At 39.8% G+C, this 122,189-nt stretch overlaps 1 pseudogene; it reads right to left on the bottom strand.

Annotated features, from left to right (window-relative positions):
* Positions 1-9,722: 9,722 nt before the first annotated feature.
* On the bottom strand, positions 9,723-76,974 carry LOC129079125 (serine/threonine-protein phosphatase with EF-hands 1-like; annotated as a pseudogene).
* Positions 76,975-122,189: the final 45,215 nt, after the last annotated feature.

The raw sequence follows: 122,189 nt of genomic DNA, 5'->3' as shown, positions 1-122,189 counted from the left end.
CAGACCGCCCCGCCGCTGGATGTCTTTGCTCGGATGCCATTGGTGTCCCTGTTATTCTGGGAGATGACTTTCAAGTCCAATGATAATGTCCAATTTCTTGTTTTAGCTTTCCTTGGTCGCCTCCCATGCCCCTAGGAAGGGCATGATTAATTACTCCATATATTCAATATATATACAGCACCTTTATATGCCAGATTCTGTGTGTGGCAATAAAGATTCAAAGATGAACAACACACCCTCGCTCGCTCTCAGCCCTTATCTCTGGCTCAGCGCTCTGACAGTCAAGCAAAACTTCAACAGTGTGACTAGTGCTGTGTATAAGATGATGGAACTGGAGAGAGGACAATGTTTAAATAGAATTTGGATCGTGCATCTGTCACAGCGTTTGCCTTGTATTCTAGTTTGTGTAACTGTCTTCCAGAGTAGACTGTGCTTCTCAAGGGCAGGCACTGTATTTTACTCATGTCCGGGTCACCGGCCCTCGGAGAGCCCTCCTTAGGCATATAAATCCAGAGGCGAAGGACACGGTCCATGCACATAAGGAGTGTTTCCGCCAGGGGGGGAGATGGGCACAAGCCACCAGCATTGTGCTAGGTGATAAAGCGGCTCAGGTTTAAGGAAGGACAATGGGAGCATAGCAGAAGCGCATCTAGCAAACTGGGCTGTTGGATAGTTAGAGAAAATAATGCTTAAGTTGGCATTCGAAGACCAGTCAGCCTAATAACATAGAATTCAAGGCAAGATGCAGCTAGAGATGTCCTGTGATGGTGTTGGGTTTTACATCAAAAGCCATCGGCAGCCATAGATTAATTTTAAACCGACGAGACCACGATGGATGTTTTCGAAAGGTTGCTCTGTTGACTCCCCAGAGGAGAGGGAGATAGTTTATTTGGGCCCTTGCATTTCCAAGAAAGAGAGTAGGGCCTGGCCTAGACCGCGGACAGCTATGAACAGGGTAAATGTGGATGTGGGTTGTGATGGGAAGCAAACGAGAGCCCGGTTTCTGGCTTGGGCAGGTGGCCGTGCCATTCACTGCGGTGGAGATTCTAAGATAGCGCTCCCGATGCTCTGACGGCCTTGGTGACTAGCCCCTGGGCGTAGCCCGAGAAGCAAAGGGGAGCCATGACTTTACTCCAAAAGCTCCCACAGCAGAATCCTGCCTCCTGTGCCCTCGTGGCTCTCCCCGAGGCTAGAAAGAAAAGCCTGATTTGAAGCCATCCTTTCTGGGCTCTAGCCAGCTCCTTGGTCTCTCCACCAGGACTCCACAGTCCTTGAGAAGCAGAATTGCCTTTCGGGTCTAAGGCCACTGTGAGAGTTTCCCCTCCCATCTCTGGCTTTGCTCAAGGCCAAGTTTCTGCTTGCTCATTGTGTGCACCAGAGAAAAGCTACTCCAGATTGTCGGCATGGATTTTTTACCCCCTCTAATATCATTTATTTGGCACCTGAGGATTCCAGTGAAACAAATGTAGTGCTGTGCTTGGTACTGCAGTGGACACTACAGTGAGGGCTGCAATGACCTGGAACATTGGCCGAGACAGTGCCGTGTTCCCGTAGCCGCTCATATCAGAACAGAAGCCTCCGTCTCCTCATGGGTACTTTGGTGACTGTCGCATTAGATCTGGGTCATGTCATCACAAATGTGTGAGGGGTGTAAGGTGGGGGGTTTGGTGCCACCCATTCCTCTCCTTACAGGGTCTGGCTGATGGCAGTTCATATAGGAATTGCCAGCAAAATGGAGACCAAAGTGTCATCTCTAGTACTGGCAGGGCACGTGTCCAATAAGTCCCTCAAATGCAGAGCATCTGGTAAACTCTGTTGGAGAAAGTGGCTTAGACTTAAGACACTAGACAGACCCTCCCCTCTCCCCACTGCATGCTCTGGTGGGGCGGGGGAGAGCAAGCTTTGTGGAGCGGAGCAGCGTCCATTGTCCAGCTGGCGGGGAAGCCACAGGCCCACCTCACACGCTCCCCCCATGGAGCAGGGCAGGGGGAGGGCTTCCCTCCAAGGAACCCAGTTCAGGTGGGCAGGCAGCAAGGACAATGGGGCAGAGGGTCACACCAGAACATAGGGTCCAACATGAAGCCACAGCCTGGTTTGTGCTGTTGAGGCCTAAGGTGCAGTTAAATGTAGCTCAGTGAAGGTGGCTGCTACTCCTGGGGACTGTTTTAGGCACATTTCTCGAGGTGCTAAACCTCAGTGATCAGCAACGGGAGGGAAGGGCAAGTTGGGTATTGCAGGTCACAGCCCACAGGAGAGGGCTGGAGAAACACACTTGTTAGGTGAAGTTCAGGTAAGTGAAATCATGGGTTTTTATGGGAAAATTCAGGCAGGGTGACTTGGAAGGAGTGGATAAAAGATCTATGAAGGAAGGAGTGGGTAATGAAGTTGGCTAATTTCTAAATTAAGCTGTTCTTCTAAACAATTCTGAGTCATCTCCTGATAACTTTGTGGCTATCACACTATCTTTGGAAGGGCAAGGATTCTCTATCCTCAGATACTGTCTGGTTTCCTAACCTCCCTGATAGAATCCACTGTAAGATAAGAGAAACATATATTGTTCTAAGCTTAAATTTATACTATAGTGAACACTACAGTCTGGATGTTTTTGTTCAATTTCTTGCTTTGCATTCATTGAGATACTACTCCTGGCTGAAGTTTGCCCACAGCATAATCTTGTAAAGCAGCCAAGTTATCCTGATAGTCTTATGGTCTACGATAGTCTATGAATATATCCTAATATTCATAACTTTGGTAAGCCTTTTATCTGAATAAGTTTTAAATTCTCAGCAAACTGTCCATGTAGATATATTGCTTTAGGGTAAAGTAAAACCCATTAAAATGAGTTTGTCACTTATTGTGTTAGCACTTTTCAAGTGGCCACATTTATTTAGACTGTTTCCATAAGGAGAAGAAATACGTTAACAGAATTATGTATGGGGTGTGCTTGGTTCTGGTTCAAAGCAATGGAGAAGATTTCAGAGGGGAACATGTGTGTATGCTTGTCAACTGAAAAGAAATAGGACTAAATTTTCTTCAACAGGAGAGAAAATAATTCGAACAAACCATAGGTTGTAGATCCATGAAGAAAGTTCACCAAAATGTTCTCTACTTGAAACTTATACATCTTTCTAACATAAAAAGAGATCACCAGCATTATAGACAAATCTGTATTGGAGAGTAAAGATTTACTAGTCATTCTCCCATATTCTTAAAAAGTTACCACCATCCATCCGTCCCTTGATGAGTGGCTCAGTTGGTTGGAGCATCATCAGAGAGTTGTGGGTTCGACCTCCAGTCAGGGCACATACCTAGGTTGCAGATTTGATCCTGGTCAGGCATGTGTGGAGGCAGCTGATCAATATTTCTCTCACATTCATGTTTCTCTCTCCCTCTCTTAAAAAAAATCAATAAACATATCCTCAGGTGAGAATTTAAAAGTTGCCACAGTCCAGTGATAATCTTAAACATTTCTTTTTTTCCTTCCCAGAATGACATCTGGGAGGGAGCAGGGCTGGAAAAAGCTAAGTAATTGGTTAGGGTCCAAAGGAGCCTGTAATTGCTCTTACAGTTTGATGGAAACCAGGCCATATGCATAAGGTAGGTTGTTTTCCTTGATTTTAAAAATTTTGTGCAGAAAGGATGATTATTACATTTTCTTCCCCAGGGGCAAGAGGGATAGAAATGGGGAGAATGGACATAGGGATTGTAAACAATCATGAGTTTTCTAGGCCAAAAACTTTGTCAACTGAATTAAAGATCAAAGCCAGGAGCATCATTAAATAGTGCATGCGGAAGGGTCTGGAGGAGGGATATTGTTGGTCTCTGCCGTCACTGAGGAGAAAGCAAAAGAAAATGGGTTTCCAATGGATCGGGAGGGGCTCGGGTTATCCACCAAGAAAGCTGCCTACTCTGCAGAGACACCTGCTTCCAGAGAGGGTTTAAGAATCGAACAGTCTTCTATTTGGAAGCAGCGTAATAAATCAAGTGCCTGGAGATGAATGCGTGCATCTTGTTTTCGTCCCACAGTTCTCCAGAACGAGCAGGCATGAGTATCACATTCACATAGATCCTTTTGTAAAACTGTTTCTAATGTGTGTGCGTTCCGTCCGAGAGGCTGTGTTTACAGCAAAGCGACTTGCTGTGCTTCTCATCCGTAAGATAATGTCTCCTGTACCTCCCCTCACTCAGTGTCTTCTTTATGTTAGGTATTGAACAAGTATTTACTGACTGAAAACAAATGAATGCCTCTGAACCATGACATCTTCTTTGGAGATCTTTGAATTCAGGTCATTTATTTATTTGGTATTTATTGAGCACGTCCTATAAGCCAGGTACGGTCAAGGCTCTGGGAATATTGCAGTTGACAAGACGAAGAGCTAACGTTCCGGAGAGAGACTAATAGTAAGTAAGTAAATACAATGGCAGGCCGTGATAAGCGTCATGAAGAAGAGTAAGTCAGGGTTGGGGGGAGAACAGGAGGAGTGGCATGGTGCAGGCTGGGCGCCACCTTAGAAAGGGTGTCCAGGAAGGCCTCTCGGATTAAGTGGCCACAATGTCCTGAATTTAATGAGTCAACTATGCAAGTCTTCCTGGGGTAAAATTTCAGCGTGATCAGCGGACAGTGGCTGAAGTGGGTGAGGATGGAAGAGTGGGAGGAGTGGGGTGTTAACAGGCTGCGGCACAGACTTTGGTTTTTACTCTAAATGGGACACGTTGGAGCTTGCTGAGCAGTGGCATGATCTAATCTACTGGTAGAATTATTTATATTTGCTGCAAAATCAATCCCCAGTGTTCACACAAAAAGCTAACTACAGTTGCTGTCGTAGTTCCCACTCCAAAGGAACTCCCCCAAACCCCAAATGTTTGCTCTTTAATAGCTTACGCCTGCTGGTCCCAGGAAAACCCACTGTGGCTCAAGGCTGACATCTAGTGGATATTTTCCATAATTGTTTATAAACCTGCAGTTTGGAACATACCAGCTCTTCAGAATGGAGGGTGAACTTGAACATCCCAAACAGGATGGTAGAACAAATAATGTTATTAGAACATACAGTGGTTTTCCCTCCTTGTTTTTCTTTGACTCATATTCAGGTAAGTTTGTATTTTGCGAGGATAAATCCCTTAGAATTGGTGAATTCAGCTGCAGCAAGATTGAGGCATCAGCATGAGGGGCCTAGTGAAGGGAGGACGGGTCAGGAGCTGCTGGGATCAACCAGTAGCAAGCTCTCTGGCGTTAGGGGTGGCCCTCAAAAGACAGCCTGTGATTCACTGTGCGGTGTCAAAGGGCCCGTGTGTTCCAAACCTGGGCTTGAGGCAGGTTGGCACTGATTTATAAAAGGAGTGCAATCTGGTAAGTAGGGCATGGTGGGAGGAAGTTCCAGGCAGCGTGGAAATACTCACGCTCGGGGGAGGGTGGGTGCTCCCCGAAACCTGGGTGGGGTATTTCAGTGTAGCTGTCAAGAGCTTTAGCTTTATAATTGGACACCTGGCTCCGTGCCTTATCCTACCACTTACTGCCTGTGAGAACTTGGGCAAATTGCACTCTGTTTCTCAGTTTCTAAATAGTACCCACTTTGTAAAAATGTTTCATTAAGTCAGGTAATTTATGCAAAGCACTTAACACACTAGCATTTAGAAGCAGTCAGTAATAGCGAAGTATTTTGAGAAACTGTAAGTAGCCATTAGAGGTTATGTAACATAATAAAATCTGCATTAAAAACTTTTCTTTTCCTTTTTTTTTTTTGGCCCTCAGCACTTAACACTCACAGAGCTTAGCTTTTACCCGTTTTGTATATTCCTATGATCCATTTAATCTGCATTGACTGGGGATAGTTGAATATTCTGCCTAATTAAGGTGTACAATTTATAGAAACAGAGATTGAAATTGCTCAGTGGCTTTCATTCCTTTTAGGAAAAAGGATCCAAATATTAAGCTCTGCAGGATCTGGCTCCCGACAGCCTCTTCATCCCCACCAGCTATTACTCTCCCCTCTCAGGCTCTGCATTCCTGACACCCGGGCCTCCTTCAGGCCCTCCAGGCCCTGGTCCCACCTGTCTCAGGGCCTCGGCTGGCCTGTCCACACCTCCCCCGCCCCACCCGACAACCAAGCGCACACCCGGTTAGCACCTGTTCATCTTTCAGATTCCAGCTTAAAAGGCACTTCTGTGGGGAAGATTTCCCTGCCTCCACCGCGCTCCCCACTGGGCAAGCCCCCACCCCCGCCCTTGCTATATGATCTCACAGCTTTCTGCACTTTTAATTTTTCTTCAGGACATTTACCATAGTTTCAAAGTGTGTATTTGGATGATTATTTGCCTGCTTGACCCCTTGTTCTGTCCCCACCAGAGTGCCTGGTGCATTTAGATTTCCAGGTGTTTTTTGAATAGTCAAGGGAGTGATTTGAAGAGAGAGGGATCTTATTTGAAAATGGAAATGTAGCCATAGGTAAGGCACTAGTGAGTGACTCTGAGTAGGGGGGATGCAGTGGGTTCCTGGTGTGGTACTCAGGTCCCCTCTTGCAGACTAGGGCTCATCCCACCAGGGCTGGGAGTTTTAAGGACGGAGGCGTCGCAGCCCGGTCCTGCTGCAGGCATTGCCCTTGGCGCAGACGTCTACCTCGCCCGCACACGTGCCCCCTCCTGAGAACAGCCCACCTGCAGGTTGACTGCAGAGTATGGGCCCTCCCCTTGCCTCAGTGCGGGGCTATGCTGAAGGGCCGTCCCAGTTCCAGAGCTCGTCATAGGACTGGCTGAGGCCACTGTTACAAATGCAGCACTGGTTCAGCTACCCTCTGCCCCCATCCTTCCCCCCTCAGCCCTCAGAGGTGCTGTTCTGAGAGCACCTGCCCTCCACACGTCAGAGCCTGTTTCCTAGGCCCACAGCTGGGCATCAGGGAGAGGAGTCTAAGGTAGCTCCTCAATTTCCTGCTGCTCCCAGAGGTGAGGAGACCCGAGCAGAAGCGGGCTAGAGCCACACTGTTAGACGCAGAAGTTGAGGGGGGTGTTGTTGGGGACTTGCTGAAGGAGAGGCATTGAAGGAGGACGTTCTGAAAACGCCCCACAGGAGGAAGAGTCAGCCCCCAAAATTTGCCGCACCTGGAAGCCACCTCTGTTCTCCAGATTTCCAAGTTGGGAGCCAGCAGCAATCTGCCATGACTCCTGAACCACATGCCCTCCGCGTGGTCCCGCGGAGGACCCCGTCGCTGAGCTTGATGTCGGAGGGGGGCTTCCCACACCCAGCACCTGTGGTGGGAGGACCAGCAGATGTGCCGAAGGAACTCTCTCCCCCACCTCCTTCCCATCGTGGCTCCTACCCTTTCATAGCTGCATATGGGCAGGATGATGGATTCAAGATGTTTTTAGCCAAGTTTTTGGCAAATCCACCAGGATGGTCTGTTTCACTATCCTTTTGAAATACAGGGGTGAACAAAAGTAGGTTATTAATAAGAATAATAAATAATAACGCAAGAATAAACTCTTGTGTTGGAGTACTTGAAATGGAGTTTATTCTTGTGTTATTATTTCTTCTTCTTCTTCTTAATCTACTCTTGCCCATCCCTGTATTGAGTCCCAAACAGGAAGAATTTAGGCTTGAAACTTCAGCTTCCTCAAAAATTATCCTGCAAAGTGTGAGCAAAAAAATCTTTCATGGAATAAGAGCTTGCTCTACTCCACCGCAGAAACCAAGGCTACCTCTCACTCCTGACCTCTCCAAATCCTGGTCGCACCAAGCAGGCGGAGCCAAATTCTAGGCAGTTCTTTCTCACTGCACTTCCTGGGGATGCCAGCATCTTGGGGGAGCTGGGTTCAAAGCGGGGAAACTGTGTTCTTTCCCCACTGATGCCTCCGGCATGTCCTGTGGCTGTAGTCTGAACTCATAATACTGGGAAGTCTTTATGTCACTTTCTTTTTTGTTGAAGACCCTGATTTTATTGACTTGAAAAACTTTACATGGACAGTGATGACTGTTCCGCCAAAAGAGAAACTAAATGGCATAAAACCGACCAGAGGTGAGGGTGCGGGAGAGGGAAGGGGCCAAGAATCCACTCAGAAAAGCTGATAATTGTTGACTGGAACTGGTAGGGGAAGGGGAAGGGAGATGCAGGCAAGAACAAGAATTCCAAAAAAGTTGAAACGGTGAGGGGAGGAAACTCCCACAAAGACCCTGGCGGATGCCGGAGGTGAGTAGACAGCAGTTGTTTCCTTTGTAGAGGACCAGGGAGGAGCCCCCACTCAGCTGCAAACTCTGGAGACTCCGGGACTGGGGGTAGGGACTGGGGGGTTCCCCAGAGAGCATCACAAGAAGGTGTCGCACCGCTCTCGGAGGCACCCAGAGCAGTCCCGGGACTGCTTGGCGTTGGTGCCACGTGTCCTATAGCCATTCCCGGAAGAGGTCTTCATTTTTCTTTAGCACCAGAAGCGGGCCAAGGACCACGTAAGGCCTAGTCAAAGCCCCCTTCCTCCAGCTTCTTGCCCAGGACGTCACCAATTCCGGCCAGGCTCCCCACTGGCTTTGCCCCCGGGGGCTCTGGGGAGGTTGTCATCTTGATCAAGATTAACCGACAGCTTCCACAGCTTGACAGCTTCGGCGCCTGTAATGGCTCCCTTGTGTCACTTTCAGACCCAGGAGTGGTCTTCGAGGAATTCAAATTCCAGTCCTGTGTCATAATGATATAACAACAGCTTTCTCTCATCCATTTGAAAGTGCCTCAGCTCCTCGCTGATTTAAAAAAAAAAAAAATCAAGCCACATTGAAGGGTTTATTAAAAAAAAAAACACTGGTCCCCTGCCCCACCCCCTCCCCATCCTCAATCCCACTGCCCAGAGGGAATCTGCATAAACTCTTGTTTGGTTTTGTGTTTAGGTAGAAAGTTTTAGTTTAATTTACTTCAACCCTGTCTTCTCAGCTGGCACTCCAGCCCTACCACCTGGTGACATTAGCGTTGTAGAGAAATTCAGGTGGCCCTTATGGACAAGCTGGGGCACTTTACCCTCCTCACCTGGACCTTGTTCTGCTGATGATCTTAGACAGCAGATAAACCGAAGACCTGTGGGAAGCACCAGAAGTCCAAGTTTGCTGGATGTTTTTTTATTCAAGGCCATTGACTTAAAAGCTTTCTAAAAATAGGAGTGGTGGTTTGCCGCAAGAGATGCTCACTTTTCTCTTGCAACTTTGTGGACCCAGAGGCCTGCTTCCGCACGCCTGGCCTGGCCGTCCTTGCAAGGGTTGGGGGTGTCTCTGGCTGCACAGGCTGTGCAAGCCTCTCTCCTGGGAGCAATGCTGCTCCTGTGCCTCTTGTAGGCCAAGAATGGACTCAGTACAGCTGGTGCTACCAATCTCTTGTCTTAGGCCCCAAGGACAGCGGTCCCTCTTTGCTCTCTTAGTCACATCTTCTGAGACAGCTCTTCTTAAAGTCCAGTGAGCCTGGGTGCATAAACCATGCTCTTTGGTGTCCTTCCCACGCCCCACAGGGAACTTGCTAGTGTATTTTCTGCAGCATCTTATGGGTTATTGCCACTTTCTCCTCTCTCTCTTGGATTACTTAAGTACCTCCCAACTGGTCTGTTTTCTTGTGCTTTTCTCCTCTTCTAGAAGGCTCTCCACTTGGAGGCCAATGTGTGTTGGTTATCAGTTTATGGCCTCTCAGCTTCAAGTACACGGTGGCTGTGTTGCTGTGTCCTTTAAATATATTTCCTTCGCCCCCTGCATGGTACTACAGTTGTCAGTAGAGGGCACTGCAGCGACACGGGGACGGGTGCTTTCTTTCCTGGGTGGGGTGTGTTGCTCTCTGCAGGTCCCTCGGTGTGCACTGCTCCTCCAGCACCGAGGCGGAGCCCTGCGCCTGTAGGGCACCAGGCCAGCAGCACCCGGCAGCCAGAAGCTTCCTGTGATGCCCTGGGAGGTGGTTTCATGGCAGAAAGGTTCCAGACACCTACCTGCCTTTGAATGGCTTCCCCTGCACCCGACAGGAGGGATATTCAGCAAGTTCCACCCCTGTGACTTCTCTGCCATGTAGGGAGCCATACGGTTCCCTGTCCAACAAGGCCTGGGGCTCAGCCTTGAGACTGGGGGGATGTTCCTTGGGGGAGGGGGTGGTGAACCTCTCCATATATTTGCTGTGCTTATGCAGGGTGGGCAAAAGTAGGTTTACAGTTGTTTGTATGAACAATACAATGATAAATAATAATACAAGAATGAACTCTGTGTTTCTCATATTCGTAACTGTAAACCTACTTTTGCCCTGCCCTATATTTTTAGAGATCTCTCTTTTTCTTACTAGTCAGTCCCCAGTCACGCCAGTCTTCTGATAAATAATTCATAATGCTTCATATTAAACTTCTCCAGATTGCAGTGTAGTTTCTGTTTCCTCATTAGACCTTGACTGGTACACAGTGTGATCCTATTGAAAATGTAAATCTGATTTTTTTCAGTCCTGCTTAACACCTTGGTATGGTTCCCCTCTGCTTATGGAATAAAGAACACCCACCAGCCCCTCGTTTTCAGGGTTCCTGGGCCCCTGCACAGCCTCTCCTGCCAGAGCCCCCCAGGTGTTCCTCCAGCAGCAGACCCGTTCCCTCACTTTGTCATCTGCTAAGTCCCCACTCGCTTTCAGGCCTCGGTGTGATCATCTCACTCTCCACCTTTCCTGCCCAGGCTGAATCTCTTTTATTCACCTTCGGAGCACGGCATAAGATCATTTGTAATTTTACATATGTTTGTGAAGTTCTTTTGGATTAACATCTGTCTCCTCCCTTACAGATTGTAAACTCCTTGAGGACAAGAGGCTTGTTTTTTTGGCTCCTTGTAGAGCCTGCAGCCGCAGAGTCTAGCGTGTGTAGAGCCTGTCAAAACATACATTGCAGTTTGTTTGGATCTTGGTCCAAAGACTTCCCTGTCCATACTCCAATTTGCCACAAGGTGGCAGGCTAACACTCTCGGACTTGATTTTTTTTTTTTTTTTTTGAGAAAGAAGTGGTGCTTCAGGTTAAAACTCCTTTCTTTGAAGCGGAAGAGTATGCCTTTGAAGTGAGATTGAGTCACATACTGTTACAGAAGATTCCTCTGAAAACATCCTCTGCCTCTTCTTCACTGAGTCTGAGGAACAATCTGTCGTACTAACAAGCAAGACAAAGGAAAGATTCTTGTAGGCTATGGTACTCTTAAAGCCCACCAGAACTCCGAGCTCTGGTCCCAGGACAGGGAGTGGTTGGAGGGGGGGTATTTACTGCCCCTCTCCTCATACTTTGTTTTGCATTAACTGTGAGTTGTAAAAGAAAGGGTTAGAGTGATGGGTCAGCAAGCCGTAGTCCTAGAACCAAATTTGGCTGTCTGCCTGTTTTTGTAAGTAAACTTAATTGAAACAGCCATACCCATTTGTTGCCATATTGTTAGTCTTTTGCACCGCTATGAATATTTGTGACAGAGACAGTATGGTCTGCAAAGCTAAAAATACTATCTGGCCCTTTAAGACAAAATTTGGGGACATCCGGTCTAGAGGGATATAAACTTTTCAGAAGCCTTAATATCTGGTTAACATTTAGCTGAATTCTCATAAAAAGTGGCAATTTGACCTTTTGGGGAAAAGACCTGTCTTTCTGAGAAGCAAACATTCTGTGTAACATGATATGAATTTCTTGGGAATTGTGCCTACATAAATCAGAATTGTATTTATTAATTCATTTCAGGACTTAGGCATTTAAGTGTGCTGTATCTTTTCTTTTTTAAGTGAAAATATGGGCATGCGTGATATAAATTACATGTAGTTTCTTAGCATGCTTGCCCATAGCAGGACTATTAAGTCACTGTTACAATAATTACTTCATTTGTCAAGATACCAACCAAAGGCCCGGTAGCTATTTACCTTTCACTGAAGAAATATCCTTGGCAGGGGTGGTTTGGATTATTTATGAGTGTGTTAAGTGCTCAGACATTGCCGAGTCAGACTGATGTTGAATTCATTTTGTAAATGTTAAACCGTACAATACATTCTTTACAGATCATCTTCCTGACAAAACAGTTTGGGGAGAGGTAGGGAATATTCCTTACAGTTTCTTAGAGTTCTTATAAAAACAGGCAAATCGGAGCTAAGCCAATTATTTTTAGAGATGAGAGGTTAGCTGGCCCTGGCTAGATCCCATTAGTTTAGGCAGCTGATGGCTGTGGAGGCTGGCAGGTGGGGAGGCTTGTTTTGGGGAAGGTCTGAAGAAAGGAGAGGCCTGAAGGGAAAATCCTCAGCTTGTCACTACCGGTGGGGAACAAAGCAGAAGGGCTGTCCACCCTGTTCCTAACTGTTCCTTTGTTACAGAAAGTTTTTCAGGCAGGTGATTCCTTATGTTCCAAGGGCCCGGAACATAATTATGTACTAGGATTTTCCAAGCTACCTAAGGAGAGATTTGGGGATGGGGAGCTGCCAGAGTCATACATATGCATCACGTCTTCTTAGAGTCCTCCAGGTTATATTGTACATTAATTTGTTTTTAAAATATTATTGCTTCTTTTCCAAACATTCTATTCCCCATTTTGCAGCCTGTAGCTGTAATTATTCATATGACTTATAGTTAAAAAATTTTAGTGTTTAACTTTAGTTTTTTGTTATTCTAGAGCTTTCAGTGTTGATTTATGCTTCAGTAATATGGATTTACATTGCCAAATGAATTTTGGAGAGGTAGAGGCAAACTACTAAACAAACCACACACACAAAAAACCCCGTAAGTCTACAATATGAGAGCTACAACAGGAAGCCAGAATGTCGCCTTGTTCAACGTGAGCTGAGAGAACGCAAGCGTTAGGCAACTCAGGATTTTCCTCACTTTTCACATGTCAGCAGATGACTGTGAGAGTGTCACGAGTATTGATTTGGGGGTTATGAATACATTTTAGCAAATGGACAACTTTGCAAATATGGAATATAAGATTAATGAAGATCAACTGCATATGTATATGTAACAAGAAATACTATGTAAATACATTTTACATTACATATATTTATATTATATGTACACATAATTAAAAATAATATATAAAATATATAATATAATTGTTACTAATTGTGCACATAAGTAGTGTGGCACTATTTGGTAATATATTTATGCATGTCGATCAACATACTTTTACAAAATATATTCCGAATGATGTTTCCAGACAAATGTTAAATATGTGCTGGGATTTAAGGATTTTATGGGAAGTTATTTTAGGAAACGCTGATGTCGAGAATCTTCTGTCTGTGACATCTGACAAAAGCCAGTGCCTCAGATTGTCATAGTTATGCTTTCTCAGGAGCAGAGTCATCTGTGCCAAAATAGAATCTAGAATCAGCATCTTTATGCAATTGGATATTTTTTCCACCTTTTTCTCATTGCTTTTCCAAGCTCTCATAGCTCATTTTACTGTATCTCATTGGATGGGGCATGATTTGATCTTTTTGATATGATTGTATATCTACTCATCAGGGAAGACATTATTAATTTTTATAAACATGATTAAGCAAAATTAGAGTTGCCCATTTATCCCAAATACTGTACACATTTTTTACATGTAGCTTTAATCTGAAAAGGTGCAATTTAAAAGTTTAACAAAGTACTGGCCTTGTAGCTCAGTTGGTTAGAGCATTGTCCTGATACACCAAGGTTGTGGGTTTGATCGCTCAGTCAAGGCACATACAAGAATCAACCAATGAATGCATGACTAAGTGGAACAACAAATCAATGTTTCTCTCTCTTTCTTTCTTTCTCTCTTTCTCTCTCTCTCAAGTCAGTAAATAAAATTTTTATAGAAGTTAAGTAAATATCATGGTTCAGGCAATGCCTCAGCATCAGTTCATTATATTGTGTATCCCAACAGGTCTTGTTCTAGGCTTCCTTATATCCTAATCTCTAGGCACTTAACAGGAACTTATTTTGACAAGAAGCCACAGGCTGTCCTCAATTCAAATCATTTCAAAGTCTCTCATCAGATGGCTCTTTTGGAAATGTCAACAATTTCTAAACTGTCAACACTACAATAAAAACAATGCTGCATGCATTGTTAGTTGTGAAGTGATTTCTAGTCCCAGTCAAGCAGACCCCAGGGTAGTTTGTTGTGGTGACATGCTTTTCACATGAGATCACTAAAGACTCAACTACAGCTGGTGCCTGTCCACAGCCTGGCATTGGAATTCTCTCATTTGTGAGACCCAAGCATTATAGATTTCATCTGGTATGTGAAAACATTGTTTAATAATGAGTACAACATCATTACAACTGCATGTAAATTCAGACAGTGAATATGTGTAATTTTTGCTTTTTAGAATTTATGTTCTCTCTCTGCTCCCATATTTTTTCTCTAACCTTAAATTGGGGAAAAACCCCTAACTACTCTAGTTGAGAATATCCTCATGGTTTGGTTTTTATATGCTTTGTTTCATGTTCTGTAATTATTCAGGAACCTAAACCTAATGTGATGTGAGTTGGTGATTGTGCTGTCCTGATTTTGTTTTCTTTTTTACACTTATGTATTAAATCCAGATGCTATGGCAAACAAGTCGCAGATGGGAAAATAGAGATAACAAGAAAACTCCCTGGAGGGACCCATAGGCTATGACCAAAACTGCAATCAGAGGCAAATCCATTGTCTTAAAACTTTCAATATTAAATGCGGATGAAAGTAAATACACCTAAGCAGAATTAAAAGGTAAACAACTCTACAAAGAGCTAAATCGATGTGAAAAAAAATACAAGTATCTGAGGAGAAAAATGGATAAAAGAAAGCCCAAATAATTTTTGGGTCTCTACAAAGGGAAGACTAGCTAAAACGTTTTCAGATGGTATTGCTGGAGAAGGTAATCGAGAGGGTGTGACCTCCCGTTGACCCAAGAGCTAAATCCAGGCCATGGGAGGCTCCTCATCTGTCCTTGGAATGAAGCTCCTGCCCACAGTGCCCACAGTGGGAGCCATTTTCAAGGGTGCAGCCTTGAGGGGCATGCGTTGTTTAGACCGTCTGGACAGGATACATGACTGAACCCTGTGAAGGCCTCCGTGTAAAATTTTAAGATTCTGGTGGGCAGGTGTGGCTGCAGGAGACGAGCCTCGTGCGTAAGTTCCTTTGCTTTTTAAATGTCCCCCACCAGTCTGGGGGGGGTCTGCCTCCGTCTTTGTGTCTCCTCACCCTGTGTAAGTGGGGCTGGACTACCAGGACTTTGTGATCTACACCTGTTTTCCACCCTCTCTTCTGCTCTGGGAAAATGTATAAAAAGATATAAAGGATATGAAGAGTTTATGAAAGGATGCCAAGAGATCTAATACATGTTCACATTTACTAAATAATCAATAAAAAGCAAAATAAATGCAATACTGATCTGCCACTTTGTCCTACCAAACTGGCCAAAAAAAAAAAAAAAAAAAAAAAAAAAAAGAATTCCAGGTGGACAAGGGTGTGGAAGAAAATAAGAATTTTTATACTGTTTGAGGAAGCATAAGCAGATTCAGCTTTCCTGAAAGACAGCTGGGCCCTGTGCATCACGATTCTCTTCTGATCCATCCATTTTGCTTCCAGGATTATCGTGAGGAAATTAGAGCTCGGTGTAAAGGTAGATAAGCAAGGATTTTCTTGCTTATCTACCTTTCTAACTTCTTAAGATGAGCTCTAATATAAATAAGTATTAGCCTTTCTCGTGTTTCTGATATGTACATTTCAGGCCATAGATGCCCTTCTAAGTGCGGTTTAGATATTCATCCGTAAAAATGGATATGTAGTTTTTTTCTGAATGTCATTCATTCCAAATATTTCTCACTTTCATTATCTTCTTTAACCTCATGAGCTCTTTAGAAGTGTATTGGTTAATTTCTAAACATAAGGGGATTTTTAATTATCTTTTTGGTATTAATTATCAGCTTAATTGCATTGTGGTTAGTCAGGACATAGCCTATATTATTTATATCTTCTGTGGTGTTTAGAAACAATGTGTGTTTGATGCTAGCTGGGCATGCTCTCCATTCGGTCATTTGTTAATCTTGTTCAAATCTGTATCCTTCCTGATGGTATGTTTGCTTTTTCTATCAGTTACTGAGAAGGATGTGCTAAAGTCTCTACGATGTGGAGTTTTCTATTTCTTCTTTTACTTCTGCCAGTTTTTTGCTTTATATATTTTGAGATAATGTTCTTTGATTCATACAAATTTAGACTTACTGTATTTTCTTTTTTAGATCTACTCTTTTATCATCATAAAGTCCCTCTTTGTGTCTGTCTTGTAATGCTTCTTGCCCTAGGTCTGCTTTGTCTTACAACAGTGAATACTCACCAGCTTCCTTTTGGTTCGTGTTTGCATGGTATATGTAATTTTACCATTCTTTTATTCTCGATCTCATTTATTTATGGTGTACTCTATTTTATGTGATTGAATTGCTTATATTTAATCTAACGGCCTGACAACCTTTTCTTTTAATTATGCATTTGATCAATTCACACTGAATGTGTTATTGATGTATTTGGGTTTAAATCAATCATCTTAGTACTCATTTGTCCTACTAGTTTATGCTTGTCTTTTCCTCCTTTCTTGCCTACTTTTGATTAACCAATATTTGTGATACATATATAGTTTTACCAGCTCAGGATAATGCAAAAATGGTAGAGCAGCCCCCTCCTGCTTTATATGCTGCTAATGTCAAGACTATCCATGCTGTGTTTTAAACTCCACATGACATTATTACTATGATTTTGTGGTCAACATTTACTGAGATATGCTGACGTACTTTACCCTTTCCATTGTTCAGCATTCTACCCTGCATCTGGGTGCTTTTTCTGGGATTGTTTTCTTCTCTCTTGAAGAACTGCCTTTTGTATTTCTATCTGTATTTGTGCGGATCACAAATCCTCTGTTTCTGTATTCAATGTATATTGCCTTAAACTTTGAAGAATTCTTTATGTGGATATAGAATTCTTTGCTGGGGGGTATTTTCTTTCAACACTTTGATGATATTCCATTGTCTTCTTGCCTTTTTTTGTTTCCATTTGGTTTTAGTGTTGTTCTTTTAAACGTGATATATCTTTTCCTCTGGTTGATTTTAGTGTTTTTCGCTTGGTCTTTGTTTTTCAGCAGTTTGACTCTGAGGCAGTTGGGTATGGTTTTCTTTGTATTTATTCTTCTTGGAGTTTATAGCACTTTGTGTTTTTGTCACTTTTGGAAAACTTCTGCCATTGTTTCTTCAAATATTGCTACTGCTTTGTCCTCTCTTCTTTTGGACACTTTCGCCACATCCCATGTGTCCTTTATCTCCATGTCTGTTTTTTCATGTTGACTCTCCATGCTTGCATATTTCCTTCTGACGTGTGATCTCTTGTTGTCAATTTGCAATGTTTTATTTTTCAGCTCTACACTTTCCACTTGATTTTCTGCTTCCCAGTTCGCTGTTGAAATTCATCATCTTCTCATTTTATTGATTTAACGTAATAATGATTTATCTGTCTTTGATACTTCAATATTGGCATCAGTTGTGAGTTTGCTTCTTGTATTCTTTTCCTTGATTTTTCAAATAAATCTTATCTTCTTTTCTTCTATGCCTTTTTTTTTTATTGAGTGTTAGGTATTGTTTTTGAAAAATTTTAGAGATAATTTCAGGCTTTTGGTGGTGTTTTCTTCCTCCAGGGAAGATTTCCTTTGGCTCTCGCAGGCAGTTCATCTGGACAGATCAACTTACCGTATTTTGCTGTGTATAATGTGCTCTCGTGTACAACGCGCACCCACGTTTTTAGCCCAGACTTTCAGAAAAAATAATCCTTCCTTTAAATTTTTTAATTCGATGTTTTACTTATGTATAAACCGATTATTGTATTACAGGGTATTATTTTGCATGCAGATATTGTTATTGCTTTCTAGAGTTACACATTTGACACATAAGCAAAAATAAAAGGATTAAAATATTTATATAGATATGGAATTAGTACTATCCATGTATAATGCCCATACTTACTTTTCCCTCAAAAATTTGAGCAAAAGGAGTGTTTGTTATACACGGCAACATACGGTAATTCCATCAGAAACTAAGACCAGATTCAAATCTGAGCTGCGGCCCTTGGGAGGGCTAGCCTGCTTCTTCTCTGCCCCATGCCCTTTCGGAATCTCCCTGCAAGTGCAGAGCCCCTTCCCCTTGGCGCGCCTGACCTCAAATTTCTCTTCCCCTCAGCCTGTGAGGCTAAGACAATTGTGCTCACCTCTCAGCTTCTCATGTGTCGTTTTCATTTTCAGGACTGGCAAGTGGCCTTGAGGAGAAAAGTGTCCTAAATTCTGGAACTACTTCTCTTGGTTTCCCTCTTCTCTTAAATCTTGGTCGCACAGCTTCTCACTGCCCTGCTGGGTGTCTGGGAAAAGTGCATATTTCAAATATACAGTTTAAAACGTTGTGCCCAACTTTTGATCTCAATAGGAGGGCTATTCTAAAATTATGCATCATCCATTGCTGGAAGTGGAACTCCATTATTATTTTATTGTTTTTTTAAAATTATTGTTTTTTATTTTATAGTCATAGGGGTGAAACTCCATTATTTTCCCTCTATTCATATAACTATGTAAAGACAAAAGACTTAATTTAGAGTTTTTGTATGATCATGCATGCTTTCATTTTCCATTTTACTCCCTTGCTATTAAGGTGTATGTTTTCTGAATAGAGCATGATTGCTTAGATTTATTAAAATTAAGATATGTAAATGGAACATTAACATTAATATCTGCATAAAATACTAGTAGCAGCATTTATATGTAATTATTCAATTATTTAAAAGTATTATTATAACAATAACAAAAGATATATAAACCAAAACATCACCAAAAATCCCTTCATTTAACTTATCTTTTATATTTTTCAGTCTTTGCCTACATTTCATATGCAGATGTAAGTGTACATGTTAAATGTGTGTTCCTAACATTGAATTTTAATGATGTACTTTAGAAAAAATAGCCTCCTTATATTTTCTCCAATATCCTGTTTCTAATTCTGTCTCAACATCCGTTTTTTTTGTCTAGCATTAAAAAAATTGGCACATTTATAGATACCTTGTTTTTCCAATAGGTATATAGTTAAAGTGTTGAATAAAATGGTTAAAAATATTGTCACTAGAAGTTTATGGTATCTTTCTACAGATGTTTTTCCTTTCAGATCAGGAGAGACATAAGAGAATTTTGTTTCAGAATATTACATTTGACTTTGCCTGCCTTTAAAAGCTTCCTTTCAGCCTGAATAGATTCTTTCCACTCTTCTTTATTTGAAATCCATTTGTCAAATTCTAGATGTATTTCCCTTCCTAGAACAATGCCCAAGTGTTATTAATGATGATGGTATTGATCTTTAATAATACTAGACTCTGATGACTTGAAATCTCTTAGCGATGTTTCTTATCAGTTATAAACTCTTGGAAAAGACAAATTGGTAGTTAGATTCACATTTATATCATTACACTTCTTGGCATGTTAATGAAATTCATGAGCATATAATGGGAAGCTAAATTTTAATTAAAGATTGTCCTTAAAAATGGAAGAATTCCAAGATTTTTGCTAGCTAGCTAATATTAAGTAGATGAAAATAGGAAATAAAAATGGGTTTGTTTTCTGAAGTAAAAAAATTCAAACATTAGTGAACTAGAAGACAGTCTTCTCTGAAAATAGTACTAATCATTTTTGGTACATTAAAAACACTGATATATTATTTTAAAAACATGGGGATTAATCTAGGCCAGATAGCCACTCCCTTAAAAAACAGTGACTATAAGCTATGCCATGAATCTCTCTCTCTCTCTCTTTTTTTTTTACATAAAAATCTCAAGTGAAGAACTCATGTGGAACGTGACTGTGAGAATTTACAGATTATAGAACCCTTGCCTCTCCTTTTCTAGATGAGACTTAAGAGGTTATTTCAGGCATCCAGTTGATGGGCAATTTCATGAAAACACCTAGAACAGTGGTTGGCCTTGAGCAAAGTTTCTATAAAGGTTCATTTCTTTTTTTTTCCTGTGTGTTAGATAATAATTGGTTATTTGTTGATACTCATTTTAGCTCACAATAGCATTAGATATGTTATAGGCATTTTTTATGTGTATAAGTATATAGTGTGCTTTCTTTTAAATTTATTTTTTTATTGTTGTTCAAGTATAGTCGTCTCCATTTTCCCACCACCACTTTCCCCTGCCCCACCCACCCCCACCTCCTACCCTCACTCCTTCCCCCCTTTGGCTTTGTCCATGGGTCCTTTCTGCATGTTCCTTTATAAAATTCATTTCTTTCCCCCTTTTCCTAGAACACAGATATCTAGTTTCCCCAATCTTGGGATGAGTGTGTGTTAATTTATTTGTTGTATTAATAACCTAATTGGTGATAGAAAGCAACCCCCAAATACCAGTGGCAAGTAACGACAGAGGTTGATTTCTTTGTCTCATTGCCTGTCCTCCGTGGATGGGCTGACGCTCTCCCCAGCTGCTGCAGGTCGCCGGTGGCTGCAGCTGTGGCTGGGGCTCTGTTCCATGTGGCTCTTTTCCATGAGTGTTCATTTTGGAATCCAGGCTAATGAAGCAGCCCATCTAGGGTTTGCTGTTGTTCAGGCAGAGATTATAAAGCAAGAGCAGGCCTCTTGAGCTTCTGATTGGAAGGAGCACACCGTCATTTCTGCTGACAGTCGTTGGCCGATCGAGTCCTTGGCAAGGTTTGACAACGGGCCGGGAGATGTGCCCCAGGTTGCAGGAATCATGGCAGACAATGAAGGTGGCAAATTCTCTTGCAGGGTAGGGAGCAAATACTTGTCAACAATAATATCAGCAAATTGACAAATAGTTTAATGTGGTGCCTTTATTTAATCTACTGTGTTTTCCCGCAGTTTCAGCTCTGCAGAAATGAAAGCTGCTGGTTCTTGCTACATTTTCTCTGGCCCGGCTGAGTTCTCATTTTTTCATATTTGACTAACAATTTTTGGTTATGCGTGAAGAATGTTTCCAAGGCTGCAACAGAAGTTGAAGGCCATCTGCAACCATCAATTCTCCTTTGAATCAAATTGTTTTTACTAAACTTGAGGATGTTAATTTTCTCTAGAACAATGCTCGATGGAAGGGGAACACAATGGGAAGGAGACTGTTGTCTTTTACCAGAAGACTTGCAAGGCCTTCAACTTCATTTTCACAGAACGTTTAAACTTTAGGAGATTAGTTATTACTGATGGCACTCAAATAGAGATGAAGAGCCCTGGGAACAAAGGACATGTTTCCACAAAGTCTTTAAAAATGTTTGAAAGCTCAATTTAACAATCCACAGGATGTTAAATGTCTCTGAAGAGCTTTCTGCAAAATTTATTTTTAAGAAGGGCAAAGCTCTGTGTAAAGGGAGGACAGAGGGGAAGAGAGAAATGGGGAAGAGAAGAGGACTAGTTATTTAGAGTCTACTGTATTTTTCTTATACTTCAAGAATGCATTTTAACTTCACAACAATCCTTGGATGGATGGGTGGGTGCAGGCAGGAGAGACAGGGAGAGGAAGGGAGAAGAGGGTCCTCTTTTTCACGCCAGAGAATTGGATGATCTCTTCAGATTCTTAACATTAAAACCTATCATATATTTATCCGTATCTATGGAGTGGTGAGTATATTCACATGTAAAGAGGCCAAGGGAAGAAAGAATACAACTTGAAAAGATATAAAAAGGTTAGAAGTTTTCTTGCCAAGAGACCCCTCCAGCCACCCAGGCCGCTTCTGCGTTATCTTTCTGGTGTTTCATTCTAGGGATAGGTTATGCATTTATAAACAAATATATTTAACTATACGTCCCCCTGTTTTTAAACTACACAAAGTGTATCTGTTCTACACTTAGTTTTCACTTAATAAATATACAAGTCTCCTCCCTACCCCGTCATCTCTTCTTTTTTTAACACAACTGGGTCTTACTTAGAACAGTTTACACTGTAAGCTACTACACGGTAGAACATTTTTCTTTCTGGAAACATATATTGAATCTCTTTGGTCTCCAGAGCGGTGCTTCCCAGAGGACAATGACTGGGGGACCTGAGTAGTCTTATCAGTTTGTAACTTACAGGTATTTGTTACTGTGCTTAACACCTACTTGTTTCCTCATTGTGAGAAACAACACCACCTTCAGGTATACCTCGTGCTTACTTTGGGGGATTGAGCCCAGGGAAGCTGAGTCCTATACTTCAGCACAAAGTCCTCGTGAAATGGTCAAGGTGACAGTAGCTCTAAAGTGGAAAGGAAAGCAGGCAAAGCCACTGCAAAGGTGCGAGTGGGCTCATAGAAGTGAAGAGGGCAGATGGGGCAGAGCGGCGGCATGACAGGCAGTTAGGTCCCGAGGTCTGCGTGTGGTTTCCTGGCACACTCGCTCGCCTTCGCGTTCCTCCTCCTTTAGATGAGCGGCACTGGGGAAGGAGAAATTGCTGTGACTTTGAATGTAAATGGGAAACGTGCATCTGTTCAGTGTGCTTTTAAAAAGAGAGCCACCTCAAATTATGGGGTATGAAATGGTGAGTCATTTGAGTGAAGTACCTACGAAACGCAGGCCATGACCTGACAATGTGTTTTCCTCTTTATAAGAGGGCAGTGCCACTCTTCTGCCGTCAGTAGGGCTATTTCCTTCCCTGTCTTGCTCTGTGCCCTTTGCCACCGGCGGCGGTGGCGGAAGTCATGAAACACAGCGCCCCTGAAGAGCCTTCCTAGGAAATGACCCCTGGCCCTGGCTTCGTTAATGAGCCCTGTCCGGTGCTCTCCCGAGATTAATCAGCCTCAGGCAAGAATCTGGTAGTTTAATAATTACTCAGTGCTTGTTTCCATTATGCAAGAGCATGGTTTACTTTGGAAAAAAAATGTATACAGTTTTTTTTTTCCCTTAAATGTTCCAGGTAGAGCTTTTATAGATAGCAAATAATGGTATAAAGTTAAAATAAAGTTTTCAAGACTGTGTAAGGTAATCTATTGAGATGCAAGGATTTTACCATATTTCATTTAGTCTGAGTTTTTGAAAATACCTTTTCGTTAGAAGAGGTCGCATCTGCTAGTAAGTGGGCTCAAGCGTCCTTGACGTTGCTGGCACTGATCGTCTACCCATCTTATGACTTACTGGGCTCTTCACAAGTTCATTCCCCACTTTACCCCGAGCTTCTCACGTTTTCAGGGCAACAAACCTTCTGAACTTTTCTTCCTTTTAAAATCCAGAGAATATAAATTTTACAGAGCTGTGTCCTCTAGACTCATGCCGTGGCATTTTCAAATACCACAGCACATCATGAAAACCCTGATTTCTTTATCCTAATACAGTATGTGTACTAGGTGGTGGGCTTTGACATGCCGATGAACTTTGGTGTAACCATACTTTTTGGCTTTCATGTCTGTCTCTATTACAGAAACCTCAACTTTATTTTCTCCTTCGAACTCCCTGCAGCTGGACTCCTGAAAGCCCAAATCTGTTCTGACGTGGCTGGGGGAAGCAGCAGCCTCCGTTTCCCTATTTTGTGAGACTTGAAATTAAAACTTGCTTCAGACCAGACCTTGGATGTATCGTCCCTGAGGCTGGTTTCTGCAGCAGGTTATTCACTCTCAGCCCATATTTTACATCCAAATGAATGAGGACCACCTGGATCTCAGTCCCGTCTCTCCCCTGTTGGCCTTATGTTGTTACCTTTGTTTCATGCCTGAGCCTGAGTGCTTTGAACTTTACATGTGACTATATAAGATAGCCTATAATATAGGGTGATGTGATTTTAAATTCTGGTTCTACAGTTTACTAGGAGTGACCACAGAAAAGTTATCAAGCCCTCTATAAGCCTGAGGTTTTCTCATCTATAAAATGGGGAGTATAATTGTACCCCCCTGCTAAAAGGTTGTTGAAGGATCCCCGGGCGGGAAAAGAACACACAGCCGCCTGTGCTGCGTAGTGTGCACGCGTGGAGTTTCCTTGTATTACCACTAGATGGCAACGCTCATTATTGGTTCTCAAATTGAGCAGTCCTATGGACGTCTGTAAATGGGAGCTTCCAGATAATTATTTTTAATCATCGCATAAACAGGTGAGGGTCTTCATTATTCCAATGCACTTTGAAATGGTTTTTAATTAACATAATTACAATATAAACAGCAAGAGTAAATTCATTAAAATTAAGCAATTCCATGGAATCACTTTTTTCCCCCCTAAACATATTCTGTGATATTGCGGTGTTTTATAAGATGATATACTTCTTTAGTTTGCTCTCTTATCTCCACGGCTCTCCTTACACCCCGGCTCTGAACCCTATCCTCACCCTATTCTTCTCTCCAAAGGGGAAATTCTAAAGTCACATTCCAGGGCATGGTTCAGACCACATTTGGTATTGCGCAGAGCCACCATGCAAAAAAAGGCCAGCATAGCCCTGGCTGGTGGCTCAGTTGGTTGGATCACTGTCCTGTGCACAAAGAGGCCTCAGGTTCAATTCCCAGTCAGGACACATATGTACGTTGCAGGTTCCATCCTGGGTCAGGGAGCATACAGGAGGTGACCCTTGTCCAGCCTTGTGCTCTCTGAGGATGATATGGTGGTTCTCAAAAAATCTTAGGAGGAAAAAAGAAGGTTGTAGAAAATTACTATAGTATGATACTATCTCTTTCTTTCTCTCGTTCTCTTTCCATCCTTTTTAATAAAAAGCATTTTAACATACTTTTTAAATGTTGTACCCAATACTATTTCATTCAAAGTTCTTGAAGTTCTCATTCTGCTACTTGTTTCTGGTGACTCTCACTCGAGGTAAATTGTTTCCATATGTGTTTTGTACTTTTAGATTGTAAGCTCATGTTCAGTGGAGCTTCTAATTTGAAAGCTAACTATATAGCAAAGGTGTCCTCATCATTTTACAAATATTAACCAAAGTGCCAGGTAGACCTATTCTTGGCCTTTACCCATTAGGAGCTTTAGAGCTAATTCTACCTGTGTTGTTTGGGTCAGATAATCAACATCCTACTCATCATATTAATTGCTAACATTTATTGAATAATCATTGGGTGCCAAGCATTTGATATGCATTACAGGTAATCCTTCTGTCTCTCCTTCCCACGCTGACTGCTGATTCCTCAGAAGAGAAAAGGCACTGTTCCGCTGACAGGGCATTTCTGTTCTGAAGCAAGGCTCAGGAAAGCTCCCCCATCCCTCAGGAACTCAGAAGCATGCTGGCTCTTTCTGCGGAGGTCTTTCTGTGCCTCTGGGCGACTCTCTTGGACTAGGTCTAAGAAGGTCCTTGCTGGCTCTCTTGTGTGTGCTCCGCATTTGGTCCCCAGGAAGCAGTCACATACTCCCTTTGTTTCATAGGCTCTGGGAATGCGCACAGCCCGAAGCAGCCGTCTCTCATTTGCTTTTCTATCAAAGCCTCTCGCCAGCTGGTTTCTTGCCCTTTAGATTGTTTAGATGCGAGTCAGTTTCTGTGTTCCCATCTCTGGAGGCCAAATCTCGAACTCTCCAAGTGGTCTTCTTAAAGCCCCTCTATTCTGGTTTGCAGGGTGGAGGAAACGCTCCCTGGTTTATTGCCTCAAGAGGTCAATTGGACCTCTTGGGACGCTAATAACCAACACCTTTCTCCAAAATTTCTTAACCTCTGACTTCTGACCCTTTTATGTCCCAATATAACTGTTCCTGTTTTAATTAATTTTTTAAATTTTGACATAGTTTTACATTTATGCAGTTATAAGAAATAATTCAGAGAGATCCTGTGTACCCTTTACTCAGTTCCCTCTGGTGATAACATCACAACTGGGACGATGGCATCAGCACCGTCATGAAACAAAGCCATCCCCTCCTCACCAGGTTGTCAGGACAGAGAGCACGGGCTCTGGGGGGTTTATTTAAACAGCACCCATTGCTGTTTCTGGGTTGCTGGCTTCTCCAGCTTCTGCTCTGGGGTTTATGAAGCAGAGGTAAAAGCATGGAAATCCATCAGTGTTACCCCCTGCCTGGCCTCTGTCTCCTCTCCTCCTGTCAAAGTTGTCTTTCATTTGTTTTGCCTCTAAGGTCCAAGTTTTTTAGTTGTACTTAGTGGCATGGGAAGGAAAAACTCCATCTTCCCGGAAGTGGAAGTCTGCGTACCTGTTTTTTCATCACCTCTTTTTCAAGTTCTCAGCACAGCTTTGCACTTCACTTGGAATGTGATGGTATCGTCTTGGCGCTTCAGCCAAAATATCCTATTAGCATCTAGTTACAGACATGTGAAGAAGAAGAAAGGGTTACAAAATACATCCCCACCAATAATGATTAAGAAACGTACCTGGGTTTTCATTGTTTAAGTAACAACACGTAAACAGGTTCCTAGATTACACATTGTTTGGGCATTAGGGCGATCGTTGTAGAAAGATGGGTCCTGGGAAAATTATTAAAGAAGTGACCAAATCCCATTGTTGGAAAAAAATGAATATTGTCCTTTCACTTGTTATTGCTATAAGGCTACTTAGATGGTAGCAAGAGCGTAATATGGACCGTGGTAGCTGGAGTCAGCTTGCACTGGCTTGTGAGAGCTGACTGTTTTCAGGAATTGTGCACAAAGTCCTGCATGCGCGGTGGAAACGCTATATAATGGCATCCTACTGTGCCTCTTTTCCCAGCTCTGTGTTCAATGATGTCACATTGATCACTTGAAATCAGCCACGGTAGGGGTATTCACACCACAGCCATTGGAAAATGTTTCAAATAAGGGCTTTCTCCGTGGAGACCGTGTTGTTAAACATTTTCCGAAATAACACAGAGTATAAGCTGTTTTCCCAGGTTCTCTCCCTCCCTAAGGTAATTTTTCTCATTCTCCAAAAACCTGCCCTATCTCAGGAGCGTTTGAATTTGCAGACCTAAATTACTTGCATTTTATTTAATGCAATAGCAAGATAAGAGCAAGTATTTCTTCAGCCCTCACAGTCCACAGTGGGAAGCAGATATATGTTTCCTATTATTCTGCCTTTTGAAGAAGTGTTGACGATTAGAGCTGATGCTATGTTCAGATTAACTACTTGAACTGAAGAGGTGGGGGAAGGGGAAGACAAATGACTTGTTTTTTCAATACAGCTGCTCTGGCTATTGTCTTTAATTACGCTCCTGCTGGACTGATAAGAAAACTGGCTTCTGACAGCTGTGTGGAGCTGCCGCACCACAAAGCCCCAATATTTCTTTTTGGATATAAGTGATGCCTTGTGCACTAAGCAAGATAGACAAATTATTTTTTATAATAATGATTGGCCCTATTTCTACTATGTTTAGGGCCTTGATTTTCTTAAAGCTACATGGCCTCCACTTGGAATTTACCTATGGCATTTAGTGAGTTAGGAGATTTTAGCAGTTAAAATATAGATACTTTTTTTTTAGTTTTTCAGCATACTCCTTATTCAAATGCCTTTTTATTCAACATTTAAAAACTATGCTGATGATAACTGCTTGAAAACATGACTGATATCTATGTTGGTGTCTTTTCCTTTCCAGTTTGACTGGAATTTTCCCAGGCTCTTCAAATATCCCCGTAATGTAAACCCTAAGCAAAGACGTATGATGTTGAAACCATGTGCCTTTTAAGTTTTTTTGGGAGGGGTAGGAGAAAAGAAGCATAACTATATGTTTCCATCTTTTATCCCTATTGTCCTCACTTCCTTTGTGGTAAATACCCAAATGCCAAAGAGAAAAGCATTATAGAAAGACACATGTATCACTATATAGCCCAAATGCCAAAAGACTGATACTTTTATTGTGTGTTGCAGGGTGGGAATGCTGAACACACGAAAGTACCTGGTGATTTTGCTTATTCAAGTGTTTTCAATTTGGAATCTACCAATGTGATTAAAAAGCTCTGTTCCCTATTAGCATATTCTAGGATAACCTGTCCAACGTTGGCTGTGAAGTAACTAAACATTTTTTGTGGGGTTGCTCAGTGGTGTTTCACAGGGAATGTCTGCGCTTCCATGTTTCTGTCTGATGGGGGAACCATTTTAACTTTCCACATCAAGCAGACGTGTACCTTTTATGTCAAAGGGGCTGAAATGTGCTGATCCCGCTGCCAGAGCTCAGCTCCAGGGCAGGGAGCACCAGGGCCGAGAGAGCAGCTGCAGAGCCCTCTGACTGGAGCGCCGGCAGCTCCAGCCCTAGGCAGCCGTGCACGGCGGTTCCCAGAATATGTGGGAGGGGAGCCATGCCAGATGTTTAGGGATTTAGGGTATGATAAAATCAGTCTTTGAGTAAGTACTTAGGCAGAGACCCACATCTTTGTAATAAGAGCCCTGAAATAAACATAAGACATCCAGACAGCCCAGCAGAGGACAGGCTGGATGGGATGGGAGCCACATTTTCGAAGCCATTCAGAAGAGGGTCCAGAGAGAACCATCTGAGAGAGTCTAGCCAGTCCCTGGCCGTCTAGCTCACTCAGGCTGGTGTGGTGGCTAAGTGTGTGGGCTCAAGAGTCAGAACATCAGGTTTATATCCTGGATTGGCTGTGTGTTAACGACGTGACCTTGTGTTTCTCAAACTCAGTTATGTTGCCTGTAAAATAAGAATAACGATATCACACCTCATGTGAAGCTCTTAGCAAAATTTCTGGAGCCTACTAAGTTTTCTGTAACTGTTAGCTGCACAAATGATGATGTGATTATACTATTATTAGTTCCACAGTGAAATGAGACTGATATTAGAATCTACTCGTCATTGTCATGGCTTTTAGCATACTTGGTGAACTGTATCTCATTCTCATTACAAGCGAGGGCTTAGGAATTCCCCACAAACCCTTTTATACTCTTTATAGTGTTCCTAAGCAGAGAATCCTGAGGGTGTTAGTGAACATCTACCTGGTTCAGGTAGATCCTACCTGACTTTTGCACTGACCCGGGTGAAAACTAGAGCTACGGAAGTGGTCCCCTTGCAAGTGCAGGCCTAATTTAGTCTATTTCTATGTGAATTTTCTAATGGTTAATTTAGTTTGTATCTTTATGTGCCTCTCATATGTGGTGAGCAACACGAGGATGCATGCGACAGAGCAGGATATTCTCCTCTTCTCATTGATTCATTCGTCGATTCATTCAAATATGGTGATTGACTGCCTTGAATGTATCAGTCACTGCACCAATTTCATAAGTCTTATTTTCAAGGACTTCCCATCTAGTAGAGATGGCGGAAAAAGTAACAGGGAAATTAAATATAGTGCTACTTGTTAAGAATAATTGGGAGGGAAGCTATCTTGTAACAACGAGTAGATGAGAGCAACTCGTAAGTGTAATGACAGGTCTTGGAAAAGGTTTCACCCATGCAACAAATATTTGTTGAACGCCTACCATGTGCCACACGATTTTCAAAGATCAGAGCACACGGCAGTGAAAAAGATAAGGCCATTCCTGTCCTAACCTTGTACTGTCTGAGGCATACACGGAGTAAACTAACAGGAAAAATATTAGATAAGGAGGTACACTATGCAATGAATTAAAATGAGGAGATGTTTTGGGAATAACAGGCTATTATATATAGAGTTGTCAGAAAAGGCTTGCTGAGCAGGTGACCTAAAGGCTGAGGAAGAAAATTAGGAAAGAGCATTAGAGGCAGAGAGAAAAGCTAGTGGAAATGCCCTAATGCAACATGAAGATTGGCTGTTCTAAAGGAGGCAGCATGGCTGGCACATAGCAGGGCAGGTGTGGGACAGAGATGCAGCGTTAGGAACAGGCAGGAGAGGCTCTGGAAGCCTGCACAGGGAGGTGGATTCTCATTGTAAGTGCATTGAGATGTCATGGGTGGTTTTAAGAAGGGGAGTGGTTGTCTAATTTGCAGGAGAACATGTACTACTTCTGGCTGCTGTGTGGGTGGGCACGAGGTCATTGCGGTGGTTGCAGCATCCCCTGGGATAGATGTGGAGGCCTGGATGCAGAGGAAGCCATAGAGAGGGAGAGATGTAAATGTACTTGGGGTGTGTTTTGAAGATAGAGTTGGCAGGATTTGCTTGTGGGCTGAAAGTGCATAGTGAGGAAAAGAGGAATGAATGGAAGGTAAGCTGTTACATTTTTGGCACAAGTAACTGGGTGGATGATGGTGCACTTTAATGAGATGCAGAAGCCAAGGAAAAGAGCAGAGCTTTTTTTTGGGAGGGGGAGTGGGCAGGGGAAGGAAAGTTGCTGGTGTGTGGGATGAGGCAGGGAAATTAGGGTTCAGAAACGGTGGTGTGGAGTGTGAGATGCCTTAGACACATTAGACAGAACATGCCCTGCCCACTCTGGGGACCGGCATGGCGACTGGCATGCTAAGTTGGGTCAATAACCACATTTGGTGACAGAATGAATTGAGGGAGGAGATGGGGGCCTGCTCTGTCACTCATCCTCGCTCTCCTCAGATGCCGCGTCTTCACATGGGGAGCACCCAAAGGTGGATTCAAACACCGCATTCAGACAAACATAAACGTAGGCAAGTCTGCATTTTGTAAAGTGGCTGCTGCTTTTTTGTTTTTCCACAAGAAGTAATTTGGGTTTATGAATTTAGCACGCTGGGGAGAGGTCAGATTTGCTAAAAAAGATTTGCTGGTCTTGCGATGGGTGTGAAAGCCAGAGGATGCCTTGAAGTCCCTCAGGAACAACATGTAGATAGAGCAGGATGGGGCCTGTATTAGTATCCTGTAACAAGTTATTATAAACTAACTTGCTTAAAATAACACAAATGTATAATTTTATAGTCCTGGAGGTCAGGAGTCAAAAACATGTCCCTTGCTGGGCTGAAATGAAGGTCCTGGCAGGGCTGGGCTCTCTTTGGAGCGTCCAGGGCTGGATCTCTTTTCTAGTTTCTAGAGGCTGCCTGCTTTGATTAGCTTGTGGCTCCTTCCTCCATATTTAAAGCTCACAATTCTAATCTGTTTTCACTGTTACAACTTTTTCTGACTCTGACTCTCCTGCCTCTCTCTTTCTCTTACAAAAGTCCTTGTGATTTCATTGGGCCCATCTGGGTAATCCCAAATAACCTCCCCTGTCAACATCCTTAATCTGCAAAGTCCCTTTGGCCATGTTAGCTAAAATAGTCATATGTTCTGGGGATTAAGATGTGAACAAGTTCAGGGGGCATTATTTTGCCTATGGAAGGGCTCAGGACTAGTCCCCGGGGTGCTCCTGGGAGGCTGAACAGAGAATACGCAGCCCAGGAGAAGAAGGGGGGAGGGGCAGTGAGAGAAGAGGAAAACCCGGAAAATGGGTCACGGAAGCCAGAAGTAGTTTTAAGAAAGAGGGGGTGTAATGGTCTCAGTTAGCTTCGGGTTTAGCTGCAGACCATGGAAAGCCCCATCCCAGTGGCCTACACGAAGAAGGGGTTTATTTTTGCGTTCTAACAACCAGCCGAGTGCAAGGGACCCCTGTTCCCCTCCTCTGCTGTGTTTAGCACGTGGCTTCCTTGATCACATGCCCAGGACATGGGCTGCATTTCCAGGCTGTAAGTTTGCCTTTCAGTCAGAAGAATGGGCCAAGGTAAAGAGCAAAGGGCAGAGGACAAAAGGAGCTTGCCAGCTGGGTCTGATTTCTTTTTGAAGGGCTTCCTCAGAAGCTCCTCCCAGTCACTTCTGCTTGCATCTCATTGGCCATGTTACGTGGCCACCGCTCGCAGCCTGATGGTCATCTCTTGGCCAGGAAGAGGAAAGAATGGATTTTTTGGTAGGCAGTTAGCAGCAGCTGCTGCTCTAATATTTGGTAAGCATAGGTTTTTTTTGTGTGTGTGTGTAGAACAAGCTATCATGAAGTTTTTCATTCAAGATCACGTCTTCCAAGGAGATTGGGGTTTTAAAAATAGACTTAACTTCTTTGTAGAGAACTTTGATGATTGGTGTTCTAAAACCGTCTGAGAAACTCTTGTAATATTTGATTTATATGCTCAAGGAGCTTTCCTTCTGTCTCAGACTTTCCTCTAAGAGGTGATTTAATTCCATTTCTTTTTGTTCAGTCTTCTGGAGAGATGGAGTAATAACAGTCTGCATCAATCAATTATCTGGACTCTTGAAATAGTTTGAACTAGCAATCCTCCAGTGAATTAGTGGAAAAAGGCAATGGGAGATGAAATATCGCTGTAATTCTGTTAGAGATTATTGAGGGACTTAGGGAAGTACAAAGGGAGGAGCAGTGTATTCTGTTTACGGGGGGTGATCTGCTTGAGTGAATTTTTATGCAGGTTGGAGAGGGGACGTTATACATATGGTCTTTAATGATTAGGAGGAAAATGTGAACATGGATAAAAAAATGGGAATGTGATAAACACCGTAAAAGCCCGCAGGAGGATAATCGCCAGGCAATGGCTGGCTCTGTGGAGGTCACCTGCAGGGGGAGGGAGAGGAGAGAGCGTGGCTCTTCTGTGAAGGCATGTCTGTGCCCGAATTAACTGAGGTTGCCATGTGTCAGTCTCTTCCGACAGTTGGTGTTGTTCTGGGTTGGTGGTTTTCGCGCTCGTGTGTGCTCATTGGCAGGGGGAAGGCTAGTACTGGGCAACCATTATAAAAGAGAAACGTTTTAAAATGTCATCTTTTGATGAATTTTTCCAAGTGTGCCTTAAAAGGTAGAAACAAATGTCCTTTGAATTTTATTTTTTTCCTTCACATGCTATTCTTGGCCCATCTACCAGGCTAGAAAACGACGACTCTCTCCTTCTTCTTCCCTCACCCCCCGTGAACCATGCTTCAGTTTTGGAACTCTTAAAGAAGTTACCAAGTGGTTCCACAATCCCAGAAATTTTTCCTATGTGCTATTCTCTATCACCCAAAGCACTATGTAACACATGTTGCCGAGTGCTAGTCAGGTTAACCCTCAGTCTAAACCTCCATCACACAAACACACACAAACACACGCATGCACACACAATGTCCTGTCAGGGTGAGTTGTGTGAACCTCTGCCAGCTAAAATGGATGTTTATCAATAATGAGGCTCACTCACAATAGATCCTAATGAGAAGGACAATGAGTAACTGATGCTTTGATTTTTTATTGATTTTATAGCAAAACCAAGAATGCCTGAGTATTTGGAAATATAAAAGGGATTTAATGTTAAGCATTCCACAGTATATTTGAGTTGGTGTTGAAAGATTTTGGCAAGAGGGCAGGGAAGAGAGGAGTTCAAGTAAAGGGCACAGTGTGAGCACAGGTAGGAAGGCAAGGCATTGCATTGTATATGCAGCAAATGGAAAATAATCTGGGCTGGTGTTTAGGTCTGGGTAATTTGATGGGCTATGAAATTGGAGATACACTTTGAAACCAGGTTTTGGAAGGCTCGAATGTCAGACTAAGAAGTTGAATTTTATACTGGGCAAGAAAAATTTTGAAGATGAAAAAGATCTGACCCACGTGTTAGGAAGGAAATTTATAAATTAATAAAAGTAATTTTAGTGTACAGAATTCTCATGTGTGTACAAAGCTCTAGAGTTTACATAGCTTTGCTACCTACTTTAAAAACATTTAATTCTGTAGAATAAAGTAGATAAGGCCTTATGTGAGGTTGGGAATTTCTGTCATACAAAGTCTGTTTGAAATCGCTGCAACTGATGTCCACTATTTGAATGGTTCTATATAAAAAGGGTATAGATTTATTCTGTATTGATTCCCAGGAAAGGTATGGACCTATGAAGGTTAATTTAACTCCTTCAAAACAGTCTTTAAAAGTTAATGAGATGGAAAACACAATTAAGTAAAGAACAATGTAGAAAACACCAAAGACAAGCATTTTAACAAATTTAGTGTATTACTTTCCATTTTTTGGTACACATTCATTTGTCCATTATTTCACTCACTTGTGCAACAAATATTTATAGATGTTATATTTTATATAGATACAAGATAGTTAAGACAAACAGGATTCTTGTTCTTATGGGGCTTGTGCTTTAATTTATTTATTACAAAGTTATCACATATTCCCATCCTGTTTTCTAAATTAATATTTTAAATTATCATTACATCACTTGCACTTGCTATACTATTATAGATGCAACATTTGCATAATGTTTGACCAGATAGTCAGTACATACGATTTTCTTCTATGAGACTTTTAGATGGCTCCCAATGTTTTTGTGATTATAAGCAAATTTGCAATGAATTATATACATAATTTTTCTACATTTTAGATTATTTTCTTAGAAAAGATTCCTACAAGAATTTAGAGCCAAAGGGAGTAAATATTGATAAGGCTTTGTGTAGTGGTTATTGCTTAACAAAAAGTGCATAATGTCTTCTCTGTTTGGCAGTGTAAGTCCACCTCATAGCAACCTGGCCACATTGGTCATTACGATGAAAAATTAATTTGACATGACAAGAGAGAGCTAATATTCTTAGTCTTTATTAGAAAGGACTGTTAGATGATTCCAGGTGTCAGAAAATGCAAGGGGATGTCTTGTGCTTTTGTGAACTCCCTGTGACCGGAGCTGGGGAAGTCCAGATTATATAATCCTGTGAGTAGCAGTCCAGAATCACTCTAAAGCCTTAATTATTCCTACGGCATTGTGATTCTCTTCTAAGGCCGTGGTCCAAAGTGATCATTAAGAAAATGTGCTCTTTTATTGATGATGGATAGAAGGTCATTTGATAGAGAAACATGAAATATGTGTGAAACAAACTTTAAATAATCTGAATAGGATATAATTAGAAACAGTAAGTAATCCAAATAGGCTATAATTAGGAACAGCCTTGTAAGAGTTAGTGTAAAAATGTACCACAAAGAGAAACAGAAGCACCTATAATAGAAAGGAAGAAAACTGAATGCTCAGCAGTTCTAAGAGAGAGAACAGCCCGCCAAGGCATCTGATACAGATATACCACAAGTATTAATTGCTTTGTTAGAGAGGAAAGGCCTAAAAATATGTGTACGAAGCTGGGCCCGAGAGGTACTAATGGCAGTGGAAGCGGTTGCCATGGTAACGGCAAGGAAAAGTCAACCAAAGGAATTACTAATACATATGAGTGTAAATGTGTCTGACATTGAATAATGTGAGCCAATTCCTTGGCATATTCCAACACTATTTTTGAATCTGAAAAAAAAAGTTTCAGCATTTATTACACGCAGGTTTTATTTCAACATTTATTACATGCTGGTTTTATTTTATGCATTTTATGGTAAGGAGTAACTAACTTTCTTTGTAAGAGGTGAGCTTTGGTTTTAAAATAACTTTTATGATAAGAATATATGGGAAGATTAAAGAGTATTTTCAAAAGAAAAAAAGAAATTGCTTGTCGTCCTATCTGTCAGTACAACAGCTTGCCTTTTCCTGATTTTCTGCATCCAATTGCATTTTTCTCTATCTGTAATCTTAGTATTCTGACAGTTTTGCATTCTTTTTATCATTTAACCCCATGTCTAAAGTATTTTCCATATTTTAAAATCATCTTTGTAATTAACAAGGAAAATTTTTTTGCAATAGTGCATCAATTACATGGTATCACTCACTGAACTCTTCACCTCTTGGAAGGAATTTATGTATTATTGCAAGTTGTGTTACAGCAACACAGAGGGAGTAGGCAGAGTTCAGGCTAATATGACTGAAACACTGCGTGTTAACTTTACACTGAGTTGAGCTTGTCTCTGGGCCACAGTGCGTTACCGTACACAAATATCTGCTAGCGGGAGGGTGAGGGTCAGTAATTCTTGATTATTGGGTAGTGCCAACAATTAATAGGATAGGGAAGAATGCTTTTCTCATTATGCCACATATTGCTCTGTAATGCACATCTGCTCCCATACCCTGGGCTCTGCTGTAATCCCCCAGTGTTTTTCTGAAAGACCATTTCTTACCCCAAATGAATCTGTCGATAATAATTATTGTTGTAAAAGTAAAAACATCAGATAACAAGCCTGAAACATTTCCTCATAATCTGCAGTAAAGAAAAGTAGCTATATATCACAGGATGACAATTGTCTCTTGCATTCATCGTATATCATCAGTTTTTGTTTTTGTTTTTCAAATATCCTGTATTGGAAGGGATTTCGCTTGGCCTCATAAACTGTGCCATTCATCTTGGTTTGCGTATGTAATGATACTACTGGCTTGGAATAACTGTGTCAGTGTTTCAGGTTGTGAATAGAGCTATTTGCTTCCATGAGGAAGCCTTCTGAATGTAGGGCAATTCTACTATAAGCCTGCATAATTAGCAAACCAAAGGGCAGCTTCATAAGTCACTTTGGAGAGGTGCTGTTTGAATTTGGAAGTTCAATGCAAACTTAATGTACCTGATGATGGATTAATGGCAGATTGAAAGGGGAAACAATCCTACTATATCAATACTACTGTTCTGATCTGATGGCTCCCTTACTGAAGGGTTGTGGTAATTCAAATAGACTCAAAGATGTTGATTGTTGTGTAATTGCCATTAAAGATACATGATGAAGAATTATAAATTGGTGTTTTGTGTTCCAATAAGTTGTTTGGCCAGAAGGAAGAATAGAAGTATTTAAGGAGGTAAAAGAGTAAACAAGAGAGGTTGGGAGAACAGCACAGGAAAACCCGAAGAATTGGGATGAGGCACTTGATCCCAAACACCAGACACACTGTCTCAGGAAATTTTTTGGATACTTAGAGTTATTAGCAAGCCACTTGGTGTGAGCTTTCTAAACTGTGCTGGGCTTTCTTCTATGTAAAGAAATAACTGTGGGCAGCATTTGAGAATCAGACAACTTTCTGGCACTCAGTTTAGGATACTGTGAAAACGTTGTTGGCTTCTTTGCCCCAGATTAGAAAGGGCCTGTAAATAAAAGTTAATTTTCTTGTGATGAATACTTGTATATTTCTAATGTCTCTGCCAGGAAGCTCAGATCCTGAGGAAAAGGAGATTCTACTTCTCACTGCATGAGAAACAAAAAGAGGGTGGAAAGAGACCCCAGAGATCACAGAGAAAAAGGGTGGGAGGGAAGCGGGGTGAGAGCAGTGGCTTTGGAACTTTGGCCCCAACTCAAACACCGTTTACGTGGTGACACAGCAAGATTTGCATAAGCACTCAAGGCCAGACCTTGTATGGAACAGTGCTTGCACTTGCTATATAAGGCTGACACCTGTGACCAGACACATTGCCCCCAGTCTACTGACAAGACAATATACATGAATTTTTCTAACTGCATCCTTCTAATAACCCCAAGCAGGTGTTATGTCGCTGTTTTCTAGATGAGGAAACAGAGCTCCAAAGGGTGAAATCCCTGGCCTGTGTTCACCCGGCTGGAGTGGTGGAGCTGAGGCTGGGGCCTGCATCTGATGGATCAGAGCTAAGCCATTCTCCAGTATGCTACATGGCTTTTCCCCAGGAAGCACTGAAAGCTGGTCCTGACTTCCTTAGGAAGCAAAGAAAGGAGAGAAAGACGGGTAGTTAAGATATGGAAAGAGAACTGTGATACACCAGGAACTGCTCAGAAACATAGGCTTTCAGATTCAAGATGGCGGCAACGGAGCTCTGTGATTCAAAGCTGGGGCACAGGGCCCCTAGCGCCTGGCCGGACTCCTGCTGCCCCGCAAGGGCCAGCTCTCACACCTTGGGGGAGTTAAAACACGCTAACACTACTTTCCGCATGTATAAAGTGCTAATGTTAACAGTAGCTGCCTTGCAGGTTTATTGCAGAGATTAAAAGAGAGGGTCCACAGAAGTATTTAACATGGCATTGAGGACAGATTTGGCATTCCAAAAATGTTAGGTGTCACCATGGATGCAGAGGAAACTCATAAGCCTTTCAGAAACCCTTTCTTTCAAAGCCTGGCCCCTTCAGCTTTAATTCAGTAACTTCTTTTTGTTTGTTTGTTTATGGCAACCCAAATCTGACTGAGAAGCTAAATGTGCTCTCTGAGCCAATTAGGGCTAGAAGGAAATTTATAATAAACATTTGCTAATCTTGTATAGACCCCTAAGCAGTTACTAAGGTGATAGGGACAAAATTGCCTCTAGGTCATTACTTTCATTGTAGCTCCTTAAATCTGACTGAAAACAATCATGAGTTTTCTTATTATAGTCCCATTTATGTGAATTAGTGGCTTCAGTTCAGTTTCCATTACCTAGGTCACAAAATTATAGATTCCAAAATTTGACACTTACATTCTAAAATGAATGGGGTAAACTTAGAAAGCTTGGGAGAAACACTGTGACTAATTGCTACTAGGACTTGTTCCTAAGATATACAGTTAGAATAGCAGAAGGGTGATGTTCTTTGATTTTGATTGTTTCATTAATGCCTAATCAAACCAGGCACCTGGGCCAAGCATTAGAGGAACTTGGACAGAATGCAGAAGTAAGAACAAAATCTTTCTCTCTTGTTGAAGCACCTCCCAGTTTTGTCAGCTTCTGATAGCTTAGCCAGAAAATGCAGGAGTTATCAACAAAAACTTATGTGTAGCCCTGGCTGGGTAGCTCAGTTGATTAGAGTGTCCTCCTGATATGCCAAGGTTGTGGGTTTGATCCCTGGTGAGGGCACATACAAGAAGCAACCAATGAATACATAAATGAGTGGAACAACAAATCGATGCCTTTCTTTCTCTCCCCCCCCCATTTTACCTCTCTCTAAAATCAATAAAAAACAAACAAACAACTTGATGAGGCATACTGATTGGTCAAAAGGAAACCAATCTATTGAGCTAACTCTGTGTATGAAGTTTCATTTTGTGAGTTAGATCTCATTAGGTAATATTTCCACTTTTGTCTCCATCTCAACAGCGAGATTCGTGGGTAAGTTGTATAAAGTTTGGAGGAAAGCTCTGCTCATAATGTTCTCAAATTCTTGGAATAAATTATTGGAGACTTGGTTAACGTCACCAGTGAGAACCCTCAGTGGACCTTGCGTTTAAAATGAATTGGAGGAGGGCAAGTGCAAAGACTTAATTGATATAAGCAGTTTGAGTCTATGCTCTCCTGACTTCCAGACATGTTTTGTCCCATATTTATACTTTCTTTCCAAATAATACTTTGTAGCATTGATAGGCTGTTAAAATATCAAGAATTGTAGTACTGGTGATAATAATGTTTACTTTTTTTAAAAGTGCTTACTATGTATGAAGCTATGCTAAGTACTCTACTTTCAAAAATCTCATTTTCTAATCACTGCAATTCTGTAAGGCAAGTACTATTACTATCTCCATTTTACAAATGAAAAAACTGAGGCACAGAGAGGTTACTCATTACCCAAGCAATTTGCTCTTACAACCAGCAATATCTCATGTTGACAAGCCATTAATCATGCTTTACCCCCTGTTTATCAGCCTTAATTGTCTTTTAATAAATCTCCTGAAAAATAACCATACAGTGCAGTGGTTCCTAAGTCACCCAAGAAGTTTTCCAAAATATATTTTATCTCTGCTTTCTTACTAGCATTTGAAGATCACTAGCAGTTGCCTGTGGATGAAAGCCATAGCCTGAATAGAGCCATTGGTGCCAGGCCTCCTGTTGCACAAACTGGAGTATTTGTTGACATGAGCTTATTGTTTGGGAGGGGCTTGCATGCTGTTCTAGGAAGTCAGGATAGGTCAAGAGGGTTTTAAGCAGAGGAATTTACATAAGCATATTTGCATTTAGGAAGGTCATTATAGGAAGATACAGTAGTCCCACCTTATCCACGAGGGAAATATTCCAAGATCCCCAGTAGATGACTGAAATCACAGATATTATGGAACCCTGTATATACTATGTTTTTTTCCTATATATACACATTCCCATGAGAAAGTTTACTTTATAAAGCACAGTAAGAGATTAACAAAAATAACTAATAATAAACTAGAACAATTCTAGTAATATACTGTAATAAAAATTATGTGAACATGGTCTCTCTCGCTCTGATAACTGATCTGATAACTAAGATGGCTACTAAGTAACAGACAGGTAGTGTACGCAGTAGGGAGACACTGAACAAAGGGATGATTCCCTTCCCAGGAGGGGTTCATCAAACTACTAAATAAACCTCATTTATTAAGGGTGACTAAAACTGCAGGTAATGGGGGGACCACTGTACAGTCATAGGGACGGAGGCAAGACAGGAGGCAGGGAGATAAGTTCGGATGCTGCAATAGTAGTTCTCAAACCAACAGGGACCTGAACCTCCCAGAGAGCTCATTAAAATGCAATCTGCTGGAGCCCACGCCAGAGTGTCTGATGCAGCGGGTCCAAGGTGGGGCCAAGATTTGCAGTTCCAAAAAGTTCTCAGGTGATGCTGATGTTGCTAGTCGCGGAGCCCCACGAAACCTGCTGTTGAGAAATGAGGAGTTTAATTAAGGCTGTGACAGTGAAGTTAGGGGCGAGGGGGCACATTTAAGGAATACTTCAGAGGTAGAAGCTGACTGCGTTGGTGATGAAGTAGAGGGAAGAGGCAGCTTCGAGCTGTGTGACTGTGTGGGCACAGGTGGCCATCAGTGAGCTGGGGACCCGGAGGAGCAGAGCCCTCAAAAGCACAATCCGCTCCGAGTTAATGCCCTTTACATTACCTCTCACCGAGGGTTTGTTTCCCTTTAAAGAGGGCTCCATTTTTCCACTTCAGCGACTTCTATTCGTCCAGGTATTAGGGAAGTATTTTATGAGAGCCTGCCAATAAGTTAAGTGGATTCTGTAGGTGGTTTTCTGTTGTAGGTAGGGATGTGTAAGGGAGAGGAATTCCGGGAGACGTGAACAAGGCTGTCAGAGGGCGTGTGTTTGGGGCTACATCATGTTCTTTTCTCCGTGCTTGTCCCCTACAGCGATGTGGTTACAGCTGCAATGGGAAATACCCACAAACAGAGTCTTCTGATGGGCGTTAGTTATGAGCATTATCACTCAGCAACCATGGAAGTTGTTCACCAATTCAAAAAAGATCAACAATAATTTATTGTTCCACTATGGCACAACGGAATAGTGTGTGCAAGGGGAATCGCAAGAGGGAGAAGTCAGCGGCAGCAGAATTTCCCTCTGTTTGCAGCCAAGCAGGAGGGAAAGAAAATCCCATTCATCCTGGCTTTGAGAAAAACAAAACAAAACAAAAAATAACATAAATCAACTGCCTGGTAAACTCCCAGGCAAGGGATTGGTCAGCAGGCGCAGAAGCCGCCAGTGTTTTTAGACGCTGAGCCCTTTTCACCTAGTCAATTTCACTGGCGGCTCTACCACGACCGCAAATGAGAAAGGATGCACTAAGGGAAAAACGCCTGTCGGTGGAGCGGCTGTAACTCATGCGCCAGCGATGCTGTGCCTGAAGGAGGGAGAATGAAACATTTATGAAAATGCCTTTTCCCAGCTGCACACCATGTTTGTCAAAGAGGAGCAGGCAAAAGACCAGGAATCATCTCTCAAACAGACCATGCTGGTTTTGATTTTGCTTGTGTCTTTAGGACCAGACTTCATGTGTGAGGATTTTGAATCTGAACCCACTGCGTGGTTCATATCCTTGACTTGACTGTCATGAGAAAACATCTTACTGAAGTACCCATGAGGGTAGCAGAAAGTGAACTTGATCTCCAGGGATTGGAGGTGTAACCTGAAGCATCCCTCTCATATGAGACATTTCTTTGCAATGTTACTTTAACCCTTAAAAGACAGTGCACATTTTCCACTGTCTTCCGTGATATCCCCACACTGTAAGAGTAATAGTCATCTGTATACTCTCCCGCTGGAGGCGTACAATGGAAGAGATTCTCCCCACATGACACTAAGGCAATTTAACATTCTGTAACTCTTTCTGCCACTCATTAAGCAATTAGAGGCATTTTCTAAAACGGATGGTAATTTTAGCTAAGGAGAAGGGCACAGGAGGTCACCAGAAGGCGTAGAATCCAACTTTGGTGGGAAAATAATGTAGTCTGTTTTGAATAAGAACAGTGGTTTAATCAGCATTGGTCTTGTGCTCATACGAGTTTTGCTGATTTTTTTTCTCGAAATGATTTTAATATAACACTTAAGCTTTCTGGTGTTATCGGAGAACATGTGGAAAGAGCAGTGGGTTGGCAAATGAAGTACTGTCAGGAGTGCGCCTTGTGCCCTCCAAAAGCCACTTCACCTCACCTTGGCTTCCTCACCCAGAAAATGAGATGCTTTAAACTCAGTGATCTCTGAAATCAGTTCCAGCTACCAAACCCCTCTTCTCAGGATAGGGAACAAAGCTAACTGTCCATGTGCACTGACTATACAAAAAATTCTTGGGGAAGGCAATTGGAGGGAAAAAAGCAGGCTTAGGAATTTGAATTTGGGCTGTATTTTCTTCTCTCTTGAATGATGTGGCACAGGAATAGGGCTTGAATCATATTCATTTTAAAAGAAATATTTTTAAACAGACAGTTATGTACTGCCAGGTACTTTTCTAAGCTCTAGACAAACACTGCCTCATGAAATTCTCATGATCTTCCTGTGAAGTGGGTGCTAGTGTTACCTTCATTTTACAGAGGAGAAAAACAGAGGCATGGAGAGGTTAATTAGCTTGTCCAAAGTTACAGCCAGTAAGGGCAGAGCCAGGTTTTGAACCCAGGCAGTCTGGCTCTGAGTTCATGCTCCTAACTGCAACAGGGTGCTGTCTCTCCATATAATACTAGAGATTATATATTTCCCCTGACGGCCAGGTTGTGTTGCAGATGGTGCCGTGACATTTATGCTCATGGCATAAAGAGGAATACGATTTGGCTCCTCCTTCTTGGAGCTCACAATTTAGTGGAGGAGAGAAAGACGTGAACAGCACATTACAGAGGTGCTTTCAGAGGCCTAAGGGAAGATCTATAGGAGGTGCAGGACGGGGTCGTTCTGTCAGGATAGGGGGAGATGGGGGCCAAGGTGAAGGACACAAGGGAGGCTTTAAAGGAAGTTTGGACTAAGAACTGGGGGGAGGGGGCTTTGAATTTACCAGAGAGAGAAGGGAGCATGAATGAGTCTGAGCTGAGCATTGGCAGGAGGTGGGAGAGAACATCTCTTGGATTACTTGAACTTTTCATATTGAGCATATATTTATTTAACAAAACAAAACAAAAAAAGCTATTTTATTTTAAGGCATAATTGTTCACTTTTTAGGACATCAACTTTTAGAGAGAGCAAGGCCATGTTACATACTCGGCTTCCTTAAAAAAAATACGAGCTTTGAAATCAAATCGGGGCTTTGCCACCCATTGGCTGTATGTCTCTGGCTTTGCTAGGCTTCAGTGCACTTTTCTACAAATTGGGGATGGTCCTAACTACCCTGCTGGCTTGATGGAAGGAATAGGTGAGACAATGAATATAAAATAACTACCACAATTTGACCCAGAGGAGATTAATAAATGTTATTTCCCATTCCCTTCCTTTTATAAAATATTTTCTGTATGTCTATTGGGTCAGATCTTGGATAGTTAACTTGGGTGATCGAAGAATGCCGAGAGCGCAGCTTCATGGCCGCAGATGAATTGGCCTTGAAGATGCTCAGCTCCTGTGATTGGAGGACGGACAGTAAACAACGGCTTGAGATGAACATATCTTAAGTAGACTCTAATTAGCCCTCTCAGCTTGGTATAGCACAGACAGAAGTCTTGACACACCACCAGGGGCACTTCTCAGCTTTTCCAGTACATGGAGAGCTCTCCTGAACCCACGCAAGGCAGTCACAGGTGATGAGCATCAGGAAACAGTAGGGAAATCTCACCTGCTCTGTTTGATGCAAATGCGCATCTCTCAGCTTTCTTACAAGCAATTCACAGATGCTCCAGGTTTCTGTGTTTATTGACTCAACTATTGTTTGTTTTTTTTCCCCCAATGCCGCATTGCAAGAAGATGCATTTGATTTCCTATTTGTAATTATCTACCTATTTTTCTTTAGAGCTTTTTTCCAATCTGATCGTGGGTAAAATTGCTATGCTCCAAGCCGGCCTCACAGGGACTGCTCTCTAGCCTTCTCCTGCAATTACCCTCTGTCCCTATAAACTGTTCTCAACCCTGCATCCTGAGGGAAATTTTTTTTCCTTTTTCTGACTCATCTTTAAGAAAACCCCACCCACTCCAGTGGCTTCCCACGCACTAGGAGAAGAGCTGAACAGTGTAGCTTACCTTACAAAGCTCCCACTGAGTTTTTTTAGCATTATCATTTGAGAACTTGGAACAGGACAGTGGTTGATTTTCTACTCTGTACGATAATAAAATACAAAGTTTTATTTTGCTTCCAGAGTAAAGATGGTTTTATGCAGTGATGGCACCTTTTAAATAGTCTACTGTTATACTGAACAAGCAGAAGGGAGCTCTAGATATAGAAAGAAAAACACATGCACACATTTCTTTGACATAAAGTTACTTGTCAGGTCCTGTTAGGGAGGTCTTATAGAAAATCATTAGAATATATCACCAAAATGTGACTATGCTGTAGGAAAACGTGTGTCTTGAAGTGCCAGGTACAAAGGCTCCGGATCAGAGGACTGGGTGGATTGCCCAAAGAACCAAGACCAAAAAACTGCTTTGAGCTTTGGCTGATACTTTATGGAGTATGATCTTTGAACAATGAAGCATTCATTGAATTGTTCCTGTATACAATGTAGGGAAATCAATCCTATGGGGCAGTGGAAGGGAGTATGTGTCTAAAAGACAGAACAGTATGTTCCTGAAAGGCATTCATAATTAAGGAGAAAGAAAATAGCTGTGCACCGTAAGTAGTTTGAAAATAGCTATAAAGAAGGGAGACTAGAAGTACCAGGGTAATCAACAGAGGCGTAGTATGTGTGTGCTGGGTTCTGAAGATGGGGAAGGATGGCAGGCCTCTGGGGAAAGATTCTTAAAAGAGGTGAGTTTTGAGCTGGGAGTTAAATGATTCATATTGTTGTAAATGGTAAGAAGATCATCATCATCAGAGGTAGCAGCTTAATCTAAGGTATTGAGAAGCATCCAAGGGAGATGCGTATAGGAGAAAGCTCAGACAGACAGAGCCAAGAGCTATGTTGGCAAAGAAAGTTGTATTTCCATAAACTACTGTCGCATATCTAGGTAAGGACGAGCATTACAAAAATAAATGGAAGTGCATGAGAAATGCACTGGTACTTAAAAATAAGCAAGCCAATTTCTTTGGGCTTTTAGCATTTTATAATGTAATTCCCAGGAATGAGATTCTGAGTTGCTTTGTTGAATCATTCATTCTCCAGCATCTGCTGAGTACCATGTTCCAGGCATCAGGTCAGGTGCTCCATCCTAAAATAGGACATAACCACAAGTCTCTCTTTTTTTTTTTTTTTTGGAACAAGGAATGGTATACAATAAAAATGAATACACACCCACCCTATTGTTGGGAGTAATGCATTCATTCCTAGAATAATGTGGTGACTGTGTGAATAAGGAAGGGAGATATTTTTAGAGAGCTTCTGCCCCTACTTTGGAATGTGAAGACAACACCTGCCAAATCTGGCACAAGATGATCACTGCGATCCAGCAGACATGCACACGAACAACTGACTCAGCGATGGTGGATCATTTCAAAATCGACAGCAGTTTCTGGGCGTAGGATTTCAGCCCTGAGTGTCTGTTGTAAACCCGTGCTAATTCCTTCAATATTTTTAGTAACTCACAGTTGCAGCTACAAAATTGTTAATAGCAAGAGCATAAAGGACAGATTTTTATGACCCCTGGAAACTAAATAATGTGCTTCCCTTACTGAGGAATCAAGTCACAATATTTTTAGAGAATGTTCTTTCTCAGGCTACAATTAATTAAGCTCTAATATTTCACCAAAAGACTTGGAAGAAGGAAGATGCATTTTTTTTGGTCCATTGTATTTAGCTCATTAATGAGTGATCCTCGTTGTTGCATAGTATGAGCTGTTAATTTATAACCCAGATCATATCCTGCTCTCTCAGCATTCTTCTCTATTGAATTAATGTTTTTTCTCTAGGAAAAATATCTAGGGAACATATTCGCACATGAAAAGAATGCTGAACATGGATACTAGTTATTTTTTCCTTCAAATTCCTTCATTCCTTGATTCAAGTAGAAAATTATAAAAAGGCCGTATAAATAAAGTTCTGAAAAGAACTGAGTGACCCGAGGTCTTCTCTGTCACCTTGAATGACATGCTCTGAATGATCATTCCCTCGGGTTAGAGGAGGTGTTTGGCCTTATGACAAAACTCATTCTCCTAATTAACCTCGGACTAATGCATGGAGTATTTTTAAACTTGGGGAAATGCAGCAGCAGAATTGATATCAACAGCTAACAGTTTTTGAGTGTCAACTCTGTGCTTCACATATATTAACTCATTGTATTCAGCTCTGTAAGACAGTAACCATTATTATCTCTATTTTGCAGCTCAGAAAACTAAAGCAGAGAGAGGTGTAGAAATGCCCCTAAGGTCACTGAGCTGGTTAGGAGAAAAACCCAGATTCTGCATCCAGGGGGCCATGGGGAGTGCTCTGAAGTAGCGCGCCATCTGGCCTCGGGGGCAGTTTGAGCAGAAGTGACCGTGCTGAAAACCAAAATAGTCACGATAGGACAAACCTAGGAATACTCACCGAACAGAGAGAAAAAGGGGGAAGGCGTGAAAGAAACCATAGGTAGACAAAAGATGTGAAAAACAGAGACAGATGAGTAAACCTAGGAATTCAAGGTATTCCTGAGGGGAAATAGAGACAAATAGAACAGAAATAATTATCAAAATTATAACAGATGAAAATGTTTCTGGGTTAAAAACATGTCTTTTTAAAAAGTTCTTACCCGAGGACATACTCATTGACCCCGGAGAGAGGGAAGGGAGGGAGAAAGAGAGGAAGAGAAGCATCCATGTGAGAGAGGAACACCTATTGGTTGCTTGGTTGCCTCTCACACAAGCTCTGCCCCAGGGACCAAACCTGCCACCCAGGGATGTGTCTGACTGGCAATCAAACCCATGACCCTTTTGTTTATGGGATGACACTCCTATCAACTGAGTCACACTGGCCAGGGCAAAACATGTCTTTTTATATAGATAAAATCAAGGCTCTAGTATTCCAGACACTATCTAAGATCTAAAAAAAAAAAAAGCCACACAAATATAGACCAACACATTTTTAAATGAAAGAAAAATAAGCTATATCAAATGATATCAATTATTTTCAAAATATTGAGAAAAACTTCGTAAAAAAGTTTTACAAACATAATTTAGAAGAATGTTTTTCCATAAAATAAAATGTGTAGCTGTGGCTGGGTGGCTCAGTTGGTTGGAATGTTGGCCCATACACCAAAAGTTTGCAGATTCAATCCGTGTTGCGGCACATAGAGAGGTTGTGGGTTCAATGCCCACTCAGGGCATGTATAAGAGGTGGCTGATTGATGTTTCTCTCTCACATTGACGCTTCTATCTCTCTCCTTTCCTCTCTCTCTAAAAACAAACAAACAATAAATATATCCTCAGGTGAGGATAAAAAAAATATATGAAAGTGTGTTAAAAATCAAAATATGGATAAAAAGAATGCTGAGAGACATGCTGATAGAATAGAAGGAAGAGTCCTGAAACCGACTCATGTAATAAAGGTTACATTTAAAATTAGTGGGAAAGGATCAATGTATTAGAAATCATGCTAGGCAGCAGACTAAACAATTTGGGAAAAAGTTACTTCGTACCACATCAAAGAAAATCCCACCCAAATTAGAGAGATAAATGTTTAAAAAGATCTGAAATAAATGCGATATGGAATAAATAAATACATGTAGAAGAGCTAAAGTAAATATAGGTGACTATATATACCATATGGAAGTGTGGAAAAGTATATGACCATGGGCAGAAACCATAAAATATAAGATGGAAAGATCTGATACGTAAAGAGGAAAATGTTCTCTATGTCAGAAATACCATACATAAAAATAAAAGGCAGATGCATGAATGACATACTGCTTTGTAATCTGTGTTTTCTAAGCTTTCTGCCACAGGAATGGTACTTGGTGTTCCCTAAGGGCGGGACTGGATTACGGATGACGTCAGAGAGGCAGAACATGAAGGCTAAGGGGACTTTGGTGCCAGACAAACTCCTTTCCAATGTTGGAATCCTTCTCATGTGACATTGAGCGATTTCACCTAATGCCTTTGTACCTTAGTTCCCTGATCTTTGTAATGAGGATAGACACTACCTCAGAATTGTAAGGATTAAATGTGTTAATATATACACATGGCTCTTAGAAAGGTACCTATTACAAATAAGCCCTCTTAAGTGATAGCTCTTATTATCTAAGACTCTTTCTAGTTCCAACATGTTATGGCCCTGTGGAGGACGGAGAAGTAAATGGGAACTAGGAACAAATCACTGCTTTTCCTGTCGAATAACTGACTTCAGAAGAGGGAAACATCCTAATGAATTGCTCTTTCTGCTCAAGTTTTAAGAGAAGCCTGTGGTTCCAGGCGCCGGTCAAGTGGGGCCAGTTGATAGAGGTAAAATTATCTTACCGACATAGAGATTAAACAGAACAGGAAACAGCATATCCTTTTTATTATCTGTAAGAGCAGCAAATTTTTAAAATGGTAGCACAAACTGTACAGAGTTGGGAGAGAGTAGGTAAGGAGACAGTCCTCTTTGTTCTAACACATACACAATAAATGCAATTCCAATTTTTCCCTACTTTTCTTCTCTACACAAAAGCTGAAATTCTGGATATACCTGCTACATATGATCTTTTTTTCTCAACTTAGTCTTTTATTTCCTTTTCGACCCTCTGGCAGTGTTGATGAGCTGCTCATTGTTTCTTCATGGTTGCCCACATGACACACGCCTATCAGAGCTGTGATGAAAATCGTAGATGTGTTGAGCGGAGGGGGAGTCATTGTAAATCCTGCCGAGGATCCACATGGTGTCTGCACAGGGCAAAGGGAAGCGAAGCAGAGACTGCCTGGCATACAGCTGTTTCGAAGTTGGTTGGGAAAAAAATGTATGACCAAAACACATATTGGATTTGGAGGCTCCCCCTTTTTCCTTTTAAAGCTATTTTGTGTTTTCCTTAGTACAAAAGCAACATATGCTAATTGTAGAGAAAAAAGGAAATATAGACAAAAAAATAAAATTATGTATAACCCCAACCCCAAATTTTGTACAGGATAAAGAATGAATGGGTACAAAGAGTAAACTACTCTTTTAAGAGTGGAAAATTTTGGTGTGTATCTCTCTGATTTTTTATGTCATCTTTTTGCAAAAATGTAGTCAGATGATATTTGGTGTTTTATATTTTTTTTTCACTTACTATATTGCAAATATATAGCAATAGGATCGTAAAGCATTTATGAACCCAATTTTATAGCTGCATAAAATTCTATTGTAAAATTTATTGTAAATATCATAATTTATTTTACCTACCTCCTGATTTTAGACATTTTGATTACTTCTATCCTGTGACTATTGTACGCAAATCTTTGGGTGTATGGGTTATTTCCTTAACATAAATTCTTAGAAATTAAATTGCTGGTTCAACTTTTTGAATTGATTAATTTCTAGTTCAAAGTTTACATATATTTTATGGATTTTATACTTTGCCAAATTGCTCTGAAGAAAGGTACCATCAGTTTATGACTTACCAGTTTGTAAAAATGCCCAGTTCTCCTTATCTTTGACAATTCCAGGCATTGCAATGATTTCTTATCTTTTCATTCTGAATGGACTAGGCTTGCTCTCATGAAGGTTTCAGTCTAGTGATGCTGGAGCAATTGATTAAACATTCAGAAATAAATGAAGTTCAAGGCCTATTTCATACTATAAACAAAACTTAATTGAAATAAATCAAGGAACTATATTTACATGATAAAATTATAAAGTTTCTAGAAGGAACATAAGAGAATAGATTTTTGGACCTAGAGAATGCAGATTTCTTAAGAAAATAACTACAAACAAAAAATTAATTAATCAGACTTCATTTAAATTAAATATGCCTTGTTAGGAAAATGAAAGCCACAATGCATAGATCTGACAAAAGGGTTGTATCCAGACCATACAAAGAACTCTACAACTCATCAATAAAAAACAAATAGCTCTATTTAAATGGTACTAAGGACACGAAAAGGGGCTCCATAAAGTGATTAGGGAAATGCCGACTTAAATCACAATGAGAAGTCACTTCAAACCTGCTTACATGGTTAAGATATGGCTAAGATTAAGAAAACTGCAACAAATGGTGAGGATGTAAAGCAACAGGACCTCTTATTTTTGCTTGTAGGTATATTAAATGGTACAGTCATTCTGGAAAAAGGTTTGCAGTTTATTAAAAAGTTTAAATCTTCATCCACCCTAAGACATATCAGTTCTACTCCTAGCTATTTCCTTGGGGAAAGAGGGAAACATCTATCCAATCTGTCTATAAAAAGATGTGTATATGTGAATGTTCATGGAAAAGCCCAAACTAGAAACAACCCAAATGTCCATCAACAGAAGAATGGGTAGACAAGTATTTGTATATTCATACAACAGAATACAGCTTAGCAAGCTTACAAATAACATGGAAAAACCTCAAAAACATTATATTGAGTGAAAGAAGACAGACACAAAAGAGTTCCCACTGTATGATTCCATTGATATCAAGTTCAATAATAAGAAAACTAATGTATATGATAGAAATCAGAAGAGTAGCTGTCGATGAGGTCTATGAATTGATGGCAAAAGCCACACAGAAACTCTTTGGAGTGATGGAAATGTTCTGGGTCTCAATGGTTTTTTGTTTATTTGGGTGTACACATTTGCCAAAAATCATTGAATATACCCTTAAGGTCTGTGCTTTTCTCTGTATGCAAATTTTACCCAAAAATACATTGTTGATATGTTAAAGATTTCAATGTAAAAATGTAAAATAATGAAATTTAGGAGCATATTTTCACAACCTTGGGTAGGGAGAACTTACTAAGAGAGACAAGAAAACCCATTTGCAATAAGAGACTGAGATATTAAACTTCAAAAAACTTAAAAATATGTACATTTAAATGTTACAAATGAAAGCAAACAATAGGAGACAAAAAAGAAAAACTGTTTCAACATCTGTGATGGACAAATGTAACAAACCTAATAAACAATAATAAAAAATAAGGCAAATGACCTAATTTAAAAAAAAGGGCAAAGTATAGAGACAGAAAATTCACATAAGAATGCAAATATCTAGTCAATACACGAAAAGGTGCTCTATTTCACTAGTGCTTAGGAAAATAAAAATGAATTCATTAGTGAGTGTTAAAAATGGGAAACTTTGAGAGCACCATGTGTTGGTAAATTAAAAATGGGTAGTCATATATTGTTGGTTGGAATTCGAATAGTGAGAACGTTTTGAGAAAACATCTGGCAACATCTGCCAAGGTTTAAAATGCATCATACCCTTTGATTTTGTAATCCCTTTTGGTAACCTATATTGTGGAACAAAAGCACAGATACTAACAGATGTATGAATAGGGATGTTTATTTAATGTTTGTGGTGGCAAAAAAACCATGTAGGCAATAATTTGAATAAATATTAATGAAAAAATGATAGGATAAATTATAGTAATCTTAATTATAAGCTTTCATACCACAAATAGAGTGAATTAGGTTTACATATATTAATCTAGAGGGATTCCAATGGTACATTATTATGTGAGGAAAGCAAGTGGGAGACTAATGTATAACATATTATCACATTTCAGGTGAAAAAGAAAAAGAAATGAAAACACAAATATACATCTTATTGGAACATAACCCTGTAATGCTTCTGTTTTCTTCAACAATCATCACTTTTGTATCTTTGCAAATTCCTCCCCCACCCCTGCTGAGAAACAGGAATGCTTAGTAATATTCAGCCCAATTCCATAATCAGTGTTTAGACTCATTTTTGTTCTCAAGGTTTAGCCAAAGACATGCATAAGCTATGCATTTTATCCCAATCTCAACAATCAGAGAAATTGCTACTCCTCTCTTCAGGAAGAGTAAGAGGGTAGAGTTGTTGTTGGAAGTTCCTCAAGAGGGGGAATGTGTTAGTGAAGTTTTTATTTTATGAATCTGGACTTTAGGGAGAGAAAAAGATTAGCTCATCCCACACTGCTTCACTTCCATTATTGCTAAAAGGTGAATTTCTAGACTGTTACTAGTGATCATTCCACTTGCTTTGTTCACTATATCAATTTAATTAATTCCTCATTAAATTGAGATTATTTAGAATAGTAAATAAATAAATATCTAACTGAAAAACCAGTCCCCATTGGTGTATGCCATGAAAAAGACTATTGAGTAGAAAGAATATCTAGGGAAGTAAGTTAATAAAATGTTCTCCTTAAAAGGCCCATATAGAAATTATGACTCCTAGTGTCCAAAGTCTGTCATCCATTAATAAGGACAGCTTTGTTTACAAGGTCCTCCCAAAGAATCAGAATTGATCTTCTACTATACTGTAAACTTACTGGTTTTTCTAAGGACATTTGGAATGTTTTCAAATGAGTTAAGTCTGAAATGTAGATGCAGAATGTCAATTATACATGCCTGTTACTTCTCCCCCCAGTTTATGAGTATTTTCCTCTGGTTCACATGAATGTCCCTATTACCTCCCCAACTATATGCAGCAGTTGTCATTTCTACTTGACCTAAATTCTCATACAGATGCTGGAATATCTCTGTTGACTTCCCTTGGGTCTCTTCTGTTCTTCCTCTGCCCAAGGATAAAGCCTCCTATATCCTAGGACTTTGTCTTTGCTCTCTCTGTCCATGAGGTTATTCACTCTCTTCTTCCTCTCATGCCCAAATATCACTCTTCAAAGTAGCTGAGAACCTGGCATAGTAGCTGAGGTCTCCTCTTCCTGTTGGTCCTGGCCATGATTCTGATTTCTGAGGTTGGGCCACAAAGCTGGCCAGCTACTTGGTGCTGGAGGATTTGCTACCACATAAACAAAGATCATGTATAGAACATCACTGGGTAAACAGTTGCCTTCACTCTTGGCCTGGCCTTACTGACAAAATATCCACGGCTGCTGCATAGAGAAGAATCTTGAAATGTTTATAATGAGTCATGATTTGTAAAATGCAAATAAAAAAGCAAAGACATTTGGGTATAGAAGGGACAGAAGTCAAACTCTTTTGTTTTATAGTCAAGGAAACACAAGCTCAGGTGACTCATCCACAGTCACACAGCTGGTTTAACGGCAAGGTCAGAACTAGGAGTCGGGTCTTGGTACTTGCTGTTGCTGAGCTGTTGGCTTGTGAAACCAAAAACAGAAACAGCGTAGGAAAGCAAATCCTGATAGCCTGTCTTTCTTGCTGCTCACTTAAAAATACCTCTTTGAACAACCTGAAAGCTTTAAAATTGTGCTTTTTCAGGCTGTCAGTTCTACCAGTTTGAGAGCCATAAGAAGAAATCCCTTGGAAAGGACTTGTCTTTGGTGGGTTAAGGTGCAATAGGTCTTTCAGAAATAATTGTAAATTAGTTCATTAACATTTCTGTCTTCCTAACTCCTTGCCATTGTCATTCAGGGAATGTTGGTAATTTTGTTATGTGCAGACACCTGGCTGCATATTAGAAACACAAGGGGAACTTTAAAAAAATATCAACGCTGCCAGGCCCCACCCTTACAGATTGTGATTTGATTGGTCTGGAGTGAGACCCAGGCATGAGCGTTTTTAAAAAGACTCCTAGATAACTACAGGGTACAGTCGGAATTGAAAATCATAACTCTTGCGTATTGGCTCTCAGAGTGTGGCCTCTGGTCCTGCAGCACTGGTATCACTTGGAAACTTGTTGAAATGTAAACTCCCAGACCTTTCCCTAAACCTACTGAATCAGAAACTCTGAGGATGGTGCCCCGCAAGCTGTGTTTTAACTGGCTCTCCAAGGGGTGCTAATGAATGCTAATAAATGCTAATATTTGAGAAACCACTAGTCTAGCCGAGGATGGGTAAAATTTGTGGCCTGTTTCTGTAAATGAAGTTTCACGGGAACACATCCACACTCATTCACTTTCACATAACATTGACTAAAATAACAGAGTTCAGTAGTTGTGATTGAGACTGTATGAACCACAAAACCTGAAACATTTACTATCTGGCTCTTTAAAGAAAAAGTTTGCTGGTCCCTTAACTGTGCTTTTCAGATTTAATGTACAGTCGAATCAGCGGGAGATCTTGTTAGACTGCAGACTCTTAATTCAGTGGGCCTGCGATTCTGCTTTCTAACAGTTTCCAAGTGATGCTCAAGTTGCTGGTCTATGGAGGACACTCTGGATAGTAAGGGTCAGGGGCGTCCAACCTTTTGGCGTCTCTGGGCCACACTGGAAGAAGAGTTGTCTTGGGCCACACATTAAATACACAAACACTAACGAAAACTCCTGAGCAAAAAAAGAAAAGGTTTTAAGTACATTTATGATTTTTGGGTCGGGCCACATTCATAGTCATCTTGAAACACGTGCGGCCTGTGGGCTGAGGGTTGAACATCCCTGGGAGCAATGCTGCCCAATAGGAACACAGTAGTAGCCACAGATGCGAGCCATATATGTAATTTTAAATTTTCTAATGACCACATTAAAAACTTAAAAGAGTGAAGTTGATTTTAATAACAAATTTTATTTAACCCTTAATATTGTCACTTAAACATTACTTAATGTACAAAGTATTAATGATATTTTACATGATTATTATTATTTTTTGTATGAAGTCTTTGAAATTCAAGTGCTTAATTGCCGCATGTGACTGGGTGATGGTTACTGAATTAGATAGTATAGTCTACAGTTCAACCGGTGGTTGGGGTGGTGGAAGATTTTAGATTTAAATAAGTGTGAGGGAAATAGAAGGGAGACTGAAGGAAAAAAAACCAAATAGGGCTTAACTCACTTTAGAATTTTACCCGTGGCTGGCCTGGAGCTCGGCAAACCTCTTCCTTTTTGCTCTGTGACCCAGAAGGCAGAGGAACTCTATAGCTTGCTTATACTGTAGGTAAGTCATGTGTTTAATGGACTGAGCTGTACACTGTATTTATAATGTTACTATTATAGGAAAATGTGATACAAATTTGAATTCTCAAATTCTGCTGTTAACAAAGAGAATATATATCAACAGTGCACTTTGTTTTCACGATTTTTAAGTACTTGAATTCTTTTACAGATGAACTGAGAGGGTCCTTGAGTGGTTGACTAGGACCAGGTTCCATGGAAAGTGGAGAGGTTTTAGGGCTGAGCTACCTGTCCGCGGATACACTGTGGCAGGAATGAGCACGCTAGGTGGAGTTTAGAAAACTGAGCCAGAAAATCAGGAGCCAAGAGACCAGTTTGGTGAGTTAGTTGAGTTGAAAGGCAAAGTAGGAGGGGAGATGGAGAATAAAAATTGGGTTGGCAAAAGGAAAGGGTTGGAAATTGGGTAGCCATAGGCAGAATAATGCTGACAGATTGAAGGGAAGCTTGGGTTTATTTTAATTATCAATTCTGGTTATCCCACCACTAGTGGGATAACCAGCTACCTCAGGAGGTTAGCACTCTGTTTCAGTTATTGGTTCTCTGGTCAGCATTATGTAGTTGAGTCTGATTCTCCAGGGCAGGCAGGTAATGAAAATATGAGAAGCAAAGCATAAACCAATAGGAAGTGGTGAGGACTGTGCATGAACTGGAGACTGTGTCCTGCCTCCGGGGTGGAGGACATTGCCTCAGCTCCAGCCAACTCCAGGTTACCTGGTGGGCATACAGGTACAGTGTTACCAGATTTGACTTTATGAGAGAAACATGGAAATGAGGATACTAGACAATGGCACGCTGGTAACAACGAAAAACGTGTGTGTGCATATGCATATATATATGTACATAAAATATATTATAAATTTTACTTATGTAAAGTATAAGTAGTAGTAGACAATTTGCAAATACTCATAAAGTTTAACATACTATGTATGACCATTATTTCTTACCAAATTCACTTTCAGTTGTTATAATTCTATCACCAATAATAGGGTCACAAATTCAGGCTGTGAATGAAAGCTTGATTATGAGTGTAATTCTGACATAAGTCTTTGTTTCACTCTCACATTACTTGTTATGGTAAATGAAAATATCAACCAACACTCATAAGTACATGCGTTCATCATGACGTGAATGACTTCTGAATTGGATAGTAGCTTTCAAATGCTGAAAAAAAAACCCCACTCAATTCTTGGAGCTATTCACAATGTGAGGACAACAGGCACAACACACTTGTAAGTTTAATCTGCATTATTAACATTTTCTCCATCACCTGAAGTCTGGAAAATCAACAAATGATGAACCAAGCCCTGATTCGGGACATTAGCCTATTTCCATGGTGTTAATAATCTTATACCATGGCTTATTTCAAGACTTGAAGAGATTTTACAGGATGTGCAGTTGGAAGGAGATGTGCAGTAGCTTTTTATTAGATGGAATTTCCACTGTACAGAAACAGTAGATGTAAATAACCCCAAGTATAATCTCAATTATAGTAAATTATAATAATTATGATGACTTTTAAATATTTATTACCTTTAAAATTTTTATTAACAGCTTTATTGAAATATAATTTACATACCATAAAATTCACCCTTCAAACATTTTAAGTATATAGTTCAATGAATTTTAGTATGTTTTCTGAACTGTTCAATCATCACCACAATGTAAGTATTCTATTTGTTTTTAATAGAATCTATTTAGGTCTATGTTCGTATAATTTAAGTTTTAATAATAGCTCACAAAATTCTTGAAAATTGAACGTTTGTTTGGCTTTCACAAGTGGTTCTTTAGCACATCATTGATTTTCTGAGAAATCTAATTTTAAAATGTTGGCTCAACATGGAAAACATAAAATGAAACACACCAGTACTTAGGTTGGTTGATAGGCCCTAATTTTGTGGTCTAACAGGAGCGCTGAGCTGTAATAATAGGTGTACTGCAAGAAAGACCTCTGGGTGTCATTGGCAGCCTGAGTTCACGTTGCTTCCCAGGCCTTGTGCCTGAGTGTGGCACCAGCAGGCGTGCGGGATTCTCCCCCTTCATTGTTCAGAATTGGGGGTAGTTCAGTTGCTGCTGGGCAGCGTCAGTGGTGAAGCGTCTTCGCATAGCTTCCCATTGGAGACCCGGAGGGAGGTGGAATCAAAACAGGAGAGGAGGAAATACGGACGCCTCGGTGTGGAGGCTGAGACACTTAGGAGAGATATCCCAACTGAATATCTCGAAATACGTGGGAAGTTTTGTAGGGACATTTCTAGAAGCCCTGAAATTTTTGGCGAGGGTATGTTAAAAGTCGCATCGAATCGGGAAGGGACCTTATGCAGGGCTTTGTAATTTACATTATATTTTACATATCATTTACATTCCCAAAGTGGGACACTTTTGAGAGTATAAGAGGATGTTATTAATAAAAGTAGCCAGGGGTAAATTGTCCTGGCACACTGCTTCTAAAGGTCACTCTGCTTCTAAAGGATCTAATCTAGTAGTTCTTGAAGGGGACGGGCTATATACAGCGAGGAACTTTTTCCAAAATGTACAGCTGGGGATGGGGAGGGCAAAAGTGCGGTGGAGAAGGCCGTTGTTGAGCAGGCTTCCGTGTCAGGGAGAGTCTGTATTTACGATAGCTCTCTAGGTGACTGCCTTTGCCCCCCCGCCCCCCATCCTGAAACCTACACTTAAGATCACAGAAGTATTAGGGTGACAAGGTGGCAAAGGCAGAACTGGAAGCCAGAGCCTAGCACTGCGCCTGGCACAGAGGTGTTGATTTTGCAGGTATTGGCTGACTGCCTGACAAAAGTCGTGTGTTTTCACCTCTAGCCTTGTTTTCTTTTCCACGTGGTTCTGCCAGTTTCTGGGGCGCGGCAGCCCGAAGCTTCCTTGTGCGCCCGAGCACTTGCCTGCATCTGCGCCTGCGCAAAGGGCAGGGCTGGAGGGGCGCTCTGACTTCCGGGCAAGGTGGTCTCTAGGCTGTGACCTGGCTTCCCTGCGACTCACGTGCATACGTTTCCAAGGAGAGGGGCGCAACGGTAAGCCCACGGGGCCAGGCAGCCTTTGTTAGAAATTGCTTTGCCAGGGAGCCGCAGAGCACAAACCTGTTTGTAAACTTGCCCTGGGAGCCCCATGACTATGAGGTGCTGGGGAGAAAGGGTGGTGGAAGCGAAGGGGCGCAACTAGTGCCTTCCAGCCCCTGCTAACGGCCACGTGATGCAGCACGGTCTGCGGAACCGGCGCCATGTTTTCTGGGTCTAGTCTGTTAGGAACTAATAGGGCACAGATGTTGCTGAATATTTTATGATGAACTTGCCCCAGGGGCCCCTAAATGTTTTATAATTTCTGGGTAAAGAAAGAACGCATCCAGGGCTGTGTGCTTCTTGTAGCGAGTTCTGCATCATTATAATGCCTGAGATGGGAGACAATTGTCCTCCTCGCAGTCATACTTTTGAAAGAAGACAATAGCCGTAAAGGTAAACGCGTCGGGTTGATGTGAACATTACGAACACAGGAAAATAACAGTATCTGACAGGTGGGGTGGAGACTAATTTCAGGGCCACTGTAATGATCTGTGGCCTGTGGCTTGAATTTGGACAAATTTTTTTTTTGGGGGCAGGGTGGTGGGGGTGGGTGAATCTGGTAGAGTGGGAGTGTATTCTTTGCGGTCGGGAGGTACAGTTTGTTTATAAGAGTTTGTAAGGTACAAATCCATCTCAAGGTCAGGTCTCTTCAGCATAAGGTGGCCCTCAATCTTCCAGGCCCTCAGTTCTTAACCCACATTTAATCATCTTAAACAGCAGAGGGCACCCTGCTGATAGCAATCGCTTGGTCGCCCCAGAGTGAGGGTCAGGTGACCTGAGGTTGGGGGTGTCTATGTGGGTGTGTCAGCTCTTACGTCACCTCTTCACCTACCGTCTGTGATTTCAAAGTGGGATCCTGCTCCACAGTCAGGGGGAAGGTGTTGGTGTGGGCTTGCGGGTGGGAGACAAGCTATAACTGGAGAGTGGGGAGGAATGACAGCACAGTGTCCGGTGACCGTGAAGTGTGTGGATTTAGGAGGCAGGAGCTTGGATTCAAATTCTGGCACTGTTTCTTACTAGCTCTGTGGCCTCCAGCGGGTTATTTTTCCCCTCTTTAGTTTCCTGTTAATAAATGATGAAGAATACTAACTTATTTTTAAAGTCATTGGCACAATGCCTGGCTCATAGGAGATGTTCAATGATTAATAGTTTTTAAAAACAAGTACACAAACAAGCTCCTCAGGTTCAGACCAGGGGAAGAGAAAGGCAGAAAATGAATAGGGAGCCTGCTCACTTACCATGCTGGGATTTTGGAAAATATTACAGACTATTTTTTTTTTTAAATATATGCTCATTAACTGATTGATTAAAAACAATTCTTAGGGGTGTCCAGCCCGCAGCCCATGAGCGGCATGCAGCCCAGGATGGCTTTGAATGTGGCCCAACACAAAACTGTAAATTTACTTAAAACATGAGATTTTTTTTGTGTGTGTGAATATGTGTTACAATGTATTTAATGTGTGGCCCAAGACAACTCTTCTTCCAGTGTGGCCCAGAGACGCCAAAAGGTTGGACACCCCTGGAAGTTTATCACATCATTTCATGCTGGTTTTCCATTTATTTGGGAGGTACTGGTGTTTCACATCTAAATGATTCGATAGCATGAAATTCTGAAGTAGAAGTTTGAAATCATTCTGTGTTTTTTTAGGGTCATGCTCAATACACCCAAGAATAGAACCAATTTAAAGAAGAGTGATATAAACTGTTTGGAAGTACTCTCCAGGCCTTGTTCCAGATTTGGGGTCTGGAGATGCAAAGGAAACGGTTTTTTTTTTTTTTTTACCATGCTTCGCTTGGAATAGTAGGAACCTCCTTTGATGTAGTTGATAGAATTTCAGTCCTTAAGGTTTGCATGCTTAAAAAAAATTACCTGTATAATTCAATAAAAATTTCTTGGCATGAGTCTAGAAATTTTTTGGCATGGCACTTCTATAAGCTGCTCAGGTCATTCGAATCTGCAACCAGCATTGTGAGCTCTTGGTCTACACCAACTCATTTTTACTGATGGTGAAAGTCCTTGTCAGTCTTCCATGTAACCTTTAGAGTAGAGAGGCTGAAAATGGATATCCAACAGGTTAAAACCTTCAATGACCTCCATCCCCTTTTTGCCTTTCTCCCTTCAATTTTCAGGCCAAAGTTCAAGGTCTTCAGTTTAGCTCACAGATCCTTCCAAGATTTGCTTTTTGCTGTGCATCTCACTTCAATTTTTCTATTCTCCTTACCTGTCTCCTTATACCCTTCTGTCTAGTCACGCCCAACTGCTTGCACTTCTAGAACATGGTGTGATGCTTCACAGTGCCGCACTTAACGTATGCTTTTCCGTCCTCCCACTTGGCTGCTGGTATCTTTTTTTTTCATTTTCAAACTGCAGCTCAAGCTGAGATATCCAACTAGAGAAGCAATAAGGAGACATTAGCTGTGGCTGACTGGGTCTAAACACTTTTTTTTTTTTTTAAAGACTGGGAAAGTCTCTTTGAGATTCTTGAATTTCAAGCGCAAATGCTAGGTTGGTATCATAAATGTGTGAAGGAGGACCAGGTGTAAGACCAAAAAAAATGATGCATATGCCCAACCTGAAGATGATTAAATTCAAATTTTTGAGGATATGGAGCAATCAGCCCAGGAGCTGTCAATTCACAACCCTTGCAGTCACTGTATTTTACAGATGAGGAAACTGAGAGCCAGAGAGAGCCCTGGGAACTTGGTGATAGAGGGCATGTTAGAGCCCAGATCTTCTGAATATGGATCCAGTCTTCATAAAGCTCTGGCACATTTTCCTTCTAAGTTTGACTGCATTTATTCCAGAAAATAATAATTCTCGTTAACATTTGTATAATGTTACACCATTGGGGGAAAAAAGCACCAACTCCTTTTTATAAACCACACATCAGAAAGGCACTATAAAGAGATGTCTCTGGCTTCCTGAGTTAGATTTCTGTTTGTGGAGGCAGAAGACAGTCTTCTCAGGTCTGCCTGGAGTGTCCTGGTATGGAATGCAGTCTCAGCTCCAGTGATATTCTATCTGAGACCATGTAGGGGGCAAATGAATCTCTGCCACACTTCTCTCCCAGCTCACAGTTAGTATACAGTGAAATCCTAAGCTCTGGTGTGTGATTTATTGATTTCCCTCTCTAGGCTGCTTGGGTTGGTTTTACCCCTTCAGGACTTCTGAAAATAAAATCATCTCCCTCCAGTCTGTTTTCCTAAAAGGAAGGAGTTTATTCACCCAGATAAAAGTATACACTAATATGTCAGAGTTATCTTCACCCATGGCAAAGATTGAGGCTGGGCATTTTCTCCGGCCTGATAGACAGCTACTGTGTTGGCTGAGTTCTGAAAACTTTCTTGCTAGGGGAAAAATAAGGCTTTGTTCTGACACATGGACAGTCTGGGCCTGTTTGGCTGCTAAGGTGTCATGTCCAACCTACGGTATGAAGAACACCTGGGTCTGCTTTGGCTCTTCTAATGGGAGCTCTTCTAACTCCCTGTTTCTCTATCCCTCAAGAGACAACTAAAATAATAGCTATGTTTGCCTCTCTGCTGAGAGACTCACTTTTGGAGATAGAGGAGAGTCTTACACACATTATACCATCACCAGGAATGGGAAAGAGCAGAAATAATAAGGTATGAAGAGAGTGGTGTGTAGGATAAAATTATGCCTCTTTAATTGGTCAGGAGATGGCACAGGTTTGGAGAGGAAAGGCTGGGAATTTGATATGTTCACTGTTGTCATGATGACTTCCACCCCTTATATTAAAAATGCCTTCTAATAGATGGGAGGTTTCCTTCTTAGCTCTGGACACTTGCCATCTTTCTGAGTTGTCCTTGTGTTGTGGTGGCCCTCAGTGGTTTATGAGATGCAGGCAGCGTCCTGGCCGAGTGTTGCTGAATGGCCAGGCGCGTGTTCGTTCCTGCCGCGGTCACAGGAAGGGCGATTCTCCTTGAAAAACAGGGAAGTCTGCGTTCATGGCAGACTTTCCTCAGCTGACATACTTTCAGGCCTTGAAAGTCTTGTTTGAAGAAAAATATAAATATTGACATTAAAAGAAAGTACACTTAAAAATAAAACAATAGGATCTGAGGAACAGTACCTTATTTTTCATTTTATAAATTGAAAGGGACATGCTATAGGTGTATTTTAAATAGCATGATCTGCAGTAATTAAAAAAGTTTCCCTTTATATACAACTTTTAGGAAACACAATGATGCTTTTTGTGTATTTGTATATTATTTACATTCTTCACTGTTTATTTTAAATACAAAGAAGATCTTTATATATAGAAGAAACCTAAGCCATCTTTAAAGATGAGAAAGTTTGTATTTGTAAAGGTTTCCTTTCCATTCAGATTTTATGATAATCATAATTATGACTAAACTGAGATTTGTTTTATGCCATGGCCTCAAGTTTCAGATTTGTATCCACAACTTAATTAATTTGTAATTAGACATTATGGTTATTTATTCTGTTCCCTGTGTTGCAGTGTCCTTATGTATCTGACACTATGACAATGACATTTTCTGGACTTAACTGCTGGAGATACCTCTCTTCACAGTCTAGTTCTTAGAAAATACATACTATTCAAAAAGAGCTAATGAGTGGGAGGCATCACATTTGTTCTTTAAAAGATTTTAAATAAGAAATGAATCCAAAGAAAAGACATCTCTCGTAGTAGTTGCCATGTTTGTAAAATTCCCCAAATGTGCAGTTTTTCTTTGATAAATTTAATTTCTGCTGCAGATGTCCAGTGAATTTATTTGTGATTTATCATACATTTTAATTTATAGTGAAAGTGCTATAAATTAGGCCAGATACGCAAAGAGATAATATTTTTTCTAGACTTCATTCCAGTTGGAATGAATAATTATTTTTCCCTTATTATTAATCTGTCTCTGGACATTAATGCTTTTGGACAATGACTGGTTTCACAAAGCCCTTCTCCCGCTGTCACAAGATTCCCAGCACTCATGGAATCTTGTCATTCCAATGTTGCTTTATATTTACCTTGATAAACAATTATTCTGGTCTAAAGACTGAGTCCTTCTACATTAAATATGGAGTTATAGAGTCAAAGTTTTGAAAAAAACAGGCAACTAAAGCATGTAATTTATTTGATTCATAAGTGTTATCTGTATTTTACCTGGAAAGTGATGATCTTAACCTCATTATGATCTTCAGAGACAAGAAACTTAATCCTGGTTGCAGACACCACCGGTCATCATTGAGGCCTAATTTTTCCAAATACAACCGAGTCCTTGAGCAAGTTGCTTACCCTTATATGGGTCAGAATTTCTCATGTATATTGTGGAAATATAATACTTGCTTTGCCCACTTCAGAAAAAAGGCATTATAGCCAGTGGTTGGGAGAAATGAGCTGTGGGGTCAGACGGGCCAGTGTGAAAGCCTTTTCTCTGTTACTTAGTACGGTGTGATTCTGGCAGTTACTTAAACTTTCTAAGCCTCAGTTTCTTCACTTGGACAATAGGGAAGATAATAATACCAACCTATAGGTTGAGGATGAAATTGAACTATATATTTTATGTGTGTAATATGGTGCTGGGCTTATTTTGAGTTTCCTCAGTTATTTTTGGCATTTTTATGCATTTATTGGTACCTATTTGTGAAGATCAAATAAGATATACACAAAAGTAGTTTATAAGTGTTAAGGAGATATTCACATGTGTTGGCACTGTTATTCGAACATTCTAGTATTTTATTTTTTTTGAGCCAGAGACTTAAGTTACAAACTCCTAGGAACTTGAATGAAGCAACTACTGAGCCACAGGAGAGCTGATCCTTGTCAACCTTCTGTCTCTGGCCCCAGATAGCACCTGCCATCTATCGGGCAGCCACTGTATTCCAGGTCCTGTGCTTTGCCTACTTTACCATTGACCCTCACAGCAGTCCTCTAAGGTAAGTATGCTGATTCACATTCTACAGATGAAGAAACTGAACTCAATACATTTAAATATATTTAATAACTTTTTTAAATCTTTAATGTATTAAGTTGGAGAATTGAAATCAAAACCCAAATTAATCTTTTTGTAAAATTCATGTACCTTTCACTATCCCATATCTTACAGTGGGAATGTAACAACAGTTGTGAGTTACATTTATAGCTTGCCCTGGATCTGCCTCTCAGAGCCCTATGTCTTTAGGTGATTTGGTTTACTACTCAAGCCCAGGTTTCTTTACCTGTAAAATGGCAGTAACAAGACCAATCCCATGGGAATGTTGTAAGTGTTAAGTTAGAAAGCCCATAGTGATAGTAAATAACAGTTCATATTTTGTCTGATTTTTCGGTGCTTTCTGTCTCCCAAGGGGTTGCTGGAGATCGGCACCTCCCTCTGTGGGCCAGCAGGGGGCAGTAGAGACCATAAAGGATGAAACCAAACCAGGGCTATATCCTTAAACACCCCCAGCTGTTGTCCACCTAGCAGTCTAGGAATCTCTGAATCAGATCAAGTCCTTGGTGGTCTCAAGTTCTGGCCCTAACAAGAAAAAGACCCCAATGTTTTGCCCAGTAACAAATCCAAATATAAGACCACCACCACAATAGTAATCACTAGTGTTTGTATAAGACTGAGATTAGATGGTTTTATATTATACAGGAAGCCATTCACAGTTGGCCCGTGTTAATGGTTTCATTAACCTCATGGAGACGTCAACATCATTAGGAAAACAGAAGGAGAATACTTCCCACTCCTCCATTAGCCCCAATTAGCAGAGCGCTGCAGCGCCAAGGAGGTCCATGCGGGGCCTGTCTGGGCTCACTTCTGCAGCTGCAATGATCCCCATTAGATTGTCCTTCGCCAGTCGTTCAGGCAGCCTCATTTGTGGTATGGAGCCATCATTCCCAAAATAGGTTGCTTTCAAGAAATGAATATTGGTAAGTGATAATGATGACAAATTAATACAACATGAAAAAATAAACACAAATACAGATTGGACTAAATGTTGATAGACAGCGTGAGGGTGGTATATCTCAGTTGCTTTGAAATATTCTTATTTATTCTTTCTTCATTTTTTAGCAGTATCTCTATGACATCCATATATATATGGTTTCTCTGGCTCCCTCCCACTTGCTGACATGTACTCCTGCAAAGTTCTCTTAGGTTTTTCTGGTAGTTCTCCAAGGTGGCCGTGGTTCGGGGTGCCTCACAGGTACCATGAACAAATAGAACTGGTTTCCACGTGGCACATGCAATTTTCTTCCCCTTCTGGCCTCACGTCCTCACAGGCAGGGCCAGCTCCTCTCGCTGGCATGGTTCCCTCTGCTCTGTGAGGTGGCTGCTGCCCTCACTGCTTATTTCAGGAGGTGCTCTCCAGCCGTAGAGGTGCCGGACTTACGGTGCTTTATGTTCAGGTGTGAAGGCTGTGTCTCTTTCCTTTTTTTGTTTTTTAAATCGCATCCTATTAGGCAATCTCAACACAGTACCAAGAGACCTCTGGATTCTTTATGAAAATAGATATATTTTGCTCCACCCTGCCAATTCTCATCCTTCCAGATTGAACTTAGATATCCCGTTCTCCAGGGAGTCTTCTCCAAACCCCAGGTTGTACATGAGCCTCCTCTACCCCTTTGATATCGAAACACTCTGCTTACTGCCACCTCGGTGCACCGTATCACCGAACGCCTGGTGGGAACTCCACACTCACTTTTGTATGATGAGCACCTAGAACAGTGCATGGCCCATAGTGGGTGCTAAATCCACATTCCTGAAGTGAACCTAATCTGCTGTTTGATTTTTTTGAGATTGCTCCTGGTCCTGTCGCCTCCACCCCTGAATTTAACTTTCTCTAATTGTCTTTGTCTGGTGCCTGCCTTTTTTGACATACCACCTTGAATGCCTCTTTTTACTTAGGTCCCTGGATCACTGGCCTGGTTTTGAATGGCCCACCAGGTTTTAAATCAGTACTTTCTTTTGATGCTGTATTCGTTTCCTGGGGCTGCTGTAATGAAGTACAACGAGCTTGGTGGCCTAAATGCTAGACATCTATTATCTCATAATTTTGGAGGCTAGAAGTCAGAAACGAAGGTGCCAGCAGGGTTGCTTTCTTCTGAGGGCTGTGAGGGAGAATCTGCTCTGTTCTGCTCTCCTGGCTTTCAGTAGCCTCAGGCAGTTCTTAATTCATAAATGGTGTTCTCCCTGTGTCTTTACATCTCTTCCTTCTGCAAATGTCTGTCGTTGTGTCCAAACCTCCACTTTTTATAAGGACACCAGTCATATTGGAATAGGGCTCACTGACATCTCAACTTGGTTATTTGCAAAGACCTGATTTCCAAATAAGGTCACATCCACAGGTACTGGGGGTTAGGACTTCTGCATCATTTTGGGAGACATAATTAGACTCCTAACAGGTGCCTCACCTGGTAATATCACAATGGTAGATACTGCCACGTAACTGTCTTAAGTTTGACCAGAGCTTCCCATAGCAGCTGCTCTTTTTGAGGAGGCAGGTCACAGAGGGCCTAACATAGCTAGTTCACTTTCTCACCTTCTCAAGGAGAGCACCAAGCTCAGACTAGGACCAATTACCTGTGTTTCACATTTCAAGTGAACTAGGCTCTATGCTTATTTTGAGAAGTGAAAAAAATTGCCAAGGCCAATCAGCACTGGCACCCAACTGAAATCAAGTTCATTAATATCCTGGGCTATTTAGGACTTCGGTCCTTCTAGCCCCTTTGCAGGGAGACAGTGTATTATTAATTGTAATGTTACAGCAGCCTTCTGATAATATATTCCAACATTTTATGGGTTTGCCACCTCTGAATGGATTGGACATCCTTCTGCAATTCCACTGAGGCTGGGCAATCATGGAAAGTGTCTTACTAGCCGTGACTCAGTCAGAGTAAGCGTGTTTGGCACAGCCACAGAGATCACGTCTAGAGAGAAAATAGTCAGAAACAACAGAAAGAACTGAGTGGAAAAAAAACCCGTGAAGGATTTATCCAGTATCCATTTTGGACTTGAACCACTGGTTTAATCTTAGCTGAAGTGGTGTTCTCGGGGCTGCCTGCATTGCTTTACTTTTCATTTTGATGCCCATTTTATGAACCATCTGTATGCTCTTCTGCTTTCTAGTCATTCCCTCTCTGACCTTTTACTCCCTGGAATGACAGTCACAAGAAAAGTCATAGCAGAGGTGGGAGCCCCTTTATTTGATGCAGACACATGCAAGTTTGTGGTCCCTCACTGAAAGGGGTGGCTTTACCTGAGTGGCTCTCACTCCTGGCTGCTTTCCCGCAGACTCTGCTGCAGCGAGCCACGGTGGGCCCTGGTGTCAGTGCTTATTAGGAGCTGATCTGGTGATTCCAGTGAATAGCCATTGTTGAGAACTACTGCCGTGCACCTTTCTGGTTTTCTTGATTTGAAAGATAAAAGGGCAAAGTTAGGTGATTGTTTGGAGTGCCAGACTGCCTAAATCCCTTGAGGCCACATCTTCCCTTCTGCAATTCCCATCCCAAGCTATGGGCGCATTCAGGAGGCAAAATCCCACCCCAACTCATGACCATGGCTGTGGTCATGGGAAACCATAACGCTGCAGGGCAGTTGCTTACTGCTCAGAGCTTTCAGTCCTTGTGCGAGTCTGATTCCCTTGACCCTGCATTTTCAGTTCTGGTGAAATTGCCTTCTACTACCAGACATTTTGGCTGGGTTGGAAAGTCAGGTGACCACTTGAAGCCTTTTTCCTTATCTGGAAAGCAGAAAAAAATTCTCCTCTTCCCTTGTATTGTTGTGGAATGAATATGAATATGCTAAGTTTGCAGAAATTTCTTGAAACTCTCTGCTTTCATTCCCATCAACAAACCTCTGTGAACCTGGTTTCTCTCCTATGAGAAGATATAAGCCATTTAGATATAGATACCCCTTTGATTATTGTCAGTTTAACCTAGACTAGATAATAAAGAAACCAGTTCATTTGTATGCCAAATAATCTAAAAATCCTTACACACCTAAAGAAACTGCAAAAACAAAACAAAACAAAAAAACCCCCAAAGCCCATAGTGAGTAGAACAATGGAAATAATAAAGATCAGAGTAAAAATAAACGAAATGGAGACCCCCCCCCACTCCAATGAAACCAAGAGTTGATTCTTTGAAAAAATAAACCAGATTGATAAACCTTTAATGAGGCTCATCAAGAAAAAAATGGTCCTATATGAATAGAATCAGAAACGGAAGAGTAGAAGTAACAACTGACACTACAGAAATACAAAGAAGTATAAAAAAATTTTAACAAACAACTATATGCTAACAAAATGGACAATCTGGAAGAAATGGATAAATTCTTAGAAACATAGTTTTCTAAAACTATATAAAGAAGAATCAGATAATGTGAACAGACTGATTACAACTTAATGAAATCTAAGCAATATTCAAAACCCCCAGCAAACAAAAGTCCTGGACCGATGCTTCACAGTTGAATTTTACCAAACATTCGAAGAAGAACTAATACTGTTCTCAAACTATTCCAGAAACTTCCAGAGGATGGAGAATTCCCAGGTTTGTTTTATAAGGCCAGCATTATACTAATTCCAAAACCAAACAAAACACTGCAAAGAAATGTATAGGCCATTATCCCTGATGAACATAGATCCAAAAATCCTTAGTACAGTATTAGCAAAATGAACACAGCAGTACATTGAAAAGAACAGACACCATGATTAAGTAGGATTTATTCCTGGGATGGAAGGTTGGTACAATATCTGCCAATCAGTTAATGTGATACTGCACATAAACAAAATGAAGGATAAAAACCACATGATCGTATCAATAGATGAAAAAGCATTTGACAAGATGCAGCACCCATTTATGATGATAAAAATTCTTAGCAAAGTGGGAATATAGAAAACATATCTCAATATAATAAAGGCCACATATGACAAACCCACAGCCAACATCATACTCAATAGGGAAAAACTGAAAGCATTTCCCTTAAGATCAGGAACAAGAGAGGGTGTCTACTCTCACTGCTCTCACTCAACGTAGTGCTGGAGGTCCTAGTCACAGCAATCAGACTAAAAGGGGAAATAAAAGGCATCCAAGTTGGAAAGGAAGAAGTAAAACTGTCATTGTTTGTAGATGATACGATACTGTATATAGAGAACCCTGAAGACTCCACCAAAAAACTAGAACTGATAAATGAATTCAGTAGAGTAGCAGGATACAAAATTAATACTCAGAAATCAGTTGCATTTTTATACACTAATAATGAAAGGAAAACTAAGAAAACAATCCCATTTACAATTGCATAAAAAGTACCTAGGAATAAATTTAACCAAGGAGGTAGAGACCTGTACTTGGAAAATGATAAGATCTTGAAAAAAGAAATCAGAGGAAATACAAATAAATGGAAACATATATTGATTAATTGATAGAATTAACATCATTAAAGTGTTCATACTATCCAAAGCATTCTATAGATTCAATGGGGTTCCTATCAAAATACTAATGCTGTGTTTCACAGAACTAGAAAGAATAACCCCAAATTTACACGGAACCACCAAATACCCTGAAAAGCCTAACCAATACTAAGAAGAACAAAGCTGCAGGCATCACACTACCCGATAGCAAACCACAAGCCTATAGCAGTCAAAACAGCATGGTACTGACATAAAAGCAGACGTATTGGTCAATGGAACAGAATAGAAAGCCCAAATAAATCAGCCCAAATAAATCCACACTTATATGGTCAATTAATATTTGATAAAGGAGGGAAGACTATCCAATGGGGTAAAGACAGTCTATTCAGTAAATGGTGCTAGACAATAGGACAGATACATGCAAAAAGAATGAAACTAGACCACCTAATTACACCATATGCAAGAATAAACTCACAATGGATTAAAGACTTAAATGTAAGACTCAAAACCATAAAAATCCTAGAAGAAAGCATTAGTAAAATCTGATATTTTGTTAGCAATATTTTTTCTGATACCTTAGACAAGGGAAACAAAAGAAAATAATAAATGGGACTATATCAAACTTAATAAGTTTTTGCACAGCAAAGGAAACCATTAACAAAATGAAAAGACAGACTATTTAATGGGTGAACATATTTGCCAATGATACATTTGATAAGGGGTTAATATCCAAAATTTGTAAAGAATTCATACTACTTAACACCAAAAAACCCCCAAACAATCCAATTAAAAAATGAACAGAGGACCTAAATAGACACATCTCCAAAGAGGACATAGAGATGGCCATTAGATAAATGCAAAGATGCTCAACATCACTAATCGTAAGAGAAATGCAAATTAAAGCCACTATGAGACATTACCTCACCCCTGTCAGAATGGTTATCATCAGCAGATCCACAAATGACAAGTATGTCAAAGGAAGGAAACCCTCATACCCTGTTGGTGGGAATGAATTTTGGTGCAGCCACTATGGAAAATTATATGGAGTTTCTTCAAAAAATTAAAAATGGAACTACCTTATGACCCAGTGATTCCACTTCTGGGGCTTTATTTGAAGAAACACAAAACACCAAGTTCAAAGAATATATTCTTATGTTCATTGCAGTATGATTTATAATAGTAAAGATACAGAAGCAACCCAAGTGGCCCTCAGTAGGCCAGTGGATAAAAAAGTAGTGATGCATATGTACAATGGAATATCCCTCAGCCATAAAAAGAATGAAATCTTACTATTTGCAACAGCATGGATGGACTTGGAGGGTATTATGCTGAGTGAAATAAGTTGGTCAGACAAAGACAAATACCATATGATTTCACTTGCATGTAGAGTCTAAAGAACAAAAGAAATGAACAAACAAAATTGAAACAGACTCATAGACACAGAGAGAAGACTGGTGTTTGCCAGAGGTGAGGGGAGTGGGGCACTGGGAGAAAGGTGTAGGGATTAAGAAGTACAAATTTGTTACAGAGTAGTCACTGGGGTATAAAGTACAGCACAGGGGATATAGCCAGGAATATTGCGGTAACTGTGTATGGTGGCAGTTACATACTGGAGATATCGGGGGGGGCACTATATAAAGTATATGATTAACTGCTATGCTATATACCTGCAACCAACACAAAATAATATTGAAAGTAAACAGTAATTAAAAAATAAAAATTAGAAAAACAAAGTAAGTGGAGACTAAAATAAAAATAGTACAAACTTTTTTTAAATTAAAAAGCTTATGAAAGCTGATACTTCCATCTCTGTTTTAAGTCTGTTCTTTCAGCGAGTTCATCTGCTTGGGAATCATCAGTATGAACATGGTAATAACTTGAAAAGTTTCCACAGGGAATGAAATTCTTCCATGGGGATCAGATCTGAGTCATCAGAGTCAATGATATTAAAGATAATTTGCAGGTAAGATCAGTATCTGTACAGAGTTTCAATTAGAGCCGACTGAACCGCTTTCATAGACTTTCGAATGTGGACATGATAGAAGCAGGACATGTAGTCACTATTACCACCTTTGTGGTGACCAGATACGAACTCAGGAATCTCTATGGTAAGTTCAGCCCCCAAATATTCTCCATGGAAAAAGCCCATGCGCCCATAGAGAGTTTTCCTGATTTATTACGGTCTTGAAGTAGGAAAGCATGAATGAGGTCAGTTTTTCATGAAATCATTCTTTTAATGTCCTGATGGCACTACTTTTAATAGTGTTCACCCTTTGATAAGAGGCCTTAAACACATTGCCTTAGTTAACATAGCACAGGAAAAATTGAAAGGTCATACTAAAACTCAGCCTGATTTAAGCTCCTTGATTGCTGCCTTCTTCATAATAATTAGAAGGAGAAAATGTAGCAATAACCTTCCTGTCATGGCAGATTGCATATACTTCAGGCTTTCATTTGTGAGATGCAATGAGCATTTTCAACTGGTATTCATTAAGAATCTTGGGGCTAATAATCTGGTCCAAAATAGCAGCTCCCTCCTTGACACATATACTTGTATAACAGCCTCTTTTGCCTCTGGGGTCACTCCACAGATTATTGATAATCTATGCCCACTCATACTTTGTTAAGTGTTCAGAAAGATAATCCAATTAAATTGTTCTGATTCCCCAAGGAGTACCTATTTTGTTTCTCTTCAAATCAGTAACCTGGTCTTCATCAATTGGAATTGGTGGCATCAGCACAGTTTTCATTTTGCTGCTTTCTGTATGGTGGAGTAAATTCAGATCTTTATACTTTTATATCCCATGGTGTATGACCAGGACTTCATTGTCAATGTTTGTAACAGTTGGGAGCCAGGCATAGACTTCTTCCAAGATTTGTAATATTTTTTTCCCCACATACCTTATATTTATGCAGAACTTCTTTTGTGAAGCCATACCTCATATTTATCAAAGAATCATCAGCCTTGGCTGGTGTGACTCGGTTGGAGGGTCATCCTGTAACCGGAAGGTTGCGGGTTTCATTCTCAGTCAGGGCACATACCTAGGTTGTGGATTTGATCTCTGGTCCAGGCTCATATGGGAAGCAACCAATCTATGTTTCTCTCTCACATTGATTTTTCTCTTTTCCCTTCCTCCAAAACAGCAATGAAAAAATGTCCTCAAGTGAGGATAAAAAAAATTTTCATGTTTTTTTCAAGTGCAGGCCACTAGGATAGACAGGAAAACTCACGAACAGGATTATTAGGATCTCTGAAATATTTTCCTCGACCTACAAAATCACCATTAAAAACATAGGGGTTTTCCATGAGGGGAGACCATTTTCATAGAAGATAAAAAGATCGTCTAGTTTCCCACGTGAATCACCACATACTGTTACTGCTTTGGGGGGCAATTTTTTAAATTAAAAATTTTTTTCAGCTACAATTTACATTCAGTATTACTCTGTATTAACTTTCAGATGTGCAGCCAAGTGGTTAGAAAATTATATACTTTACACCCACTTGGCCCCATGCATATTTATCATGATATTATTGGTTATATTCCTTCTGCTGTAATCTACATCTCAGTGGCTGTTCTGTAACTACCAATTTTTACTGCTTTTTGTACCTTCACCTTTTTCACCCAGCTCCCAACCCCTCTCCCCTCTGACAACTGTCAATCTGTTTGTTCCCTGTATCTATGAGGCTGGGGTTTTTTTCCTTATTTTGTTCATTAGATTCCACATACAAGTGAAATCATATGGTATTTGGCTGTCTTTGTCTGACTTACTGGCATAATACCCTCTAGGTTCATTCATGCTATTGCAAAAGGTAAGATTTCATTTTTTCTTTACAGCCAAGTAGTATTCCACTGTGTATATCCACTTGTCTTTTGATGGGCTTTTTTATCCACTTATCTATTGATAGGCACTTGGGTTGCTTCCATATCTTTGCTCTTGTAAATAGTGCTGCAACGAATATTGGCGTGCATATATTCTTTTGAATTAGTATTTCAGGTTTCTTCAGATAAAGTCCCAGAAATGGAATCGCTGGGTTATAAGGCAGTTCCATTTTTAATTTTTTGAGGAACTTCCACACTGTTTTCCATAGTGGTTGCACCCATCTGCATTCTGGAATGACAGGTTTTTATGTGAGTAAAATTTGGCATTTGTTCAGGACTTTCTCGGTTTCAGTAGTGTTTCTATCACATAATAAGCATGAAGTGTCTGTTTCTTGAAGGCCTCAGTACATAGTTTTTAAGACATCAGTTGAGGAGACAAAGAAAGGAAAACGAACTATCCCATTTGCTCCTTTAACATTGTTTTCCTGACATAAAGTAAAATAAGTCATAAATCAATATCAGTAAATGTGAACAGAAATTGCAGCCAAAGGCCACTATAGAAGTATGGGATTTCTGTCAGCCCCCCATAGTCCTATCTGTCCTGGTTGTCCTGGATGGTGTAACCAAACACTGTTTTTGCTAATTCTGAATCGTGTATGTATGTAGTTTTCCAACACAAAGGAAAATAAGTTGGATAGCTGCAGTTGGCCTTGTTTGCTGGTATATTCAGTGGACTGGAAGATGGTGAGCACATAGTCTTGTCTGATCTTCTAAGTGCTGTAACCTCAGTACCAGTTCTGGATGATTAGTGCTAACCTCAGTGCATTCTCAGATTTCTTACGTTTTGTTGAAGGTGAAGTACCACAGCCCATGCCTTCCAGATTATGTATGTTAAAAAAGCTTTAACTTCTCATTCCAAGACGGTGTGAAGAATGCCTCCCTTAGGCTGCTCCAACTTTTTTTCTGTGTGCCAAGAACACTTAACATGCTATTCACTCTGTTAAAAAATAATTTTAAGTGTATGACACTGTATTTTTAACTATAGGCACTTTGTTTTACAGCATGTTTCCAGAGCTTACTTATCTTGTGTTACTGAAGCCTTATACCCATTGAACATGTCCATTTCCCCCTTCCTTCAGCCCTGACAACCACCATTTTACTCTCTACTTCTGTGAGTTTATTTTAGATACCTCATATCAGGGCAGTATTTCTTCACAAGGGCATATTTATATATGATAGGAGTCAATTTGTTAAAATTATTTACTATTTCAACTTATGTGATAAATGAATTTGTTTGTAACTAAAACCCGACAGTTCTGAACCCATCTTTGTCTATTTTCATTTCCATTATTTAAATCCCATATGACCCAAGTTTTAGTTATTTTAACATAGTTTTGAGCAGTGTTTGTTAATGAACTAATGTTGGTTGAGTACAGGCTGAGTATTAGATTCTTATAGCAATATTCTCATGAAGTAATATCTTTTTTTATAGATAAATTGAGGTTCAGAGAGATTAAATAATGTGTTGAAGGTCACACGGCCACCAAGGTTATCAGCTGAAAAACAAATGCAAGCCTCGCTCACTCCAAGGCAATAGCCAAAGCTCTTACCATCAAAATCAGGTTTGATTTATTGGCACAGAACGCTGTTAATTATATGTGCAGAAAATAGACCGGGGGACATTAGGCAAGTGTGGCCATAAAAACGACTCTGTTTTAGTTGATTTAATTGTCTCCTGCTTTTGGCTCGATTGGCTGTGAACACACTGATATAACATAATCAAAGAGCTGAATGAACCTGGCAGTTGTAAACAGAAGCCCAGGGTCTTCACCAGGCCAGCACACAAGTTACTGCATCCATTGTTTTTAATAGGCCAAATATTTCTCTCCTGTTCCCTAGGAGGTAATTGGGAGAGACATGCTGGTATCTCCCCTTGGGGCATTAACTGGAATCAGATTAGTGAAGTGAAGCTTAAGTTGATCATTTTACTCCAAGTTCACGAAAACAGGAAATGAATGATAGGGGGAGTAGACATATTATTTTTGTTCACCAAAGATTACAAATTGTATTATTGCAATATTTTCATTATAATAATAACTTCTTCAGCAAAGAAATATAAAAATATCACCTCAGATAAATTCGTGTTTTCTGCTGTGGTTCTTGTAAGGCAAGTCTTTTCTACTGTAATGAATATTTTAATAACCAACAGGGACATTTCCCTTTGCCTAGGTTACTGATTTCTTGGTGACATAGTCCCATGATCTACATTCAGTTTGTCCCTATAGGTGGATAAGCACAGCTTCCCTGCCTGTGGGATATGGATAACCTCTATGAAAGTGAAGTGCATACATCCTTAAGAACTTGTGGCCCATGTACTTTGAGTGCCTTACTGTCATGACGTAATTTTCAAGACATCATTTGAAGAAACAAAGGAAAACGAACTATCCCATGTGCTCCTTTAACATTGTTTTTCTGATATAAAGTAAAATAAGTTGAAAATACCCTAAATCACAAAAGATATTCGTGGGCAATAGGAACCAGTTTGAGGATACTCCCGTTCTGGGGGCTGAGATATTTCATATGCATATTTCATGGAGGAGCAAGTAACAACTCTAAAACTCCAAGGTTCTGTGTCAACGCAGGCCTGAGAAGAGAGACAAGACAGGCTTTCTGTGCCTCAGTGCACTGTGCTTTTCTCATCATCCATTAAATTATGAATCTAATGAAGTTACTCAGATACCTACAAAGTCAAATAAGAGTTCAGTGTATTTTCAATTGAATTATGCAGCTTGACTATTGACATGTACCATATTTAATTTATTGCTCCTTACATAGTTATGGACACTAAGTATAAGTGAACAATGAATTTGGCGCATTTTCAAAGTAAAAGCCCCACCTGGGAATATGAACAATAAATGGATGTGGCAGCTCTCCAAAGGAAAGAAACTTTTTTCATGGCTATCCCATGTGATATCATAACTATATATATTTGTAACTAGTAAGTTGAGCAACAATACGTTTATAGAACTGTCATCATGTTCCTGGCCTTGTGCTAGAGTCTGAGGTTTCAAAGTGAATAAAATAGTCCCTTGCTTTCTAAAAAGCTCATAGTCCTTTATTATATGGACCATGAGAAAGAAGATACCTACTAAGAAGTGCTCCTGGTGGCTAACTGGGCTCAAATTAATAAAACAGAGCCTAGCAGCCGTTTCTACACAGGGGCCTCTCACGCAAACCGCACTTCATGAAGAGGTCTCCATGGAACTACCTCCCTCTGCACTGAGCTGCCTGCCTGCGCTGTGTTCCGGCCTTCTGAACCACCCCTTATAAAGCATTTTCTGGAATTCTATTTCAGCCAATAGGACTGAGGCTTTCCCTATCCAATTGGAGCTGCACAGCTATAGACCTATGAGCTTCTTCACCAACCAATCAGAGCAGCTCTGTTCTGACCAATAAAATAGAAAAAGATTGTGCCTTTTTGAGCCAATCAAACTGCAAGTATTTGGACTCCTCATTTGCATGGGGACAGACCAATTAGGGGCTGGAGGTGGGTCTTTTGTCTTTATGTAACCTAACTAATGGGATCCCACTGCCTGCTGCCCATAGGCAATAACTGTCCAGTGGAAAGGAAAATGGAATTTTTATTTACTTTTAGACGGTAGTTTTCTTGATACCCACCCCTGCCCCCACAGCTGGAGTAGTAAGCAGACTGCTGGCCAGCTACCGTCACAGCTGTTTCCCACAGCTTTGTGCATGGGGGAGGGGTACAGTACATGCCACAGAGCCAGGCCACCTCCCAGGACTTGCCTGCCCAGATCTCTCCATCCCACACCACCCCCTTCTTACTGGCCTTGTCCCCAGCACCTGTACTGCTCCTGGTCAGGCCTGAAGAAATCAGGGAGGGGCACAGGGCCTGACCCTCCATGGCTGCACTGGGGTCAAACTGAGCAGCCTGCACTTGCATGGGCCATGGGTGGGCAGTAGCTGCCATGGGGCATGTGGGTTGCCAGTTGGAGCTGGAATTGTGGGCAGCGGGCTGTCAGCAGCTGCTGTGGCCTTCTTCCCAGTGGAGGGGCACAGGGCTTGCCTGGCCCGTGTCTCTGTGAGTCTGGTGGCCTGAGTCTCCCCAACCCGCCAGGCTGAGCCTCCTCCCTTCCCCTCTTACCAGAGCTTGCTGTGCTCCAGGCCCACCCTGGACCACTCAGGAAGGTACCTAGGGATGTTCCCAGGCCACACAGTCCCCAAAGTCCGGGGTCCAGGAACTCCATTCTGTATCTGTGGGGAAGAAGGGGAGAATCCAAGAATGCAGTGTTTCTCCAGGCTCTCCTTTTAAAGGCCTGCCCAGAATCCACTGCATGGTGGAAGTTGGTGGGAGGGTGTGTCCCTCCTATACAATCATCCTAGTTTTTTGCGCCAGCCTTTTGAGCCTTTTTTCTGTGTCATGTGTTATGGATTCATCGTCCGATTTGCTGGGGCAACACATCCAAGCACCATCTTTGGCACTTTTCCACTCCTCTCCATCCCTGGAAAGGGGCAGAGTTCACACCCCCCATTACATATGTAAACCACCTCCCCTCTGGCTTGGGGAGCACACTTTCCCTTTCTACTGAAGGCTGAAGATTGCAGTTCCCTGGCTGAGCTGAAACACCGAAGCTGTCTTCCTGATGCAAAGCGGAGCAGACCAATGCAAAGCAGAGAGCATGGAGCAGAGCAGAGCTGTGGAGATGGAGCGGGGCCTAGTCCCTGGGTCACCTCCACAGCTGTGCAGTTCAAGTATTACTGTATCACAATTGAGCTATTTTGCCCTGAGTAACTGCACACCAAATTGGGGATTCTTACTGGTACTGAATTGACAATGACAATTAGTTGACATTCCATGGTGCCCAGTGTAGGGCTCTGAAATGACAACTCAGTCTCTTGACGCTGTCCTCAAACCAGTTCTTCTGGTGCCTGCACAAGCCTCTTGTGCTTAAGGTGTACTCCTTGTGGTGCTTGAAACTCCTCTCAGATCATCTCAGATCCAGTACCTCCCATGGTTGCGAGAGAGGTCTTGAACTTTAGCTCTATTTGGTTTAGGTAGGAGACCCTCATCCAGTGACCTCAGTTTGTACATTTGGACCAAGAGGGCCCCTTTATACCATTTGTATTTGGTGTCTAGAAAGGGTATCTCTCAGTTGGGTTTGGCACCTAGGAAGCATATCCTCCAGGTTGGGACTAGGCGGTATCGACAAGGTTTGTGAGGACGCTCACACTAATGGGCACTTGTTGGGGTCACCACCCATAAGGTGGAGTGCAAAATGGGTAACTTGTGTTCTAAATTTTTACATGCTCATCAGCCACCGTCAGAGGCTTTGGCTGATTACATGTATCAAAATCATGGTCAAGAGAATTGCAATTGGCTAGGACTATGAACAAAACTCACGTGAGTATCTTAAACTTTGTTAACTAAGATGGGGTGCCTTGGCAGCTTCAAAGCTTGTTTCTATGTATGATCAATTACAACAAAGAAAATACTGTAGCTCCCAGAAACATTGGGAAGTTTTTTTTTTTAAACTGGTGCCTTGAGATTCCTGAGTAAAATCAAGAGACTACTATCACCTCCAGTAGGAAAAAAAAAAATTTCTAAATTAGGTAAATGTTTTGATAAATTAAAAGGAAATAGTGCTTGTGAACCTGGAACAAAAGGGAAATCATTGGAAAACTTTTTCTCTGACTTGTGCTTGTGACTCAATTCCAGGTTTACTAAAACAACTCCAGAAGATCCCTCACTTTGCAATCTTCCACCCTTGCCGACCACCCTACCCACCTGCTACCTTTTTTCCTCTTCCGCCATCTTTGTCTTCAGATGGCACCAGCTCTCTGATGCTCAAGCTTTGCCTCTGGAGCCATTTTTCAGTCTTCCCCCAGGAAAATCTACTCCTTTTAAGACCTTTCTCTTTACTGTTGGATCCATAATTTTTCTTTTGGGTTTTGTATTGTGCTGTATGTTTATGTATGTCTATGTATGTCTCAAGATATTGTTAGATATAGCCAAATTGATTTGTAAATTCAAATTTAGATTGTAAAAGGGCCCTATTCATTTGGCTTAAAACAAATGAGCACTCCTACAAATTGGAGAAATAACAGAAGTAAATGCAATTATTTTTAAAGTGCACATGATCTAGGATTAATGTTTAGTGAATAAAAACTAGCTTAATGATGTTGGTTTAATTAAGGACATGCAGTTGTCTGCTGCTGTCTAGCTTTGGAGCTAATAGACCAAATGGAAACGAAGGTATAAGGTGGAGAACTTAATGTGTCATTTTACAAGTTCAAAAGGGAACAAAATGCCTCATATTGAAATCTAGACACTTGTGATAAAGCCTGATTAGGATGTTATGGTGATTGAAAATGACTGCATATAGAAAATAGGATATGTATATGATAACAGAAGGTACGAGAAATGGAAATACATTTTTATTGACGAAAAAGGAAGTAATTTTTTTAAAAGTAAATCATTTTTCTGGAATAAGCAATAAGAAAAAATGAAAAAAGATGGAAAGTTTGTGAATGTTGCAAAAAGTTTGTATATGTTGCAGTGGTCCATGGAAAAGGAATCTTGAAAAAAAAAAATCTTACATATGGTCAAACTCAGATTGGTATGGATGTATTTAATTTAAAGTACACTGATGCCGAGTAGGAATTTGGGTTTCTCTTTGTTAAATAGACAAAAAATTTTTTTTCTGTACTATTGGTATGCTCAATAGGAAATTTTACAGGGAAAGTAAAGATGTGCTCTGCAATTATCAGGTCTTTGTTTAGGTAAACCAAACCTTAATATTTAAAAAGCTAAATTTTACTCCTAACCATTTAACCTTCTATAGTAACTTGTGAAGTTTTTTAAGTGAACAATTAAATGTGTAACTAAAATAAGGAAGTCTCTCTTTAGAAAAGGGGGAAATGAAAGTAATTAGGCCTATTTCATGCTTGGAAAGTGGTTTTTAATCTAGTTGCCTTCAAGGATAAAAATGTATTAATGGTGCTCCATATGTATTCTCATTGTGTAGAAGCATTCCCATGTTGAAAAGCTACCACCGCAGCAGTTACTAAAATACTTCTAGAAAGGATTTTTCTTGCTTGGAAAATTTTCACAGAGTCCCATAGGGAAAGGGGAATGTATTTTATTAGACAAATTCTATACCAGGTATGCAAACTTGGCTGATACTGTAGCATTTCTATTGCATTTATCAACCCCAGTCCTCTGGTTTTATAGAACAAACTAACAAGGTAGGTAAAATTCAATTGGTAAAACTTATTGAATCTTTTAATCTGCTTTGGCCTAAATCCTTTCCCTTTGTATTGCTTAACCTGAGATCTATTTCTTTTCAGCAAACATCAATTGTTCACTTCTAAAATTGTTACCAGAAGACCTATCCTATGAGGCTAGATCAGGGAATGTATGAATCTGCCTTAAGAAGACCTTCACACGTATTTCAAAGGACTTATAAAGGCTGCTGAAATTAATGCAAGCTTGTAGGGCAGTATTCCCACAGTGTACTCCCAGAAGACCAAGATACTTGAACATCATGGCCTATAACCTGGATACATGGTCCATAAAAAGACATCTTCACAAGGACTTTCTCCAACCTCGCTGGAATGGACCATACTGGGTATTGTTAACTGATGCCTGATGTTGCGAAGTTTTTAAAAGAGTAGTATGTTTTTCATTTTAAAAGACTCCCAAACTTGCACTTCATTTACCTGGTTGAGTACCTTGGCCTATAGGAGACCTCAAAATTAAAGTTATTCAGGACAGAAAACCACTCAGACGAAAAGCCAATGGCATTCAAAACAGATGCTTTTCCAAGGACCCAGGACTGAGTCAGTCAGGTCAAGTCCTGCCATGTATAACTTAGGTTTTATTTCATAGTCACTAATTATATGTTCTAGTTATTCCCTGTTATAAATCCTTAACTATGCAGTACTTCTTGATTTTTGCTGTTTTAACCCTTGTAAATGGGAAACCTTAGGCTTACATATACTGCTATATAATGCTTTCAAAGCTTAGCCTTCTCATGAAACCTCTCTGAATGCTGGATTGCCTCCCAATTCCTGTTTCTACCTCTGGTAAAATCGATGGTCCCATTATTATTTCTGTCAGCAGTTTCTCAACTCTCCCTAACTTTGCTGTTGATTTTGCCAAACTTTTCTCTTCTGAAATTACCAGGTTAAATTGCAAAAGGGAGTTCTGCCTTTCCCTTCTATCTGCCTAAACCCATCCTAGGCATTGGTCACACTCTCTCCAGTTGGGACCCAGCCATCTCCCACAGTTGAATTAGTTGCTAGCCACCCCTTATCACATTGATATCTGTATCTTAAATGCCTTAAATCTGTGTGCACCTGTTTCAATCCTGACTTCTGTGGAACTCCCCTTTGTAAGGCCACTGTCGATGGAAACAGCCCACGCTGTCAAGAACCTAAATGTTCACCCCACAATGTTCAAACACACTGGGAGGGTCTTGTAGAGGGATGGTCCAACCAGACTGAGCTCTGGTTGGAAACTAGTCTCCCTTTCTGTTAATGAATGTATAAATAAACTCTTTCAGGCACCCTTTGTGCCCCCACAGGTTTTATTTTTGTTTTTCTGTACATACACAAATGAGCTTTTGGCATTTGATTGTCTAGAATTGGAGGCTGACTGGACAGTGCCTTTTGGGTCACTTGACATCTTTTACTGTCCTCAGAATGATTAGCAGCCATCCCTCCAAGTTCTCACCAGAGAAAAAAGAGGGCCTTACCAGTAGTAGATTACTAACCTGATGACGTTCCCTCAGTTTATGAAGATGACTCCTGCGGCCTTTCGGTGAGACAGGACCTATGAGCAGGTGTTCCAGGGAGATGAGGGTAGCTGTGTTCTCAGAACTGTGTTTTCATGGGGTGGCCTTGGTACTGCTCAATTAGACAGACTGATGTGAAGTAACTAGAACTGGCAATTGAATTTCTTGCTCAACTGCCAGAGCCACTTGGACCCAGCAAACATCTTTAGCCTCCTGAGCATGAGTAGTCCTCGACCGCAGAGTCACCCCTGGTTATGGGCTCGCAGCCCAAGGAGGAGTTTGTGTCATAGCCAGTACCTCCTCCTGTTCCTGAACAAATGCTTCTTCCTAGCAGAATTAGAAACAACCAAACGTCTTAACCTTGCCGTATTCGTTAAGGGGCATTTCAGTTTTGCTTCTGGTGTCAATAGCTGGTTAGGATTTACATTTTCTGACATTTTCACTTGGTTCCCAATTGGGCTTAGCTATTTTAAGGTCTGGGTTGCAAATTGCCATTCTAATTTGTTCAATATATTTCAGTGTCAAGCTATGGATGTTCTGTATAACCAAATGTGTGAAGCCTTGTACAAAAACTTGAGTAATAGTTGCAGGAAGGATAGAAGTGATCTATCAAGCCACTGTATCCCCTCCATGTTTGTAATTCATAATGGTTATGGTGCCAAATGCCATTTGTCAATTGCTCCTGATTTTCTTATGAACTAAGTGCCTTTGTTGTTCTTTAACTTTCCCAAATTGTTTTGGCTGCTTTTATAAGAGACTATGAATTTTTTGAGTTTGGCAGATGCCTGAGAGACCTCTCACCAGCAAATGGCTCTGGTCACTCTGTTGGCCACTGTCCTGCCATGGGAGTTCCATCCGGGGCCCACATGAAGGCAGAGCAGGTAGCCAAGCCACTTTGGTATTGACACAGGACAAACTGACTTGATTGATCATCATCACTGTCTGTCAACAGGTTCTGATCTGAAGGACAGAGATGTGGATCCAAGAAAGCGTTACTTAGTAAAAAGCGCTCCTGGTGGCTAACTGGGCTCAAATATTAAAAAAGAGCCTAGCAGCCATTTCTACACAGGGGCCTCTCACACAAACTGCACTTCAGGGAGAAGTCTGCTCTGCACTACCTCCCTCTGCACTGAGCTGCCTGCCTGCCTGTGCTGTGTTCCTGCCTTCCGAGCCGGCCCTTCTAAAGGAGCTCCTGGAATCCTATTTCAACCAATAGGACTGAGGCTTTCCTTGTCCAAGTCAAGCTGCAGAGCTATAGCCCCATCAGCTTCTTTACCAACCAATCAGAGCAGCTCTTCTGAATCAGGACAGTGCCTTTGGACTAACCAAACTGCGAGTATTTGGAGTTCTCATTTGCATGAGGATAGACCAGTCAGGGGCCAGAGATGGGGACTTGTGTCTGTATAAACTAGCTGCCCTCTAGCTTGGGGAGCACACTCTTTCTTTCCACTGAGGACTGAAGATTGTCTTTCTCTGGCTGAGTTGAAACACCGAAGATATCTTGCCAGTGCAGAGCAATAGCAGATCAGTGCAGTGCAAAGCAGCCCAGCAAGGAGCAGAGCATGTCTGTCTAGCTGGAGAGGGGCCTGGCCCAGCGCCACCCAGGGCTGCCTCCACAGCTGTGCTGTTTTCACATTTGTGCTGCATCACCACTGAGCTGTTTTGCACTGAACAGTTTCCTTCCTCACAGCATTCCAAGCTGGGGATTCCTGTTGCTGAGTTGGTGCCAATGACCATTGGTTGATGATTGGAAGGCTGAATTTTTTACCTGTAGTAAATTGAAATGTCTTATACTTGTTATTGCAGTCAATGAATTAAGGTTCTGTATTATAATTTTTTTTGTAATTAAAGGATTATTTTTGTAAAAACAGGTTAACTATAAATTGATCTCTTTATATTTTGTTTCTTAATATGGGGAACTAGCTCAGTGTGGCTGCCTCTTAAAATAGGTATTTCAGATAATAAAATGGGGGAACTGAGCCTTCAGTCTTTTGGCTCCTTATTTCCCACTTCTCCCCATACCAGCCTTTCACTTCTGGGGCTGCTTCCCGTACTGGTTCTCACACAGCTCATTCTTTCTTACCTTCATAATTTGCTCAGTATGTCTCTTAAACACAGAGTTTATTTACTCTGATAATACAACCTTTCATTGATTTTAGGGTTCAGTCCAACTTCTGCTTCCTTAAAGATTTCCCTACCCGTATGCAGAACTCTCCTTTTATCATTGAATTCTGGGAACAATGCCAGATCAATTAGCATTTGGTCAATTTCTAGTGTTATAAGAATACTAATGGTAACAAAGAAGAACAACTTTTATTAAGTGCTTAGTGAGTTCCAGTATTATAACCACTTAACACACAGGCACTATTATCTTCACTTTATAGATGAGAATGTTAAAACTCAGAGGACTTTAGTAACTTAATCAAGGCCACACAGCTGGATAGTGGTGGGGCTGGGAGTGAAACCCAGACTGACTCCCATGCCTGGGCTCCTGTCCACTGGTGTGTCTCAACTTGTGGTCTCCTGAGCATATGCATTCGTTAGAACCACTTTTGTGGGTGCTGTTTAAAAGGCAAATTACTGAATCCACACCAGATCTACTGTCTTAGGACCCATGGGTCTAGGTGTGGAGCCTGGGAATCTGCATATTAACAAGGTTTTCACGTGATTCTTACAAACTATTTTGAGAACTATTGCACACACTTGCTGACTTCTCATTTTTATATTCACCTCTCTAATCAGACTAAAATATTTTGAGGTCAGGGATTATGTTATCTGCTACCTTCTGAATTCTAAAAATCCCAAAGTCTGAAGTAGACATTTACTACATATTTACTCAATACTTGCATTTTTTATGTAGGCAGCAAGATTAAATGTATTCATTAAGAGTGAGAGATGTTCAATATGGCAGAACCCCCAATTAAAGCATTTAGTAATAGTAGAAGGACCCAGAGAGTTAGGACCCAGCATTAAGACCCAGACTCATGAATGCCCTGGGTTCTCAATGACACTCACTAAATCTTCATTTCCTGCTTCAGTTTGCCTGCCTTTAAAATTGAGATTTTAGTAATAAAGGAACAGAGATATTGGTGACAGTTAATTATAATTAGGATATAGAATTTTAAAAGTAATAAGACTAACATACCACTTAGAAATTGAAGATCATAAACTATTTTTGGAGTGAGGTCATATAGGGGCCAGAAAAGCACTCTTAAAAAAAATCCATGGTGACAAAGCTTCCACACCAGTTCAGTTAGATATTAAGGGGGCACACAGCTTCCCTAAATTCTCTCACTGCTCTTGACAGTTGTTGGGCGAGCCACGAGAAGGCTGTCACTGTTGTGTGGTGATAGGGTGTTCTTGCCCATATCATACAGTCCATTTTCTTAGACATCTTTCAATCCAGTCTCCTAGTTTCAGAGATGAGCCATGCAATTTCCCAAGGTGAAGCCAGAATTTTAATCCAGAACTTATTCCAGATTTAATGCTCACCCATTACAGCATCCTGCCTCCTTTATAACACATGTTATTGAACATATGAGCAAAAAAAACCCAATCTAGTTAATATGCAAATAAGGCCAATAACAGAAAAGATATTTATTATCCATTTATTTTTGCTAACCAATCTCTTAAGTGGCATCAGCTGCTGAAGGATCATGGTTAGTGTATTAGCTATTTAAATTTTATCCATTTTTACTCAAAATTATGACAATCTAAATTTTTATTTTTAATCTGAATGTGAACTATATCACTAGGCACTTGTTGCCCCGAAACTTTAACAATTGGCTAATGTCCAAGTAATAATTTAACCTTGTGGCAACTTTGGGGTAATTGTCCTGCCTAAGTGTGTTGCTAATTCTAATCAAAATTTTGTTTATGGAATAGTATTGGAAATAACAACAAATGGAAGATGTGAACATCACCTACATGCTCTATTGAGGATGGAAACTGTTTAATATTTATTTAGAGATCCAGTAGACTGAGGATAGACTGTCAATGATAGACTCAACAGAGTCAGCACCTGCATTTGCACCTTCTGTCTTTCTGGAAGTCTTTTGTTAAGGTTTGGCTGTGACATATCTGCCTGTTACCTGCCTGTAAATGTTTTAGATACTTACACAGAGATTTATTTATTATATTTAGACATTTATATAGCTATCCCTGAAAGGGAAAGTTTAAATATTGTAAAAATATGTAATTCAATAGTTTCTTAAGATATATGTACTCCGAAAGCTTTTCCTCAGAGAAATCTTAGGATGTTACCCAGTGTGCACGTGTTGTTGAAGCTCATCCAAATGAAAGATGAATTCGGCAGCCTCATTCCTTTAATGGACTCCTGCCCAAAATAAAACTGGCCAGCAAACAGTATTTTAGTGATGTTAGATTTCATATCACAGAGCGACGGTGTAGTGTCATAAACAGAGGCCAGAAGTGCTGACTTTTTAAGGCAGTTGATTTTTTTTTTTACTTGCTACTGTTTTATAGCTTTGTATAAAATGCTAATGCTGTGACATTTGTGGAACTACTAAATCATTTTAATGAAAGAGTAACAGTTATTTGAGTATATTTCCCTTGCAGAATTCTTTAGTCGTTGATTGTAATGGCCAGGAGTTTGTTTTTTTGTTTTTTTTTTTTAAATAAACTCCACAATTTTGTTCTCACATGGAACCAAATCCCATCATTTTGGTGTAGTTTGTCCCCAAATCTAATGAAGCCAAATCCATCGACAGAATTTGTTGTCCTAAATCTAGGCTCATTTGCCTCATGGTCCCACTTAATTTGATCGATGGTCCAGGCAAGCCAAGCCTGCTCTTCTTGAGAAACAGGGCTTTCTGCTTCCCTTTTAAGTGTTTAGCGGTATACAGTCATGCATTTTCATCTACGGAAAAAATGAGCTTAATTGCTATAACACCCATTCAAGGAAAATATTTGGGCTTTAAAAATTATCTTGTGATCACACAGAAAGACGGCTGGGATTGATTCTGATTTTGGGCTCCCATTTGGCATATGCTGCCCTGCTAGGGCCTCTCAAGGAGGAAATGGCTGAAAACCCCTGGGGTCAGTGAGCGCTGTGGGCAGTAGAAGTAGATCTGCACTCCCGGGGAGATCGCCACTGCACAAGCCTGCAGCTTTCTTCGAGAGTGGAAATCATTCGTCTCTCTCTGCTCCCTCTCACTCTTTTCAGACAAAAGCCCCCATTTATAGATAATTCTTATTTCATGAACAGAAATTTTATTTCAGAAATTTGCATCCCTCATGCCCTCAAATCCTTAGGATGCACACAGAGTTGGCTTCATTGTCGACATGTTTTTACCCCTTACAAACATGTATGTTCTTGTAAATTGTGGGAGCCTGAATTTACTTTGCTTACCATCTGTAAATTTTCCTTTGCTTTGCTTTCCATAGCTTTTCTTTTGAACCAACTAATATCATCATTCTACTATGAGTTAAAGGGTTTTGCTGCTGAAATGTTCAATCGTTCAGTCATAGCTTTTCTTCACCCCAGGTTTTTCTTGAGCATAGACGTAAAATATTGCAGAGAGATGTGGAAACTAGAATGCATTGGCTAAGCATGAACTGATTCTTCATTAAACCTACCATCTGGAACAACAATGCTTTTTCCGCATTGTATCTAGCTTTGATTAATCATTTTGGAAAGAATTTTCTTCTAACATGATGCCCATACAATATCACTCCAAGGATATAACAGCGAAATTAATGTGCTTTTAATTCCCTGATGTTCAATACGTTTACCATTCACACAGTGTTATTGATTAGATGATACACACTTGTTTAGGTTCTCATTGGTCGCCTAGTTTGCTATACCCCATCATTCATAATGAAAGGGCTAGATTTTTGGTATTTGTGTAGGCGCTGAATTGAATGTGTACAATTAAGAATATTTTTCAGATAGTTCATCAGAATACAATTTTTCTGTTAATATGCCACATTCCTTTGGGTTAATGTCTTAATCATTTATTATTTTTTAAAGAACTGTAGTAAAAGTGAATTGAAAATAACTTTGTCATTTAATCTTATATATCATTAGTTATACATTAAACTTCAGGGGTCTGAAGTTTACTGCTAGGAAAACTAACAATTAAATATGAAAGTTTATAAAACACTTTCACAAATATGTGACCTTCACAACAACTCTGTAAGGTGCATTTGTAATCCCAGTTATACTATTGAGAATACTGAGATTTTTAGTGATAAACTAGGTGTTTGGTTCTTTTTCTTTCACCAGCTTTACTGAGTTGTAACTGACAAAATTAAATATATTTAAAGTGTACAATATGATGGTTTGATATTTGTATGCTTTGTGACATGATTACACAATCAGGTTGTGATGGATATCTGCTTTGGACCAGTGAAATAGATGTCATTTACTATATGTTGCTGAATAACCTGAAAAATTAAATCTAAATTGTTTGTTACTAGGAAATACAGAGGAATATAAAGACAATTTTCATGGGGTATTTGGCCACAACAGGACTAGTGTTTCCAGAAAGTTGTCAAACAGGTCTTCTGTGTTACGTTATCGGTAGGTAGATTAGGTTGTCACGAACTTAGAAGCATTTTATATTTACATATTTATTTCAATGTATTTTTTAATTTAATTATAGTTGGTATCCAATCTTGTTATTGGTTATATTAGTTTCAGGTGTACAATATAGCGCTTTGACTTCTTTTGTACCTTATGATGTGATAGCCCCACTAATTAGATGCATTTTAGATAGTGCCTGCGCCACTGCCAGTCAACCTCTGCCCATGAAAAGGCCAGGATTCTGTCCATAACGTATAAGGTACGCAAGCATTTTGATAGGAGAGTGTTACAGGACCACAGAGTCAAAGGCCAGAAAGGGCCCCACAGACCATTATCATTTTCTCGTTCTTTCAAGAAGCCTTAAATAGAGTAGCTGGCTGTCATTGGGGGTGTCTTTGAGAACAGAAAAGCTTTTCTAATTTTCAGTACTTCTCCCTTAAGCAGTATTGGTTTTCCTCTCCCTTACCTGTTTCACATATAAGAATCACTCTATTGGGGAATGGCCATTTGGTTGAAATATCTGCATAATTTTGTGGTCATGACACATTTTTTCATGTGTGAACAAATTTAGTGTTCTCCAAGTTGTCTCTTCCTCCTTTCCTTCTCTTAGATGTTTTCCTTGGCTAATTTTGTGCATTCCCAAGTGTTCAAATATTATAATATCCTGGATTCTTAGCACATCACCTTGATATTCCAGGCTTACTGTTTTTTTGTCCCCCAAATCTCCTCTTATTTGTCTTCTTTAATGGCACTCCTATCTCATCAGTTGCATAAGTTAGGAACCTCAGTGTTTCTCTTCCTGTATGTAAAATAGGTTATTAAGTTGTGTTGTTTCTACCTGTCAAAGACCACGGAGGCTGCCTTTTTCTTTCCATCTCCACGACCACTGCTCTGCTCTGGCCCCTCATCACCTCTGTGTGGATCTCCGTAACTCACCTTGGATGGCTCTGGTGTCTGTGCTGTGGTTCTGTCCTCCCAATTCATCCTTTGCATTCTTATCACTGATTTTACAGAACTAATTATACCTCTCGGCTAGATTAAAATTTTTGAATGGATTCCCTCAAGTTCAAGTCCAGTTCCCTAAGATATAGTCAAAGATCTTCACAATCTGACTGCATTTTAACAACAACAAATATATATATGTATGTGTATAGGTGTATGTTTATATATGCATATATGAGTACATACACAATGTGTGTATATATGTATATATGTGTGTGTATATATATAATTTAGCTTATTTTTGCTATTTCCTACTGTGTTGCCTATGCGCTAATCACACTAGAAAACCAGCAATTCCTCAAGTACAAAGTATATTTTCAAGCCTCCTTGCCTTCCCTTCTTCCTATATGTTAATATTCTACTTATGCTCTATAATCAACTTCAAATATCATCTCCTTGTGAAAGCTCTCTTGACCATTCCTTCTCAATTCCTTGTTCAACCTTGTGCTCCCAGGTGGAATTAATTTCTGAGTTTGTTCCCCTTGCTATAGAATGGACTTCAGCATTGCATTTAAAATGGACTCAATGATTGCAATTCTGCCTACTCTTGGACGAGGGAAATAATCAAGATTTGTTCATAAGGTTTTGTCATTGGTCTTATTAACCTTAGCAGAGACGGTCTGATTTCTCCTCACCTGAACATTTCATATCCCTTTTATTCTCAGACTTTTATGGATAACCCTATTTGACAAAACTATTGCCAGAGCTGGGGAGGGAACTAGTTCAGTAATCCATGCTCTTCACATAGAATTATTCAGTTTCTATGAATTTCTTATTTGTCAGACTTAATATTACTGATTTTTCGGATTCTGTGCCTGACCTAACTTTTGATGGCTGATCCTGTGCTGTTAGCCACCTGCCTGATTATTTTCTTCTGTCAATTACCTGCCATCTGAATCCCTGGGCACTGGACTGCTGCCATCTGTACCTGCCATATCTTTTGGTTATCTGCCAAGCTGTCCTGTGTTCCGTGCTTCTGTGGTCATCTGAAATCCTTTACCCTGATTCTCCTTGTACTGACCAGTGACCTCTAGCTCAGAATCTTAGGAGCCAAACCGATAATTTGTTACCTTTGAGGGAAAATATACTAAGGTACTTATAATTAGAATACATCATGGATTTTTGTTGTTGTTGTTGAAAATGGAGAATATGACTGAGAAAATGAGGCCTCAGGTAGTTTTGATAGAGACCAAAAATAGGGAATGGGAAATATCTGGCATTTAGGGGGCTCTCTCTAGGCAGCTCTGTGTACACACGACAGCAGCATGGTATCTAGGGAAAGGTGCCACAGAAAGGGTGAAGAGCCATCAAAGACAACTTCAACTATTTCAGTATTTGTCATAGGTCCAGAATGAGTTCCAGCAGTATATGCTGTAATTATGCAACATAAAACAGGGCTCTCTTATGATAGGTATAAATTCACCAGCCAATTTATTTGAACTTTTGGAGTTGGGACTAGGTCTAATCATTTAAATACATAATAAAGCTCCATGTATCCTTTTGTGCATACTAGTACACACCTTCCAGGACCTACCACCTGAAAAACAGGTATTGAAAAAAAGAATTTAATTGGAATATTTCATTTTGTAGAAAAATTCAAATTTAATCGCACAAATTTATAGTACACAATTTATTATTGAGCCATTATTTAAGGTGGGACAATGTCCTTCATATTTATTGGTAGGATTAAGTATTCAGAGATTTGCAATGAAATAACATGACTTGAATAGACATGGTTTGGGTCTACTAGGTTTCTGGAAACGTTGGCTCTCAGGGAGGGAGTGGGGTTTTTCACCAGGCGCAGGATAGGGGATGGAGAAAACTTGTCTAGTGGTAGAAGCGTGGCCTGGAGCAGGAACATAACAGTCTCACATTTATTGTGATAGGAAAAGGTGGGGACAGCTCCAGGTAATCCAAAGTCCGTGTAGGGTGATTGACCATTGTTTTGGGAAACCTCCCCATACCCATATTGAGAAAGTAGAAATACAGATTCTAGGGGAAGAGGCTAGAAAGAACTATAATCTGGGAGGCAGTATGGTGCAATGGAACAGGTATCACCTCTCATGTTATCTATAAGGTGATGGTGGTAGCACCTCATTGTTGAGAGGTGAAAGGAATAATCTGAGGTAATGTGTTAAATATATGAAGAGCTTTGTATAGTGCCTTATTATTAGTAGATGCTCTCAGTACAGCATTTACTGTCCATATTGCCTGGCCATCTTCAAGAGCTTTAATTGGGCCTGGAAATCAAAGTCATCTTCATTTCATAGGACTCTAGCCAAAAATAATGGAAATGTGGGCAGAGCTCCAGTCCTGGCAGAGGAGCTGCAGCCACAGAAAGGGTAATAAGTCAAATGAATGGGACAAAGGTGGGTGGGCTGCAGCTGCCTGATGTGTTCATAATGCACTGATTTCTGCCCTGGCTAGCAAAACAAGGGAATTAGAAAATATTTGATCATAAAAAGACAGTTTATGTGATTTACTGATGCCAAGTGTGCATAGGAGATGACCTTAAAAACAATAGTAAAAAATGCCCAATAGTAAAGAATGCCCCTATTCTTTGGGGTTATGTTTCTGAGTCCTAGAATGACAAGGACCATTGTTTTTATACTCTGTAATAATGCTGTTTTGTCCTTTTCACCAAGAATGCTAAAGCAATTTTTTTCTATTTAATGCTTTAATAGTAATTACTATTATTGTCTCATTAACTTCTGTGAAACAGGACACTTTGCAAATCTCTAGTGGCCAGACTAAACTCAAGGAAGAGATTTAAAAGCCAGTCAAGGAATGCTTTCCTTTCTTACCCTGCCAGGGTGCTATGTGACATGAGAAAAACAGCCATGACGGGCTGACCCCTGGGGAAGATAACAGAGATGAGCACCGAGGGGAATGGGGCACACCCCTGTGCGGGACAGGGAGCTGCCATGGGGGTTATCCGTTGTCAGTGGCAATGTGATTTCAGATCATAATTCATTCATGGGAATGCTGCCTTTGCTGTGCAAGGCTGATGTCCCCCACGTAAATGAAAGCAGGAATTAAGGAATCTAGAATCACTTATTTGTAAATCACACTTTAGGGATTCTGTTGAAAACTGTATTAGAACTACACATGAAATGTTAGTGAGGTTTTGAAAGTTCCCATTTATTTATTCTGCAAGACATACTTACGTGACTGAGGCACTCAGGGCAAAACAACAGGTTTCATTTAGTAATGGTTTGTGCCGGCTTGCTGTGTTTTTGTTTGGCCCAAGAGCTACAAACGGTGTTTACATTTTTACATGGTTAAAAAAAACCAGCAAGAAGAAAATTTCATGACATCTAAACATTATGCGAAATGCACATTTCAGTGTCTATAAATAAACTTTTATTGCCACATAGTCACATTAATTCATTTTCATGTTGTCTGTGGCTGCTTTTGTGCTTCAGTAACAGAGCTGAGTAGTTCCAACAGAGACCCTATGGCCTGTAAAGCCTAGATCATTTGCTCTCTGACCTTTTATAAAATCAGTTTGCTGATTCCTGATCTTGACTTTCAGTATAGCTATACATAATGAATAACAGATCGTAACTATTACTCCCTCCCATGTATAGAAAATGTAGATCCTTAGAGTTTGAAGCACATTGGGCGACAAGGATTGACAAAACCCTGTCCTTATCAGTTGAGGAAATGCAAAATGACAGTATCTGACACATAATGGGTCTTTTAACTATTCATTAGATGAATGAATAAAATGACTGACTTTTGAGGCAGAAAACATACTTATGCTTAATATGTAACTGTGGTTTTTGGTAATAGGCTATGACCATGGTAGAAACTGGATCATGAAACACACACACACAAAGAAATATATTGTGCTATATCTGAGATGGTGGTGATATGTTAATATTTTTTCCTTGGCTTGTTGGTGGAAATCAAGACTATACATAATAGCCCTGTTAAATAATGGTGGACTTATGAATATTAAAAAACAATCAAGAATCCATTTCATTTGTTTTAGCAAATGACACATATATTCTCAAGCTAAAACACAGTCTTTCCCCTCACACCTACAGCATCAATATGGAATATGTTCTTCCATAACTATTAGGTAGCCTGGATAATGAAAGCCTAAACAAATAGGTGTTTATTTGTTTATTTATCTTTTTGACTCAACTATGTCATTAGGGACCTAAGCCTTTTCTAGTTTTCCCACTACTGCCCTTGACACGCTGACTTGCAATTGCACGGTGGCACTAAGGCTGCTGCAGGTCCAGACGTAACACCTGTGTTTGGAGAAGTGAGAAGGTGATACACGGTGGATTGGGATGCATCATGGGGATATATATACCTCATTAGTGTAAGACAAAGTTCACAGTGGCAGCTGAATGACTTCTGTTTATGACCCAATGGCTAGAGTTGTCTTATGTTCATTCCTAGCTTCAAGAACAGGCTAGAAATATATTCAGACTTTAATGAAGGCAGGCAGGTGGAAGAAGTATGGCAAGCAGGAATGGGTATTGGAGGTATCTGCTACACCCACCAATAATGTAAGGAACCACTGTAGAAATAAGTGCTCCATCTTTTTGTTTGTTTAAGTATACTTTAAGGAGATACAGATATTCTTAAGGGCCAAAGCCAAAATGGGCAATGAACATAGCAAGATTCAGCAAGCACCTGCTGACTTAGATACCAGTGATAGCTCTTTTAGAGAATATTGTTCATGTTCATTTCCAAATTATCCCAAAACATCATGTTTTCTATATCATGCAAGCATAGTTAATAGTTACACACATTTGGAGAGGAAAGAGGCATTGAATCATCTTTGTGACTTCTGCAAAGCAATTAAACATTTTTGTGCAGAAACATTTCACATGAAACTGGGACTGGGCATGAAAGTGTTCATCTGTTTCCATTGTAATTCTCATTCTACAATAAAAATGCAAATTACAGAATGTTGGAGCAAGTAGGAGGGCCTTTACAGGCCGTTTAGTCCAAAGCCCTCATTTGTGATTCAAAGTGGGCCTCGCTGTGCCAGCCCTATACAAGGTATCTGTGTCTTACCCAGGACAGAGCTGCCTACTTTGTTATTGTTGCCTGAGTTGGTGTACAGTAACAGGTCAGTGCTTTCCCTTTCCTGATAATCTTCAAACGTACAGCAGATGGAAATTTATGGAGTGCCAGATAGTTTTTCTGCTTTCATTGCTTCAATCTATTTGAATGGTGAGTGATTTAATTGTGCCCAGATGCAAATCCTACTTCTGCTCTGGATCAGCTTTGAGGGTAGGAGTTGCTCTATGTTACTTCTAATCCAATTCACAGGAAATCATAGATACTGAAGAAGTTTAAGGGGTTATTCAGTTCAACCTTCTCATTGTTTTTCTTTTTTTTTTTTTGAATGAAAAAACAGTCCAAAGTTTGAGTAATTCGCTAAGGTCACACAGATATTGAGTGTCAAAATAAAAATTTGGTTCCAGTTTTTAACCCAGTACTCTTCTCGTTATACCATGCTACAGAGAAGAGTTGTACATAGAAGCAAAGGCAAAAAAAAAAAATAATAATCTTGAAATCTGAGATCAAGATGGAAACCTATATTTTTGTCTTTGACCTGCTGTTTTAATGAGATACACTTGACATACAACAAACTGCACATATTTCAAGTGTATAGTTTGATAATGTTTGATATACATAAACACACACTCGCACCCAGATATATGTGTATATAAATACAATGTGAAGCAATAGCCAGAATCAAGATAATGAACATACCCATCACTCTCAACAGTTTCGGAGGGTACATTTGGAATTTCTCTCTCTCACTTTTTAAAATATGTGGTTTTTTTTTTACTGGTTACTGTTAAAATTTATCTTTTTCACTAATTATTATTTTATTTTTGCAATTTGATTGTGAGGTGCCTTGGTAGAATTTTGTTCTCATTTCTTTTATTTGGAGTTCATTGAGTTTCTTGGATCTGTAGATTGATAGTTTTTACCAAACTTGGAAAAATTTAAGCTATAATTTTCAAATACTCTTTTTCCTTTTTATTTTCCCTCTTTTAAGGCCCCTGAAAACACATACAGTATATTAAGCCATTTGAATTTGTCCCAGAGCTCACTGATGCTATGTTACTAAAAATACTTTCCTTTTTTTGGATATTGTTATATTTTCAAGTTCAGTAATCTTTTATTCTGCAATTTCTTTTCTCCTGTTAATACCATCAATGTATTTTCATTTTATGCATTGTGGTTATAATCTTTAGAAATTCAGTTTGGGTCTTTTAAATATCTTCTGTGTCTCTACCTATGATTTTGAATTATGGATCATAGTTATAACTCTTTTAATGTCTTGTCTACTAAAGCCAACGTTTGTGTCAGTTCTGGTAGACTTTTCTCCTCACTATGTAGTTTCCTGTTTTTTTTTTTTTTTTTGTAGACATGGTAATCTTTGATTGGATTCCAGACATCGTGAATTTTATTTTGCAGGTTCTAATGTACATGTCTAATTGGTAGAGGTATACTGTCTAAAGAAGCAGTGTAACCATCAAAACTTAAATATCATTTACATGCAGAATTTAGAAATGTGCATTCATTCATCAAGTATATGTATAATTTGCACATTATGGTGATTTTAAGGAAGAATTAGCATATTTTTTCACTTAGTTGTCATCAAACATAATGAATTCTAAACTGTATAAAACTATGGGTAATTGCATTGTCAAAATGTGGTTTAAAGTTTTGCATAGGAGTATCTTCTGATGGTGCAGGTACAATGAAAAAATATTCTTCAGTATTTGCTAGATTATATGAATTTATATGTTATGTGTATATTTTTCAAGTAAACATATTGACATCATATTATATCTACAGTTTTTTAGCCTGCTTTATTCACTACCAAGATGATAGTCATTTACCAAAAGAGTAAGTCCTTACTTAATATTGTTGATAGGTACTTGGAAACTGCAACTTTAGGCACTGAGGCAAAAAAATATGGCCCAAATGAAAGAACAAATCAAAGCTCCAAAAATAGAACTAAGTGATGAACAGATAGCCAATCTATCAGATGCACAGTTCAAAACACTGGGTAATCTGGATGCTCACTGAATTGGTTGAGTATGGTTGCAAAATGCAGGAAAGAGCGAAGGCTATATAAACTGAAATAAAGAAGAATATACGGGGAACCAATAGTAAAGGGAAGGAAACTAGGACTCAAATCAATGATTTAGAGCAGCAGGAAGAGATAAGCATTCAACCAGAACAGAATGAAGAAACAAAAATTCCTAAAAATGAGGAGAGGCTTAGGAACTTTTTGGACAACTTTAAATGATCCAACATCCAAATCATAGGGGTGCCAGAACGGGAAGAGGAAGAGCAAGAGCAAGAAATCGAAAACTTATTTGAAAAAATAATGGAGAACTTCCCTAAACTGGCCAAGGAAGTAGACTTCCAGGAGATCCAGGAAGCTCAGAGAGTCCCAAAGAAGCTGGACCCAAGGATGCACATGCCAAGGCACCTCATAATTAAGATACCCAAGATTAAGGATAAGGAGAGACTCTTGAAAGCAGTAAGAGGAAAGGAGACAATTACTTACAAAGGAGTCCCCATAACCCTATCAGCTGATTTCTCAAAAGAAACCTTGCAGGCAAGAAGGGGCTGGCAAGAAGTTTTCAAAGTCATGAAAAGCATGGACCTACATCCAAGATTACTTGCTCTATCCAGCAAAGCTATCATTTAGAATGGAAGGGCAGATCAAGTGCTTCCTGGATAGGGTCAAGTTCAAGAATTTCATCATCACCAAGCCCTTATTATATGAAATGTTAAAGGGACTTATCTAAAAAAAGAAGATAAAAAACTATGAACAGTAAAACAGACGGTGAAGAATGGGGGAAAAGGTACAGGGAATAAACAATATAAACAGTAGGTACAAAATAGGCAGGAGGAGGTTAAGAATAGTATAAGAAATGGAGAAGCCAAAGGACTTTTATGTACAACCCACAGACATGAACTAAGGTGGGGGGAATACTGGGGGGCGGGGTGGTATAGGGTGGAGGAGAATAAAGGGGAGAAAAAATGGGACTTTAATAGCATAATCAATAAAATATATATTTAAAAAATAAAAAATAAAAGTTTGATTCCATCAACAACAAAAAAGGAACTGCAACTTTAAACAAAAAAACCATTTGTTATAAAATCAACTTTACTATGTCTAATTGACATAGAGTTAAGTTTGTATAACATATTTCTGGTCAGAAAAACATCACCCACCTTCTAAATAAAGACCCAAACAATTTTAATATTAAACATTGAAATAAATATGGAGAGTGTATAGATTTAAGAAAGATTAATAAAAACAAGTAACAATCTCTAACCTACTTATTCTAGTTTAGGGTGGTGGGTGGCTGGAGCTTATCACAGCAGCTCAGGATGCAAGGTGGAACCCAACTCTGGATAGGATGCCCTTCCATTGGAGGGCCTATTCACACCCATACCCACATCCACACTCACTCAGACTGGGATAATTTGGACACACCAGTTCACCTAACATTCACATCTTTGGGATGTGGAGGAAACTGGAGTACCTGGAGAAACCCTATGCAGATATGGGGAGACCATGCAAACTCCACACAGACGGTGGCCCCAGCTTGGAATCCTCATTTTTTTTTTTGGATCTTTTTTTCTTCTTGGTCTAATTGGTTGTTTTTTTTGCTTACTTATATTCTAAATCATTGATTTGATTCTCAGCTTCATCCACTCTACTCATATCCTCCACTGTTATTTCCCTGTAAATGTTTTTTATTTCAGTTCATGTATCCTTCGTTCTGACTGGGTCTTTTTTATGCTGTTGAGGTCCTCACTAAGTTCCTTAAGAATCCTTTTTTTTTTTTTTAAAGATTTTATTTATTTACTTTTAGAGAGAGGTAGGAGAGGAAGAAAGAGAGGGAGAGAAACATCAACGTGTGAGATACATTTACAAGTTGCCTCTTGCATGCTCCCAACTGAGGACCTGGTACACAACCCAGACATGTGCCCTGACCGGGAATTGAACCAGTGATCCTTAGGTTCTCATTCTGGTGCTCAATACATTGAACCACACCAGCCAGGGCATTAAGCATCCCTGTAACCAGTGTTTTGAACTCTGCATCTGATAAGTTGTTTATCACCATTTCATTTAGTTCCTTCTTTTGAGTTTTGATCTGTTCTTTCATTTGGGCCATGATTCTTTGCCTCCTCATTTTGGCAGCCTCCCTGTGTTTGTTTCTGTGTGCTAGGTAGAGCTGCTATGACTTCCTATCTTGGTAGTGTGGCCTAATATAGTAGGTGTCCTATAGAGTCCAGTGGCACAGTCTCCACTATCACCCAAGATGGATACTCCAGGTGTGCCCTTCATGTGGGCTGAGTATACTCTCATCCTATAGTTGAGCCTCGATTGCTGTTGGCAGGTCAATGCAAGGGATTTACTCAAGTTAGTTGCAAGGACTGGTTGTGGCCACTGACCACCAACCTCCACCCTCTTGGAGGATCAGCTGGGCTCACAAGTTGGGTGGGATGGAGCCACAGGGGATCTCTAGGTTGGGCAAACAGTGTTAGCTAGGTTGATGGTGTCTCAGATATGGCACCTTCCTTATACTTTGTGGCTCTGTTGGGGGAGGGCTGAGAAAAGGGACAATGGCTTCTGCCTCCCTTTCTGTCTGGGAGAAATCTGTTCTCCCGCTCACGTCTTGATGCCAGACACTTCAGTTCCTCCCAGTATCCCACTGGTGCCATCAAGCTGCTGGCTGCCCTGGTGCTGGAGCTCAGAGGGAGTGAGTCTGAGTAAGTACATGTGTGGGTTCTTTAAGGGGAACTGCTTGGGACTCCAGAAGTTTCTTCCCCTGACTCAGTCCCTGCTGGTGTTTACAGCCAGAGTTTAGGGGGACGTATCTTCCTGGCACTGGAATCCTGGGCTAAGGGGCTGATGTGGGGCTGGAACTCCTTGCTCCAGAGATATCCCTCTCAAATTTTTATCCACTACACGTGGATGTCAGGACCAGCCCACCCCACATCTCCACCCCTTCTGTCAACCTGGATGGATGTGGTTTCTTTAATTCTGTAATTGTCAGACTTCCATTTAACTCAATTTTTCATGGTTCTGAGTAATGGTGGTTCTGTATTTTAGTTGTGATTTTCATGTGGTTGTTCAAGGAGGTGAACCATGTTTTCCTTTGCTGCCTTGTTGCTGGTAGTCCTTGTGTTCTTTGGAAACTTTTTGAAACCATAGGTCCAGGGGACCTTTCTCAGTGTGGTGCTGTCCCGGCCTGGGGAGGGGCAGTGTGTTCAAAGTGAAACCTCGTCTCTTACCCTTCTAATGAGGTTCTTATTGGTCTTTGTGGTCCAGCAGGGGTTTCAGCCTTACCCTCGGGTTCTAGGATTTTTCGCAGTGGTGTCTTGTCTATGGAGGGTTGCTAGGTGTTTTTTTTTGTGAGTGCGACTGAGGTCAAAAGCAATCTCTGTCACCATCTTGATGATGTCATGAGCCTGTTTTTTTATTGTTTTCATTTCTTTATGTCTCTGGATTTCATTTTGGGAAAATTTTAAATATCCACCAATTCCCTTTTAGTGTGTCTTGTCTATTTTATCCTTCCACTGAGGTTTTAATTTCATTTATTTTAGTATCTCTGTCTGCAATTCTATTTGGTTCCAATTCTGTGTGCTTAATTATTCTCTATGGACTTATTTGTTTTTTTTTTTTTTGTATTTTCAAGCTCTCTTATTTCTTCAGATCATATTAAATATGGTTATTTTATTTTCAGTGCCTGAATTCCATTTTCTGATCTTTTTGGGGATCTATTATATATTTCTCACTTATATTGCCTTATTTTCTTTGTGTGTTTAGTAAGTTTTTTTTCTTACTATGGACTCTCCGTTTTCTTCGGAGTTGTTTCTCTGAGCTCTCTGGTTGGAGCTGAACTCCTCTAGGTAGCATTGGCATTGGCTTCTGCCAGTTGCTTAGTGGAACCACTAAATTGGGATCACTTTGAATTAAATTCCATGCTTGAGGATTTTTGTCCTCCCAGGTGGAATGAATTTGGAGTACAAGCTCATGTGCAAGCTAGTTGTTACTACTTATCAGGGAATTCCACCCCCCATCCCGCACCTAATGCCAAAGTGAAAACAGGCAATTTTGCCATCTTTTTTTTTGTGCACTGGGGCTCATCTTGTGCCTGAGACTAATGTGCCAGCTTTATGTATAGGTTTTTTTTTTATTAGTTAACTCATTTTGAGTAGATCTTAGGAATGATCTCCTAGCCATTGAACTGCATGCAGCCATCAAAGCTTCGGGTTCCTAAGGTTCAGCAGAAACTCCAGGGGAGGAGCCAGCTTTGATGCTTGCTTACCTGCATGAGGGCATGTTTTCATGTCATTCTTTGGCTCCGTGTGTATATTACTTTCCTACCTCCTCAGTTTTGCATTGAAAAGCAATTAAAAATATTTTGTAATTTTATCGAATATGTTATTGTTTCAATTTTGAGGACTGGTCATTTACTGTCACCTACCATGCTGCCATTTTCATAAATGAAAATTTCGCTAATCTTGATTTCTGCTTTAATCTTTCTTTATTTTTGGCATTCATTTTACATAATAAGAGCTTCAACTGTAAAAATAAGACTTTCTAGTATTTGAATGTTAAGTGGGAATATTTGAATCTTACAGAAGTAACTTCATGTATAAAAAATGATAATTTTCTTAAATATATATGAATTTCCAGCTCCCCCAGGATTCTTGGTAAACTTGGCACATCGTTGACTTCTAAATATTTATTTATTTATTTATTGCTATGTTAAATTTCCGTTTCTTCTTTTTGAATATCAACACATGACTTTTAATTAAAGATAGAGAGCTATCCAGTCTCCATTAGCTGAATCCTTGATAAACTTTTGTTTTCCCTGCTACACATGCATGGCTTTAATGCTAGTGATATTTATCATTTCACCAGGAACATTAAAATCACAAGTTTCTTTCAAAGGGACTTTATTTAATCAGCTACATTAGCAATCTACTTAATGCAATCATAGCGTAATAGAATTTAAAAAAAAAAGAAAACCAGTATATTATGCCATGTTAAATTATTGGAATCTTCAGAGTTTGCTGGGAAAACACAATTAAATTATAAAATTTTTGTTATATTCTCTACTTCAGTTCTTTCCTCCCTAGTGGGAGAGAATTGGTATTATGGCTTCATTATGTAAAGTACTTGATCATTCCCATCGTGTGCAAAACTGCATTTTACTGCATTTATTCATGCCATACTCCAGCATGAAGAACTATATGCATTTAAAAACTTATTAAAGATAGTTTAAGGTAGGGGATTAGAAATAAAATAACCTGATGTTATTCTTTTTCTCAAGAATTTTTTTCAGGTTTGACTGAGAGAAGGTATATTTGATCTTTACTCCAAAAACATCAATTTATTTCAAGCTTAGTTTAGCAGTTTAGCTGAGTTTTTGTAGGAGTATATTTTTCTCAGGTGGCCAAAAGAATCACTATATTACTATGCACATTACTATAATGTGAAGAGCATTTTAAAATTTGGATATCTTGCTGCTATGAGGTGTATTGAGATGTATTGAGTTAGTTTAGCACAAACTTCCAGGTAAGCATGAGAGGCTGGAGGAGGGTATTGTCCACCTGCCTGTGGTTTTAACCCAAAGCTTCTGAACGTGGGCTTTTGCATCGCCTGAGAAGATATTTTAAATGCCACCCTTGCCTTGGAAAGCCATATGAAATACTTACTTTCAGAGTGATCCTTAGGTTCTGCATATAATCTCCTCCAGGTGCAGTGCCCTAGCTAGGTCACGCGGTCCTCCTGTGCTCTGTGGCTCCCTGTACGAGGCACGAGTCCCACGGTCCTGATTTCTATGTGTCTCTCCCACTAGACTGAAAGGCCCTTTTGTGCTCTGGAAGACATCATGCACATAACAGGCATGCAGTAAGTGTCTATTAAATAAATATGTGAATGTTTGGACTTTTTTGGAATGGGCTTTCTATAGTCATCCCTTTGGCTCTTTCTTGCCCTTATCTCAGAATGACTTCTAAAGATAGCTAAATTCAGAGAAATCTTTTATCAGTTCAGCATGGATTTCCTGGCCAAAAGAGGGTTTCAAATTCAGATGAGTGCCTATTTCTTGGAAACTGGCATTTGACTCTATACCCATACTCTTATTTGGCTTTTGAAACATGTAAAACTGAAAGCACGTGCCAATTCTTTACTTGGTGAAAAAGAAGCAGTGCTGCCATGGTATAATTAAGGCCCTTTTACTATCAGGATTTATATGTTTCTTTTATGTGATGAATCTTGATTCTTGCTTTGACTTTTTAAAACTGTCCCTTCGATTCTACACATACTTGTCCTATGTGGATCACTGAACATTCTACGCTGATACATAAAGAGGATATGAATTAGACTCTGCATAGCATGTTTTAGAACTAATGGACAAGAAAGTGGTTGAAGGTAAAGAGAACCAAGGTAGAAATGCTGCCAAGAAAAGCGTGCACACGCTTGTCATTAACTTGTTACAACTAAAGCGCTAGGGAGGGTCAGGCTCCCCACCCCGACTGTGAATACCTTTTCTCCAGGAAGTGCAGGGCTAGGAATTGTCTAGGTTTGTTGTCTTCATTTGTTCACCTATCCAGCAAATATTTACTGAGCCCTTACCAGGTGCCAGGGACTCGGAATCAATACCTCTGCAATTATTTTCTCACTGCTGGGGATGGGCAGACATTTGCAGAGTGTCTGGCACATGATAGAAATTGCATAAATATTAGTTGTTACTGTTATTATTACAGTAATGCCACAGTATGGGGGTGCATAGACCAACAGTGTCAGTTACATTGTGATTACATCTCAGAGCTTTGGACACAGAATAACCACATTTCAAGAAGAAAATGTAGGAATTACATTTATTTATTTTAAATTATAGTCATACCTCGGTACTCATTGGCTTAGAACTTGTCAAACCCTGAACTTGTTGCATTTTGATGAGAAAAAAATGTTTCAGCACTCATTGCTTGCTCAGGACTTGTTCCTCTTGCTAGAACTTATATGAGTCACGACACTGCCCCACAAAAGAAAATGCTTCATCACTCATCACATTCAGCACTCTCTGGTTTTGGCACTCATCACAGGTTCCTGAAAAAATTAATGTCAAATACTGGGGTTCCACTGTATCTATTTCAAAGAGAGCCCCTTCCACCAGGAAGACTGATAAACCCTCCTTTGCTGAGTCAATGCATTAAGTTCAGGAAAAACCCAATGAAATCGGAGGCACCTTGGCAGCCAGTGCACAGCAAGAAGTGTAGTAGGGATCGTGACGGACAGCATCACCCAGCCCTCATTATTGCTGCTCAGCTATCCAGGGTCCCTCATCCATTCAATGCAGGTGACAGACACCAGGATACGTCCTAGCTCTTTATCCTTTTCCTTGCTTCAGGCTGCCTACCCTTACAGTACTTCATCCATGTAGCATAATATTCTTTAGTACTATATTTATATTCTTACTAGTTTCTCATTCAGAAGGTGCTCTTATTTATTTTTTCTGGGAGATCTTTTCTTTTACATCCTGATACTAATTGGAATTCCAAGTTATCGGTTTGTGATACAGATGATGCTACCTAGGGTCTTAATTTATGAGCCTCCCACTTTAGTAGAAGTATTTTGATTCAATTTATGTCTTTGCCATTTTAATATGAGTATCTTAGTTCTGAGATTCTAACTTGAAAATCACACCAGCGTGCTAAACTGTGAGGTTTTAGGCAAACTCATGTTGATTTAGGAATCAAAGTCACAGGAAAGGTGTGAGACAGATTCCTGTCACCACTTCGTGTCTGTAGTACTTCCTGTGTAGTACTCCCCCAAATGTGACTTTTTAAACTGTCACTGTGAACTTTCAGAATAATGTCATGTTCTGCTTTTTTCTTCTATTTGAAATAAACATGAAAACCAATTTGGCAGTAGAGAAGGAGTGTTATTAATCAAATGACAACATATTTTTCAGAAGGCTCAAATTAAGCAAAATTCTCTAGGACACATAGCAACTGTAGTGATGTTATATCCAAAACAGAATGAATTAAAATTATGACCATATTTTTAGCACATTATCAGATACGTCACCTGTAAGGATTCCCATGTGCAGTGGTGACATTGTACAGTAAAATATGTCACTTTAATGTGTTTTTATTTTATGTGAAAAAATGTTTAAAAGAAAACATGCATATAATCCCTCAGCATTTTTCTGTACATTTCCAGAGTATCAAGTTTTCATGTCTCTTCCCCTGTCTTTGCTTTCAATATTAAATGTCCTGGTTCAATTGAATTCAATCAGACATTGATTGCACATTTACTATGTGCCAGTTATATCTTTATCCCCCTTCTAAGTGCCTGTAAAACTTTCTGTCTGAATTACTTATATGGTACTGATTGATGTATTATGCTTTTTTTTGTGTGTGTGTGTGCTTGTGTGTTCAAGTCTTATCTACTCGAATACAAGGTCTTGAAATTTAGGAAATTATACCACTCTGTTCCTTTTGTAGTATCTAATACTTACGTACACAATAGTCAATAAATATTAGCCGATTGGGTTGAATGAGTTCATCTGTGTAACAGCACTTAACTGGAACATGGTAAGTAATGTGATGGGTAAATAAACAAAAAATTTTAAATTAACTGAATAAATTTGAAAAATCTTAAGGTTGGTTTATTTTGGGAAGTGGTGTTGGGCACACCGAAGGAAAGAGTAAATTTTTGGTAAATTAATTCAACCAATTTATATAAATCTATATAGTGGTAATTTTACTGAGGTTAAATCTGTTTGGCGTCAACTAGACAGGGATGCAGTAAATTGGTAGAAATTTATGGGCCAAGGAAAAGGTATACTGGGGATTAATTAGAATGTGATAGGATAAGGGTAATTTATCCTTGGCTGTGCATGTGTTGCTAAGAAATGAGGATGCTGAAATAAACTAGACAGGACTGGGTTTCCTTCCTGGTTAAGGGCAAGTGGGCGGGGTAGGGGTAAATTCAAGTCCTGGGAGGAAGTTTAATTCTAGTTACCCCGTTCAATCTTAGATTCTATCAACTAAGTGACTCTCAGCGGACGTCATGAATATGGGGGTAAGGAATCTAATGCAGAGAAGACTAGGACCAGATGCCTGAAAAGTCTCTACAATGCAGGAATGAAGGCAGAGCCAGACTGGGCTGGAGTCATTTTAGTTGGCCTCTGCTGGGGAAGTCGGTCACTCCTGCCCACACTGATGTCTGCTGTGGAAGATCTCTGTTCTTATGACTTACCTTACCGTAATGTGTCCTGAAGCCTGAAGGCAACAATTGATGCACACCACAGTTCTCCAGACTGGATCAAACTATCACGTTCCGAGTCGTTGGCCACCAGCAAAAATAGAATCTGACACAAATTTTAATGTCTAACAAAATTCCTTTTCATCTCCTTGGTGCCAGGAGGTGTGGATATATTGAAGGCTCATATGATTCTCTCTCCTTCTTTCACACACACACACACACACACACACACACACACACACAGAAATCCAACGAATTTGTTTTGAGCTTTTTTGTCCGAGCTTTAGCTGCAGTGCGTTTTCCTTTGCAACTGAATGCACTGCTATTGTTTTTTTTTAATCTGAACTAAAATTAAATGTTCCTTTTATAATTTTAACTGGTTAAGTACTTCATTGGTTTATGAGAACGCATTTACAATAATACACTATATTACAAAGGCTTTATGCTTCCACTTTGACTTCAGCAATAAGTACAAACCTCATCAGGTTCTTTGGAAATCCAGATGCTAACCTGTGCTAAAAATTCTGCCCTGGTGTCAGCCACCTGGCGTTGGAGTTTTGATTTTTGTGTTGCCTTGTACATGAACCTTTGCTTACTCTGCTTTAGGTCCCTGCAGGATTCCTGACTGGCAACCTTTCTTTTACTCCTTTGCATGAATATGGGAAAACCTGCGTCAGAGTGTGTCCCCATGAGATGACTGAGAACAGACTACAAAACTGACAAAACTAATGAGGATTCAAGAATGGTAGAAGGGAAGTATACTACACAGAATGTAACCAAAAACCACTTCGAAATGAGAATACTCTTAGCTCTCGCAGGCCTGAGTGGGTGGTGGTGGTTCCTGATGTTCTCCTCAATAATGGTGACACCTTGAAGGCCAGGCCTGATTTCCAGACAAAGGAATTTACTTTGTCCTCTAGTCCAGAAGTCCCCAACCCTTTTGGCACCAGGTACTGGTTTTGGGGAAGACAGTTTGTCCACGGACTGGAGAGGGGGTGATGGTTTTGGGATGATTCGAGCACATTACATTCAAGCTCACCTCCTGCTGTGCAGCCCGGTTCCTAACAGGCCTGGAAGTTGGGGACCCCGGCTCTAGTCCATGCCTGCTTTCTCAATTTTTCATTTCCTGCTTCAGGATCTGCTCTTTCTTAGAAATTGGCAGCAGGAATTTTTATTTCTTTTAAAGGAATCCCATAGCCAAGTGATTTTGACCAATGGCTCCCAGCAAGGCAATTACATCAAATTGCAGTGGCTCAACATCTGCACATTTAGGAGTTTTCAGGTTTAAGCAACATGGCATCTCAGAGGAAGGTGGCTGAATTCCTGTTCAGTTTGAGCCATACTGAACCCAGTTTAATTTGCTTTTAAAGCAGTTGAAGGTCTTTCTGCCATCTTGGGGGTCTCATATCCTTTTCTCTCTTAGCAACTCTCGATACACCTGCCTTTACCTAAAACCACCCATTTCCAAGGGAAAAGCAATTGTATTATTTAAATCCATGCATAGAAAAGAAACACTAATTTAAAGATAGTAAAGCCTTAGAGACATAATCCTGGCAAAGACAGCTTTACAATAACCTGTGTTGCCAATGGAAATTGTATCTTCTCAAACTAAACATCTGTATTCATGTTACATCACAATTTTCTTGAAGAATGGTGAGAACATTTGATTAACCAAAGGACTCATCTGAGATTATTTTTCCTTAAAAAAAAAAAAGATATAATCGATCACAGAAGCGCATTCACGTCTTCACCATTAGAGAGACCAAAATGCCCGGCAGCTGCTTGACCAGCTATTGTGTTTTTCTCCCTCCTACCTGCTTCTTTCTCCTCCCTTTTTGTCCGCGTTCCCCTCTGAGAAGTTTGTCCATAGATTTGTTAATGTGGACTAAACTATGGGGACAATTTGCCACAATAATTCTCTCTCTCTTTATTATCTTAGTATAGAAAATTTTAAACACACACAATAGTAGAATAGTAAAATGCATCTTCATGTACTCATTAACCAGCTTCAACAATCATCAAATTTTGTCCGTCTTATTTCATCGATTCCCTCCCCACATCTTTAGTTTTTGGTGGGATATTTAAAGCAAATCCATGTTTTCCATAAATATGTCAATTTGTTTATAACATACAAGGACTTAAAAACACCACTATACATTAACAAAGACTTCGTATCATCGGACTAAGCAATTCTTCTGAAAATTTTCGCCTTTGTCCCCGAAATGCCTTTTAGAGTTGTTTTGTTTGAATTTACACATTGCATTAGTTTGCCTCTCTTTCTGAAGTCTCTTTTGACCTCCAACAGCCCCTCCCAGCCCTTTTTTCATACTGTTTATTTCTGAAAGAAACTGGGACAATGAGTTTTTCTCATTTTGAAGTTGGCTGATTACATCCTCCGGGTGTCATATATCATCATTCTCAATTTCCTGGGTTTCTTGTAGACTGTTAACTTGATCTAAAGTCTCAGCTAGATTTAGATTCACTTATTTAGACAGGAATAATTCAAAGGTGGTGAAGCACAGAATTGTTCTACTTCTCATGGTATTTTAAGGTTGATCAGTAGGTTCAGGTGGTTTAGTCAGATTAATGTTCACTGGTAGCTTGTCACTTAATGGTTTTATTTCCATTGGTAACTAAGGACCAGATAGATCCTTTAATTCATTAGGCCGTATATAAAGTGTGATTTTTCTAATTCTCTTATTTATTTTGCGTTATTAACAGAAATTCTTTTAGGCAGAACTTTCCTTCATCATCATTTTGTTTATAATACCATTTAATAATCTAGGTGGAACCTCTTCTTCTTCTGCTCTTGGCAGGCTACCTCTCCCTGCATCAGCTCCGCAGGCCCTTCTCAGCTCATGAGCCCAATAGAACACCTCTTACCACTGGTCAGCGGAGACTTCCCGCTTCCCACCGTATCCGTACTCTATTTCCTGACAGTCCCTTTTTATATCCAGCTGGTACTCAAAGGGAATCACAGAGCCTTTTGACAAAGAGGCTTTCCTAGCCACAGCTATGGGGTGGGTCTTGTCAAAATACTCTCGCACCTGTGAAGATTGCTGGCATTTATTTAGTTGTACCCAAATTCTTGATCCATGGGTGGCACACTTGTTATTTTTGTGAATCTTCAGGGTGTTGCTGGAATAGACAGGCATGACATGAGCTTTGCACAGTTGTTTAATACTGTGTGAAAAGCTCCTGCTCAGGAACACGGGAGCTGAGCCTGCCAGCCTTCTGCTTTGTGATTTCCGTATGTGGGAGGCCTCCTTTTGCTGTAGACTTATAAAAGTGTCTTCATCTGTAGTTAAAGAGAAAATTCATTGCTCTATTAATGAGTAAATGTGAGTCATAAAATCATATTCTGTACTGGTGCAAGTGAAAACGAGAACAAAGAATCTGTACCTTCAAATTCAGCTGCTGATTTCATAAATTCCTTGAAAAAAATGTGTATTATTTTCCCCTCCAGAATGGAGCAATTAACAAGGAGCACTCTCAAAAACTAGTTAAGTTCTTATCCGTATTCTTCCCCTGTACAGTGGAAACCCGCAGCCTGTTTCATTACAATTTTAGGTGTATTTTTTTTGTATTTTTATTTCTACATTTTATTATTTCAAACCAGGTGAGCAATTCCATAAAACTTGAAAAAAACAAGGAAGTGTCCAACAGTGAAGGACCTGACCTGGGAGAAGGCCACAAAGGGCATGGCCCCTCCTGAGGCAGGAGCGGCTCCTGGGTTAACGCTGAGGAACTCTGTGTAGGGTACTGGAGCCCGTGCCCAGGGCTGCGGGGGCGCACCGTCGGTGGCGTTGCCTGCTGTTTGGAACCCAGCCGTGGGGAGGGCAGGGCAGGGGTGCTCCCCACACAGGGGCAGCCAGCCGAGGGATGGGCATAAACACACACCCACACTCGCTCAAGCCCCTTTCTTAGATTTTTCCCTTTAACTGGAAATGAGTTGAAAGAGTAGTTAAAAGGTGTGCTAGACACAAATTTTGCTCTCCTCCTACTGATTCAATTTAGTAGAATTTGCTACATGGTCACATTGAGTTCCCCCTCTGCCTGCTCTAGGGCAGTTTTAAAATGTAAGCCCTAAGGTTTTCAATGCATCTAAATATGTTGCTAGATTTTTATCAAATAGAAAAAAAAAATCCAAGTTTAATTTCTATGTCTGGTTTTACAATTTTTTATGGATTTCTTCAGGTTAATGTTTAATATGGGATTGAGGAGGGTTGATGGCTCTGCCATTGTTTGACCAATAATTTGGTAACTATATACAGATCTGTCTGGAAAGTATCCAGCCATGCACTAAAAATAGAGACACTTATTAAAGAAGATACAAGAAACGTTGTACAGAGGATAATGATAGTCCAGTCCCCTTCAAAGTAGGCACCTTGGGACCTCATACAGTTCTTCCAGTGTCTCTTCTGCTGCTGAAAACACTCTGCAATATCTTTTGTTGGAATCACCATCAGCTGTGTAGTTATTATTTTCCTGAATCTTATCAAACGTGAGAAATTTCTTCCCTTTTAAAGGTGGTTGTAGTTTTGGGAAAAGCCAGAAGTTACAGGGTGCCAAAACTGGACTGTAGAGGGGCTAAGTCGTCTGGGTGATTTGATGTTTCACCAAAAAACTCTGTGTGAGACCTGTTATATGAGCGAGTGTGGAGTCGTGATGAAGCTGCCAATCATAAGATGCCCATAGCTGCACCTGTTTTTGTCATATTGCATCTCTCAACTGATGAAGAACATTGAGCTAGTACTACTTATTAATTGGCCTGGCGGGGTGTACTTGTGATGGACAACACCTTCCTTATCTAAAAACACAGTTAACATGGTCTTGATCTTGCTGCAACTTTGCCACACTTTTTTTGGGAGTGGAAAACCAGGTGACTTCCTTTGGGAGGACTGGGCTTTGTTTCTGGATCATAGGCATATACCCATGATTCATCTCTAGTTATAACCTTCTTGAGGAAATCTGGTTCATTGGTAGCAGTTTGAAGTCATTAGCAACTGTAGCACGATGTTCCTTCTGCTCTGGTAGCAGAAGCCATGGAATGAATTTTGCCATGACATGTGTCATGCCAAGATCCTGTGTCAAGATCTCAGACACAGTAGTTTTTGGAATCTCCAGATCAGCTTCTAGTTCTCACACTGTCAGTTGCCGATATTTGTTGATTGCAGCCCATACACATTCAAAATTCTCAGGTGTTCTGCATGTTGCGGATCTTCTATAACATGGGCCACTTTCAACAGATTATCCACCATCTTTGAAGCATTTGTACCAAACTTTTATTTGTGCCGCACTCTCTGCATCATCCCAAAAAGCCTTCTGAATCATCCAAGTAGTTTCCACAGAGGAATGTTCAAGCTTAACACAGAATTGATGCAGATTTGTTGCTCTACTTGCTCAGGCATTTTGAATGCGACCGCCACACAGAACACGTGCTCATTCAATGTCATCTATAGCCCCCGCTGACTAGTACAGTGAAGTTACCATCGTTCACACATATGTATTACAGTCCACTCTCCTTGGCTGGCAGGTTACATGGGTGTAGCTCAAACCATTCTCATTATATTAACAATGGCTGGACTTTTTCTGAACAGACTTTGACTGCCTTTGAGCAACGCAAATATCTCTTTCCCAGTTGCTTTTTTTTTCAGAGTCTCCTCATCTGAGAGAGTAGAAAAAGGCATGAAAAATGAATGTGTTAGGAAGTAGCTTTAGCTCTCTAACATGATAATATTCTAGAAATGCTTGGGATTTATTGAAGCAGTGTCGGTGGCAAAAAGTGTCCATTGCCGCCAATACACATATATCCAAAGGACTAACACCCTATAAGTCTATGAAATAAATAGCTGCTTGGTGGTATTTTTTTAACTATTTACTAGTGGGTAGATAAGTCTCTTGGTTGCTATGGTAATGAGTCCAAAAAGGAGAGGTAGTAGCAGGTAGTTACAAAGTGTAAAACTTTTTTTACTCCTTCCTACATTAAAAATTTTGTTTTGTGGGTTTGTGGCTCTCTTGGCATTAGTGTATTTTTGAAATAGATATTCTTTAAGAATTTTTGATGTTATCTACGGCATCTAAGTTGCTCTGCAGAACATCCCTAAAGACCACAAGTTCTGTTAAGACAAGTTATGTAATTTTATTTGTTGTTCTTTATTGTTTTTGGAGGAAGTGTGGAGAGATTTAGATTCATGCACTTGTCATTACTTCAGTTACCCAATCTTTAATCCTTTTGTAAATATTTTGTTTGTTTCTTTTTTCCTTCATGAAGTTCTGTCAAGTTCTTAATGGTCTGGGGTAGGCCTACCCTAGTCTTGCAATGGTGTATACTGCTTGATGATGCAATTGGCTAATCTCCACTAACTCAATGGCCACTACAATGTAAGATGAATTCTTATTAAGGATACTGTACTTCCATGATGATATTCAAACAATTTATAAATCATATGCTATCTAATCAGTGATGGTAACAGAAGAAAAAAAAACTGTTAACTAAAATACAAAATAATAATCCAAAAGTTTTATATGCAAAAGGAGATATTTTCTTTTGTTTAAGGCATATTCATATTTATACAGACTCATTGTATATTTATTTTATTCTTTGGGTTATAATCGAATAATTTTTTTTATTTTGTCACTCAGATAGTTCTAGCTTTGACCATTGGGAGTACTGGTCTACTCCTATGGCCTTTTCTTTTTTTTTTTTTTTTAGGGATTTTGTTTATTTTTAGAGGGAGGGGAACCAAGGGAGGGAGGCATCGATGTGTGGGGAGGCATCAGTTGATGGTCTCTCACACCCCCAACCGCGGTCCTGGCCTGCAGCCCAGACATGTGCCCCGACTGGGAGGCAAACCAGTGACCTTTTGGTTTGCAGGGCGATGCCCAGCCCACTGAGCCACAGCAGTCAGGGCTCCCATGGCCTTTCAACATGTCTCTGTCCTTTGGTTTCTGAGCACTTTTTTACTTTTTGCCTTGTCTTGTATTATCGCTGCTCTAGCCCTACAATCGATTATTTTCCAGAGCCCTTGTTCCTTTTATTGGAGAATGATATTTAGGAAACAGTGTTTTGGCATTGGCACTCTGTGGTTTGTACTATTTTGTAACTTTTCTGTATGTCTGAAATCATTTCAAAATAAAAAGTAAAAAAAAAATGAGTTAAAAGTTGTAAGATATATAGCCTGTTTATTTTTCTTGTGTTCTACCTTAGTTAAACTATTGTAAGTTATGAAATATTACATTTTTAAATTTACAGATATTTATTTTTTAAAAACAAAATTATATTTATATTTTACTTAGAATCTGGAAATTATTAATAAAATTGTACTATAATCTCAGCTAAAAAAAAGAAAAAGACCAAAAGTTTTTATCCTCGAGGAGCTCAGTATGAAAGCTGCTGAGACCTGACATCTCACAAGACAGTTTGAGATAAAAAAATTTTTCCTTGAAAGTTGTCCTTTGATTAAGAAAAAAGAAATGGATTTTCTGTAGCCAAGTCTTACTACCTAATTGGATTTTCCTAAATACATTAGTGTTAGGACTATAATATATAATCAGAGTGTTCATATATCCTTTTCTAAGAACTTTCACATCCTCTTTCAGACTAAGCTTTCCTAATTGCACTATGATAAAGATAAACCTTATCTTTACTTCCCAGACAGAGATGTTGAAACAGAAAGTATAGATGACTTGAGCAGATACAGACTTACAATGATGATTAGTGTTCTCTGTACCTTGACCTCACTATTCAAATTTTAAAAAAAAATTAGAGCAAGGCTTAAATAACACCTTTGCCTGGGTTGACTCAATCATCAGGCTCAGTGAAATCTGAGAAATAAGAAATATTTGATTGCATTATAAATGATTTGCTTAATAAAAATATGATTAAAATATTTTATAATCTTAAACATTAAAATTATGTTGAATTGAAATTATCAAAATATTTTAAGTATATCATTTTTTTAAGTATTGAAAGGACACAATTGATTATACACTTTAAAAGTCGCACATTCAGGCAGAAGACCTGAATTCTCCAAAGAGGACACACAGGTGGCCAATAGACATATGAAGAGATGCTCAATGTCACTAGTCATCAGAGAAAGGCAAGTTAAAACCACTATGATATTATCACCTCACACCTGTCAGAATGGCTATCATCAATAAATCAACAAACATGGATGTGGAGAAAAGGGAACCCTCATGTACTATTGGTAGAAATGCAGATTGGTGCAGCCACTGTGAAAAGCAGTATGGAATTACATCAAAAAAATTAAAAATGGAACTGTCTCATACTCAGTGATCCCATTTCTGGGAATGTACCTGAAGAAACCCAAAACACTAATTTGAAAGAATATATGCCTCTTTTATGGCCATTGCAGCATTATTTATAGTAGCCAAGACACGGAAGCAACCCAAGTGCCCGTCAATAGACGAGTGGATAAAACATAGTGGTACATATATACTTGGCCATAAAAAGAATGAAATCTTATGATTTATGATAGCATGGATGGACCTAGAGGGTATTACAAAATAAGTCAGACAAAGACAAATATGATATGATTTAACTTATAGGTGGAAATTGAAGAACAAGAAAAACAAATAGAAACAGACTCATAGATACAGAGAACACACTGATGATTGCCAAGGGGGCAGGGGTTTGGGGGACTGGGTAAAAAAAATGGGGTTAAGGAATACAATTGGTAGTTACAAAATCATCACGGTGATATAAAGCACAACATAGGGAATATAATCAATAATATCGTAATAACTATGTACAGTGTCAGGTGGGTACTGGAAATATCAGGGGGACCACTTTGTAAAGTATATGATTGTTCAACCATTATGCTGTTCACCTGAAACTAACACAAAATAATATACAATGTAAATTGTAATTGAAAAATAAAATTAAAAAGAGTCTGAAAACAACTTACATGTTTAAATCTACATCAAGGAGGAACTGATTAAAGACATAATGGTATGTCTACAGCAGGAGTTGACCAACATTTTGTAAATGTCAAGATAGTAAATATTGGGCCACACACAATCTCTGCCATATGCTCTTTTTAAAAAATATTTTATTGGCATAGATTTATGATCTAGAGAATGGAATATTATAATCAATAAAAATTATTCATGTGCAAAAAAGAAAAATAAAGTTAAAAAGTATATAATCACAATTGTTGGTTTGATTGTACGTTTTATTTTCACCATTGGCCATCTATTTTTTTTCAAGGATGACTCTCTAAAATGTGAAGAAAGGCAATAGGGAAATAAAATTCAATTTACAGAGCTATGTTTACAGCCTTCAGAAAGCCATCTATTCCACAAAATGAGGTGCAACTATAATTGGACTTCCTTTAGGAAAAAAATAAGAATTTGCAGTTGCCTGGACTTGGAAGGGCTGGGTTTCTGGGGGTTTCTTTTTAAAATTTTATTTTCTTTTAAATATTTTATTGTTTATGCTATTACGGTTGTTCCATTTTTTCCCCCTTTGGCCCCCTCCACTTCAGGGGGTTTTCATGACAAAAGATATGTTTGTCTTTGTTCTATTTCAGAGAAGCAAGAGTGAATTAATTGGGGGAAAGTTGCATTTCAGAGGGAAATACATGACAGGCTCCAGTATTGGATATAAGAAAGTCAAACTGTGCCTTAGTTTTTAAAATTATCCTAAGAAAATTACTTCAGAGAATACAATTATTATTAGTCTTGAATTCCCACAGTTTTCCTAGTAGTTCTCTCTCTCACTCTCTCTTACTGCAGTAAAACTCCTTTAAATATTAGATTTCACATAGACACTTCCGATATTCTAAAATATGTTTCATGGAGTCATCCACATAACCTGGAGACCCCACTAATTTTTGCAGCAAGCTTTAGGCTGTGGACAGATACCATCCTGGGACATTCCTCTGTTGCTCTTGTATTGGAGTCGTATTTTCTGTACCCTGTGTCTTCCTATTTTGGTTGACTTCTTTGTTTTCCTGGAATACTTTCTTCAGTAACTTCCTGAGGAAAAGTTCTTAGAAGTCGTTCTGGTTCTCTGCTTGTTCCTTTTTTTTTGAGGGGGGGGTACATCATCATGTTTATCCATGGATGTAGTAATTTAATTTCTCTCTAATATATTTGAAGACTTTAGTTATAATTTTGTTCCTAAGATTTTTCTATGCCTGAAAATTTTCTAGTTCTTTCATGTTCACCTGTGTGATCTTTCCTTTTATGTTGGAGCAACCTTTCTGAATCTTTTTTCTCTGAATGAATCCTTGAAATAATTTTCAGGTCTCAGGGAACTCCTTTTCCATATAGATTATGGACTCTAATGTAAGTCCATAGTATACATAGTGGTAACCAGATTTTTAAAAGTATTTTCTACTTGATTTTTAAAACTTTATCCAAGTAGCCTAAAGTTTTATTATGAATTTCTACTATATGAAATGCTGATGAGTTATGATATGTGGTATAATGTTTGTGGAGGAGTAGTAGATTTCCTTCTATTTTAAACTAAAAAAAATGACTGTCCAAGCATTCTTGAGACAGGTAAACTGAGCTTATCTTTCTTGAAATTATCTTTTTCCCTTTTTTTAAAAATAAATTTTAAAAACTCATGAAACAAAATTATGTTCAATAACTAGTTTAAGACAACTGGGCCTTGATTTTTCTAAATATGGACTTGGTAGATTTAAGAAGAGGTTGTAATTTTATCTATCTATCTATCTATCTATCTATCTATCTATTGTTGTTCAGTTATAGTTGTCCCGCTTTTTCCCCATTGTTCTCCTCTACCACGTCCCCCCAACTCCCACAGTCAACTCCGCCCACCCCCTGTCTGTGCCCATGAGTCCTCTATTCATGTTTCTCTGCTCCTTCTCCTTCTTTCCTCTATTATCCCCCTGCCCCGACCCCTTTGGTCAGTCAGTTTGTTCTTTATTTCAAAGTCTCTGGTTCTATTTTGCTCATTTTTTTGTTTTGTTAATTAGGTTCCACTTATAGGTGAGATCATATGGTATTTGTCTTTCACTGCCTGCCTTATTTCACTCAGCATAATGCTCTCCAGTTCCATCCATGTTGTCGCGAAGGGTAGGAGTCCTTTCTTTCTGCTGCATAATATTCCATTGTGTAAATGTACAATAGGTTTTTGATCCACTCATTTACTGATGGGCACTTAGGCTGTTTCCAGCACTTGGCTATTGTAACTGTAACTTGATTTTAATTAATGGCATTTACAACATGAAAATTTACTGACAATGTTGTAATAATGTAATGTAGTAATGTAGTATAATATAGTAATGATATTATAACCATAAGCAAAAGCAATGTGAATAAAATGCATTGTAAGATACAATTTGATACAAGAGTTTTTTTTTACTGCATTCATGACCAGGATTAATTTTAATTGTAGCAATTAAAAGTTATTAAAATATGTGTACATTTCTCTATCTTTTTTTATGGGAGCATATAGATATAAAAGAGTATTATTTTTAAAACTAAAGAATGAAATTTATCTATTTAATTTGAAATCTGTGCTTTTTTTCTTCCTGCACAGATATTCAAGTCTGGGTCAAATCTATAATAAGCACACATGTATTTCATTTTCAATGAAAATGAGATGATCTCTTGATGGTTATGAAATAAGAAAAGTTTGCTCAGGTAAGTTGAAAGTTGAAAACACAGAAAAATATTCATTGTTTTTCTGTGAGTAACTGAGCTTTTTTTGATCACCTGTTGCGTTATTGCAATGAAGTGACTCTTGAGATTGTAATTCTTCATCCCTGACTTTACTGAAATTGGTCATTGAGTTAGGTTTAGTATTCTTTTCCAGCTCATACCTCATCTTCAAAATAAACATCTTGGGCCATCAAGCGTGTTTGTAAAATGCAAAACAAAGACAATAAATTACCACACAAAATATCACCAAAAATGAAAGTTTCACAATACAATTTATTTCTAACCTTGACAACCCACATTTTGCAATATTTAAAACAATAGCAAAATAGCAGGAAAGCAATTAATCACAGCACATAAAAATTCATTTCTTTAGAATGAAAATTTCTCTCTGATTCTTTTTATTACACCAGCGGAACTTACCACATAAACAGCCCATAAATAGATGCTGGGTGAAGTAATTTGGGAAGGAGAGATTGATGTCTTCAGTCTGCCATAGTCACCTCCCTGCAGGTAGCGCTCACCAATTATTAACGGCCTCCTCTACTTCATGCCAAAAACATGAGAATGGTGTTAATGCAATAATCACGATCCTACAGTGCACTGCTGAGAGATCTCTTACTAAACTGCTCTTACTAAAGATCTGTTAGTAAGCATGGGGGTGCTGGGTCACTGTCCATCATTCCATCACAAGGCATATGAAGTTCAGAACTGATGTTTACTATTATTTTTTGAATCATGGTCGTTCACAGAGCCTCTTGTGACATCGTGCAGAACTCTAGGGGTTCTTGAGAAGTACAGTGTTAGAATTATTTATCTGCTTTTTGAGGTCAATTCTACAGCATGTTTTTGTGAAGACTTATTGGTTGGGACCTTCCTTTTGTTGGGGATTCCCATATGTCAATGTCTATGTCTTTCCTGGGGGCTGTTTGAGGCTCTATAAATTTCTGCCTGGAGATAGGGGGATATATGCTTGGCTTTCATTACTCTTGGATCTAAGAAATGCAAGGAGACTGGATGAGAACCTCACTGGTCAGAATGTAGACTTTTTGTTTACCACTGCGGTTTTTGGCATGGCACCTCTACCACACCTTCCGCTGTGTATCTAGTGTTCAGGTTTAGAGAATCTTTAATTTAATTTCTACATAGATTTAACTCCTTGTCTGAGTCCTCTTTGCATAGACATTTAGCCAACGCTCATATTTCAGTCCCACACTTCGCCTGCAGTTTTGTACACCTGATGCTACCAATCCCTACATTTTATGAGGCTAATGGTATGAATTGATTTACTTCTCCTTATCACCCTTCCTTGCAGGTTTTGGTATTCAGCTTTCTCAGCTAAGATAAATCCTCCACTCATTTTTCCATCTTCCAAGAGTTTTTTGGCACCTCTCATCTGTGTTGTCTCCTTTCTTGTTACCTTTACTAGTACAGTTTTCTTCACTCTTTTCTTAGTCCCTGTGGAATTCTACCTCTTTATTTCTTTATTCTGATAGTGGAGTTTTGGGAAGGAATAGAGATAAGCACTCATATTCAATATGCCATGATTAACCAGATGTCCTTCATCGAAAGCCGGAATCTCTTTCCTGTTGAGGAACGATTCAACGTGGTGAGGGATGCACATGAAAAATGTTGGAACTGAAGTCAGACGTTCGGGCTTAGGCTCAACCCCAAAGTAGAAAACAGGCAGCCTGCAGGTCCAAAACAGCACCCAGCTGTGTTGTGTTTGAATATACAAAGTCTTCTCTTTATTAAATTAGTACCATTTTAAAAATAGAGAAGTGTTCACATTATTACCAAGAATTCATACATCTGTAAAATATGTTAGAAGATCTGGTTGTACATTATCGCACGGTAACAATTGACAAGGTATGAGGGGTGACTGTGCCTGCGCTCACTGGCTTACACCAGTCGTCCTGACGTCGGCTCCATTCACAGTTCTGAAGCATTTGTTTTGCGCTTTGTAACCTCAGAAGAGTGTTTCCTGGATTTAGGAAATTAATTACAGGTTATGCTTTCATTGTGTTATCTTCTGTCTGCCAAAACATGTTATCACTAAGCCCTTTTAGTAAAATATATCATTTCCTCCCTCATTTATTTTATACAGATGTGTTTTTATTCTTTCCATTGCCTCCTTTTGAAATTATTCACTATAACTGTTTCTTGTAATATTAAAATGACGATACCATTTACACAAGACAAAATATAGATAGTAAACAAATTCACAGAAAATGCTCAACCATGTCCGTAATCAGTGATGTATCATTTTGTGCCTTCTTAAATTAGATACTTTGTCTCCCTCAAAACACCAAGAATAACAAAATCAAACATCAATGCAATACTGATAAGATTATGAAAAATCCAACATGCTCATATTTCTGAGGGAAGTGTAAAATGCTGACTCCCTTTGGGAAAGCAATTTGGTAACATGTGTAACCCTTCAGATTCTCAGCCTCAGTACATGTGTGAGGGGCCAGCCCTTTTCGCATCTCCACCCTTCCTATCAGTCTTGATGTGGCTTCTTCTGTAATTCTTTGGTTATAAGATTTCTCTTCAGCTAGTCTTCAGTTGGTTATTCAGGTTGATTGTTGTATAATTTAGTTGTATTCCAGTTTGTTCCTGGGAGGAATTGTGTATAACTTCAACCTACTCCACCGCCATCTTGGATCTCTTTGGACATATGCTTTTATTTTCTCATGTAAATATCTAGGAAGAAAATGGCTGGATTATATAGTAGGTGTATATTTAACTTTTCCAGAAATTGCCAGAATGTTTTCCAAAGCAGTTGTACTATTGTACGTTCCCACCAGCAGTGTAGAATAGTTCTGATTCTTCCATATCTTTGCCAGAACTTCATATGTTCAGTTTTTAAAATTTTAGTCATTCTAAAAGATATATAGTGCTTATCTTATTGTGGTTTGAATTTGCACTTCCCAAATGAATACTAATGTTGATCATCTTTTCTTGTGTCTATTTTTCACCCTTCTACCTTTTTTTGAGGATGTGTCTGTTCAGATCCTTTGCTGATTTATTACTATTATTTTTATTATTGAGTTGTGAGAATTCTTTGTATATTCTGAAAACAAGTCCTTTATCAGATATGTGATTTGCAATTATTTTCTCCCACCTTGTGGCTTGTCTTGATTCTCTTAACAATGTCTTTTGAAGAGCTAAAGCCTAAACTTTGAAGTTCAGTGTATTTATTTCTTTATTTTGGCGTGGATCATGCATTTGACATTGTGTCAAAATCACTTTTGTTTAACCCAAAGGTTTTCTTGTATAAACTTTATAATATTAAGTGTTATATTTAGGCCTGTTTTGGATTAAGATTTGCATGTTGTGTGAGTTATTTTTTGTCATATGGATATAAAATTGTTCTAGCACCATTTGTTGAAAAGCCTATATGCTTGTTTCTGGGTTTCATTTACATCTTTGTCAAAAATCAACTGATCATTTCTGTGCAATTATTACTGAACACTATTTTTTTAACCTCTTTTAAAAATTTACCTTGATGCCCATACCACACTGTCTTGATTACCATAGCTGTATAGTAAGTGTTGAAGTTGGGTGTAAGTTCTCTTACTCTGTTCTTTTAAAAAAGTTGTTTTGGCAATTCTAGGCCGTGTGTATTTCCATACAAATCACATAGTTGCCTTGTCAAATTCTACAATAGAGTATCCTGGAATTTTGATTTGGGTTGTATTAAATCTATAGGTCAATTTGGGGAGAATTAACATCAATAAAATTGAGTCTTCTGATCCACAGACACAGCATTTTTCTCTATTTACTTATGTTGTTTTAAGTTTCTCTTAGCACTATTTTGAAGTTTTCAGTGTTCAAGTCTTATACATTTTTGATACTATTTATTCCTAAGTATTTCATACATATACACAAATGCAGTTAACTTTTGTACATTGATCTTCATAAATTTACTTAGTAGTAGCACTCCTTCCCTACCTTACTCCACCCCCGCCTCTCTTTCCTTCTCTCTTTTGATAAATGCATTAGGATTTCCTGTATAGACAATCATGTTGTCTTTGGATAAAGACAGTTTTGCTCCTTCAGTTAGAACCTTTAGTACAATGTTAATAGATGGAGGTAAGAGCGGAAATCCTCATTGATTCTGCTCTTGATTTTAGCTGGAGAGTAATTATGTTTTTCTTGTCATCTAATTTATGAAAGTTGCTTATTCCTAAACATCAACAATTATGTAACATTTTAAGCAATAAAGATATTGTTTAATAAAAAATAGCTTCAAAACAATTCTTTCTACAGTTTATATGAGTGAATGGTAGAGTTCGTTCACTTTCAGGATGTAATAGAATACCTGTACATTTTTAAGTTTAGGAAAGTGTCATAGTAATTACTTTCCAATAGTAAATGTGTCTTTTCTATTTAAAATTTAAACAGTGTTGGAAGGGGCAAGTAGAAACATTTTAATAAAATGGTGTTTGTAGTAGCTGAGGAGCAACTAGAGTTGGACAGCATTCTGGTTCTTAGGAGATGAGCAAAAATTTTTGCTTCATAATATTCAGATTATTCTGGACAATAGACGGTGAGGTTTTGCCAAATCTATAAAGCCTCCCTTTTCTATACTGCATACTTTAAATGCTGACCATGGTAGCAGACCCTGATTTTAGCTGAAGAGGACTTAGTTATGAGCCTTCATGAGAAAAGCCTACATCATAAAATTCATCTTTGTCTTTGGGGTTTAGCTCTCAGACTCAGTGGAGTTCAAACATTTACTGAAGACCAAAACAGTTTTTTCTTCATATACTTTTCTCATCTTGGTAACCATGGGGGTTGTTATCTAACAACTAGGATTGCTTGAGCAGTCCTTGAAAGGGTTTCAGCTCCAGAGGATAAAGAGGCTCTTAAAAACG

The sequence above is a fragment of the Pteronotus mesoamericanus genome, unplaced genomic scaffold, assembly GCF_021234165.1.
Source record: "Pteronotus mesoamericanus isolate MK-2021 breed Mesoamerican mustached bat unplaced genomic scaffold, CSHL_Meso_final contig_78, whole genome shotgun sequence".
NCBI classification, from domain to species: Eukaryota; Metazoa; Chordata; class Mammalia; order Chiroptera; family Mormoopidae; genus Pteronotus; species Pteronotus mesoamericanus.
Note: the sequence above shows the minus strand (reverse complement) of the source record. Positions and strands in the feature narration are given on the sequence as shown.